Source organism: Gambusia affinis, linkage group LG09, assembly GCF_019740435.1.
Source record: "Gambusia affinis linkage group LG09, SWU_Gaff_1.0, whole genome shotgun sequence".
NCBI classification, from domain to species: domain Eukaryota; kingdom Metazoa; phylum Chordata; class Actinopteri; order Cyprinodontiformes; family Poeciliidae; genus Gambusia; species Gambusia affinis.
Window position 1 is genome coordinate 25,651,448 of NC_057876.1, and position 144,179 is coordinate 25,795,626.

The window sequence follows — 144,179 nt, forward strand, 5'->3', positions numbered from 1 at the left end:
GTCTCTAGCAGCCCACACACACTGCTTTAAGGAAAATATCTAAATAACTCAAGTCAAGTTTCCAGCTTTGCGGTGACTGCAGCTGGTGGTATTGATTTCATTTTGTTTGGCCTGGATAGTGAAAATGTTCAGGATTTGTTGTTGTAATAGTAACATACAAGGTTTGTTGAATTATAAGGAAGGATAAAAACAGAGTTCATTCATGAACAAATCTCTTAAAAACTAGATGTGGTGTAAATTGCAACTAATTTCAGCTGTATGAGTATAATAGATTAACAAATATAGATCTAGTTTCTTCTGAGGATAATTCCATTTAGCCATTGTAGATGAAATCAGACTGGATTTTTTCCCCCCCGAATTTTGCAGCCTCACTTTTACAGCTTAAAAAAAGAACTGAAAGAAAAACATAATGTAAAGCAACACAAACTGTTATGCATTCAATCTAGACTAATTCAAGCACTCAGAGAGAACCACAGCGGCATTGTGCAAAGTCTGAAACACATGGTTTTAATAAAAACTCAGCAGCGGACAGAAAACCATGTGGATCCCTGCTTCCAGCTTGCAGTGAGAGACATGTTTTATTTCTGACGGGTTTGATTTCTCTGCAAGAAGCTCAAAAATTTAGAGGGGCAATATTTTTCAATCATGAAATTACAGCAATTCCAAGTTTCATTCCCAGAAATGGATGCATGAGATTTATTGTGTGGGGATTTTTGTAAAACTTTTAGCTGTACAAACTATGGTTTCTGAATGGTACATTAACAATAAAATACTTGTCTTTTCCAGCAGCCTTTGTACACCTCATACAGTGGTATTTAATTTCCCTATGGGATTAATAAAGTAGTTTTGAATTAGAATTTTGAAAACCAGCTGGCAGATTTGGTAGAACTCATCTTGGGTTGCTAGGTAACATGCTGGAATTTTCTGGGGTTGCTAGGTAACGGTGCAGAATGTGACTGAACAGTTGGGAGGTTTTTGAAACGGCTCAGTTTCCAGTCACCAAAGAATATTATCTTATTGCCAAAAAATTGGTGGGTGTTTTATTTTTTTAAGTGCTTGGGTTGTTTTTAGAAGCAGCAGAGATCCAAATGTAAGTATAAAAACATGAAAAATGTGAATTTTGCATAATAAGTCCCCTTTAATCACAGTTAATTTAGGACTTTAAAAAAGGGGCATTACTTTTTCACATTTTTGTATTTACTTGTATTTAACTTTATCCAATACTAGCATTTGTTTGATGATGTGAAACATTTAAGTGTGACAAAAAAGCCAGAACAGAAGATGGTTGTCATCAGGTAAACACTTTCACAGTGCTATAAGAAATAAAGGCAAACAATTTGGGAACAATTTTAAGAAATAGAGAATTTTCTTAGTATTTCCACAGAAGCTTATTGGTCTTTGCATCTCTCAGGCTCCACTCTGGCTCTTGTGGAGGAATGTAATCTTTGTGAAGCTGCTTTGGTGCTGCCAGCGTCTCAACTCGAACACTTGCTGAAGCCTTTTTTGCTGCTCTTGAGACCTGTTTGAAATTTAGCATGAGACAAAACAAAAAAAAAGAACATAAAAAATACACTTCTAGCTGATGATTAGTAAAAACAATTTACCTGAAATAAGACAGTTGAATAAGTTGAGATAAAACTTCTGTTATAGTTAGCAAATAGCTTTCAGTTTGTTTGAACCAAGGAGGTTTTGGAGCAGGGCCGGTCCAAACCTTTTTGGGACCCTAAGCAGATTTTCATTTTGGGTCCCCCATACCTATATGTCTCTGCTCTTGGGGGCCCTAAGCAGCCACTTAATATTTAAAAAGCTGAATGAGATGACACTTTACAGATGGATTTTGCTTTCTTACAATCCAGATTGGTTCCTCGAAGCGCCCCAGCTGGTAGCAGATGTTGCTCTGCTTCAGTTTGGGCAGCGACAACTGGGCGAGTCGCTGAGATATCTGAGCTGTTCTGGACGCTAAGGAGACGATGGAAGCAGCGCTCTGTGGGACAAAAATGGAGAAAGTTCTGTTTTTCTTCATGTAACAGAGCCAAAACAAAGTTTAAGCAGCTTTATCTTAGCAATTGTTCTAGTAAAGTTTCTCCAAACTGAATGAGAGGTTTTTCGGTGTCGTACCTCCCTGTTGCTGCAGTAGTCAGGATGGGTCTGTTTGGGTTGTGAGAGCTGCAGCAATCGAGCGGTGATGATGACGTTTCTCACTCGGGGATCAACGTGCCAAATGGGACAGTTGTTGTCACACAGAGGTGTGTGAAGGGACCTGTGGGTCAATGAAGTGACAATTTTAACATCTTACTTTACGTATTTGTTTGTTTGATTACATAATTTGAAAACATTAAATCTGAAATGACTCAGTACTTAGATTTTTATTTTACCAAATACTTTTTACTCTTATTTGAGTAATTTCTCAGATGGATTTTTCCCCCCATTCTCATAAATTTGTGTATGACACACTCCTCTACAGTGTTGCTGACTTTTCTCCTGGCAGTTTATTTATTCCAATTTAAGCTTTATATGCTTTTTACCAGTCATATTTCCCTTTAAGGCTGTAGTATATATTTCCGTTCTCCACAGAGTTATTTTTCTGTTTTATTTATCTCTCCGCTGGGGATGACTAAATTATAACTAAGGGTTTTCATTCCCATCACATTTTAGCCTTCTTGAGTTTTTGTAACTGAAAATATGAACACAGTCTCCAAATCCAGCAACACAGAGTTCACGATTTATAAAAAGATTTCCGTGGTTGTTCCACGAACATCCCGGGGGTCTGAACTGTGTACAATAAGCTCCATTGTCTCGTCTCCCACAGCCTGACACTGAAATAACAGATGTCTGAACGCTGGTGTCAGACCTGAGCCTTTTCTCCGTCTTTTCATGTTTAAACAATATGATATGCTGCGTTTGACTGCGATTAAAATCAAAACTTTCGTTTGGATTGTGGCCGCCACCGTTTGGACGCACATGAGCTCTGTTGGGAACATGATATAAATATAAAACAGAAAATGTCGTAAATATGTTTTTCTGCGTTGCTCATTAGTCATCAGAAAATGCAAATTTGACCTTTCACCTATAGTTTACAGTTTATTTTCTACAGCTCCCTTCAAAATGACCTCAATACGACCTAATTCAAGCTTTTTTTTGTAAGCAATCATGGTCCATATTCTTTTGCAGTTTTATTGTAAATCTTAATATTTTTTAATTAAACATGCAATATTTTCACAATATTTAACATAAAATTATTAATCATTACCAATACATTTTCCCATATAATTTGTTATACATGATAGTGGATATTTATAAAAAATAAAAGTACATGTATTTTGGGATTTATTATATTATATATTGCAATGTATGGAAAGCAGCAGATTATTTTTCTCTATATTTGAATATATTACTTGATTATATAGATACATATATTTTTAATACATATTTTATATGTTAAAAATTGTATAGAGAAAATAATATATTACAATATATTCCATTATATTTCCTGTAACTCATTGGTAAATATATTCTCTTTTTGTAAGGGTGATCCATGCTTCTTTATTTCCTTACTTGGAGTCTCTCAAAACATCAACAATATTTCTACTAATACTCTAATATGTTATTAATTCTGTAAAAAAAATCTCCTATGTCAAAATTTGATGGTTTTTAAAGTCTATATGTTACATTTTAATAAAGATATAAAAACAATTATTTCATTTACTTTTTCCGTTACTTTAAAGCTCCTCAAATCACATCATGTAAACCAGATCAGTGACATTCACATGACCTTGAATTGTAAAAATATTCCTCCATGTTTGTGTTTGAGTTTTTACCCCGGCTCCTGAGGGCCGCGGCTCCTCGTTCTGGGCGCAGACAATCGCAGAGTGTTTTCGTACTGAGACGTCTTTGAGGAAGGATGCCTGGTCTTCCTGAAGACACTCGCCTCTTCCTCTTCATGTTTCCTGCAGGAAAATGGAAGCCATTATATGTTGTACATCTCAGACAAAAGAGCGAGAAGGAAGAAGGTGGAGGCAGACAGAACAATGGTGGGATGCAACTCCTGGTTTAATGTTGGATGTATGAGTGGAAAACCACCTGAAGGAAGGAAATATTTACATTTTCAGGACTATATCATGACGCATGATGTGAAAATTCTCATTAACTCAAATAAGAACTGATTTTTTATTTTTTTTTCCCCCACCAGGCTGCCTTTTTGTGGGCTCTAGTGTCCCTTATATGAGAGAAGGCTGACAGGAAGGGGGGAAGGCATGCGGCAAATGTCGGCCGGGTCCGGGAATCGAACCCACGACGGCCTCGTTGAGGACTAAAGGCCTCCAAATGTGGGTTGTGCTATCCGCTACACCACCACAGCACGCCCCAACAAGAACTGATTTTAATCATTAAATATATTAATTATAAAAGGGTGGTTTAAACAATTCTTATGTATGTTTTTATGCAATATTTACATAGAATAGCTAAAACTCTACAAAGACGTTAATTATACCAAGTAATTTATTTCTAGTTTGTACTGTAAATATCTTAGTACACTTAAAATAAGAGAAAAATAACTTACAAATAAACTTTCAGCAAGAAACACGAGCTTGTTTTTGGTAAATATTTAGTTAGTATTATTGAAAAAGTAATTATTTCATTTTTAACATGGGGAAAATGCGGCTGTATCTCCGACCTTCAGCAAACAAAGCTTTATAAGTAAGTCTCAACAGAAAAAAACCCTCTAAATGTTTTCATCTCCACGCTTGAAGCCAAACCAGCTGATGTCTCCTATTATCTTCTGCTCCAGCGTAATTATCATTATCAGGGGGCCTTCCTGTGTGGGCCTCTGATTAAATTACCCTGAATATCGCTGAGGCAGAGAAACAACAAACTCCACCTACAATCCTCACTTATCACCGTCTGGTTGAGGCTGACAGCTCTCCGGGGAGATCGCCTCCGACCTGGCGTCGGTCCTGAACATCACTTTGCAGCCTCTTACATCCACTTTGTGAAAAACTCCCCACACAAATATGTTGATTTACTGCAACACTGAAAGCCTGTCAGCAAAACACAAGCAGTCCCTCCTTTCTATCGTTTTCCAGACAGTCATCAATAATGCTGCAGGTGTTTTGCTTGCCTCCGGGGGTCCTCCCTTGCTGAGAAGTCTCTTTTGTGTTGGGCCAGGGATTGGATTCTTGCAGTCGGAGTAGCTTTGAGCGCGGCGGTGGAGATGGGCCATATCGGCTCCTGGTTGCCCCAGCTCACCTTCTCACTGATCAATAAAAGGACAAACAGTTTCCAACACAACTATAAAGTTTTAAAAATGCACTAAAGGGAGAAGAAAATTGACATTTGAAATCGAAAACTATATTTACACTGCAAAAACACAAAATCTGACAAAGTACTTTTGGTCTAGTTTCTAGTGCAAATATATTATTACACTTGGATTTAGATAAAACTAACTTACAAGTGAGATATAGGAGCTTGTAAATAAATCAATAAACCTAAATAGTTAAAGGGACCTATAATGGAAAATCACATTTTGTACATTTTTAAACTTCCATTTCTGTTCCTAAAAAAAGTCTAAGCGCTTAAAAAAATTATAAAAATCACTGTTGAGTTTTGGCAATGTGTGAATGTCTTTTGGTGTCTTGAAAACAATTTTCAAAGTCCTCCTGATTGTTGAGTCACAGAGTGCTGTTACCTAGAAATCCCAGCAAAGCCCAGCCTGTTACCTAGCCTGTTACTTAGCAACCCAAGTGGAGATCCTGCACATTTTTTTAACTGGTTTTACCACTGTAGGTGTTTTGTTGTTCACTTAACATCCAGAAACAACTTGCTGCACTTTGTTGGTTGTTCAGAAGGCTACATTTCTGCTTTTCAAAGATGTGTAGTTGTAAAATGCGTACCTGTTCACATGCCATTTTCACATGTGAATGTAAATGTTGAGTCAGAGGTTTGTGGTCATCAGCTGATTATTTGGATTTAAAGCAACAGAGGCCTTAAAACAGCTCATTAAGCAAGGAGCTCAAAATAAGCAGAATCTGGTCAAGGAAAGAGGCATAATAGCTCATCTTTAAAATGAATGAAATAGTATTAGTTCCACTAATACAGATTATTTCACTTATGGTAAAAATGTTGTAAAATAATCTGCCAGTACAATGAGTACTTGAGTTACTGACTTAAAACAAATATGCTGATGAAAAGTTCAAAAGTTAGTTTTGTCTTATTTCAAGTGTACTCTCAAAAGTAGACCAAAAATACTTAATAAAATTTTTAATTTTTGCAATGAAACACAGCTATGAAGTTAAAATAAACACACAACAGGGGGAAGAAATTTTCCATTTTAAATCTAAAAGAATAGTTTAAAGGTTTGTATCAATAACCAGACTGAATTTAGCTTTTCTTTGGATTCAGTTTCAGGTTGGATCAGTGACCGAATGTCTCAAAGCCGAACATTTTTAAGCTCTTAACCAGATCTGCAGAGGTCACTGTGGGGCTTTCTGTGGTTTCAGGAAAGAAAAGCTTGAGCTGCTCACCAAGGAGTCGTCTCCCAGACTGTTTTTGAGGTTTTATGCTGCGCCAGCTCCGAGATTCTGTTAAATCACACACAATCCACAAGACATGAATCCACGTTAAATATGAGGGGAATTTAAGGGAGTCTGGGATCAGATCCAACATGCAATCAGAACTATAACTACAGCCGATATTATAACTCATAACAAACTCATAGATACAGGAACGATAAAACAGCAGCACCTCTTTGAGGGATCGAATCTCGGCCGGACACCTGCAGGTTTAAATGCATCAGAATGAGCAAACTGAATTGATTTGAAGGTGCAACAAGAAATTTGCAAACTTACCTTGTTTTCCAGACACCATCTTCACTGTCTCCACTGGACATGTCACAATAATCTGCTGCTGTTGCTATGGAGCCATGAGTCCCTAGCAACCAGCTGATGAGTCCTTGAAACTGGAGTCTGCTTTGTTACCGTCTCAGGATGTTGAAAGTGATACAAATGGGTCAGCGAGCAAAGAAGAATGATCTTCTGTTACCGATTCAAGACTTCATTTTAACACGACTGAACATCTGGACCTAAAGTTTGCATCCATAGTAGATGCCAAATAAAAAATAAATACTTTCAACACCTGGTCTAATAATTTTGGATAAATACAAAATGTAGTTTTTAAATTATTTAATTTACTGAAAGAAAAAAAGCTAGCCAAACCAACCTGGTTGAAATGCGAAAAAAATAATAAAAAGCTCACATTAATTTACTAGAAGCCTGCACAAGTCACATCCAGATCTGATTTTACCAGAACAGCAGAATTGAGAAATCTCTTAAGCATGAAGTCAGGTAAAAGATCCAAATAAATTTTAAAAAACAGATGAGAAAGTCTTTAGCATTTATCAGTCTACAAAGTTATTGCTAAGGAACACCTTGGTGATCCTGACGACCTTTGGCAAAACATTTTCCTGATTGACAAGAAGAAAATGAAACTTTCTAAAAATTGTGTGACTTGTTAAATCTGATGTAAATCATTTCAGAAACTGAGCATTATTATCAAACATGTTATGTTCTATTGATAGCGGTTATTAGATGTTACAAAAGGGTCAGTTTTTAACCAATAAAAGTTCAAGAAGTGAAGCTATTTGGGTACAACATACTTTCTCTTGTTTCATCTTTTCTTGCTACCTGCTGAAAATGTCCATTTTATGTAATGAACAATAAAATGTGTTATCTTGGGTGAAACTTTTGACCATGCATCCAAAATGTTTGCTTCTCTTTGCAAGCTGAAAATAAAAATGTTCCCAAATCATCACAAAATGAGGTCGCCATATTCCCATGATGAGACATCAGGACGCTATAATAATATCTAAAGGCAATAAAGAATGTGCACACTTAGTTTTCCCCCTGAAAGGTTAAAGTTAGTTATTTTCTTAAAGGTTTGTTCACACTGAAGGTAGAAGTAGTCAGGAATTATTCAGTTTTATTTTCCATTATAATGTGGGGAATATTTATGTCACCTATATGTCATCCAAAAATCAACCAGAAAGTTTTGTAAAAAATTTATTTTAAGTGCAAAAAAAAGAGTATAGAACAAATATTTGTCTTTCTTTATTGAAACTTTTAGTATAGCTTAGCTTTCTGAAACATTTGGGAAAGTAAACTAAACCGATTTTCACAGATTTAATTAAAAAATGGAGAAGAAACAGAAAATGAAATGGGTAAAATAAAAACATCCACCTGCTTAACAGCTTAAAAAAAGGAATCCTGTCAACTTACGGTCAAAAAAATAATAATTAAAACAGAAAACAGTTTTTACACTGTAGAATAAAACAGTAGTGTGTAGTGTTTCTGCTGCAGGTTTTTAATTTGAAATTAACAGAAAAGTTTAAATACAAATGAATCGGCTCATTGGCGGCTCCAAGTGGTTGAAAACCGTAACTGCTCTAAACTTGACCAATAACCAAATATTATTTTGTTACTCACATGAATAAAACAAAAAGTGCAGACTTACTGTTTCACTCCAAGAGACTTTAATGGGTTTATTTTTCTGTCTGTTATTTATTCTTTTCTTAAAGCACATAAATTAGAAAAAATAAATTTTTAAAGTTTTAAAACACCTAAAGCATGTAACAAGTTGCCATGAACTTAAAACCTTTGATATCCTCCCATTTCTTTAAATAAGAATGCAAAAATAAAGGATTTGTTGCATTGGATCAGCAATACTGCATAATTTCTAAACCTCCATGATTTATCTGTCTCCAGAAACCATCTGGAAGATCAGGTCCCGAGCATCCTGGACCCCTGAACTAAGCTCTGAGTCGCCCTTCCTCACATGGGTACCAATGAGGAACAGCCTGCGGTCCCCAGCTTCAGACAGGGACAGAGCATCATGGAGGTCAGTGATGTTACAGGATGTGGGAAGATCCTGGAATTAGAAAATAAACATAACAACAAATGTGGCTCCAAATAAATAAAGCAACTCTTATGATTTCATTAGCAGTAAAACTCATAGTTAGCTTTTTAATTTTTATTAAAAGAGAACCTTTTACGCAAAGTTTCCACGTTTGTATTTCCATTTGGGTTTCTACAGCTTCTAAAAACAGCCCAAGCACTGAAAAAACTAAAACACGGCCATTTTTTTGACAATAAGTTGGAAATGACTTGTTTCAGAAACCTTTGGAATGTAACAAATCAGCAGGCACTGCCTGTTACCTAGCAACTCCAGCTAAGTCCAGCCAGTTACCTAATAACTCAAGCTGAGCACGTTTGTTCATCTGGCTGTATGCATATGAGCTGTGCAATGGCTGCTGGAAAAGCCAGCAGTTTTATTGCTGACTTACAATCCAGAAACCACTTGTAGCATTCTTATTGGTTGTACAGGAGGCTCTACTTCTACTTTTCAAAGATGTACGGCTGTATAATTATGCAACTGTCTGGAGTCATTTTCACATAAAATGTTAGGGGGCATGCCCAGAAGCAACTTATTTGGATTTTAAGCGACAAGAGGCCCTAAAACTCTAACATTGTATTAGGGCCATTGTAAATTGTTTAAATTGAGATTAATATGTGAAATCTTCTCAAAAATACTTGGAAATTTTCTGAGCTTGTTAAAGTCAAAATTGAAGAAGTTGAAAATTTTTTATTTAAGTTTTTTTCTTGCAAATGTTCAACTATTAGAAAAAATCTGATTAATCTCAAATTTTCTGTTGTTTGGCAGAAATGTATTCCCTTTATCCATCGACAACGGCCCTGATATGCAGATGTACTAAACCAGGAGTTCAAAATAGGCAGAACTGACATGAGCAAAATATGATCTAATAATTGTGTGCAGAAAATGTAATGAACAAGTTTTGTATCCCCCACAGCTAACCTGTTCAAGCAAGTGTAGTAGTTCACTTTTAAAATCTGACATCCAGAATTGCTTTTTCTTCTCACCTGTTTGTTGGCCAGCACCATTAAAGGCAGGTGGGGGTGAAGGGCCAGCAGCTCGTGTAAATGTTTCTTGGTGACTGGAAAAAGCTCTGGGTTGGCGGAGTCGACCACAAACACCAGCAGCAGAGCTTTGGGCATGTACTTCTGCCAGTACGGCCGCAGACTCTCCCCACCGCCGACTGAAACAGACACCAACCGACCTTAGTTCAAATGTTTCAACATCTAAATGTCTTGAATTATTTACATTTAAAGTAAAATAAAAGAGACTCAAAATATAAAAGTACTAGGTTACCTATCTGGCAGTAGAATAAAAATATATAATTTAATGCAATAATGAGACTACAACTAATTAAAACAAAGCAATAAATTATGACTGAGAAATTATTGTTTTATTTTGACCAAGTCCACTTTAAAACAAGGCTACAAACAAACCTACATTTTTGGCTAATGAGCTTTGGTTTACAGTGTTTCATTGATAAAGTGTACTGTTTATATTTGCCCTCATGCTGATTTTTTTATTTTAAACACAAAATGGAGGTTTTTCCATTCAGGAAAGTGCACAGAGCAAACAGACTCAAGAAAAAGCAATTTTCTGAAAGAAAAATAGCTTTTTTTTCTATTAATTACGCATTTGCTTAATTACTACCCTTAGCAGTAATTAAGCAAATGCTATACAAAATAAATAAACATTTCAATCCAAAAAATAATCAAGAGAACAGATGTTACACTGCAAAAACACATAATCTTGCCAAGGATTTTTGTTCTAGTTCAAATAAAGTCTCGGGGCATTTTAAATCTCTACCTCAAGGCAAAGCCAAGAACAAGTTCAGACTCACTTTCTAGAAACTCGATGTCCATGTCATCTTTGCTGATGGAGATGGCGTTCAGGCCCTGCGTCGGCTCCACCTCCTGCTCCAGACTGCCGCTGGAAAAACAGTGCAGCAGGCTCGTTTTCCCGGCTCCGTCCAGACCCAGGACCAGAACCTGGGTTCTCTCTGACTCCACAGGATGGGCCTGGAACACAAAACACAGCTGTAGCAACACTTTAAAGGAACGCAAAAGACGAGTTTAAGCATGACTAAGTCCTGCATTATTAATGAAGTCAAATCTGCACAAGTGGGGAAAGAAAATGAGCTGAAATATGGAAGATGTGTGGCAGAAAAATTTAAAACGGATGTTTAAGACTTTCAACAATTACAGTTATGGATCTTATAATTAGAGTCAGGAATCAGAATAATTATTTTTATTCTTATTTGTTACATTTTGATTGATATTGTCTAGTAAACACTAACAAAATGCGTCATCTTTTTTTTTCCTTTTCATCCATCCATCCATCCATTTTCTTCAGCTCTATCCGGGGTCGGGTCACGGGGGTAGCAGCTCCTCCGGGGGAAGCCCAAGACGTTCCCAGGCCAGCCGAGAAGCATAGTCCCTCCAGCGTGTCCTGGGTCTTCCCCGGGGTCTCCTCCCGGTGGGACGTGCCCGGAACACCTCACCAGGGAGGCGTCCAAGAGGCATCCTGACCAGATCCCCCTCAACTGACTCCTCTCGACGTGAAGGAGCAGCAGCTCTACTCTGAGTCCCTCCTGGATGACTGAGCTTCTCACCCTATCTCTAAGGGTATCAAAGGGCCTGGGACCCCATACTCCCAGAGAACCCCCAACAGGGCTCCCTGAGGGACACGGTCGAACGCCTTCTCCAAGTCCACAAAACACATGTAGATTAGTTGGGTGAACTCCCCGAACCCTCCAGGACCCTGCTGAGGGTATAGAGCTGGTCCAGTGTTCCACGACCAGGACGAAAACCACACTGCTCTTCCTGAATCCGAGGTTCGACTATCCGACGGATATGTGGGTCATGTACAGTGAATTTCAGCAGGGAGCAGGGCATCAGTTGTTGACAAGCTCTGCTAATCCAACTCATTTGCTTTTGCTGCTCCATTAAATTTCTCCCTGGTTGTGTTGTTAGAAGGTTGGGTGGAGAGATGATGGTGTAGGGGATATGAACAATGAGTGATAGAAGAGATTATTTGAACTTCACCCTATCTCAGCATCCATAAAGCTTTTTTTAACAACTTTTTTGGAATTTGGGGTCATAGTTCAGATATTATTTTATTGTTTGGGATGCCAAATAGCTGATCTAAGTAATAAAAACAAACAAAAAAATATTAACAAAAGCTACGAAAACTAATTACTCCAACAGGCTGCCACTATGACCCGATAAATATTACATTTTAATAGATATATATGCATTTAGTAACTGGTTAACAAACTAAATATAAAATATAATGAAATAAATAATGAAATACATTTCCCAGAATACAACTCACAGTAACTTCCAGAGAACGTGCTCCAACATGTTGTTAGAATATGGAGATTTAACAATAAAAGTGCACCATCATCTTGGAGGTTGTTTTAACAAGTAAAAATATTCCTGAAGTTATCTGGAGTGAATATTTCTAACTCCTTAACCCTTACCATTTAGAAAAACTCACTTACCGCCACTGTTGTCGCAACCTTTGCGGGAACAACAGTTTCTTCAACCGGAGCTTTCTTCTCCCTTTCCACCTCCACTTTCACGTTCTCCCTGCCGTTTCTGCCATCCTCTCCCGGCCGAGTATCGAGCTTCTTCTCCTTGCCGGATGAACCGTAGTTCCAGATAAGATAAGCGACTCCGCCTGCAAGAACGGCGGAGGCGCCGAAGACTCCCGCATTCCTCAGACCGAGCATGGTGCTAAACTGTCTGCTTAACTGCTGCGTAGTGGGCGCCGGTTAGCGTGTGAAGAAGACATTATCTAAATTATAACCAAAAAAAAAACGGAGTTTGTCTATGCTACTCCATGCGACACTTCTCTTCAACAAGTGGATTAAGTCACAGGAAGCTCCGGATGAACTTCTCCGTGCCATATATCCGGGTGAAACGCCTTCTGTTGATGCAGTTTCAAGAATTGACCGCCAGGTGGAGCAAATCTGTTTACAGGTGATAAAGTGAAATCTGACCAGCGGAGGTCGCTGCTGTTCCTGATTTGAGATACAATTATGTTGAAACAGTGCATGAGCTGCTTATAAATCCTTTAATACACTTCTGCTGTTAAAAAAAGCATTAATTTTAGCATAAATTCAATATTGATATATTCAAGAATTTGCATTATGTTGTGTGCAAATGTTTTACAATTCCAGATAAGCTTCATAATGCTGTGCCTCAGAATGTTTTAGCTTAACATCTAGCCATCAAGTTTTTAAATGTTCAAAGTTGACTTTCAATTATTTTCCCCATTGATAAATTTTTCTCGCAGCCAATTTTGCTCAATTGAAGAGTAAACAACTTATATTTTTTGCAACTTTATTAATCTTGTTTTATTTGCTCATAACAACAAAGAAAAAGCTTTAACTTGTCACTCGTTTCATCAGCAATTCTAGCCTTTAGCCAAATAAAAAAGGAAGAAAAAAAATCAAAGTGCTCCGAACTTCTTAAAGTATTTCCTTGAAAACGAACAGAACCTTTTTAGAGTTCAGGGTTATCCCGCCTCCTTCATCACTTTGTACTCTGTATATGCTGCAGCCTGGCTCATCTTCCTCAGAGGAACCCCGTGCCGCTGCTCAGGGGTGCTCAGCAGCCAGATCTTGGTGTTACTTTTCTCGTCCGTCTTGCCCAAGTTCTTCCAGGTCCGAGCCCGCAGAGAGGCATGAGTCTTCCTTCTTGGAGGTTTCTGGACCTGCTCCCCATCTGAGCTGGAGTACTCCGCCTTCTCCACCTCTCTGTGTCTCCGGGATTTGGATGTCGTGTGGACATTACTGTAGCTCTTCTGCTTGATAGAGGAGAGAAGCCTGGCTCTGCTGCTGCAATCTTCCTCTGGATCTTTATCGACTTCACCTCCAACATTTTTCTCTTTGGGCAAAGCACGCTGCTGCTGCTGCTGCCATGAGAAGAACTCATCCATACACTGTTTTAGGCGGGAAGTATAGTCCGGATGAGTCATATTGACATCAGCACGGACTTGCGTGGCCTCCTTCAGCTTCTCATAGTGGTCCTGGATGTCGGCCATTTCTTCCAAGATCTCTGCAGATTGGAGCTCCTGAAGTGACGATGCCTTGCTTAGGAACTCCTTGCATTGAACTTCCGGTTTTGTTTTCTGCTTGTGGAAGGTCAGAAAATGCGGCATGGCTGTGTAGTGGAAAGCTTTGGTCGCAGCAAGCTTGTGATAGATGTAAAGAACATCATGATGCGCTGCCTCCTCAGACTCAGTGAGAAACCTCTGAACATGGCTCCAGTCCTTCAGCGCTAGCCTGATGTGGACGGGTGTGGAGGCCGGCTGCGTGTGATAGAAGGCGAACATCAGATACAAACCTCCCACCCGGATATGGTAGCTGTGCGGAGGTAAGAAGTACTTCACAGCTGTGGCCAGAGCGACCCGGCAGAACCTCTTCATTTCAGAGTTGTTGGTGGTGCCGAGGAAGATGTCAGAAAACTTCATTTCCCTCCAGATAGCCGAGAAAACGCTATACCTGACCGAGTCCGTGCACTGGAAGCGGGACAGCAGCTCCTCCACGTCCTCGGTCAGAGGTTCGTGGAAGAAATCCGTGTAGAAAGATGGCATAGTGTCCAGAGAAACTCCACTGCAAAAGTCAAACCAGTTACCTGCTGTCCAACTAATAACACGTGTTTTTTATTAGTGATCAATTATCACAACACCGCCCTCTAATGGCTAAAATAACAATTTTGTTACCTTTTACTTCCGTTTCCCACCCACTAATTATGCGTTCCAGTTGTAGTCGGAACTGGGAAATTTCAACTTCCCAGTTGGAAAAATCAACGCCGTTCTAAGCCATATTTTCCACTGGGAAACTGGGAGCAATTCATATGACCCACACTAAGGTGGACTTCCCGTTTCAATATGGCCGCTCCTCGCATCAACGGTTTTAAGATGTAGTTTATTTTATAAGACGTCTGCTACTTTAAACTGACTGAACAAGTTAAAAGTGGTATTTGCGTTTGGAAAGTAAAACTTACAATTATGTGTTGCACAAAATGCTTATGGGCATCCCCATGTTGAAATTCGGACATCTTAAAACGTCACCTCGGCTTGACGTCAAACTCGGCTCCCAGTTGCAGTTATCTGATGTAAATTAAAGCAAAAGTTAATTTGATTTCCATCAGATCACTCTCGTTTATATTTAAATATTTGTATTAATTTTTAACATAGCCATTAATGTGCTCGAATCTTACTTTTTAAATAAATTGAATATGTGCGCCTTTTGGGAGAATCAACAATTATAAAACACAACTATAAAAACATTTTCTCTGATCGAGTTCCTTAAGGTAGAGAATATTCATTGGAGTGACATACATTCCTAACAGAAAAATTACTTTAAATAACTGATTGTCAAAAATAAATTGGGCCACAAGATATTGTACAGTTTTCAAAACAAACTCTTGGATTTAAACAAGTAATTGGAACCCAGGATCAGACATTTGGATTTGGAATAAAGCCCCTACGCAACTGTAAAAATATTTTTTTAAGTACAAATCATACTCTCATATCCTAAAAATTGAAGTGAATCTACTATTGAGATGCAAAAGTTTTTTAAAATCAGTTTTATGTAAAATGTATATTCTGAGACAGAGTTCGGGGTTTCCCTTCTCTGTAAGCCATAGTCATAAAAGTATTTCACTGTGTAAAATAAATTTAGTGAAAAAACCCCACCTTTTTTCATGTTTTTATAAAATCTGTAGTTGTATATAACCATATTTCTAGAGGAAAACGAAAATGTTTAAAACAAAAGCAAACAGACTCGGCGTTCAGAGATTTATTAAGACTTAACAAAATGGACGCCTGTTGGGCCAAAATAGTCGTATTTTAGCATGCAAGTGAATCATAAGTTATCATCCACTGCAACACTTTAAAACAAAAAAATTAAACATGCTTCCCTGCAGCAGACTGAAATTGGAGATATATGAAGAAACAAATTGTGTGTGTGTGTGTGTGAAATCCCTAAGGATAACAGTGAAATAAAAACCACAACTTATTGTGTGGAAATAAATCTTTCTTTGAGCTTCCAGACACCGCAGGTCATAAAATGGCTCTTAGTAATAGTTAAAAAAAATAAAAAAAATTAAACAGCAAACACAATTTCAAGGTTATCAAAGTGACAGTTAAGGTCCATTCTGACTTTTTCTGAAGCTGTAAAATACAGTTCATCTTCCCTACAGGGTTAGAAAAATACCATTCATTGCACAGTCAATGCAAATATACAGTTCAGCTGTGTTTGTAGTTTTCTTGTTCTGAGCTAAACAAAAGCGTAAACACTGTTTCCAAACAATAAAAAGCATTTTTATTGAGTGTCCTTTAATTACTCAGTGTAATTTCATCATCTATCATTAAAATAAGATACAGCTGCAGGAGAGCAAAGAGCAAGTTTTGGTTGCACATCTGGATAAATTACCAGAAAAGAGGGGCGAAAAAACCTAAACAACTTGAAATGAAAACCTCTAGACGTCTCTCTGTTGTTCACAAACATCACTACCAGCCTCCTTTGCCGCCCTTCTTCTTCTTCTGTGGTGCCTTTTTGCGTGTGGCTCCAGATGAAGGCTTCTGCTGTCGTGGAGGGACCACGCCGCTGCCGCTGGGGGCTGTGGACGAGCCAGTCGCCGACCCGGGTCTGGGAGACGTCGGGGGGCTGGTGGCGGTTTTACTGGCATCACTGGAAAAAAAATAAGAACCGAACTGTAATCAGACAGAGATCACACTTACTGAAAGGTCTGACCTCCAGACGGCATTCTGACAACAGGATTGGTGGCTGTGAACTATAATCAAAGGTTCAGCACCTTAGATTAGTTCTGCTTTAGGTAACCTTTTTAATAAAAAGGACCAAAAACCATTAAATGGTCCAAAACAAAGCAAATCAAAAAGACACTGAACATCTGGACAGGAGGGGTAAAAGTAAAAATATTTTCCCAATTTTTTGTTTACATAATTTTTTAAGGCATGGGGAACTTCTAGTTTAAGTTACCTGAAATGTTTTATTTAATGATAATTTCTTCTTTAGTGTGAGAAGATTCAGACCAGATCTACATTATAAAAGGACTAAACAGCAGGCAGAACCTCCAGCAGTTCTGCTTCTGTTTTGATGATGTTTTATAAAACGGTACGTGGGTTCATTCACTCACAACTCAGCTGAAGCTGCTGCCGTCGCTCCCTGTGTGCCTTTTCCTATCGCCTCCTTCTTCTTCCCCTTCTTCTTGCCTCTGTAGTAGGAGCGCTCCCTCATCGGAAGCCACCTCTCCGGGTCCGGTGTCGCTTTGGGATCGTAATTTTTAGGAAGTTTGCCTTTAAAAAAAAAAAAAAAACAATGTAAAAATGACGTGGGATTGGTTCTGTCTTCAAAAGAAGTAGGAAACATGAACATCAGCACACCTTTCTTCTTTTTCTTCTTCTTTTTGACCTCGCCTTGGCTGAAAGAAAAATAAATGATCAGTATTTACTGATTATTACAAATCAAGCATTACTCTTTGATGTAAAAATTTTACCCAATTTCCTTGGGCAGGTTTTCTCCGACCACTTTGCCGGCTTTTTTCCTGACATAAGTGGCGCCGTGAGAGTTCTCCAGTTCGTCCACGTCCACGTTGAAGGACATGGTGTCTGCAGACGGCAGGTGCTTGCTCAGACTGGAGACGAATGTTAAAGACACTCAACAAAAACCTTCAGCTTGTTAGACCTGCAACCAGTAAAATTCAAGCACTTTCCATGTACGTTTTAAAGTTTTTCCAGCACCACACTTGAGATAAAACAATACAAATGAGCTAAAAAAAGACAGTTTCAATTCACTATAATCAGAAATGGACAGAGTTCCCAAAAAATCTACGCAAGAGTAGCACTATTTCAACATATTTTTACTCAAATAAAAGTAAAAAGCATCCACTCAAGAAATTACTTATGACTAAAAACATAATTGGGTAACTGGTTAAATTATCCTTCATCTATTAGTTAAAAATTACATCATCAGATGATCTACAATGTAAAGTTAAGAGAAAATTATTGCCAAAAATGTCAATAATTCATATAAGTAAAAAATAAAATAAAATCAGGCAAAAGTAAAATTTTAAAATCAGTTTCTTTCAATAAAAAAAAAAAATACTTCACAATAAAATTACTCAAGAAAAAGTAAAAAGTACAGCGCAGTAAAAGTACATTTTCTCAAAAAAGTTACTCAACTGTGAATCAACAGTTATCTTATTTTTAATAAGAGTAAAAAAAAACAACAGACTGATATTTTACAGTTTAAAAATATTTAAACTGTTAGTGTTTTCCAAATTTGGGCTTTTAATTACAAAACTGTGCAGTTTAAATATCAAGCACCAGAAACCAAGCACTTTCCAAAACTTCGAAATGGCGAGTTTAATTTCAAGGATTTCAAACACTTGTACAAATCTTGTTCTATAATCATTATTCCAATGTTTTAATAACTTCTTTCATTATACTACTCTACAGCTAAAAAAATTATTCCTGTCAGAAAAAACAGTAAATTATTATCTTAAGCAGCAAAAACCAGAGAATGCTTGATTTTTATTGTTTCCAACATCAAGTAAACATGAGTGAAATAACTTTCAAAGGATACGATTTGGCTTTATCCGTGTCCACCAGAGAATAAGCAGAGATCAGTTGTGCCAGCGTGTGAACGTCGTTTGTGTTTTGTCTGTTGAAAAGAAGAAAATGTAAGTTTTGCTGCTGTAAAAAACTTACATCTGGAACAAAATCTGGAAGTATTTCTGCAGGACTCACTTCCACAGTTGCTCCAGGTCACTGATGGCTTCTTTTTTACGTCCTTGCTTCAGTTTGAAGTTTGCAGCTTCTCGCACCAGAGCCAGATGTGCAGCAGATCCGGGCTGTGAAGAAGAAGAAGAAAGTCTGCTGAGACTTTTATAAAACCACCTTACTGTAAACCAACTCAAACATGATCCTGACATCAAATATCTACAGCCTCCTTCAACGTTACTGGCTCAGAATCAGAATTTATTTGATTACATTGGGCACGAAGGAAAGCACCGTGAAATTTAAAAACAGCAATTCTCAAAGGCAAGTGAAATAATTGAATAAAATAATCATAAACAAATATATCTCAATAAATATAAAAATTATAGTGGTAACACTCAGAAACAACTGGGATATTACAGGAAAAAAAAAAGAAAAGAAGAAATACAGGTAAAGATGTGAAAAAGCCTTAAACAATTTCATTTTATATGGCAGAGACATAAAATTACACTGAAAACTGGACAAATCCAACCTTTAATTATTTTTACATTGAATAAATTACAATTTTATGAAATAAATATTTTATAAACACCAAAGACGCCATTATTAGTGGTACTTCTACTGTTCATACTTAACAGTGTTTGATTAAAAAAAGTATTAGTTCCACTGGGAACTTTTTCCACTTACAACATGAGGGATATGTCTTCTTATCATACTTTTAATCAATATCAAGGAATTATTAATTACTTAAAACAAGCTCCTATATGTTGCTGAAATGTAGATTTTTCCCATTTCAAATTTATTAGGGTATCTGTATTAGAAACTAGACAAAAATACTAAGTAAGGTTGTGTTTTTGCTGTTGTTTCCGAGGCAACATTAATGAAACAAAGCTAAAAAACCTACTAACCTGTTCAGCTTGATAATACTCTATAGCTTGCTTGAAAACGTCGATAGCGCTGTCGATATCTTCTTCATGGGAGTACATGGTTACCAGAGCTGAAACCTACAACAATAAACACATTTCAAGTAAAATACAAAACTACCAGATTACTCAGATTTTACAGAAACCCTTAATAATCTAGCAGTCCCAAAAAGAGTAAATATTTAATATTCTCACCATTCCTGCTTTGTGCTTGAACTCTTCAATGGATCGGAGGACGTCACAGGCTTTTGTAACGTGAGCTGAACAGTAAAAACATTAAAAACAGGTTTATTTTGGGGGTTTGTCTTCTTGATATGAGTTAAACACAGTAAAGCTGAATGACTATGTTGACCATACTTATGTTTAACACATAAACGTAAAATAAAAGGAAATTTTGTCTGGAGCGGGTCAGTACCTTGTACTAAATACAGTTGTGCCATTGTTAGTTTAATGCCAGATGCACTTTCTGGGTTTTGCTCTGAGAATTGCTGCAAAACAAAAACAAACAAAAAAGGTTTAAATCATTGATCCTCAAACAGCAGCAGATATTTCCAAGAACAGTAGAAAAAGAATTACAATCATCTTAATGTTTCCATGTGAGATTATGACATGTTCTAGTTTTAAATTATTTCCACATTTGGCAAAAATAAATAAGATTTATACTCATTATTAATGAAGGCAAAAAAGTAGTTTTAGGAATTGCCTGTTTGTAGTTGCTTAGTTTTAGTGGGATGTGAATAATGAATTATCAGACATGTATGCAATTAATTGTTATACAAAATTTTCATCAACTAATGATCTGTTAAATGATACTTTGTTGCATCAAACGGTCCAGAGACAACAGGTGGAAATTAGCATTTTTATGCCATAACTTGGTAGCATGCATGTCTCTTTTTAAAAGATTAATGAAATACTGTACATTGTCTCTGTGTAAATAAACGGTATATTTAACAGTAATTTGACTTTTTGGATAAACTGATTAAGTATTAAATAGAAGATTTTTACAGAATTTGAAGGGGGTGAAGCTAAAATTTCCATTTGATGAGTTCTGGGTTGAACATATTTACAAACAAAGATGTTCTTTTCATTATCTTAAATCTAAAAAAATACATATTTTATCTTTTTTAACTTAATTTCTGCTCTGATGGTGGTGTTTTTTCAGGAAACTCCCCTTTTTGAGTCTATATACTAAATTATTTTACAATTATTTCAATAACTGATTCATCACCATTAATTGCTTCAGGACTACTATTGATCTGAATAGTAGGCAGAATTTCATGTTGCAACATTTCATCCAGATGTGATGGATGGGAATCAGGATGCTCACCTGCAGGAGCTCCACCGCCTTGCTGTGCTGCTTCTCCCTGCACAGCTGAGCCGCCTGGATGAGGACGGGTCGAGGGTGACCCGGGTTCTGAGACTGAAGACTGGACGAGAGTTTCCTGCACTGGTCGGCCTGTTTGTATCCAGACCACAAAGCCAAACCGGATTACAACAGATCTATAAAATGCAGAAGTGGATGAAATCAGAGCATTTTTCTCACCTGATTAGTGTACATGGCAAGCAGCGCTTTGTTGAACTCGATGGCCTGCAGCTGCTTCTTTGCCAGTTTGTATTCCACACCTTCTGCGTTTGTCAGCTTCACTTTTTTCTTTGAGTCGAACACGTTTTGGTCCTAAAAGAAGAGAAAGGGTGTTATTATCAGGCGTTTTTAGTAAAGGAGGTTTCACTTTCAGAGGGCTAGCTCTATCCTTACCTTATTGATTGTGATGATGTTGTTGGCCGTCACAGCCAGAAGTCCGACATCAGAAGGCCTGGAAACAGATCAGATTATCGTGACTCAGCCATTCAAGATGTTAAAATGAGAAATACTGTGTTTAAAATGAGCTGATCTGAAGTGGTCATGTTTTTAAAAATCTGCGTTTCCATTGCATAAAGGGCTAATTGTTTATAATATGTGGAGTTAAAACAAAAAGCATTTTATTTTGACATTATTTTGTATCACCCGTGTTAAATACTGAGAAAGCAGAAAATTATGTCTATCACACAACATTAAAGATATAACAAAACAGGAACCTCTCAGGTTGCTGAATAGAAAAATAAAAGATTAAAAGAGTAAAGTATGAAATATTTCACTCCCCTTGAACTTACAGATATTCAAACAGGAGTACCTCTTGAAGGAATTTTAAAACTTCGCTCCATCAAAATCATGTCTTTTCCATCATGCTACAAATTTTCTCTGCTAAACCCTCAGCTTTTATTTTTATCACATCCTCATCTTCATATTAGTCATTTTTATTGACAAGCTGCTGATTCAGGTTGGCTGAATGAGCGCGATTGGAATAAAACTTAATTAGCTTGTTGAGCTTTTATATTTTTAAACAGAAACGCATAAAGTGAGTTTTTAAACCCACACCGGACTCCTTTTCGACCGTTTCTCTTCCCCGTTCTAGTGCGGATGCCATCTTGTTTCTGGGGCCGCTTAAGTATGACAAGCGGCGCCCTCTGCTGGATGGCGGCCAAACTACAACACTGAAATAAGGTCTAATTGACTGGAACTAATTTTAATCAAATAAACCATTAATCAACACTTGTAAGTCAATTAATTGTTTGCATCCCAAGTTAAAATATTTTTAACACTATTCTCATTTCCGTAACACGTCTTGTGCCAAGTCTAGACTCACTTGAGCTTGATGACCTGGTTGTAGAGCTGCAAAGCCTCGTCTGTTCGGCCTTGCAGCTGCATGATGTACGCCATCTGAGAATGGATGACCGCCAGCTCCGACTCGATGTCTTCCTCAGTCACATCCTGAAACAGACAGACAAATGATAGCTGTCTGGTGCCAAATTAAACGATCTAAACACCACAAAACTAATAGCTGATTTTCAGTCAAATGCCTCAAAAGTGAATGATCAAATGAATTCAAAATTTTAGAAATAATCTAACTATTGTATTAGCCTTGATTGTTACTAAACAGAACAAAGGTTTCAAAGATAGCTCAAAAAGTTTTAGTTATAACATTTTGAGGGTGTAAAATGATTAGAGATTATTAACTTCCAGTCTAAACTTGCATTTCACATTCTAAACACCTATAAAAAAAAGAAGCTTAATTTTATTTTATTTATTTCTGTCCTGTTGGACGTGGAACATTTTGGATATAATCAATTCATAGTTTGATAGAACAAATCTTTGTGTGCAATTTATTTTGTGATTGTGGAATAAATACAAAACTTCAATGTAATAAAATATATAAAAATATAAATGAATGAGCTTCCTTGGAGGAATCTGATTTAAAATTACACTTAACAATGGATTAATAAAATAAATTAAGGAATAAAGCTGGTTGAAGCAAAGGTCTCGTTTAAAAATTGTCCACATTGACAATTGAGTTCTAATAAATGGAAATATTGTTTGCAATAATTGACATTTGCTTTTATTTTGATCAATTTATATATCAAAAGCAAATGTTTCGTCACAGGATTTGTACTGAAAGGAACGAATTGGGTTAAATTGTCCAATAAGGAATTAAAATCTGGAAATCATTTATTTGAGCAAAAAGAATCTGTGTGCAGTTATTTGAAAAATATTTTATATATTTGCAAAAACAAACATTATAAATCTACAATACATGATATGCCCTCTCATGTACTTTAAGTATAATAAACACTTCAAGAATAATGAGCAACAGCTCTCATAATCTTCTCAAACTTGCTATGTTCTCAATAATTCACAACTTTACAAACTCACAGGATAACAGGCATTATTTTTTTAATAAACAAAATAAAAGCAATGACTTACAGAATCCTCTGCCAATGAGATTCTACAAAGTTCTGCCAAAAACAGAAAAATATTAACCTGTTAATATCAAACACATGATTTGAAACGTAGAAGTTCGACTAGGTGAGTAATAATAAATATGCTGACCTTCTGCTTGCCGTAGTGTGTTGAAGGCCTCCGTCAGCTGTCCTTGACCAATCAGAGCGCAGGCAGTGTTGTAACAAAGCTCATACGTCGACTCGGAAAGACCCAGATCCTCCTACAAAGGAAAACAGATTGACTCTAGATCCGTTTTTAAAAAAGAACAACAATAATAAAATCACTTTCATGCAACTTAAAGTTCTGATCTCAGCAACAATATTTTGTTTATTGTGAATTTTTGGGTGTTCTGACCATTGATGAACATTTAGTGTTCAGCTTTTCTCAAAAATGTATGAACATAAAACAAATAGTAAGTTTATTCACTCAATTTTACAAATTTCATAAATAATTGACAAATTCACTATCTTACAAGACTAACTGCACTCGAGTGAGCAGGTAGAAGAAAAATCTTGCATAACCCCTTTCTCTTTCTCAATATTTACAAAATAAAATTTCACATTAAGTTAACAATAAGTTGCAAACTGTATATCATTCCCTCCATCGTTGACTCTAAAGTGTATAAGACTTAATTATTTTTTCTTATAAAGTGTTTTGAATTAGCTCACAGTACAGCGGTTTTTCAACTTCTCATTCAAACTATTCCATAATTTCACTCCATAAATAATTGTTTTAAAGTAGTACACACAGTTTTACTTTTGAAATCATACTTCCTTCTGTCACTTGAGTTTAAGACAAAGAACTTCTGTAAATGAATTGACAACAATCTCTTTAACCAAATCTCTTAGTTTCAAGATATTTGATTGAATAAACAATAAGTATGTTCTCTATTATTCACTTGATATAGCATTCTCATAGCTTTATCTTGTGTCACAAACAAAATAAAAATATAAATAAAAATATAAATTGAGAAAAGAAAGCTGAATCAATCCAATAAGAAAAAAAGTTTTCAAAAATACTGAAACCATCAAAATTGTAGATAATTGCTAATTTTACATATTTTGGAGAGAAAAGAGGGAAAATGATGAAATGCGATCTTTGTGTGTGTTTGAGCATTACCATTGGCACCTTCTCCCACTGACTCATCGCAGCCACTACGGCAGCCAGGTTGGTCTTCCTCTCCTCCTCGTACTCATCCTGAGAGTTCCTGATCAGGTCTGTGTAGACGGTCTTGCACTCATCGTAGCGCTCCAGTCTGTACAGCTACACAAAGAGAAGAGTTCAGATCATCTGACACACTAACAGCATCTGAACAGGAAGAATGAAGCCACAGTGTACCAGGAAAAATCATTACACTGAACAATAAAAGCTTACTCTCAGTCTCCATGACGCCATTACTGAGATTCAGTAGAAAGTTAAACCAGGACATCAGTGGGTGTAATTATGTGTATTTATAATGATGCATATAAGAAATACAAACTACATGAACAACAATAATAAGTACAATTTTCTCCAAGAAAAGACAACAGCAGAAACATTAAACAGTCTCACCACTTGACCATAAAGTTCCTTCAGCTTGTCTGTCTGGTCAGGAGCATTTTCAATGGTCTTCAGTGCACTTTCCACTCTGTTCAGCCGATACTCACAGTACGCCTTCTCAAATACAACCTCACTAATATATAAAAAAAAAAAAAAGAAAAAAAGAGAGACAATTACAGTTCCCAGATTCAGACAGTTTCAAAATCTCAGTTTAAATACTCACTCTAATCAAATTGTTTCTTCTTTTCTTCCACAAACTGAAGGTTTATCTGATTATGTTTATTTTTTAAAGCATCACAAAACAATCTTATTAATCGCTACGAACCGATTTTTGAAATAATCGCCAACTAATGTAGTAATTAATTCATCGTTAAATGAAGCACCCAGACTCAAAAAAGTTAATTTGCTGAAATTACATAATCAGAGCAGTAATTAAATCAATATTCTACAAAATGTATACATTTTGCTCTTAAGATATAAAAAACCCTGTCTGTAAATATGTTATGCTCCTCAAGTGACATAGTTTTAACTTCACCTGGTTCAAATTATGTATAAGAAAGATATCAGATTAAGTACCTTTTGCTATCAAATTATTAATCAGTTAATTGAAAATATATTCCACAGATTAGTCCTACACTGTACTGATGTTAAGTCAAGCACAGTGGAATTAGTTTCTCATGTTGAAGTATTTTTTAACTGGAGCTACAAAAGACCAGGTGTGGAAAAAAACATATTTTTATTCCAATTTAAGTTAATAAAATGTTTATTTGCATCTTTTATTGTATTTCTAATATTGTGTAAAAAAGGGCTTAAGTGTTTAAATGAAAACTCTGCAGGATGTGCCAATTAATTTTTAAATTGATAGAAGACTAAAACAATCGTTAGTTGCAGCCCCATATGAAACATAAACAATTTAATATTTTGGTAGCTGTTTACCTCCCAAGTACTTTGGTGTGAGTGTTCATGACATTCAGTGCCTCCTTGAAGCTCCCATTCTGAACAAGGCAAACAATCTTACAGTGAAGGGCCGTCACATCGTCCCTGTTCTCATGCAGAACTATAGCAGAGGCAGAGAAAAGAAAAAAACCAAGTTATTAAATAAAATAATGAAAGCAAGAAAATTATCAAATTACATCTGAATTATCAACCCAGTTTTAGTTTGTAAACAACTAGGGATGCACAGTTACGAACTCTACATCACAACATAATATCCTAATATTCTGAAGACTTGATTAATAATTATAAGTGCACTATTTTCTTTAATTTTATTCACCATTAGGAGATATAAGAAATATGTATTATATTGATGCAATGCAGTATCATGTTATTTTGCTACTTGTGCAAAACAACAAAATGTCAATGTTGAATATGCGTATGTGTGTTTATTATTTTATATTTTACAGATCTGACTTTGACTTGAAATCAAAATATGAAAGTTGAAGTGATAATCAACTCCTTATAGCTCAACAGTAGGTCAGGGTAGGGACACGTCATTGGTCAGAATACACCGGTGCACAATCTAGTGAGAAAATTTTATTCAATAGTGATCTAACATGATACACAACACACCTTCCTCATCTGTTTCATAAACTAAAACACTGTGGTTATCAAACAACAAAAAATGGAAAGGTGTGTCTCTCTTTACAGAGTTGACAGTTTTAGTTTAGCAACATGCTAATAAGTAACAATGATCCCCAGCACAGTATGTTGCTAACAGCGACCGCGGCTCGGGTTTTAAAGACGGTCCTGTCAGGAATCGACTCTTACTTTTAGAAAGCGCCTTCAGAGCTCGGGTGTAGTCGCCATTCTGTCCGCAGCGGTTCACTTCGGTCCACAGCGAAGCAACGGCCACCCCTCCACTCGCCATCTTTGCTGAATGGACCGACAAGGTAGGCGGAAGTAGAATGTGTTACTTCCGGGCTAGAAACCAAGTATTTGATAAAAGAAAATCAACATTTACACATTAAAGAAAGAAAAATAATACAGCCTTGATATCTGATGCAGGTTCATTTTGGTGAAGCAAATAGCATTTTTCTTGACATTTTGCATTTGAAATTGTCGCAGTCACACGATGCCTTCATAGCCACCGATTTAAATCGGAATACACATTTCAGAATATAAAAACAAACAGCAGGCCGAGCTGTCTTTCAAATGGGGAGCTCCAAATGTGAACTTTTAATGTTCAGCTCTTGACTCAATAGGCAGAACACAAAGGCTTGTTTACAACAACAAAATTGGTAATACTTTTTTGACGGGTTATGAATAAGACAGTCATGACACCGTCATAAACATGACATAACACCTGTCATGAACATGAGTAAGTCTTCATGAATATTTATAACTGTTGTCATAAAGTGTCTGTTGTCATTCAAAATGTCTTTGTTGTGACAACTTGACAGTAACCAAGAAATCATGATTTGACATAAATTAGTTATAAAAGTATTACTGATTAATCTTTAAAAATGATGTAGATTTATGTTATTAATAATATTACTAGCTTTAATTTTAATCAGTAATTTTAATTTAATTTTATTAATGTTATTAATAATATTACTGATTAAAATTTTAGCTTTAATCAGTAATATTATTAATAATATAAAGCTACATCACTTTTAAAGACTAATCAGTAATACTTTTATAACAAATTTATGTCAGATCATGATTTCTCGGTTAATGTCAAGTTGTCATAACGAAGACATTTTTGTCTAGGTTAATGGCAAGTTGTCATAACAAAAATATTTTGAATAATGTCAACTTTGTGTTAAAAGTGTTATGATTTACCAAATGACACTTTAGACAACAGTCATAAATATTCTACTCATGATCATGATAGGTGTTATGTCATGATTTCGACGGTGACGTGACAGTCTTATTCACAACCCGTAAAATAAAGTGTTTTCACAAAAGCTAAACTCTACTTAGAGCTGGCATATCATATTACATTAAAGTTTGTAGTCACAATGTAGAAAAAAATATGAATAAGAACAAAAGGTAAATACTTTTTCAACACATTGTATAATTAGTGAATTCCAGACAGATGCAGGTGTTTGTACTTTTAAAGTACTTAAAAAAATTACAGTGAAGCTACTCAAGTAAAATTAAAAAGTACAGTGCAGTTAAACTACTGCTAAAAGTATTTTCTTCTTAAAGTTACGCACGTAAATGTAACTAGCAGCCCACTAGCTATGCGTAATAATATATTTGTATTTATTGTATATTAAATTTAAGATGCTTGGGATACATAAGATAAATGTATAACCGTAGACATAAGTGTGCTAATGAACCTTGCTTGCTTGAATATTTCTGAAAAAAAAAATGTAGTTAAGTTTGAGAATAAACTTAGTTTTTATGTGAAAATGTAAAATTCCGATTGTAGCAGTAACACGCGAAAGCCCCATATTCGGAATTCCTCATCTATAGAGGAGGGGAGAAGGGGGGGAGAAGAAGAGGGGGTACTGTTGTCATCCGTCAGGGCAGTGTGTCGAGCTTTTGTCCAGGAGAAATGGCCGGGATCAAAGGTATAAAAAATGCCCCAGCTTTCCTTGACGATTCCTTTTTATTTAAATGGAAGCGGCTTTAAAATGCGCAGGAGAAGAGTGATGCGTTTAAAACACCCATCCAGCTAACGGAGGGTGTATATTAGCAACGGTTCCGCAGTTCTCTGAATCTAGCTGAATCACCCGCAGTGTTTTCAAGTGTCTGTTTTCCAGCTTCCACGGTTATTAATATGTAGTAAATAACGTGTAACATCGCAGTTAATGTCGGTCTTGTTTGCCAGTGTTTTCCCTGAGCAGCTCTTATTGCTAATTTCGTTGCTCGGATTAACGGCTGTTGTTAGCCAGCAGCTACTAATAGCACGACAAGCGGTTCCACGTGAAATCAGCCGGACCATCACATGTTAAAAGCCTCGGTCCTCAGCCGGTTCTGTGGTGTCACTGTGATGCTAACTGAGTCTGAAATTCTCTGCCTCTTTTACAGCTCTCATCAGCCTCTCCTTCGGAGGGGCCATCGGCCTCATGTTCCTCATGCTTGGATGTGCCCTACCAGTATATGAGTGAGTACAATCAGCGCACACTGTGTTAGGGTGTGTGGGAATCAATGTGTGATTCCAGTGCAGCCTTTAATGAGGGTAAGGGTTCATACGCAGCCTGGAGAAGTATTGATTTTGTTAGGGTGACCAGATTTTGATTTACAAATAAAGTAGGAACAGTCCTGAAAACACTTCAATCATACTTTGTTTACTTAATTAGACTTGTGTTTGTTGCATATTTAAAGAGTTCCTTCTGTATAAGGGTTAGAAAAAATAGTTCAATACATTTCATAAATCACCAAGTGCAAAAATCACTTTAAGATATCTTGATATAATAATAGAAATAATGCATTAGAAAGTAATACGTAACAATAGGTAACTTTTTCAGTCACTCGACAAAAATTACTCACAAAAAGATTATTTATCTGTAATAATATGATATCACAAAGTCAATCAATCAATTCAATAGATGAACTCTCACTCAGTCGTTTTATACTTTGTGTGTAAATGCCCTCTGGATGCCCCAGACAGAATGCGAAAAGAGGACATTTAGTCTCTCGAAATTTTGATTTCACATTTTTCACGTCTGAATGGACAAATATATTTATATCCAGACTATTCAGTATTTCCTTGTCTAAACGTTTTGTCCTTCCTTTATACATTCCTCCCTCCATTAAATCCTTCCTTGTTTTCTTCCTGTCGTCCTACATTTCTTCCTTCTTTGTGTCCTCTTAATTCTTCCTTTTTCATGTCTCCGTTCTTCAGTCCCTCATAACATTTCCTCTTTCCTTTCTTTCTTCCTCATGGCCTTGCTTCTGTCCCTCCTTTTGTTTCTCCTTTAGTTTTCACTCTTTCTTCTTTCTTTCCTTTGTGCATTCTTTCAATCTTTCTTCTGTCACATCTGTCGTTGTTTCTTTTTTGTCTTTTCCATATCTTACTTATGTTCTTCATTCTTTCCTTCATTGTGTCCTTCTTTTATTCATCACTTGTCCTCCTTCATTTCTTTCTCATTTTTGATTCTCTTTCTTCCTTTATTTGTTTCTTCCATTTATTAATTTCCCTACCTTTTGTCCTTTTTTGTTAATCATCTCTTCTTTCATTCTGGTTTTTGCTGTTCTATATGTAGAGTCTGCACACTCTGGAAACATGTGCCACGAACTAATTATGAATGTTGATATTTTATATTTTAAAATGATCATAAAGATGAAAAAGTCTCAAAAATTGAGTTTACAGGAAAAATGGGCAGAAACCCTGGAGGTTGCAGTTCCAAGGCCAGATCACAGAACACATCTTTAAAATTGTTCCTGCAGTAAAACTTTTACTGCAGATCTGTGCAATATTATCAATAGATGCACATCCCAGTAATTCAATCTGTCTGCTGTTTGCTAGAGAATAATAATAAAAAGCCTTTCTCTCTTCATCTAGCAGTAGTAGAAGGTTGGACCTGAGGATTTTCAACAAGCTGTCCCGACATGAACTGGATAGCAACCATGTACACAAATCATGTACTGATGAAACTCTTAACAACACTCCAGTTCTTAACAGAGGAAGTTAAAATATTCTAAGGGCAAAATATTGGTAATTCAATCCCTGACCTCCGTCACCACAGCATGTGTGTATTTATGTCTCCTTCATTTGTCCCGCTTCCTTTTTTTATGCAGCAAATACTGGCCTTTATTCCTCCTCTTCTTCTACATCCTCTCGCCCATCCCTTACTGCATCTCGCGGCGGGTGGTTGATGACACAGACTCTGCCAGCAACGCCTGCAAAGAGCTGGCCATTTTCCTCACGACGGGCATCGTCATCTCAGCCTTTGGCCTGCCCATCGTCTTCGCTAGAGCTGAAGTGGTAAGTCATGGAGACTTGGTTGTTACTAAATGTTTTTATGTTGGTTTTCTTTCAGAGATAAACTTTAAAGGTGACCTATTGTGCTTCTTTGATAATGGGCTACACAAAACATGTTCATTACATTTTTTGTACAAGGTTACTCTTTGATAATAAGATTTCAGTCTGTTCAGTTCTGTCTATTTCTTAAGGATTTTATTTGATACACCAATACAAAGTACTGCAAAACAGTAAAGTAGAAAGAAAATGGTTCTCAGAATAATATTAACAGTGACCTATTCTGTTTCTTAAACAGGTTAGGATTAGTCTATGGGCTATAAAAACATGTTCATTACATTTTTTGCACAAAATCATTCTTAGATAATATAATTTTAGTCTGCTCAGTTCTACATATTAATAGTTCCGTTCAGAATGAGCTATAAATGGCATCTTGTCACTTTAAAATCAAATAAACTGCTGCTGGACATGCCCCCAACTCAACATTTACAATTGCACATAAAAATGGATTCAAATAGATATGCAATTATACAACCGTGCATCTTTGAAAAGCAAAAGTAGAGCCTCTTGCACAACCAATAAGAATGCAACAAGTTGTTTCTGCATGGTAGGTCAACAACAAATCACTTGTTTGTACAGAGCATACAGCGGTAAAACCAGCTGACCAAATGTGCTGGAGTTCAGCTTGGGTTTCTAGGTAACCGGATGGGCATTGCTGGGGTTGCTAGGTAACTGTGCAGTACCTGCTGATTTGTGACGTTACATTTTGAAGGTTTTTGAAACGGCTCATTTTCCAGACACCAAAAAGCATAAACTTATTGACAAAAACAAAAACCCTCTGGATGTCATTTGAGTGCTTGAAATGTTTATAGAAGCAGTAGAAACCCAAATGGAAGCATAAAACCCTCCAAAATGTCAATTTTGCATTTAGTTCAGGTAGGCACTCCTCTCATTAAAGTATTGGAAAAAAAAATACCTGGGTGTTTTTGTAAACCCAAATGAAAGTACAAAAATGTGCAAAAGGTACATTTTGCATAATAGTATGCAAATGTTTCTGTTTAGACGCTCTGCTGGTCTGACCTGAGTTGTGAATGCGCTGGTTTTTTGCAGATTGCCTGGGGGGCGTGCGCGCTCGTGTTAACAGGTAATGTAGTCATCTTCGGGACCATCCTGGGCTTCTTCCTGGTCTTCGGCTCCAACGACGACTTCAGTTGGCAGCAGTGGTAAAACGGCCAAATGACGGAGAGCAGCAGGGGAAGGGGGGACCTTAGTCTGAACTGTTTTTATTAGCATTACAATTATTATTGTTATTATTATTATAGTATTACTGTTTGGTTGTTGTTGTTATTCATATGAGGACCACCCATCCATAGACTTACACCAGACCAGTGCAATACTTTGTGTTTTTTTTAAATCGCCTGCTTTATGTTGAACTGACACAAGAAAGATGGAAAATGCTGATTTGTACTATGAGTTTATTTTTTAAATTTTGTTTTAGGATTTGTTCTCAAATAACGACAAGATTTCTCCTTGTCGTTACTTGACCTCCTGCTTAAATCATAAGTCATTGGTATTAAAGGGTGACATTTTGCTAAATTAGCGCAGATTTTGACATCTTCTGTAAATGTAAAGTGACCTACATTACGCTTTGACTCTTGGTGAGAACCTGACTGTTAGGGCAGGAATCAATAATGAGCGTCTTTTGAAGAAGTCACATGTGGCTTTTCCTTTTCATTTGGGTTCAGGCTTGTATCTCTGCAAACAAATGTTCTCTCCTTCATTTAGCTCAGACACCAAGGAAAAAGAACAATACTCTTTTATCTAATTGTCATGGAAAAACCTTTCAGAGGATTGTCTTAATGCAACATGCAGGCATCAGCAGCTATTCAGTACAGGCATTAAAAGATAAAATAACTACTAACAATGCATTTTCCTACATGATAAACGTTATGCTCGCAAACACGGCCATTACTTTTAAATTTGCCACATGCTTTGAAAGTCTACAGAAACTTCACGTTTTATACTGTCAAGATATTAATTTATTCTGCCTGTAAAATATGATGATATATGACATTTAAACCTTTTTTTAATTAGCAAATAACACCAGGAGAAAGAACAGCAGGCTGGCATGCACCCAGACATCAGATTTTATTACCATCTTACTTAGCATCTATTTGCTCTGATTATATGTGAGACATCTGCACTGTAACGCCCAGAAAGCAAGAAAAGCCTTGCTTTTTTCCAGCAGCTAGCTTAGCTTCAAGACAGTCACGCTGTTAGAAAAACCACATAAATGGCGCATAATTATCACTAACAGCCTTTAAACTTTGCAATCTGACTCCTTGATCGTATCAGTGAACCCGCAAATGTGTTAATTAAGCACATTTCCTCCGTTTCCTGGATAAAAACTCCAGCACATTCACTGCTTTAACTCTGGAGGTTGTCTCGGAGTCTACGACATTTTGCTCTAGCATGCAGCTTGAGGCCGTTAAACTGCTTTAGGATCTAAACATGGAGTTAAGCTGCAGCCTGAATGCAGCTCTTCTCTGAGGGGAAGGTTTAGATCTTCAGGTTGCATCGTTTATTTACGTTTTCTCCATGATTTGTCGAGCCCTGATGGTGGCTCTTCCTCTGGCAGATTTCCAGAAATATAATCTCACAATCAAAGATTGTTCTTCAGTCTTAATACTATTTATTCTAAAAACGTACAAAATGTTCTTCGTAGCAACTCAAAATCACCAAATTACCACAAAAGACAGACAATGTATGGAGGAGTTTCTGTTAAATAATAACATTTTTAATTCCTCTGACCCCAACTTGACACTGCATATAGCGAAGATTAAACAAGAAATAAAAAGTGCTGAATGATTTTAATGGTTACCAAAATAATAGATTTGTCAGTGGATTTTAATTATTCTTTCTAAAAATTCTAAGCTGATCAGAAATTCTGAATTAGTTATCAGCGATTTTTATAGAACTAGTTAAAATAGCACAAAATCTAAAAACTATAAAGATAAATATCAGTGTCCCTTTTCAATGTTCATCCTGAGGGAATAAAATTCTAGCTTTTGTTTCTTATTCTGCGCAGAATGTTTTTTATGCATGCTGTCTGAAAAATGTGAGATGGATGTGCTGCAGAAGCATAAAATATCATTATTCCTGTTCTTTCACCCTCCAGTATAAAAACTAATTCCTCTGTTCTTGCAGAGAATGCATTAGTTTTTAGATCGCTTCATTTTGTCAGTAGATATAAAAACTGTAGCTGCATCGTTCCACTGTCTCTCTTTTCGAGGGTTCATATGCTTTCTAAAATGACAGGGTTCAATTTTTCCTTGAGGTTAAATCTTTAATCATTGAGCTAAAGTAAATTTTAGCAACTAATCCACAGTTTGTTTTATGTTTTTTTTTTTTTTACTGGAGATGCACTGATCAGGATTTTATTGACTGATACCAGTGTTTTGTTTTCTTTTCTTCCAAACTGCCTATTCAGATTTTTCTTGTAAGGACTGTAAAAACTTAAATGTGTAAATTTGAATTTAATAATGAAAAACTTTCATTGATAAACTCTTTACTAAATTAAAAAACAAAGCGCATCAACAACCCAGATGTTCACTGATGCATTTACCGATCCGTAAAATTGGGATTTTTGATTCATTCAGTGAAAAAGGCCAGGACTAATCAACCAGTTTCAATCAAAACTAGATGCCACATGGTATTTGGTTTTTACAGAAATAAAAATATGATTGACCAAAAACATTTAGTCTCCATTTTCAGAACTGCTAATTAAAATGTATTGCTTTTTTCTCTTTTTTTTCACACAACCCGATCAAAGGCATTGATCATATTAAAAGCTTAACTTCACACAATCTTAATAGTTTCTGTTAAAAACATTGAATAAAAAAAGCTGCTACTGACTTTTATGTGACTATAACAATGTTTGGTTGTATGCAAGTCCATCTGCAAGGTGACCTCCAGAGGTGTGAACATCTGTATGTTTCCAGTTTTAAGCTCAATAAGTTAAATGTTCTCAAGTTTATTTTGTTTCATAGTCTGCTGTGAAAGCCCTTTGATGTGACAGAGGCTGGTGTGAAGCTCTGGGATGGGTTTCTGTGTTTTTCTGTTTGTTTCTGTTGCTCATGATGATGAGAGGATATTGTATTTATTTATTTTTTCGATTGGTTCCTTTTTTTTTATCTACAATGCTTGTGTTGAAAGAACGACAGTCTGCATGGTGATTTTCTTTTTTTTCTCCTTTTTTTATTTTTAATAAAGGCCATTTTTGAACATCCGCTCTGTTGAATGACTAATAATGCGTCCAACTTTGCAGCATTTATTACTAAGAAATCTGAAAATCCGACTAAATATACCCTCTATGACACAAGTTTTCAGATGCGCTACATTCATTTTGTGACATTACAGGCTATAAGCATTTCAGGAAAAGTTCTGATTTGATCAGCCTTTAAAAGAATCTTAAAGGAAAAAGTGATTAGTTTACTGATAGAGACACAGAAACTGGATAGTTGCCTAGTTTTCATGCGCTGCTAACCACAGACTGCTTGTCATATTTTACCAGAGTTCATTACTTCGTTCAGAGGGACAGATTTGAGATTTCTTGTTGTTTGATCTTCATATATTCAAATCATGCATTATTTCAGTATTTGTTTTATTCATATTTTCTGTGGATCAAGGTTTTCCCCCTCAAAATTATGTGTTTTATAAAAATATAATACACCTTTAAATAATTATGCATGGAGTTATTACTTTACTACAGGATTTATTTATTGTTTTTATATTATATAAATATTTTCAGGAAATTTAAATGTTATGTTTTTCTTGTCTTTAAGCCATAAATCATCAAAATGAACATAAATAACCACTTTAAGAATTTAACTATGATGATGCAATTATTCTTTGTGATTTATGAGTTTCTCTTAATTACTGAGAAAAATACTTTTCAATGCGATTCAGTATTCAGTCTGCCTGCAATCCACAATAGCCTCAAATTACTACCATTAATCTTGAATAAAAATTTATTTTTTGTCCACAGACTACAAAAAAGTATAGAAACATGAAACATTTCTCACATTTAGAACTTATGTTTTAATGGACTGATCAGGATTTTCTCTGTGTTTTCTCAGAAAAATCCAAAATCTCCACATTTTCTCCTTGTAATGACCAGGCGTTGAAGGGAATAAGTGCCAGAAGGTTAAGCCATTCCTAAAAATGTTCTTCCTGACTGTAGATAACATGGATTCACGTAACAAAGACATATTTTAGTGGCAGTAAGGTATGAGATATTTACATCAGGGCTTGAATTATCGCAAAACATCTACTAAAATGGTGAAAAAATAACAAAGTCTCAAGTTTTTCTACAATGTTACACAATAATAATATATTTTTAGTCTTTTTTTCAGTGCAGGTTTAGTTTTTTTTTTTTTTTTTTCCATTCCCATATCATGAAACTCTAACCTGAGGCTGCAGCTTTCAAACCTGCTAGACACAACTTGCCCGACTCTTTCAGCCCTTTCTCTGCCCGGGGCAACACTTTCTCCATAGATTTGCATGTAGCATCAAATCACGTCTATAATTGTAGGATTAAAACAAGTGACGGTGTGGCTTTCTTATGATTCAAGCATTAACGAAGACAAAACACAGCGTTTGCACCAACCTGTCCACTGCAGGTATGAGTTTCCTTTAAGACCTGTGAAGGAGATAAACATTGATGGAAATGTGCACACCGTGTCCTTCCTGACCACGCGGCACACCCACATCTCGCAACCCAAAAGGATCAGGATGGGAGAGTTTTAGGTCTGGAACAGTCAGGAACGGACAGACAAGCAATGAAAAAGTTTTTCAGAGCCCAGAGGGACGAGGACTACAGTCAGATCCAGTACCTGACCGCCAAATGCACCCGCCTGGCTCATGACAAGGGTAAGTCATGCAGGTCGAGACCTTCAGATGAAAACTGCCTACTTAGTTTACTGGATGTAAAGTATAGACTGCAAAAACACAAAATCTTATTTTGTAGTATTTTTGGTCATCTCAACGCACTTCACAAGAGAAAGAAATAAGATTTAAATTCAGAAATATATAATTAATTCAATCCTGTCATACAGAAAGATTCAAATTAAGTCACATGTATTCCAATATGATGAAATTGACATTGTTTTGCCTTTGAAACTGTTTCTCACCGTCATGGTGTCACATTAATGGACCATAACTGTTAGCTAAAATGAATCCATTTAACATTTAAGTGGATCTGATCCAAAGAGGGTAAAAAATTATGGTGTCAAATTCAATTCAATGCAAATTGTTAAAAAAAGTTATCATTCTAAAGAAGGCGAGACAAGTTGCTAACTTTTCAGGGAATTCCTCTTCCTCAATAAGCATGTGGTGACAGTGGATTACACTGAATCAAGAATCCTATTTTTTCACATTTATATCTACATTTCACGTTTCATCACAATAAAATGTCAGTCTTTTTGTAGAATGCCTTGAAAAGCAACAAACTTTCCTTGTCTTGTCTTGAGCTACTTTTTAAGAACAATAAAGCTGCTTACTTGCACCATCTTTCTGTGTGTTAAACTGACTGTGGTGTTGTCTTTCTTTGGCTGCAGCAGTGCTGGAAAGAGAATTTCTGGTGTCCAGAGAGAAGGAGAGAAAGCTGCAGAATAAACTGGAAGCTGTGACCTCTCGTCTCCTACAGCAGGAGCACCTGAACCTGGAGCTCAGGATAAACCAGGACCGGCTCATCTGCAGGATCCGTCAGCAGCAGGTGGACTCATGAAGTTCTCCCTGATAGAGATTCATTATCTGATGATGCAGCATTCATTTTAGACCTTCATGCCAAATATTGTCCTGTTTTTTAGGTTTGTTTGGGAACCAGATTACTGTTTTTTCTTGAATATGTGAACAGATCATCTGAAAACTTCATTTTGAGTTTAATTAGGTTATCTGTGTCTAATATTAAAGTTAATCTTATGATCTAAAACATATAACTATGACAAAAGAAGATGAAACTGAAGAAACAAAGAACAAAGTTAATTAAAAGTTTTGTTTAAAGAAATTTGCTCACTGTTTAAGCATAAATCTTTCTTTGAATTTTATTACATTTCTATTTTATTTTATCACAGCAGATTAGGATGTTAATGTAGTAAATTTTAAAAATTTTGGTCTCATTAATATCCGGAACATTCTACCAAGCATCTAAGTTACATACATAGAAAATTATTGTAAAGTCATGCAGAAAAAACAAAGCTTTTCAAATCTTGTACCTTGAAAAGTGTGACTACAACGTTCTAAACAAGTTATCATGTTGAAGCTTGTTCCATTCAGTTAGACTTTAAGGCTCTTCTATGCCACTTATTTAATTAGTTGTGATGATATTTTAGTGAAATCTCAGTCTCCACTGAATCACAATTAAATCTGCTGAATATGCTGCAGGAATGAGTGTTACTCATGTCCTTCAGTGTCTCCTGCAGATCTTGGTGGACGTCCTGCAGCAAAGGATGGTCCTGCTGGCAGAGGAGAGTCGTCGGGATGTGGAGCTGCTGCAGCAGGTCAACTCAGAGTTGATGTGTCTGCAAAGCTCTGAGGTGCAGCTGGAGGGCCTGGTGGAGGAGCTGCATGCTGAGGCCCAGAGTCGAGCAGCGCTGACAGACAGACTCCATGCAGAGCTGCACAGGTAGACGCATTTCAGCTCCATTTGCTTCTGACATTTGATTGTAAGCACAGATGAACTTAGGGTGCATTCACACCAGCCTTGTTTAGTCTGTTTTAGTCTGGTATTTCGTTTGTCTAGAAATACCAGTTTGTTTGGGGAAGTGTCATTGCACAACCAAACTCTGATGCGGACCAAAAAAGCGAACTTTGGTCCGCCTAAAAACCGACGTCTATGTTCAGTTGAAGTGAAATCTGATGCGGTTCAAATGCATTTGTGAACACCAAGCAGGGCGGAAACTTCTCCAAAAGCAGGAAGTGGACACAGCGCAGGGCATTCTGGGTAAATACAACCAAATCAAAAGTAATGACTCGTGGTCTTCTGCCAAAGACAAAAGAGAAATCCTGCAATCTCTAAAATCTGACACTACTCCATTTTTGTTTACATGTTGCAAAGAAAGAAGTTGTGCTCGAGTCTTCTTCTGACGTGTTTGTGTTGTTTCCTTTAGAGGTTGTTTGTGTAGCGCCCCCACAGGCGAGGAGATGAACAGGTTTATCAAAGGGTTTGGTTGGTTTGACAGTGTAGTATCAAAGTGAACCACAGCAGCTGGTTCAAACGTCCCCAGTTGAACTGAGTCGTCTGGACCAGCAGGAATGATGAAAACACCCTTAATCACCTTAAATGTGATCTATAATCACATTTACATCAGAGTTTATTACAGGAGAGCTAAGCTAAGATAAAGCTGCTATTTTGTTTTTTAAAAAAAGTAAATTTGGCTGTCTTTTATATCTTCTCCAGCACAGTGGTTTTGTTCTTTTATTTAATTTTATCATCCTTATTCAAATCAAAAACCAGACTGCAGGTTTAAAAAAACCTACAGAAAAACTAGGATTGGAAATTAAATCAATAACTACATAAATCACATTAGATATGTGATCGATATCAAACGGTAATACATTTCATACAATATTCAATTGTTTTAATGAACACTGATCAAGAACTGCACAGCATTCTGGGAGATGTAGGCTTTAGCTGCTCAACATTTCACTGCTAGTTTACCAAGGTTGGTGAAATCAACTAACTTGCTCACTCTGGTTTCCTAGCAACAACCTATTGAGTAAGATGTAGCAATTAAAGAATTCACCACTGTGCCTCATACCTGCTTAAAAACTAAAAAACCCAATGGCATGGAGTGAAAACTCTGCATAAATCAGAAGATGTTATGCCACCAGTTTCACAGTATTTCAGATATTTAAAACAAAAAACAAATAAATAATTATCAATGTTGACTCATATGAAGCAATTTTATTGTAATATGTTTTGCAGCCATATTGTCCAGCCCTAAGAAAAACATTTTGGTCTTCTAATACTTTCCGTTGTTACCTTCCTTATTGATTTACGTGACTTTAAATAAAATAGTAATAAAAACCTACAACTGTTAATAAACTTCAATTCACTTAATACTGCTTTTATGTTTCATCAAATTCTGCTAGCTCCTAGCAATTGAACATTAGCATTGTGTATGTTAAATTTAATTTATTTTTTCATTGTATTCAATTGAAAACAAAAAGCTTGAAAAACAAATGTATCTGTGTTTTGTGGTTGCTATGTGCAGTAAGCTGGTGCAGCTGAAGGAGCTGCAGGAAACCAACGACTGTCTGACAGAAGAGCTGAAGGACCTCCGCAAAACTCATCTGGAGGAGGTGAGATCCTTTCAGTATATCTTTCTAAACAACAGTGAATTGTCTTCAAGTGCACTGATATTATCACTAGAAACTAAACTAAGACTTTGTATTTTTGCAGTGCATTGAGTTTCAGTAGTTTATTGTATAAACAAAGCCATTTTGTGTGGAAAAAAAAAAATCTTAAAGTATCAGTGTGGGAGTTGCAATGCCATTCTTGTCCACCAGATGTCAGAATAGGGACACGTTATTCAACTTGAAACAATCAGCAATTAGCAGAACGTTAACAATTTTACAGGTAATTTAGACTGTTTTATGGAGGAGGTAATTATAATGAAACTTGTATGCTCAGGACTCAAATTTATACCACAGACACATTTTTAAAAAATGTCAACTTACCATGCTTTACTGGTGTTGGGTTTGCTTAGTGCATCTGTATATTTGTGGACCATGTAGATTTATGGTTTTTATTATTTACTATGAGCTTCAAAGACCGGCCCCCGTGTTGGCTTTGGCTTCAACCAGTCCATCAAGCAGCAAACAATCTGGTTATGTAATTAACTTTCCTTTGAGTCATCTGCAGATGGCCAGGAGAACAGTGGAGCAGACCGCAGAGTCAGTGAAAACTTAATGAGATCATTTATTAGCAGGGGATCAAGCCAGGGAAATATTGCAAAAGCCCTGGGAGTTGAAGATTATGTCAGACTCCGCCGCTCTCACTCATCTTTCTGCATGACAAGTTGTTATTCTAATCTATATTTGCAGTTTGCAATAATCACTCCTTCCTGAGTTTATTGTTTTGATCACATCCTGGTATCAGGGGGAAATAAAAATTATCACATTTATTTATTTAAAATGTGTTTTAAAGGTGAAGGAACTGCAGCAGGAGAATAAAGGGAGCCTGAGTAAGTTGCAGGAGACGGCAGAGCAGTTTGAGTGGCTCTGCCAGCAACAGAAGTACTGGATGCGTTGTGTCAAAAGGTGGGTTGTTTACATGAATAAAACAAACATGGCAACACAATTAAATCCTATGATTCTCATATTGTTTTATGTAAGATTGCTGCCAAAAGCATGATTATTTCCAATATCAGTTCACAGATGTTATATTATTTGTATCTAAAGTAAAAAAAAAAAAACTGTTGGGCAAACACATGCTTTAGTTTGTTTGAAGACTAAAGGTCTTGACAACACATTATGCTGCAAAAACACATGCTAACAATGTGCAGATTTAGAGAAATATTACTGACTAAATCCTTTTATTTCCTTCAGATTGTTATTAATTTCACTGTGTTCCTTCTTAACTTTACCAAACCTCTGAAAATAAATCCATTCCTCTGAGTTCGGGAGTGCTCTCCTGGCTAATAAAAGCAGAAACCTGCTGCCTGTAAACAAAATTAATGACAGTGGAGAGAATAAACCACAACAATGAAGGAGCTGGAGGGAAACAAAGTTGAGTTTGTGGGCTTTATAGGCACAGTTAAAAAAAAAAAAAATATGTGAAATAAAGATAAAGTTTTACATGTAATTTGTCAAACTTTTTTTTTTCTAAATGTTTAATAAATGTTACATAAATTTCTGTGACATGGTACAATCTTTGATTTATTGCAAGTTACAGAAAAACAAGAATGCTAGAACTTTCATGGGACTGAACACAACCTTAAAGCGCTCTTTCAAATTTTGCTTCTCCAAACTTTCCTGGTACATAGAACTTTGCAGGACTTACAGAACATTTTATCTAGAATTTTGTAGAAAATTCCATATAAAATCTGAAGGATTGGGCTTTATTACGAATTGACTTATAATCTCCTACTTTACTGGTACTCCTTTAAGTGACTTGTTTCCAGTGACGTACAGGGTGCATGACTGGTGAGACACAGACTCCACCAAAGTCGGATGTACAAATCCAAAATTCAATATAGAAGCTATATTTTAATCATAACTAATCAGCAAGAAAAAAATAAAAGAATATTTAACAAGGTCACATTTTTAAAATTTATTTCAATGTTTCTTTTGGCAGATTTCTCACTTTTCTGATTAAAATGTAAAATTGTGTGATCTTGCCTTTATGTCACATGATGTTTATGCACCCATCCTTCTCTACAAATATCTCTGTCATTCTGTTGTTTCTCATTTTCCTTTAATTTTCAAAAATCTGGCAGCCAAAGTGAGAGACCCAGAATGGTCACTCACAATATAAAACAGACTGTGTCACGTCAACATATGTAGAAAATGTGTAATTAAACAAGTACCTTGGCGGTATAAAGACAGACAGCAATGGACATGCACTAAATGCCTCAACCTGACCTTCTTGTATTTCAACAGCCAATGCGTAAATTCAGTGATTTTGGACATGAAAATGTTGAAATTACCAATAATAAAAACAATGTATAGACAATTCAAGTGGACTCTCATCATTGCTAGCATCTGTTTTACTTTGCCTGGTCTTATTTTTACTTATTGGGATTACAGGTGCCTCATCTGCCTCCCCTGACTTCATATCACTGTTTGTTTCACCAAAAGCAAATCTACATGGAAAGAAATAATAATAAAAAAAAGTTATCTATGCATTCGAGAAAAGTGACCTTTAACTTTCTGGAAAGTTGTGTAAAAATAGTCTGGTCAGTGATTTTTGGTGGATTTTTTTTTTGTCTTTCACAGATTCAAAGACTGTCTGATAGAGGAGAGACAAAGTCTGCTGCATCAGGTCAGCACTTTGGAGAAGAAGGTTGGGGAACAGAAGAAGAGCTCACATGACGGCAGTCCAACACAGAGTCTCCTGCGCCCTCTAGAGGAAGCAGAGAGGCATGGCAGGTGGGTGGATATGAATCCACTAAGCTGTTAATAAAAAGTGCCGTTATTTGTTTCCCTTTAGCCACATTTAAAACCAGTTTTTGTATGCAGTGTAACATCATTGGATACAGACACGGTGACAGATCTGGGTTCCCAGGTGGAAAACTCAACCATGTTGTATGAGGAGCTCATTGCACAGGTAATCTGAAGATCAGACAGTGTATCTTTATATCATTTCAGAGACTGATCTTGTCTGATTAAAGTGCTGCTATTTTTCTGGGAGAGATTTTGATTCTTTTCATAAGCTAAACATTTTTTCTTAAATGACACGAAACAACTCAGCTGCAGTTTCATGCCTTTTTTAAGAGTTAGAGTAAAATCATCTTCAAAAAGGCAGAATTTAAGGAAGAAATAAATAGTTGACACAGCAGTTTTTATAGACAATGTTATGCCTTTCTTCTCTCTGTTACAGCCAGTGAAGTTCACTGATAAAACTGAATAAGTAATATTTACCACTGAAACAAATGCAATAAAGTTGAAGTATTCATTAAGTAATATTTATTTTACTAGTTTAATTTTATCACAAATGGTCAGAAACGATAACATGTTTTCTTCATAGCTTAAAGGTTATTTTAACAGAGACACAAGTTGAAGCTAACTTACTTATTTGAGTCATTTTTTTGAGCTTATAAAACAGTTAAAGCATATTGTATCGGTAAACAAATTGAGTAATAATCAAGTAGTAAATTGAGTATTAGCCTTTTTTTCTGTAGTTGCTTCAACTTGGTTCTTTAATTTCTGGTTAACAGCTGTAGTCATGTTTGAATTCAATTTAAATAAAAAAATCAGCCTATGACCTCATTTAACTTTGGACTGACGGTAGTTTGTCATATCTGGACCTAATTAGAATAATGATGATTTAAATCAAATCAATAAACTCAACTCACACAGCTAATAGTGAGTTCATTCTGATAGATGTTTTAATTATTCTAAATGTGAGCAAACAGAACTCGGATGACCTGTATGTAAAGACATAAAACACACCATATTTCCACATAATTTCCAACTATCAATATGTATTTTATGGAGAACGTGTAGCAGATACTCGTACTTACAAACCAGGCCAGTTTAATCATAACAGATCTCTCAGATTGGTTAAAATTTCGGGGTTGAATCAGAAATTCAGAGCATCATTTTTCACTCAGGGTGACTTGCAGTCCCCTGTGGACTTGTATTTCTGTCAAAATGCTCTTAAAATGAAAACTTAATAGGCAACAGAGTCACATAATTGTTTGGGTTTGATGTTCAAAGGAGTTTTCTGACCAATCTGGGAAAAGCCTTCATATCTTCATTATGAAGGTGTATTACAGAATAAAGTCATAAAATTACACAAATAAAATCATTCGAGAATAAAGTCACACACAAAAAAAATCCAATTCAAAAGTACTTTAGTGATCCAAAAAGAAATTAGAAAAAGACAAAATAATGAGGAATAAAGTCATAATAATACGAGAATAAAATCTATATTTTGAACATATTATGAAAAAAGTAAAAAATAATCTGAAAATTAAGTTACAATAAAATGAGAATAAAATCATGATAATATCAAAATAAAGTCAATAGGCTATATCAAGAATGAAGTCATAATAAGAGAATAAACATATTACCAGAATACAGTAATATTAAACGTGACGACTTTACACGTAACATGTATTCTCAAACAAGTTTATTCTAGTACTACTATAATTATGTTCTTATAATATTACAACTTTATCCTCAATATACAACTGTTCTCATGCAAGTGTATTCTTGTAAAACTTTACCTTATTCTCTAACTATTTTGACTTTATTCTGGTAATATTATCACTTTATTGTCGTAAGAGTTTTTTCTCATGATGTTGTGACTTCATTTTGAATTTACTTTATTCTTATACAGTTTAATCCCATAATACTGTGACTTTATTCTTTGTTGTAGGATTTGTTCAGTGGTTTACCAAATCCTGGATAAGAGAAACCCTGCGATTCTGAACATAATGCTAATGCTCATGGCTTCCAGAGACGTCAGAGACGGCTGATCTTCTCTTAGCATTGGAGTCTCATTGTGCTTTTTCTCTGTCTGTCTGCTGGATGCGCCGGGCCTCCTCCCAGTCCGTTTCCAAAGCAGCAAAGAAATGACTAATAATGACTGGAGGAGGCGCTCGCCAAGAGCCTCTGTGCTTCATTCCCCTCACCTCGCTCAGGCTCTGCATTGCATTTCTTAGGATAATTATTCTGATTGAGAGCAGATGATGCAGACTGTTTTTCCCCCCTTTCGATTCCTGCAGAGCTGGGCGAGGGCGGAAATTTCTCCGGAGGAGCAGCGACTGTCAAACACGGAGGAAACAGCCTCGATAAAACACATTACCAGCTCCGACATGATTTATGGAAACCACAGATTCACATTGTCTGGACATGACAGAAGCCCCTTTCAGACATTTGCTGCTTTATATTAAACCGAACTTGTTGGGGTCATGTTTGAATTACCCCCTGGTGCTTTTCCATAAGATGTCCTCCACATGCAATCACACTTCTTTGGCTCCTGAAAGTGAATATTTTTAAAAACTCCAACCAGGCTGAAGAATTTTGCTGACTCCGACTGTGACAGTTATGTGAGCCCTGATGGTTTTGGTTACCAGTGCCAGATTGTGCAATGCCATCTTTGAGGTCTGCTGTCACAATAAGTCCTGGTCTGGCATGCATGGAGCTCAACTGTGTCTGAGAATTGTCAGGCAGACAGATTTGTTTTAAGTATTAACCGTGCTGTTTGGATGCGTTTTTAGGATTAGGACGAGACCCCAGTCATTAGACTGAATCACTTTTCCAAGAACAGCCTCAGACTTAGCCTAAAATATATATTTTGTGGTTAAGAGGTGCAGTAGGAACATTTTCTTTGATGTCAGATTTGCAGACCCGCTTCCTCCTTTAGAAGAGCCTGAAATGGGACCTATTATGCAAAATTCAAACTTTGGACATTTTCACACTTTCACTTCCATTTATCTTCATCTATGTAGTCTTTCTGAGATATCACTTTAAACACCAGATTAAAACAAATTAAATTAGTCTTTATTCCCAGTTTAAACACTGACACTACATACATCATTTTATTGGATTTATCTAGCCCAAACATTTTTCCTGGAGGACTTTTATCTATCTTTTCTGCTCTCATCCTAACTCAGTTTATTTTTCTGCCTGTAGGTGGAGAGTCCTGTCAGCAGATACCAGGAACCTCCTTGAGGACTAAAGACATCCCATCTTCTCCCACCTTCCTCAACTCAGAGGTTTTAACTACTGGATGTTTGTGGATTGCCTTCCAGTCTTTGTTTTAAAGAAAACAAACCTGCATTGTTTCACTAAAACCCATTCATTAAGCTCCGGTCCTCTCCCCCTTTTTTTCTTACTGCTGTCCCATATGTGCATCACATGTGCTTAAATTTGCCTGGTCACATTTTTCCAGTAATTGTCCATTTTTTCAAAACCTTCTAATCAACACTGCTAATAGGAGCACCTGAGAATGTTCTCTTTTGTTGTTTGGCTCATAAATCCTCAGCTGGCGCACAGAGGACACAAACAAACACGCTTTTTTTACCGCACCAAAGCGCCATTGCTGGGTTTTCTGTTTCCTTGTCACTCGGCTTTCTCTTGTGAGCAATTATCAGAAAATCTGTAAAGTAATTTGGTTCAGATCAGCAGTGGCTCATGTGTGAACCATCTGATGCACACATGTTGTTAAAAAGGAACAATAAAACTGCGCAAGAGAAAAACAATATTTCTGATTCATCATAGAGAAAGTCATCAAGGCCTTCACATGTGTAGGGTTCCTTGAATGTTGGTTGATTTTTGACATTTTTACTTGTACTTATTCACAAGCGACTTTAATTAAATTCCTTATTTAATGAAAACACTGCATATGCAAAATAGTTTTTTCAATGTTATTGGAAGTTTCCATTACAAATTTGTGCAACAGTTTATATTCTAATGTTGTCAAACTTGTCAAATAAGAAATTAAATGAAAATCACACCATGAGAAAAATTTGTCTATCAGCCATCAGAAGAGACGTCGGTGTCTTATTCAGACATTGAAACGACAAGCCCCTAATACGTGGGAGTGGTTATGTATGCAACCTTTTGGGGAAATTGTAGTTGTGAATTTACAGAAGAGCTGCGGATTCAACGCTTTCCAATGACACAAATTTTAGCACTTCCTGTTGTATTCTGTCGTTTTCGCCAGTAGCAACATTCGGTTGTTGATCGCCTGACTTGTGTGACGCAAAAAAAAAAAAATGCTCCCATTGCAGTTTTGCCAAATACATGCATTTGGATGTGGCCAAAAAACTATTTCAAGCCACAGCAACAACATTTTATCAAAAAACTTGAGTTTTTAAAAAAAATTGGTGCGTTTCCATTAAGCAAATTTATTTTCATAATTTCAATTTGCGCTATTTTATGGCTAATGGAATTGCAGCTACTGTAACTGTCAACATCTGGAAGCATATTGTGCATCATCAGGAGCATAAATATTCCTAAAAATCAACATCAGCCTGCTTTAGGGGGCTTGATAGCACTGATGAAAAGAAAATGGGAGTCTGAACATTGGTGCTCATGGTTGGCAGACTTTACAGCTCGTCTGGTCAGAAAGGTGTGTCCCCGGATAAGCGGTGGCGCCCCGGACCACAGGGGACACCAGTGGCACCGGCAGCAACGTGCCCTCTGACTGCGAAGCGCTAAAACAGTCTGACCCAAACGGGCTGTGAAGGTCTGAGGTGTAGTGGGAGATTAACAACGTGTGGTGGCTGGAAACGGTTTGTATTTGCACACAGTAAATACTCTTTCACCCTTCTGCCGCAGAACGAGACTCAGACATTATAGGTGTTATTAATAGAACGATTATAGGTACAGCCAGAATAGCATGTTTATGTCCCGGCTTCGTCACAGCCAGGGAAAACACGTTACCGACATTTAACACCAGGATATGCCCATTAAAAAGTGAGACTTGTTAAAGTGGAGACTAGCAGACACATCTGTGCACTTGCTTGTATAAACATGGATTATGTGGTGCCAGTTTAGGCACTCCAGATAATACTGTATACTGACTGTAAGAGCACCAAATGAGTTTGTCAAGGTTTCACTTACTGCGAATAAAAACTGTTTATGAAACATTTGTGTGAACATTTAGAAAAAAATCTCCCTCTCTCTTTACAAAAGTTGTTTGCTTGGAGGTTGAATCAACAGACAAAATGTTCACAGAGATGAAACACCAATTCAGTTAAAACGTGCTTATTTCATGTAATTTCTGTGTGCATCTGCTAGATTCAGATTTATCATTTTCTTTGATCTCTGCTACTCACAAGAGTAAACTACTTGGTGAAACGCTTTTGCAAAACAGCAAGACAGGATTCAGTTTTCCCTTTGAGACTGTTTAGATCGGTGTACAAATGTTTAACAGTGTCGTGAGTAAACACAAGAGTTAGGTGTTGAAGTTTAGAAGGAAGTGGTTCTGAAAAAAAAAACCTCACAAGATAAAACTGGATGTAATCTCATGGAGATTAGTTTACATTTTACCTACATGCACATTTTAGCACAGAATATTCTGAAAAAAAGAGCTAATTTTAGCTAGCTATTGTTGTTTGGCAAGAACTCATCTATCACGCTAGATTAATTGTTTTTTGAGAAATTAAGTTTTGGGTTTTCATTAGTTAGAAACAAGCAATGCTTATTCTTCACCATGTATTGCAGATCTTACCAGATTTACATACCAGATAAACAAATATCAACATTTTCTCCCAGCTGCATCCCTGTCCTCATCTTGACTCAATAAACTCACTGGAAAGAGAAAAAATATCATATATATCTCATTGTGACCTTCCTAGTTAAATATGTAGGAGAATAAAATTCTAGGAAATAAAGCCATTAGGTGTGGCCGTCAATTAATGTTGAATGAAATCATGTGTATGACTGAAAATACTGTGACTGGGATGGGGAGCAGAAATTCCCTCACTGAACCCATAAAGGGATTAAAGGAGTGAGTTTTTATACTGAGTGTTGCTAATGTAAACCAGCTACACACACACACCATGAATGAGTTTCTGAAATATACATTTATTTAACACAAACTAAGGGTAAAAGTCAAAGTTTCTAATATGAAGTGTGAAAGTCAGTTTTGTAATGTTCATTAAAAGTAATCAACAAATCAAGAGGCAGCTGCAGAGAAAAGTTGTTGAATAAATTATTAGAAATGTTTTGAAGCAATGTGTTTCTATTTCTGCATGTTATTCCTAACAGTGCTGTTTTAAAATCTGTTTTATTTAGCTAGAAAGGAAACAAATATTCCTGTCATTTTTGGGAAAAAATAATTTTTTTTTACTTACTAAGACTTTGTTCATTAAACAAAGTCAGATTTTAAATAATTAATCTGAAGCTTAACAGCATTATTAACAAATAACCTGACAAAAACGTGTTAAAATCCAGCTACACCTTTGAGTTTCTTTATCAACCAATAGTTTGTAAATATATTTGCTTCTTATTTGTAGCAGCTCTCAACAGACTCATAGCAACTGCAGCTCCAGCCTCCGTTTGACTCCTCAAGAGCCTTTTATGGTTTTGGACTTGGGTTTAGCTTCATGTGGTTTAGGGCCTTGTAAAGACATTCCCTAAATTTCTCCATCCTATCTCAAGTCTTCTAAAGCATCTAGCATTCCCTCCAGGATGTTGCAATGTTTTTTTGTTATTGTTATGGCCTAAAAGTACTGATTTTGGGGCACCTTTTTCAAATAGTTTAAATTTTTTTGCTGCTGGTTTAATATCTCCTCTATTGTTTAATGTGTGAAGAGCTGAGCTCCAAGACATTTGGCCAGTTAATTTTACCACTTTATATGCTGTACAATGGCAGATGGAAAAGACAAGTGGTTACCATTCTGAAACCATTTGCTGCATTCTTGTTGGTTGTTTAGGAGAATCCACTTTTGCTATTCAAAGATTTTATACAGTTGTATAATTGCACATTTGTATACAGCCAGTTAAAATGTTGTTAATGAGCTAAGGGCAACAACTTAGCAGCAACTTATTTGGATTTAAAGTAACAAGAGGCCCTGAAGCAGCTAATTCTGAAAGAAACTCAATATACCCAAATGTCAAAGACTGATTTTCTGCAAAAAGTGTAACGAACATGTTTTGTTTAGAACATAAACCTGTCCTAACCTGTTCAAGGAAGAATTATTGATTACCTTTAAAATGGTTTGAGAACCATTTTCTTTTCACTTTACTGTTTTGTACTGCCGTATCAATCAAAATCCTAAAACAATAATAAAATAAAATACATTAAACTTGGTTGCAATGTGAAAAAATGTAGAGAAGTTGAAGGAGTGTGAATTATTTTGACAGGCCCTGCAAAAGATGTGGTTCAGCACATAGAGCTGGAAGGAAACTGGTCTGACAGTGGTTCAGAAATGCAAACAAGTGTGTATTTGAGTCCTGAAGGAGGCAGGACGCTGACACATGGCTGACCCCTGCCTGGCATGTGGTGGCAGCTTATTTTACAACCCGCGGGGGTCACTGAGGGGTGATTCATGGTGTGTGGTAGGAGGGATGAGTCCCAGACGGCTGCTGAAGCCGCTCGGACCATCGAGCGTACAGGTGAAGTGCAGAGACCAGGTCGTTTGTGCATCTGAAAACAGCCTGTTTTTACTGCTGCGTGAAGCCTGATACCAACAGCCTGAAAGACAGATGTGTTTTACACCCAGCAATATTCTTCCCACATTTAGTGTTTACACTGGACGGCGATGTTGAGTGACATCAAGGCGGACATTCCCCTTTTTTTTTACATACTCAGCTTTGCCAGTTTTCATGCTAAATTTTGAGAAATAGCTGACCTGACGGATGAGGGTGAAAGCTGTAATTTGGTTCCAGCTTTTAAAAGGAGTCTTTGAGATTAGTTTTTTTCTTCTTTCAACCATATCATAAATTATAAAAACAAGGATAAAAGTTCAGCTTTTCAGACCAGGTGATGATTGAAGGATTCCCATTAGGTTCAAACCCGGAGGAACCGCAACAGTTTCAGATTTCTGTGAAAACCTGTTATTCATGCAATGTTGAAGACAACAATTTAACATCCAGTTTAATGTGTTTCAATTCAAAATATCTGATTTTCAATATAAATCTATAACTTCTCTGACAGCAGATTCAGCGAGTCCAGGTCCTTTCAGCTTTTCCTATTTATATTCATTTTCTTCAAGATATTTGGTGAATTAAAGCAGACAAATATAAAATTAGAAAAACATAACTCAATGTTTCCCTCTCACCACAATGTGACATTTCTCATCAGAAAAGTAATTTCAGTGTTTCAAAAGATGTTGGTAAAAAATATATATAACTATATCAGATGTCTGTAATTTTGAGGCTCCAGCACATTTTAAAAGTTTCTCCAGAACCAAGTTTCTCAGGTCTCAGTCCTTTTTTAGCTGATTGGTAAAAAAAATCCCCACCGCCCCCAAAACTTCTCTGTTAATTTGCTTCTACAGCGGCCAGATTATAAATAGAAAACCTGAAAACAGACAGTAAAAAAGATGGATGGGTGACCGGACGGACGGATGGACAGATGGATGGATGGATGAATGGATGATTCATGTACTTTTTCTTCTTGTTTCATTAAAAACTAATTGAGTGACATAAAGTTCTGTTTTCCAGCCAAGATGTTTCCTTTTCATCTTGCGGTTTCTGAACGTTGCTCACTTGGAGAAACTGAGAGTCTCTGAATCAGATTGTTGCATTTCCAGTTATTACCTGTCAGTCTGTATCTTCCATTAAAAACAACTTTTATTTTTACATAAAAGTATATTTTCTGACTATTCCTCTCACACTGACGGAGGAGATTCAGATCCAATATTATGACAGCCGCCTTTGTTTCTGATTGCATTTGTTATGGTCAAAATTATATTTTCCCTAAATATAAAACCAATAAGATTTCAGGTTGTGGTGCTGGCACCAGCTGAGCTATGCAGGGTGCACAGGGTTGTAAACATTTCCTCTTCAGGTTTTGTCTGCAGCAGCTGCAATCTATTTTCTCCCAGACCTGAAATGCCTTTTCTGTGCCAAGGCTTTTTTTCCCCTCCATTTTCCATCTCTGCTCCTTTTTTTAACGTTAACTTCCTCTGTGTCAGGCATCCAGCTTTTTATTTGGCAACTTGAAAGGCAAGAGTAGACAGGCCACAGAGGATCCCAGGAAGAATCTCTGAGGTTTTCGTTAGACATCATTGGTACCTTTCTTCAGTTTTCCTCCTGTTTAATCATTAAAGCAGCAGCTAAACTGCGACTGCCTGTATGATCATGTTGTTTGAACGTCACCATATGAATCCACCTTTAACAGTCTCAGAGTTAAACCTCACTGAACCAATGAAGCTGATTTGTGCTTTAATTTTTTCCTAATATTTACTAAAAAACTTTATATACACATGCAATAACTCTGCAATCCTCCAAAAATATTGTAAAACTTTAAGATTTGTGGGCATAATAAATCTGAAACTTTCAGGTTTAGGTTGAAAAATGTCCAAATCTAACATTTCCGCTAAGTTGTGTGTCTTTTATTTCTCTTTCCTGCCTGTAGTCCTGAAGGCCATCCTGCCACTGGAGGTCTCTCTTGCACCAGGATTGGCGGTCGGTGAAAGCCCATTTGGCACGCAGTGGTACATCTTTCAAATGTGTCTTCAATTAGTGGGCTGCAGTCAACACCATAGTCTGACTTGGAATGTCAGCTGAATGGAAGATAACCTCCTTGGTTTTTCTTTAATCTCACCATAAAAACCCCAGTGAGCGACAGTGGAGGGTTGTATACGTCCCGCTCACATTTGCTGAGCAGATTCAGAGTTAGAGATAGCAAAAAAAGCCACTTCTGAGAGATACTTTTCAATTTTCCCTTCAGTTCGGATGTGAATCATTGGGATTTGATTAAGCAGTTTTGCAGGGGAAGAAACTGCTTCCCCTCAGTGCTGCAATAGATACACAGGCAGCCTTCTTGGAGAAAAGTGGACAGGTGAAGATTTTACAGCTGCAGGGAGCAAATAATGTGTCACTGGTTGACCAGTTTGGGATTGAAGAGTTACATAATGCATCCTGAAGGTAAGCACCATGTAAAGTGTAACATTTGCAGGAATTTGAAGATTTCAGGTTGAATGCAATTCATACATCCGGCATATTTAGGTTTAGTGTGTAATCTTTTTTCGGTTTCCTCTTACTGGAAGTGGCATTAAAGGGGAATTTTTATATGTATATATCAAAAGATATAAATATGGCTCAAAAGAAATTTTACTTTGTAATTTAAACACCTTGACATTGGGTCTCTGTCTCTTTAAAAAGTCCTGCTCTTTCTGAAACTCTGCCTTCAGGACATCATCATCAGGTTGCTCCTCTTTTAACCCTTTAACAATGTTTTTTTTTTTTTTTTTTTTTTTTTTTTGTTTACCAGTGATGTACTGAGAAGAAGCAGTTCCACCAGGTGTTTGCTAATTGCTGCTGGCTAGTCTGAAGGAGCTGAGAAGAGGAGACGCAGGGAGGCGGAAGCTTGGAAACTTTAAACTGCAGCTCAGAGGAGGAGCTTCGCCTCGAAGGCGGGGCAAGGTCCACCCAGGCTGAACGGTTGCCATGGAGATTAAAGGATTTCTCAAACATGCATGAAAGAATCAAAGTCCAGGTATGTTTTTGATGCGTGAATAACGTTCTAAAAAATACCAACTGAAATCAGAATAACAACCAGGAGAGTTAAAAAGTAAAAAAAATTTAAAAGAAAAAACATACAGTAATTATTAGCATGTATTTTTAATAGCAGCTAGCTGCCTGCACAACTATTAGCAGATCCTACTGTTTTCCAGTCACAACTCAGCTGTGACGTAACTTTGATCTCCGTCTTTCCTAAACAAACTGAAAGCAGTATTAGCATTTCCAGAGCCGGCCGAGCAGAAAGTATTTAAAAATACTTTACTTTAACAAACAAATCTGTGCTGGAAAAGCAGGGTTCCAGAAACCAAACAACACTAAACAAAATGCAATTAAAGGTCAAAGATTTATAAAAATTTTAATCTAGGCAGCAAAACGTATTAAAACTGAATGAAGAACAAAAACTGGAAAACAAAATGAGAAGCTAAGCAACAAAAATTTGACCACAGCCTACAATGGAAACAAAACAAGCGCTTATTAGCCAAGAATAAAGAACAGGGAGTACACACAAAAAAAAACTACAAACACAACTATATTTGTTTTATGAAAACCTAACTATCTATGCTGACATGGTATGCCAGCTGTGACACACTGAACCTATAAATGCACAAGCAACAGGAACACACTCTTCCCATCTTACACACCTCCTTCCTGAACTCCAATGTAATGTTATTGTAAAGTTTCCCACCTGTCTGCAGCTGTCAGCAGGGTGTTCCTACTATGGCTACCTCCCACTACCATGTGTCCTCTGTTAGCATGCACACACACACGCACGTACACGCATGTACACGCACACGCCCACCCCAACAGTAGCAGGGGCCTCCATGATCAGGAGCATAATGACCGAGTCATGCAGCGCAGGAAAGCAGCCAAACCTTACGACTTTCAGCAAATAACAATGCAAGCTGGCTGAGAAAATGTGTGTTAAATACACTTTCCAGCCACAAAACATCTTTGTGGTTTGAAAAATTACATTGAAATTGGATTTACCACAATGGCTGAAGTTTGAAACAGTCAAATGATTAAAATAGATATTACTACAATTACTAAAATGAGGCAATGAAAAAGTTGATGGAAGCCGAAAATTGAGTGGAGTAAATTTTTAATTAAGTGTAATTACAGCAGAATAGTAACATTCCTCTGTTATTTTAATGGACTAAATCAGTCTTTCTATACCTTTTCTGGGCCAGATTCTTTACCGTCCTCCGTTGAATAAGACGCAGGCTAATAGCACTGAATATAATATTTATGTTATTATCGTCATTATTGTTGCTGTAATTATTCTTGTTTCTCTATTTATCATCAACAAATCTTTTAAAAGATCGCAGATTTATTAGTTTTACAGCGAACAAAAAACTGTGAAAAGAAACTTTTTATACAGATGTTTAAAAGAATGCAAAAGATGTTCAATTTAAATTAGGTAGGCCTAATTTCAATTCAAATTATCACAAAAAACAGCCAATCAGTTCATTTCTTGTTCTGTGCCAATTTCTCATGTTGCGAGTCTTGCAACAATACCAGCTTAAAGTTTGAACTACTGTGGTCTGCCTGATTAAAATATGCATGATTCTACAACTGCATCCATCCATCCATTTTCTGTTCACCTTTGTCCCTAATCGGGTCGGGAGGGTTGCTGGTTCTTCTCCAGCTAACATTGAGAGACGGGGTTCACTCTGGACAGGTCGCCAGTCTGTCGCAGGGCAACACAGAAACATACAGGACACACAACCATTCACACACACACTCACATCTAGGGATAATTTAGAGAGACCAATTAACCTGACAGTCATGTTTTTGGACTGTGGGAGGAAACCGGAGAACCCGGAGAGAACCCACCATGCACAGGGAGAACATGCAAACTCCATGCAGAAAGACCCCCAGCCGGGAATCGAACCCAGGACCTTCTTGCTGCAAGGCAACAGCTCTACCAACTGCACCACTGTGCAGCCCCAACTGCATCCATTGTAAGTTTATTTCCTTTCCAAAATAGTTTCCCTTCAGTTTATTACTGAATAATACATTTCATTTCAGCGTACCAAGCTAAATTTTCTTTTGATTATTTTAGATATGCACTATGAAAAATCTGAAAATATGGACATTTTCTGTGAATAATTTGGAGTTCCCCATGAAAATCCACATATACTACTCCAAAAGCAGGAAGCTGTTTAAAGCACCAAGCATTCTGGGTAATGCGAGGTCTATTCAGTCTAATTATATGCTTTGTCCTGTAAAATGGTGTCATGCTTTGTTATTTTGAATTCCTAATTGCACTTTCTGAACCACTTGAGAGAAGTTTTGTTGCAGTTTATTTTTGATGTTTGACCAAGGTAGTCAGCCCATTGTTCTTTATTATTTATTTTACGTTGGCTGATTGCAGTGACTGAATAAATTAAAGTTGTTTTTACATGTTTGACCAAGCTTGTGAAGCCCTTGTATTTATGTGTGCTTTAACTCAATAATTCCTTAACATTAACAAAAAAATAACACTGACAAGTTATTTCACTTGTAACATCAGAAATTTCTTGTTAAAAGTGAAAAAAACTTTTTCACCAATAGTAAGAAATTATTGACTTGAAATAAGTGCATATATCTTACTTAAAATTTACTTGTAAGTTAGTTTTGTCTTATTTCAAGTGTACTAAGACTTTTACACTGGAAACTAGACCAAAATTACTTGGTAAGACTTTGTATTTTTGCAGTGTGTGCTTAAGAGCAGAAACGTTTCATGTCATTTCAGCACTGTTTTTCTGTATCGTCCAACATTAAAGATGTCGGTATAGGTATTGGAAGTGAAAAACGATGTTCCTTTACAGGGACCCACTGGCTGATGTTTTCTTCATTCCTTATTTTGGGTTGTTGCGCTGAAGCTTGTTTTCCTGCTGTACTCAGATTAAGTGTTTCTGGACAGGAGCGTCAACTGAGGGCCTGCGATGTAAATGGAAAAAATCTGTGTTAAAGCTCCCTGCATTTATATGCGTGACTGTGTGTGCACTGGATCCCAGTTGTGAGTGCATCTGCATGTGCATGTATATACAATATATTTTCATTGTGTGTGAGTAAATCCTTTTCCACTTGCTCCCTGACATCTCTGCCAAGCAGACAGGGTGACATGGGAATTGAACCATCTGCTTCTTTTCTCCCGCCGGACCGATCGCCAAGCAGCCAGTAACTCACTCCAGCTGCTTGGGAATGGAAAAGAAGATCCCGAGGCGTTCCAAAACGAATGGCAACCGCAGTACAAAAGAACGAAGGACCCGAAAAAAAAACAAGAGTGACATGAGATGAGGCAGATGCGAGACTTTCTCCTAGCTGCCCATTTAGCCCCCTTTCAGTGAATCACAAACTGGCAAGAGCTGACCAGAGAAAACATAACTCCACTGAAGGCTGAATGGTAGGTCTGACCTGTGTTCTCCGTGTCACGACTGTCAGAAACACAGCAGGCTCACAATAAGTGGAAGAAATGGTGAGTCAGGCGAGATAAAGGCCATAAAATTGAGAAAAATCATGTCATTGTTTCAGCAGCAGTGAATTGCATGAGCTGAGAGGGACAAAAAGGATTTGGAAAATTAAAAATATTCTTTTCTTTGTCAGCGGAGCAGAAACTCTTCATCATAAACGTGAAACAAATTGATTCCAGGTAATAATCCAACTTCTGGTCCTTTAGTGTGATATTTACTGACACATTCCTCCATTAGATGTCATTGGAAAAACCTTTTCCACCTTGCACTATAGATTTAAACTATAGATTTTAATTGAAAATTTAATATGATACTCCAACAAAAACTAGCATGCAGCAGTAATGTATGATTTTCTGAATCATTTACAAATAAAAATCTGAAAAGTGTGGTGTGCATTTGGATTAAACTCCTGTTACTTTAATACCCCCTTAACAAAATCCAGCACAATTAGTTCTTTAAGTCATGCATTTAATAAAATAAAGTATAGATAAATTTATTCTGTGAATACCTCAGAGGTTTTTAGAGAATATTAGTGAACAAAAAGCTTCATAAAGATTCAGAGACACAGCAGGCTGGTCAGGGAGATGTTTTAAATTAATTGAAATAAGTTTTTGTGCATTCATCTCTGCAGAATAAAAAAAACTTTAAGTTGATAGATGTGCAAAGCTAATTGAGACTAAGCCTGAAAGCTGTAAACCCAGCAGAGAGTGGCTCTAGACGTTATTGACTCAGCAGGATTTAATAAAAATTCATCCTAAATCCGGTATCCTCTTCTTTCCTCTTCCAAAGTGTGCACTACTTAACACGTTATGTTTAAAATCCCATTAAAACACAACGAAGTGATGAAATGAGCAAAAGTGCTGCTGGCAGTTCAGAATGCAACTGTCTTCAGATTTTTTTTCCAACTTTGAACACTGAAGCCTCTGAATATGCTGAACTTATCTTTTATTATTGGCACAAAACGATGAGAAACGACCCACAAGCTGCTGCAGCTGGATGAACAGAGCACAGCAAAAGAAAAGCAGGACAGCAGAGGAGTTCAGGGAAGCGGAAATGCTGTGAAAACAGTTGATGCAAGGCTGTCAAAACAAGCAGCTGTGAGTAAACCCCTGATTACAGTGACCGAGAAACGGATATATGAAGAATTGTTATGGTAAGAAAGTCCTGCATGGTGCTGGACAGCATTTATTGCAATTTATATCTAAACATAATAATACTATTACAAGAAAAAGTCATAATATGATAATAAAAATGTATAAGTCAAAAGAATACAAGAAAAATGTCAAAATAATATGAGAATAAAGTCATAATATTTCAAGATAAAATTCATAGTATTATGACAATAGTCATTATATCGCAAGAAGTCATACAAAGATAAAAGTGGAAATATTCTGAGAATAAAATAATTATGTTACGAGAAGTCATACAATAGAGTTGACATAATAAGACAATAAAAGTCGTATTATGACAATAAAGTAATTATATTAGGAGAAGTCATACAAGAAGTAGGAAAAATATGAGAATAAAGGTATGAGAAGTCGTACAAGAATAAAGTCGAAATAATACTTGAAAAAAGTCATAATAATAAGAGAATTAAAGTCAAAGCATTATGAGAATAAAGTCAAAATAATATAAGAATAATGTCATATTATTACAATTTTGTCTATTTATAACTTTATTTTTTAGATTTTCCTAGCTAATACTCCGTCATAATTCTGTGACTAAAAAAGAGAAAATGCTAAATGCTACATATCATAAGCTCCAGGATGAAGATTAGATTTTATTTATCCGTAAGTGGCCTGGATGAGGATCTGAGCCTCCAACTATCTTGTAAACAACATTCTCCGTGTGTGTATTTGCTTTGTAATCGGGCTGTAAATTTATTCCATAAGATGGATCTTCAGTGTGGTAACACTTCACACAAAATGTTAAAGCAGGAATGAAGAACATTTTCAGAACCAGGCATCAAGCATGGCTACACGATAGTAAATCTGCTGAGATGTTTCCTGGCTACAAGATGTTCCTATGCGATTGCAAGTGCTTGGACGCTGTCGCGCCTTCGCCGTGGCCAAAAAACGTCAATCCACGAGTCCCTGCCGCAGGCAAGTCATCGGCCGCTGATGGCTGAAGCATGAATTTCCAAACATAAGGAACATATTTTAATATTTTTAGCATGGCTGCTGTGTATCCATTAAATTGCCTTCGAGCTCTGGTCCAAAGCACTTCAGGACCGCAAGCGCCTCGAAGAAAAACAGCCCTGAGAGAAGGAATATCTATTCATCTGCAGGCCAAGACATTTTTGGTGTCACGCTCGCTGCTTTTTTCCTCCCTTTTCATTAATCCGACATGGTCTCAACTTTTAAAAGTAGATATTTTTCCTCCAGGTGTTTCCATTGTCGATTAACCCTCATGGATTGGTGTCAAGGAGTGGCAATTGACTCCTGTTCCCCAGACAAGTTGGAAAACGTCTGGCTGGAAAACAGAAGAAGAGGCTTCTGGGTGTGAAGGTGGCAGCTGGAAATCTGGAGGTTGAGCTTTACCATGCATGAAGGTGGTTTTTACAGAATAAATCAAAGGATTTTGTCCTCTTTTCTGTATTTTTGAAAACCAGTTTACCCATAATTGTCGCAAATGGTTCCACTTTGATGCTTGTTGGGTGACACAAAACATCAAGATGCAAACATGAAAACCTTTTCTTTATCTTAAATTCCTGAGAGAATGTACAAGAAAAGAAAAAAAGCTACTTTGAGACATGAAGTCTAACTGTACCACAGTTGGACTCTGTCCAAAACTCTTCAAGGAAATTTTTGTTGAGAAAACATGAACTGAAATCAGATTACAAAGCCGTGTGCAGAGAAGGTAATTTCACAAATCTCTTCAGCCATCTCTAATCTTCAGTTTTTCATCTAATGGGGGGAGAGGCTGCAGGTTGCATTTAAACACAACGGACATAAACATATGCAAAGTTTAAAACGAACATTATGAAGTAGGAGACTCATAAACAGGTCGGGGAAAAGTTGTGAAACATTGAAGAAGAAAAATATCAACCAGAGAAGAAATCAAATGTTCCCATTGTTCAAAACATGTGGCACATATTTTGGATTCCTTTTTAGCATTAATAACTTAATAAATTAATAAATGTAATCATTATTTGATAAACTGAGTGCTAGGCCCAAGATGAGAAAAAAATTACAAAAAAACTCCTAATATTGTGGGAAAAAGTTTGTGTAGTGTGTGAATAAACTTATCAAAGAGTACAATCACAAGAGAATAAAATCATAATCGTATGAGAATAGGGTCAAATAAAATGAGAATAATGTAATATTATAATATTATAGTATTAATAACGTCATAATAATGCAAGAATAAAGTTATAAGAATGTAAGAATGAAGTCACAAAAATTTACCAGAATAAATTTGTAAGTTTATGAAAATCCAACACAATAGTCTTACAACTGCGGTAAATGAGGATTGTTGGTACGACTCCATTATAAGATTTTCATATTTAATCAGGTTATATTGTTTTAATGTTAATATTTCTTTGATAATCTGGAACATTTAAACGTGTCAAATAGAAGAAATTCATCCTTTATCTAAATGATAAAACATGGCGGTAGCAGTATCATGCTGTGGCAATGTTTTTCTTCAGTAGAGATGAAGCTAAATGGAGGGGAATCCAGTTTCAGCCCTAAAGTCTAAATACCCCATATTTGAACTCTTTCTAAAACTCTTCAAAAACATATTTTGCTGAGAAAACATGGACGGAAATCAGATTACAAAACCATGTGGACAGAATGTAATTTCCCCAATCTCTTTAGCCATCTCTAATCTCCAGTTGTTCCTCTGTCTGGGGGGCATGTGTTTCTTTTTTAGGCACACCAAACATAGTCATGTGCATAGTTACCCGAGAACCAAATGACCGTCACAATTGAGCCTGTGGGGCAAAAGGAGAGGCTTGAACGGATGCCAGTTCATGCTGCACATTGGTGAGGGGTAGAGGACGCAGCTTTGATGAAACATGGCTGCCTGCCTAACTTATGATGTGACCTCTACAATGACCTCGTCCAAAACCGGTTTTTAATCTGCTCTGTGAGGTTCACAAGTGCACTAATCACATGCTGATTATTTCACCAGGAAAAGGGAAACTTAGATCTGTATTTCAACCAGAAGCTGCTTGAAGAGCTTTTGGATGTCAAGGTCAAGGTAAATAAGTAACTGGAAAGTCATGAGATTATTTTTATTTTACTTTTACAGGACAAATGTTTCACTTACATAAATCGTCTAGAAAAGTTGAAATCAACATGTTACAGGTACAAAGCAGTGATATGTGTTAAAGTTCACAACTCATTCATGTACAAATATATAAAACACAAAATTAAAGCTTGTGGGGCCCTTTGCAATGCATTTTATATTCTCCAAATTTGGTTTTATTTTGTTTCCCTCCAACTTCCACTTCCATCCATCCATCCATCTTCTTCCGCTCTATCCAAGGTCGGGTCGCGGGGGTAGCAGCTTCAGAAGGGAGGCCCAGACTTCCCTCTCCCCGGCCACTTCTTTCAGCTCCTCCGGAGGAATGCCAAGGCGTTCCCAGGCCACCCGAGAGACATAGTCCCTCCAGCGTGTCCTGGGTCTTCCCCGGGGCCTCCTCCCGGTGGGACATGCCCGGAACACCTCACCAGGGAGGCGACCAGGAGGCATCCTGACCAGATGCCCGAGCCACCTCAATTGGCCCCTCTCGACGTGAAGGAGCAGCAGCTCTACTCTGAGTCCCTCCCGGATGACTGAGCTTCTCACCATATCTCTAAGGGAGAGCCCAGCCACCCTACGGAGAAAACCCATTTCAGTCACTTGTATCTGTGATCTCATTCTTTCAGTCATGAGCATAGATGAGGGTGGGAACATAGATCAACCGGTAAATCGAGAGCTTTGCTTTAAGTCTCAACTCTCTCTTCACCATGACGGACCGGTACAGCGGCCGTTTCATGCCAGACGCTGCGCAAATCTGCCTGTCGATCTCCCACTCCCTTCTTCCCTCAAGATCCCGAGATACTTGAACTCCTCCACTTGGGCCAGGACACCCCCCTGACCCGGAGAAGCCACTCTACCCTTTTCCGGCTCAAGACCATGGCCTCGGATTTGGAGGCACTGATCCTCATCCCGGCCGCCAACACTTGGCTGCGTTCACACTCGGCTGCGAACCGCTCCAGTGAGAGCTGCAGATCACGGGCCTGATGAAGCCAATAGGACATCATCCGCAAAAAGCAGAGATTTGATCATAAGGCCACCAAAACGGATCCCCTCAACACCTTGGCTGTGCCTAGAAATTCTATCCATAAAAGTACTGAACAGAATCGGTGACAAAGGGCAGCCTTGGCAGAGTCTAACTCTCTTTGGAAACAAGCCCGACTTACTGCTGGCAATGCGGACCAGATTCTGACACCGGTCATACAGGGACCTGACAGCCCGTATCAAAGGGCCTGGGACCCCATACTCCCAGAGAACCCCCCACAGGGCTCCCTGAGGGACACGGTCGAACGCCTTCTCCAAGTCCACAAAACGCATGTAGATTGGTTGGGTGAACTCCCAGAACCCTCCAGGACCCTGCTGAGGGTGTAGAGCTGGTCCAGTGTTCCACGACCAGGACGAAAACCACACTGCTCTTCCTGAATCTGAGGTTCGACTATCTGACGGACCCTCCTCTCCAGAACCCTGGATTAGGCCTTGCCAGACCTTCCACTTTTCAGCTTTTATTTTTCTGAATTTCACTTCATCCATTCTAACCACATTCACTAAACCAAAAAATGGATAATTATGGGGTGAATAAAAACAGTTCAAGAGACTAATAGCATAGCCAAAGAGGTCCAAATGTACTGCTTAGCACAGTACTTTCTGCCTTAGCCTGTGTATTTTCACCAGGCATTTTTGGAGGGTCAGAAAGGCTAAATATGTCAAACACATTCATTATATATATTAAGCCGGATGTCTACATAATTAGCGCATGAGTAATCAAACATGTATATTGGCACCTGCATCAATCACTGTGTGTGTGACAGTGCTCATCATTGCCTCACCTGGTTTTTCTCCCATGTATTTTAACAAAAATGCATAAAATATGCTAATTTTGAATAAGTAATTAACTCAAATCTCAACAAAAAATAAATAAAGAAAAAAGTTTAACCTTTGTTTTCTAAGTAAAAACATGTGAGATGATAATGGACAATAAAGAAAAACTACGTTACTATCATTTAACACTCAAACATGCAAGACAGGCCTTCTTTGCAGATGTCATAAACAAAAACATTAACAATGCTCGAGCTTTATTTGCAACAGTTGACAGACTCACAAATCCTCCTATCACGTTACCACCTGAATTTCAGTCTATTGCTGCCTGCAACCAGTTTTCCAGTTTCTTTTCAGAGAAAATTCAAAAAATCAGAGGATTAATCTGCACATCCACTATAAAGTCAGAACCAACACTGAACCCAAACAAAACAAATACAGGAAAAATTACCCAATTTCAACTACTTAATTATAAAACCCTAGAGGAAATTATAAGTCAACTCAGCTCCAGTTCTTGCTGTCTGGATGTTCTACCCACACATTTCTTTAAGAAAGTTCTGCCTGTTGTTGCTACTGATCTGATCCAAATAGTAAACTCATCACTCTCATCAGGCGTTTTCCCCCAGGCTTTGAAAACGGCAGTAATCAAACCACTGATAAAAAAGAACAATCTAGACAAATCACTACTGCAGAATTACAGGCCGATCTCCAACCTCCCATTCATCAGCAAAGTTATTGAAAAAGTTTTGTGTAAACAGTTAAATAGCTTCCTAACAATAACCAACCGCTTTGACTCCTTCCAATCTGGTTTCCGGTCTCACCACAGCACAGAAACTGCCCTCGTAAAAGTGTTCAATGACATCCATATAAATACGGACTGTGGGAGAACCACAGTGCTGGTTCTGTTGGACCTCAGTGCAGCTTTTGACACTGTTGACCATGACATATTACTGAATCGACTGGAGAGTTGGGTCGGACTCTCCGGTCCAGTGCTTAACTGGTTTGAATCGTACATAAAGAACAGGGATTTCTTTGTTTCAATTGGAAACTTCTCATCAAAGAGGTCAAAGGTCACATGTGGGGTACCCCAAGGTTCAATCCTAGGACCCCTCTTATTCAATATCTATATGCTTCCACTAGCTCAGGTTATAACAGGAAATAATATTAGCTACCATAACTATGCAGATGACACACAGCTCTACATTACGATGTCACCAGGAGACTCAGAACCCATCCAATCACTGAACAGATGCTTAGAACAGATAAATGTGTGGATGTACCAAAACTTCCTCCAGCTGAACAAAAACAAAACTGAAGTTATTATTTTTGGACCTAAAGAGGAACGATCTAGAGTCAGTGCACAGCTTCAGTTATTACAACTAAAAAGTGATCAGGCCAGAAACCTGGGAGTAGTGATGGACTCTGACCTGAACCTTCAGAGCCACGTAAAGACAGTCACAAAGACGGCCTTCTATCACCTGAAGAACATTTCCAGGATTAAAGGACTAATGTCTCAGCCAGATCTAGAGAAACTCATCCATGCGTTTATCTTCAGTCGTATTGATTATTGTAACGGCGTCTTCACAGGTCTGTCCAACAAATCAATCAAACAGCTGCAGCTGATCCAAAATGCTCTGCTGTGTTCTCACTAAAACCAGGAAGATAGAGCACATAACACCAGTTTTAAAGTCTCTCCACTGGCTCCCTGTAGCTCAAAGAATAGACTTTAAAATACTGTTGTTAGTTTATAAATCACTGAATGGTTTAGCACCACAATACATTAAAGATCTGCTGCTGTTGTATCAACCTTCCAGAACTCTCAGGTCTTCTGGTTCTGGTCTGCTCTGCATCCCCAGAACCAGAACCAAACGAGGAGAAGCGGCATTTAGCATCTATGCACCACAAATCTGGAACAAACTTCCAGAAAACTGTAAAACAGCTGAAACACTGACTTCCTTTAAATCTCAACTAAAAACCCACTTGTTTAGAGTTGTATTCGAAACGTAATCAATTGCAAATTTATTGATGTTGTGTTTTTATTGTTGATTCTATGTTGCATTGTATTTTGTGTTTGATTTGATGTAAAGCACTTTGAAATGCCTTGCTGCTGAAATGTGCTATACAAATAAAGTTTGAAAAGTTTGAAATAAGCATTACTCCTAAGTGATTTATTATAAAACAGTCACGTTTTTGGACTTTTCTCCAAAACAACTTACAATGATATATAGAGCTCATTGTTCCAAAGTTGTAAAGTAACACAGAACCAGAAGAAATATTTAAAAAGATCGCCTTCCAAATTTCAGAAGACAGTTTTTTGCAACAGAGGAACTGAATGCAAACTTTTAAAGAGTGGGCCAGAAAGTGTGTGGGATGTGTACGTTTAAGTATGGGAACACATGCAAAAGCAGATATAAGGTTACGGGAGGAATCAGGGAATGTCAGCTGGATGTTATATATAATGTGACATTTTGAAATAAACAGATATGCATTTTACTTCCCTCAATCTTTTGATTGCTTTAACACAAATTAGCGACTTATTTTTCATGGGAAACTGGCTGACACACAGCAAGTTTAAATTTTTTAAGCCTGTTTGCACTGCAGGATGCATGAAATGCAAAGAAAGCGCAAGTTATAAATCAACACAAAAGTTGGGGTGCTGTGATGGTACACGGTTTAAGCACAACCCCTATACCAGTCCCTGTATAAGAAGACGTTAGTCCTTGCCATGGCTGTCACAGGTTTGATTCCCGGCCTCGTGACCTTTGCTGCATGTCTTCCCTTTCTCTCATTACCTACTTTACTGTACTAACACTTTCAAATAAAAGCCACTAAAGCCAAAAATACCTTTAAAAAAAGTCAACACAAGAGTGTGTTTATCATCCAACTTCTGATCACCAAGAAAGGTTAAAATACCAATATACACAGTTTTTAAAGGCAGGTTGTTAGTATATCAATAAATCTTCTGACAAACTATCAGTGTACTCACATTGCAAAGTCATACAGAAAAAGGCAGTAAATATTTTTGGCAAATAAAAAAGCAAAACTATAAGAAGTGTAGTTGCAGGAAGACCCGATAAAAGTATTTGTATGTAATAATTTTCAGAGTAGTTTTCAGTCACAACCTCAAGTTTATTATATTGGTACTTTATGTGGTAGGAAAACACATTTTTATGTGCCGTTAAGAACTGGAAATGATCATGAGTTTTCAAAATCTTTCTTATCTTAGCTTATTTTCTGTTGGTTGTTCAACTCCATGGCTCCAGATCTATCGAGTGAAGAAAGAAGTTTTTAGAGACTTAGCACGATGAAACCAGTCTTTTTTGGCAAAGTCTCCATTTTTGGTGATTGAAATAGACAAAAACTGGTGCTGAGAGGTTTTTAAAAATGTTCGCTGAAGTTCAAGTTGCATCCAGATCTTTCATTTTTAAAACGAAAGTCAGGTAGCTACAGTCGCGTGAATTCCTGATTCCAGCAAACTACTGTGGGAAACTTGCAAATGGATGCCCAAAAAATGTAAACAAAGTATTAAGTTTAAAAGTAAATTCTACCAAATACTAAGAAAACATACAATACATATATAAAAATATTGCAACACCAATTACTATTTCTTCAAAATAATGTTTTAGATCCTTCAAGTTACACTATGAAACCCTTATGAAAGCGTTCTTATCTCCTAAGTGCATTCATCTACGTTAGCTCAAAACTGAATAAAAAGAAGGACAAGGCTTTAGCAAAAACCTTAACCTATTTAACATATTTAAAGTTTCTGCAAAGGTGTGCAATTAAAAACCATAGGTGACACAAATGCAAAACTACTTGCAGAACATTCTCTGGGCAAAAAGCCGAAGTCACGAAACAATGAAATGAACAGAGCCAGAACGTCCTAATGAGAAAAGCAGCTCAGTATCTAACCCAGGGACTTACTCAGCTGTGCTGTAAACCTGCTGGTGAGTGTAATTGCTGTGGTGAACATAACCTCTACTGTTTTTCTGGCAGAAAGTGTCAAAGCTATATGCAGGATAAAGCAAGCTATGGTATGTGTTCAGGAGAAAGAGAGGAAGAATTCATCCAGGGTGGCCGTTTTCTTCCCTCTTTAACAGTTTCCATCAGAGACAATGTGTGAAACCAGCAGAAAACGTTCCAAACATTTTATAACCTCTGGAACTGAACAAGAAAGCAGATGAATTCCACAACTATTATTGACTAAATTGCAGCTAAAACCTTCCAAACCATAAAGAAGTCATGCAGTAAAGACCATAACGAAGAGAACATTAAAGAAAGCCCCAGCTTTCAACAAGTTTGATTTATAAAATAAAAACCGTAGGCACCGATTACTCACCAATGTGTTTTCTGTTTTGTAAATAACTTTTCTAATAGATGCTCAAATAAGATTTTGGTTATAGAGAATTTTCACACTCTGATGCTTGGTGTTCTTGTTCAGGCTACGAATGAATAAACTGAATGAAAAAACAGAAAATACTTGTAAGTGGATGTACTTTCAACTCTTGTTCTGAACACTATTAGCACATTCATAACCAGAGTTAAATGTTTCCGTTACCATGAGACGTAGGTGTTTAAAGAAATTAATCTTTCACCGTGCCTCTGAAGGATTGCTACATTATGTAGTGTAACTTCAATGAATGTATGTTCTCTAGTTAAAAGATAACATGCATAAAATCTTTTTAAGATTTCATGTCATTCCATAATATGTTAGGTAGCAATGCATTTAATAGCAGGAAAAACATCTGCATCTTTGTAACCAAGTCAACATTCAAACAAGTTTATTATTGAATGAAATTCCAATGAATTTCCAGATATTCTAGATACATTCGCCTTTATTGGACATTTGGTTTTCATTTCAAGTCAGGCGTGTTCATCCATTAGAACACATTTTCTTCCATGTTACAAAGTTAGTGGTACAACAAAATTTATTTCTCATTTATTGCAGTTTTATGCATTCTGCTTTCTTTTGTAGTAAACGGAAGCATAAACATTTGCTCAAAGGCAGAATTAGGTGTTACTGCCCACTGATTAATACAACAGGCACACCAGAAGAAAGAATAACTTCTTTTTCTTGTTGCTAAAATATTTGTCCAGACCAAAAAAAACAACCAACCCAGATAAATGTGTATGCTTCTCTTACAAAGTTTGCAAATACAATCATTTACGGATCAAAGAATATTAAATTCATTTAATAAAAGTCTTGTAGCTTTAGTTTGGTATTGAACCAATAAAATAAAAATAGTTACAAAAAGTTAAGTTTCCTTAGTACCATAAAGAAATTGATGGAATCAAATGATTATGTTGTCAAATGTATTTTTAGCTTTGGGAAATTAACCCTAAAAATAGAAATAAAGAGTAAAAAAATGCAATAAGTTTACAGAAATGTGCAAGTAAATAATTCAATGTGGCAGTGTGGAAACAATTCAACAACCAAAACAATAATTATTGGCTATTGACACCAAAGTTCTTCCTGCACCAAAGAACAAAGCCGTTTTATTTTAAATAGCTTTAGAAATCTTCTTTTACAAGCAGAGATCCCACTGAGACCAGATCTGGTCATGGTTTCCATCAACTTTTACACTTGTGTTTCTCTCCAAACAGCCGCCGCTGGTTACATATCCATAACAAGACAGTGAATGCATCACAGAAAGAAAAGAAAATTTAATGAAGGAAAATATGAGCTATTATTCTAATTCCACACAAATCAGCTTTGAAGCACTGAAGTACAGACCCGTGTCCAAAAAGTCACTTCTAATGAGGCAGAACATTCATAAAAGTGCAAAAAAAAAAAAAAAATACTATTAGCTTTAAAAAGGCAGAAATCCCCTGTGCTGAGGTTTTTCACTAATGTCTGCCAATAAATAGCAATTTATCCCAAATCTACAAAGCTATTTTTACTCTGCAGACCAAAATAAATGGATTCCTTTTTTCTATTAAAGCAGCAGTCATTTCTTTCCTCTCTTATGACGCACCTCCTTCATTTGCATCTGTTTGGTTAAACTGGACCTTGTGGTTGGAAAAATTTGAGTTTTGCAATACTTCTGAAGCACGAAGGGTTTTCCTGTATTCCTCAATCCATTTGGAGAGGAAAACGTTAAACAGAAAGAAGCTGGAATGACCACAACGATGGGATTGGCAGCTGTGAGCCGCCTCACGCTGACCAACGACGTTTGTATGTTCAAGGCCGCAGCGCAGTCCTGAGTCTAGCCGTTGTCAGAGCTTGGCCAGACAAAGCAGACAAAACCAAATCCTGCTCTAAAGGGGAATCAGCCTCAAAATCAATAAACAGATCTAAATATCCAGAAGGAAGGGAAAATAATCAAGACACGCACAGCATTCGCAGCCCGTCACAGGAGGTTTGGATCAGCCTCGGAGGTAATCCCAAACTGCCGCCTCGGAAATTGATTGGCAAAGAAAAACAGGTCTGCAGTGAGCGAAGTATTTAGGTGATAGTTTATCTAGGAATCAGCTGTAAGCCGACATCATGATAATTAGATCAGCATGGTTTTGATTATTTCTGGGAAACAAGAAACCGTGTATATTGGCCCCACAGGTGAAAAACAACAGCAGCAGATTATCATCTTCCTTAAACAAGACAAAAGGGTCAAGCTTTCTAAACCACTGCTTTCAAATCTCTGGTGGCCTTTCGACCTCCAGAGTCAAATTTCTGTCTCTAAGAAGTCGCCACTGACAGAAAATCATTTTCTTCTTTTCAAAACACATAACTTTGGGTTGTAATTTTTGCAAACAAAATGAGAATTTCAAGTAAAAAGATATTTTCAGGTAACAACATATCTGCAGTGGCCTGTCCTGTTCTTTAACCGCAGACAGAAAAACGATCAAAAACAAAAATAACTTTTTATTAGTTATATCTTAGTGCATGTGTGTGAAACTTATTGGTGACAAAGAAAGAAGATATATTTCTGTTTGGTTCATTTACAACAATTTTAATCGCAACAAACTTTACACAACAAAACAATTTCTATACAGAAGTATAGAATATGTTTAATAAGATTGTGTAGCCAAATTTAAAGTTATTTCCATAAATTCAATCATTGTTATAAAATAAGCTGAAACAATTCATCGTGATTAATCAATTCTTGATATAATCAATTGATTTAGTCATTATTTACAGGTTAACTGTAGTATACAGACTCTAAAAAGGCTACTGGCTGAAAGACCAATCTCAGTGCAGTAATTAAGAACATACTGGACAGAAATATATACATTTTGCATTTAAGACAAAAAAATTTTTTTGTGTGTGTAAATATGTTCTGCAGTTGAGTCCTTTGCTACAAAAGATCAAGTGGAAACTAAAGGAATTATATTTTATTGCTTTTTAGGCAACAACATTTTTATTTTGTCAGTTTGTCAGTTGTACGATGGCTTATTAGAGCCCAGTTACGATAAATTTTATTTATTTATGAGAACATAGTCATAATATAAAAAGAATAAAAACTTAATTTTACCAGAAAAACATCTTTAAAAATGTTTCAATAGAGATATTAGGATCTGATGTGTTGTTCTTTCTTTGAAATGTTGTTTTAATGTCCTGTTGTTATAATTTGAGGCTGATGTGCTAAAAGATGAACTATGAACTGTAAAAGTTATACCACCAGATGCTCAACATTACTCATCTTAATTTTTTATAAAGATCCTCATAAAGTTCTCATAGAGTTCTCATAAAATTACTACTTTATTTTTAAAATATTAGGACTTTGTTCTCATAATTAAAAAAGTCTGGTCCTAATAAAGTTGACTTGAAGTCTAACTAAACAGAAATTGTAAAACATGTTTGTCAGAAAAGATTTGCATGCCGGCATTTCTCTGAACTTTGGAAACCCAGATTTTCCAAAAATTAAAACTTCGAAAGCCAAAGGTTTTACTAATCAATAAACTTATGGCTCAACCCTAAACCTCATAGGTCACCTCAGCACATTTTAAACTAAATATTTTAAGAGCTTGTTTGTTCTTGTTCCCTCGTTTCCATCGTTAACAGTGTTACTAGTTTGGAAACTGACCTTTTGGTTTGTTGATTTTTACAAGTTCTCTGTGTCTCTTCAGTCAACCACAATGTGCATTCAACAGAAATAGCAATAATACCTCAATAAAGACTTAATGGTTACATTTTCTCTGTAGAAGAATAACTAATATTATAGCCATTATTAATGCTATATAAATATGAAAACATCACATTGGCTGGTGAAACTTCACCATCAATCACTCTCAATTAGAGGTTTTGTTTCACTGTAAGTGGTGATGATTTTGCGATGATGTTCTGGTTGCCAATCTAAAGACGCCTGCCTCTAATGCTGAAATATAATTTGGCAGGAAATATTCTCCAAAGAGTCATAGAGGTGCAGATGACTGGTGAAGACCTTGTACTGTACCTGAACAGTCTGCTCTGTTCCCTCCCTTTCCCAAGCTCATTTCCAAATTTTTATTGGCTTCCACTTTACAAAAGAAAGGTGTCATTACAGAGTATGATTCATACACTTTGGAAAATATTTCTGAAAGTGTGTTATTAAATATCTTGTGAATGAAAACAGAGTCATAAACCAGATTAATAGGTTTTAGCTTTTTGCCAGCAGTGACTTAAGCGGAGACCCTGACCGTTATTTGAAACACATCTTTGGAGCACCTCAGGGAAAGTGATGTTTTACTGAGTATCTTCAAACACATGCAGAGTATTTTGCTTTCTCCTCTGTGATGCATCCAGTTTGTGTGAGTTTATATTGCCTTTTTATTAAATCACTATTACTATGATTCTGTCTTCCTCCTGCTTTAACCCCACAGAACTTGGCAATTGCATTAAATTTCTTCTTAACTATAAATAGTTGTTGATGTTTTTCCTCACTCACATGACTCACTGTTTCTGGTGGGAAAAAATATTTTCTTTGTGAAGCATCGATTTCAATAAACTTTGCTCTATTTTCATCATATTAGTGCTCTTTTGCTCCTATAAATGATGATAACTGGATAAAGATTCCCACCCTAATTGCAAATGATGGTTCTGACACTCATTTATCATTTTACCTGTATCCTCCTTGTTCAACGCAATGACTGAACCTGCATTTTCTGGACATAATCATAGCCCTTTTTAATTTACTGACTTATTTAGAAAAAAATAAGGATCAGAAACAGATTTTGTGCTCTTCGCCACATCAGGACCGTGAGCTGTCGTTTGTAAAGTTACACGGTCTAAAGTTAACAGCAATTATTTGGGTTATTTTGCATTTGATAAGAGTAAAAAAACACTGGGTGTTCATTTTCCAAAGTCATATTTTTATTTATAAATGTCTCAGTTTCAAACTAACTGCATATTTAGCTCAAAACTAGATATTTAGCACCAAGCTAAGTATTTAGTGTACAATATTTAGCAAGTAAGCTAAATAAGACAACATTTAGTTACCAATCTAAATATTTAGCTTTAAATTAAATATTTTATTAGCAAGCTAAATAAGTAAATATTTAATTAGTTAGTGAAATAAATATTTAGTTTATTTTGCTTGCCAATTAAATATTTAGTTTGAACTGTGACTTTTAGAAATGAATTAATAATAATTTGAACATGACTTTTGATAAGTGAACCATGTGTTTTTTCTCTTGTGACAGACCATCCATCCATCCATCCATCCATCCATCCATCCATTTTCTGTTCACCCTTGTCCCTAATGGGGTCGGGAGGGTTGCTGGTTCCTCTCCAGCTACGTTCCGGGCGAGAGGCAGGGTCACCCTGGACAGGTCGCCAGTCTGCCGCATGTGACAGACTAAATAATCCAAATTATTTCTGTACATTTCTGACTCTGATTTGACAAACATCACCCCACATAAGACTGATCATCTCTGTCAAAATATTTCCATCTTCCCTGTTAATAATACCATAACATAATGATTTCATATTTTATCTACACAAATTCACCTGTGATTTCTTACGATAAACATCAATGATCAATGATCAATGATCCTTGCTTGTTCACTGATAAATAAAAACTGGTGGCGTCCTGACTTTGCAGCTTTTTATCAGCTGTGATTTGCAACACTGGGACTGAATTATACTGAGGATATTTTCTGGATCTTCTGTTACAAAGCAAAAAAAAAAAGGAAAAGAAGAAAAGTGGTGTGATTTTGGTGGGAATTGAAGTCCAGGATCTATTAAACCGACAATAAGAGCATCAATAACAGCTGCTGTAATAGAGCATGGAGGCTGTGCTTTTGGGCCCGACGATGCTGTTCTTGCCAACAGCGGTTATGAGGATGAATCACAGCTGCTTTCTCTGGTTTAGGACTAACAGGATGGATGTGAACTAGATTGCATGAAGTCCTCTGAGGGTGAAAAACAGAGTCAAACTACAGCTGCAGGGCATCCAGCCATGCTACAGCCACGTCTCTCTCCCTCACTTGCATCTACGCCCCGTTTCCTGTCGGAGCGGAGATATTAAGCAGCTGATAATGACGCGGAAAATAATAGCCACACAGATGATGAAAACACTTGACCTCCAACCTTGGGGAGATTTACATCCGACCCAAGCGCTGCGGAGAGGGAATCCGCTGCTGAGTCAGCGCCTGCCCTGCTTGCTGTGTGGCCTCAGGAGAGCGTGAAAGGAGACCCATTCCTGCAGCCTTGATTCAGGACTGGAGCGTAGCGTTGTGGTCACAACTCAATCTGTCCCATATGAGGAAGACGTGATGAGCCGAGAGAGGGTGAATCTCGGATACACATGCCTCTATCTGAAAGTCAAAATCTGTTTTTTTAATCAAACCTTTTGGAAATGTTTCCAGCGTTGTATATCCTCTAATACAACCGAAGATTTGCTTCGATTAATCTTCTCTGATCTCCCTCACTCTTTAGTGCTTTAGGCTGTCTTAAAAAATACTCCCAGCCAAGGCTAAAAGAAAATACACCATCTACTATTATAAGGTTCTACATATAAGGACACAATAAAAATTATTTGGCCTTCAACAGGGTCTATAACGATTGAATTTAACCTTGAATGTTCAAAAAACCACAATGTCATTACTTATTAAACAGGTATGAATCCAAAATAGAACGGCTACCATAACGAGAACAAACGTAGCTGCAGAGCAAATGTATTACATTAATTTATCATTTTCAATGTAACCACAAACCAAAAAAATCTTTTTTTTGGCAGATTGGTAGCAAAAAACCCAAGCTGGACAGACATCAGCAATGACTCAGAGAAAGTAATTAAAGTCCATTATACTAAAGATTATTCACAAGCAGAAAACATTCAAGTTACCAATCTTTTTACAAGCTGTTTGCATTTATACAGACATCACAAAAACTCTCAATAGCTGCATGTTAGGCTTTATTGGACGTAAGTAGAAAAATCCTAATGCATAGTAAAGCACAGGAGTGATAAAATCATGATTAATAATTATATAAACTTACAAAGTTATTCATAATAAATGAAACATGGCACTCATCAAAATGCAATATTTACTTGTTTTGTTGATTGTATGGTGCTTTTATGATGTATGATGACTTTGAACCGGCTTGTTGCTGAAATGTGGTGGACAAATAAGTTTGATTGATTGATGATTCAGCTTGTTTTGGAGTTTTAGGTCCTCCAACTTTCAGTCACTGAGTCGACCATAAAATCCTCTGTACACAAAGTGATAAAAAGAACAGAAGTTGGTCGTTGGTCTTGATATTTATGCAGTTAAACTGTAAACAAGTAAAAACTAACTTGCAATACTTAGATATATATCAAATCAACACAAACCTAAATCACTAATTATTCATGAGTTAACCGACAAATTATAAAGCACACAGTTTACTCCTTTAACACTTTACAGTACATAAAACATCAGTATCAAAACCTGTAATAAACAAAATTAAAGCACTCACATTAACTCGATAATGTGGTTAAAAATAGTACAGAAATGCGTGCTTGCTCCACTAGGTAAGGACAGTTTTCTTGCATAGTTTAAAATAACCATTTGTTTAAATTACAATATTAAGTTATAACAACTGCCAATTCAAAATTAATGAGCTATCAGAAAAACAGAAGATTTTTACTTAAGTTAACTTTACAAACTTTAATTTCTGAGCTAAAACCAAAACATTTTTTTCTGTTGACTTGACTTGCATTTTTAAAGGCAGCAGGTGAATCTTCATTTTCAAGTTAAATCATTTTGAAATATTTTACAGTGAATTATATGGGTTGCTACCATTTATTGTTTTATTTCTCCATCACATTTACATATTTTATACATTAAAATTAGCTATATTCACTCATTTTACATGAATAGATGTTCAAACTGCAGTTTCAACACATTTAGCATCAAATATATCTTTTAGATTAGACAGTGTTCAGTCACATTTCTGAATTTCTCCTTTAAGTACTCCCAAATAATAAATACATTTGGTAAATAACTGAAATAATAAATTAATTTAAAAACATACAGTACAGACCAAAAGTTTGGACACACAGCTGTGTCCAAACTTTTGGTCTGTACTGTATGTCATATTATAAGCTCAAACTGTGGTCTTTCGTTTCATTTTCAGAAACAGCCAATTAATCTGCTAACAAGTTGAGGAGGCTTTTAGTGAGGCATCGATGTTCTCCCCGCTTACGTTATGGAAGAACTGCAGCCAAACGCTGAACACGCATCCATGAAATGTAAACTGAGATGAAATGTAGTACAGTAAACTGGAAAGATTCAGGGCTTTCAAGCCGCAGGATGCTTTCCTGCTTGTGTTTGCTCCGTGACTGAGGTGCCGCTAAACCCCAACAGACACAATACTCGTCTCTCTCTGTAAAATAAAGACAAAAACCGCAACAAGGAGGGGTTCTGATGAGATGCAGCTGGAGATATGATATCATTGTTTTACAGACAAGTTCTGTCTCTTGTAAAAGTATACGCATGGCATATGTAAGCTTAAATTATAGTAAAATATAGCTTAAATCTGATGAGTTTGAAGTATATGATTCTGTTTAAGTTTGCTTATTAATCAGAATTTAATTTTGAGTAACTCTGCCAATCTTTTAGGTTTCTGAAGTTCCAGACAGGAAGTGATGCTAAATGTGGGATGGGAAGTAAAAATGTAAACAAATTAGCTTTAGCAGAGTGTCAGTTTTTTTCAACTACTGGCATTGTAACGCATTAAAACAGTCTCATCGATGTTAATGTTTTAACATCACTGTGTTTTATTGGGATTTAAGAATCAACAGAGAAGTGGAACTGAAATAGAAGCAAAGAAAGTTGATATTTTTTAATTGTACTGTGAAATATATGCAGCACTAAAATCCAAAGAAACCAATTGATTACAAAAGATATCTGATTGGTAAGAAGCAACTTTGCACACCTTGTGCGATTTCAGATTAATTCTGGCTACACTTTCTAGTTATACTTAGGTCTGGACTTTGACTAGGTCATTCCAACTAATAAACATGATTCAGCCTAAGCCATTCAATTTTGTCTCCAGCTCTACTGTTTGGGTAATTTTCATTTACAAAGGTAAATCTCTGCTTCAGTCTGAACTCTTCTGCAGCTTTTAACAGGTTTTCTCTAAGTACTTTTAGCTCCCCACAGCATGACGCTCCCACCACTGTGCAGTGTTATTTAACCAGGTGAGATGTTAAGAACAAATTCTTAAATACAATGATAACATAGCAGGTTATATAGGACATTTTCAAAGTAATCAATAAACATTTGCAACACTATTGAACTCATGAAACAATAAAATCAAAACTGAGGCAAAGAAATAGAACAAAATTGACATTGAATAATTTAACTTGTGCAGGTTTAAGATTAGTTTAGACATTTTTTTCCACATATGACCTTTGAACCTTCTTCTATGCGTTTGCTGATGCAGTGATTGGGGTTAAATCTTAGGATATTGTTTTATAGCCTAAATCGTAGTTAGCTTCTTCAAAGCTTTATCCTGTCAAGGAAAAATTGCAATAAGGTCACATCTGCTAGTTATGTTATATGAAATACTTATGAACTCTTACCAAAAAAACTATTTGGGTTTCATGTAGAAGGTTGGAAGTTGTTTTCTACAGCTGCATCAGAACCAGACTGTCTCTCCCCTTGTTGTTAATTCTTTATCCTTGGTATAAAACTCATATGTTGACTGTGCCTGGGAGAGCTTGGCGAGGTTTTAATCCAGATTTGCTTCATTACTGATTGTCTATGAGCTCTCTGTATTGTGCACAATATATGAATAAACCTGATTGAGTGATTTCACCTGAACAGTGCTTGGAAATAGTATTTTTTCCACGACAATCCCCAGGCTTCTGTCCTCATCATGAACAGCTGTGTTCATCTTAAGTACACAATGTGCTCTTTTTCTGATTAGGTGCAATTTGTTGCACTGGATTTTAAGGAGCATCAGAGTGAAAAGGGCATAAGTGTAACAAAAAACATGAAGTAAGCTGTAAAGTATTACCTCATGACCTCATTCACACATGGACACAATAACATTGAGAACACCATCAGTGAGCGTTTATAACAGTGTCCATGTATATGATGTGCTGCCTTTGAATCCCAACGTTTGCTAATTATTTCTCACAGTTTGAACTGATGTATTGCCAAACATTTGCACCACATTTGAAGTAGCCAGAGATACGTAATCAGAAAGGCTCATTACAGCATATATGAAAGGATTACTATCACGCTGGACAAATATTTGGATAATTTGGGGAGCATTTAGGGGGCAAATTCACAGTCTTATTCAGAAATAATGAATATTGTGTAACATATTTACATGCAGGGAACCTGAAAAAGTACATTTGGTCAAAATGAAAGCTGGTTTCTGTTGAAAAAGGGCACCTTGAAGGTTTTAAGAGGCTGCCGTTTATTTAAAGCCATAGGAAACCTGCTATTGTCTATCAGCTGGGTGGTGTCAGTGTCCTCCAAAGTGTGACAGGCACTCATAAACATAACAATAGCAACACATAGTTTTAGTTAATGTTTCTCGTGCAAGAAGCGGAACTGAAAGTAAACAACTATTTTTGCTTTGAACGACTGGCAAGATGCATACAGGCACAAATTAATAACAAATATAGCTCATCAGAGACCACTGCACTGAGACTCACAGAATAAAAAGACAATGTCCATTTTACTCAAACATATATCTATAAAAAGTAAAATCAGAGATACTGGTAATTTAAAGTGGTCTCAGTTTTTTCCAGAGCTGCATATGCTGGGTAACATATTTGTAATCCATTTTTGCTTTTTTACTTTTCCTTAAATTATTTTATTGTACAGTGTACTAAGATTTGCATTAGGAACTAGACTATAAATACTTTGTGTTTTTGCAGTGTAGACAGTAATAACCCACAATTCAGCTTTGGTTTATAATAAACATCTTTTAGAAACTACATTTTGTATTTACTTGTGTTGTCTCTGAGTAACATTCAAATTGGTTTAATATTTTGAAACACTTGACAAACATGCAAAAATAAGACTTTTTTTCACACCTTTGTATCTGAATTGGCCAAACATTTGGAGACTTTTGTTTCTGTTGAAATAACTAACTATTCAACTTTATATTTGATTAACACTTAACCTTTGTTTTACTAAACAGCATTCTGACTTGTTTTGTGTGAGGCATCAAATCTAAAACATTCTGTCCATAAATATCAAAGAAAGCTGAAGAATAAAACCATTAACATCCCACTGAAATATTCTCTGAAGTCCAAGTAAAATCTTTTAGAGATATCTATAATTAGATTATAAATGTTTTCGCTAAACCCATTATCATTTGGAGATATGAGTAGACGTTCTGTCACATGAAGCCCCCTATGGACCATTTTGTTTTTGCAGCTCGTTTTATCTGCCAACTAAGAAGTGGGGAGAGGAATTATAACTGTTTTATGATATTCTAAACTCAGTAGTTCAGATCAGGTCATGAGTGTCGCATATCTCAGATCCACATGTGTGGCATGCAGACATGCTCTCCTCAGAAAAATGTGCTTTCAGACTCCTCTGAGAGCCCAAATGCCATTTTTTAAACACCAGAGTTAGTCACACATAGAGCCAGGTCCAGCAGGGTGTGATCTGGCATTTATTTGCAGCTGGGTCCACAGCCAGGACATCTCAGCCATGATTGAGTAATTCAAAGAGCCTCGTCTCCACTGCAGTCCCTCAACTGTCACGTTGATCGCAGCAATTATCCCGTTTCTGGGGATCAAGCTAAAATATGAGCTCATCATACATCCCGGCACCTACAGCATATTGTGATAGTTTGTATTGGCTGAGCCTCTGAATGTGAAATTAATTTGTAAAAGACTCATGCAGGCCCAAGTTCAGCTCTCAGATATTTTCCCACCTGATTTTCACTTCTTGCTGACATAAAGGAAACTCTTTTAACTTGAACGTTGTTTTTTTGTGCTCAAAAACTTTAAATAATCCGTAGTCTTCTGTATGGTTTTCTAAAATATATAAAGTTCAGGTAGTAACTCTGCTACAGCATACAACAGCATGCTTGATGCTGCTTATTTTGCAAAACAAAGCGTTAAAATTTAAGATGACTTCTTATTTTTGAGGATCTTTTAGCTCTATAATATGTGTTGCACTGTTAAATCTATTTATTTTATTTCTAGTTCCACAATGGTAGATTTAGATTTAATAAAAAACTATTCATACTCGCTGAACTAACAAATTTTATTGTATTTTATTAGGATTTTATGTGGTAGAACAACACAAAGTAGCATAAAATAATGAAGAAAATGATGAGGATTAGATAAAATCCAATAAAAAACATTTGATGATTATTTATTGCTTGTTATTTCTATTTACTAAATGGCAAAACAATGAGATTTCAGAATTTTTAAAATATTCCTATAAGTAAAATATGCACAAAAATGTCCGTACTAGGATTGCTTTTTAAACTCAATACTAGGTTTAAATGTTTTGGGAATCTTACAAGTTTCTCGCGGTAGTTTCCTTGACATATTTGCACATTTGTTTTATGTCAGTCAGCTGATTCCCCTTCAGTCAGTTTCTTTAAGCAAATTGTCAAACAGGTCAAAGATGCCAGTGGAAGAAAACATTTTCCCATATTATGAGTTAAAATAAGTCTTCTTGTGAAATAACCCATCAGAAGCTTATAAAGACATATTATAACTTAAGCTTCTCTAAATTTTTTAAAGGTGTAACAATGTTACTGCATGTAAACTTCAAATTTCAAAAATAAATAAACGCTTGCTTTTAGCAAGGGTTTAGTCTGACTTATTGATGTGTCTTTTTTGTAAATTGCATATAACTTTCTGGTTTCAGATCACGTTCAGATAGCTTAAAGACTATCAGAGAACTTTGGTATATATCAAGTATTAGAACATAATACAATAAAAGTAAAATAAATAATGTTAGTTGGATGATTTTAGTACGAGGTTCTCAGGTTTTTCCTTCTGGTGAGTAACGCTTTCTTATAAAACCATGTAAAATTTCAAATTATATTGAATTATGCTTTATTCTGATGTAGCAAGTCAAAGAAGGCAAAAAATGTGGAGGTATATATTCACAAAAGTGGAAAAACAAATTGTATGATTTGTTTCGACATGGCTGCCCTGCTGCAGGTACAATTCAACTCACCGGGATCAAACATAAACATGAAACCTGGAGCGGCACCAACAGTCGCGGCCAGAACTCCACTTTCTGCAGAATTGGCAAGTTTCGAGTCCAGAAAGGATGCCTTGCCATTACACGGCAAGTAGGCAATGAAAATTAAATTACGCGCCGACACCTCCAGTGCCACGCAGCAGCGGAGTGAGACAGTCCAGCCTGCTATTGGAGCCCCTCGTCTGTCAGGAATACGGCTCGGGTTACCATTTGGATGAAAAACACAGTATTCCATGTCCAATTATCTGAGCACATCAACACATAGCTGAAATAATAGATCTCATCTTGTGGAATGTGGCTCCACTTGGTCTCCATTCCAACATATATCATGTTTTTTGGTTTGTTCCACTGCTGGATGAATAAATGACCAAACCGCTGCCGCTTCGTTAAGCTGATAAATGTGATATTTCTGAATTATGCCTCTTTCAAAAAAATGTCACACAAACATCAAGTTTTGGGGAATATTACTCTTTATAAAAACAACTGACTTTCAGACACTGAATGTGGAATAATCAGTGACTTGGAGCAGACCGTGAAATTCTCTCTCTGGCAGAAATGCTCTCTAATTGTTCAATGTAAGCACGGATCTAAATTTTCACAAACTGCTGTCCAGGAATGGGAGAGCTTTGTGTTTTTACTGGACATTTTCACTGTTATTCAGAGTTCATTTTCTAATCAACGCCCGGCTGCGGTTAAAACTGAAGATTTCTCTGTGTTTGTTTGTTGAGGCCTGCAGCAGAAGAAGCAGAAGTCAAACAGAGTTTGCTGAATTTGATGTCCAAAAACATAGGAAAACCACAGAAATCACATTTTTGGGCTGGTGATGTTGGTTTGCTGCTGTTTTTGTGGTAGCTTATGTGTGATTGATGTGGTTGAGATTTGGTTTTCTGAAAAATCATTTCTGCTTTTAAAAATCATTTTCTGTAAACATTTTGCTGTGTTGTTCAAATGTTTATTTTGTGTGACTTTAGTTTGAGCATTGTGGACTTTGCTTGAATTGTTTTCACTATTGCACTTAAGGCACTCTAGTCATAAATAGTTTTGATTCTTTCGATAATATTTTTCATTATTTTTACTCCAAATAGACAACTTTACAAGAGTATTTTAGGGATTTTGGTGTATTTATTTATTTTACATACAGTAGAAATAAAAGTTTCCTATCATTGCAGGAGTTTGGACCCTCACAACAACATTTGGCAGCTTATTTCTGTTAATTTTGATGATAATGCAGTAACGACGCAGTTTAAGAAAATTTGAAGATTGCATAAGATAAAAAACAAAAGATGTTGTATTTAGACAAAAAGTACCCAAGTCAAAAAAAGGCCCATGCTAAAGAAGAAGGGTATTCACTGAGTCCTTTTCCATCCCTGTAAGAGAAAGTTAAGTGGAAGGAAAAATGTGATAGAAAATATTGCACAAGCAGAAACAGTAGCCGTTTTTCCATTAACCATATAATTACTGTATTTTCCGCACCATAAGGTGCACCACATTATAAGGCGCACCTTCAATGAATGGCCTATTTTAAAACTTTTTTTCATATATTAGGTGCACTGCATTATAAGGCGCATAAAATAGACGCTACAGTAGAGGCTGGGGTTCCGTTATACATCCATTAGATGGAGCTGCACTAAAGGGAATGTCAACAAAACAGTCAGATAGGTCAGTCAAACTTTATTACCGCAATAGATTATAAACCAGCGTTCTGACAACTTGCTGCTGCTTTATTCCTGTGTTCTCCTGCGTGACTGATCGCCTTGAGTTTAAACTCTGCGTCATAATAGTGTCTTTTAAAAGGAGCCATTTTGGGGTCTTTACACAAACACACAAATGGATATGAAACAGCACGCTTCGCACAGTTATATATCCCAGCATGCACCATACGCTTCTTCTTCTACGGGGGAAAATGAAGTCGGCGGCTGCTTACCGGAGTTGCGAGACCTGTTGTGGCTCAATATTGGATAATAAGGCGCACTGTTGGCTTTTGAGAAGATTTAAGGTTTTTAGGTGTACCTTATAGTGAAACATCCAGAATGTAACATCACAAATCAGCAGGAACTTTCCGTCACCTGGCAACCCCAGGGAGGCTCAGCCGGTTACCTAGCAACATCAGCAAAGCCCAGTCCATTACCTAGCAATCCAAGTGGAGCTGGTTCTCCTGCTAACCAAACTGCTGGAAACCCAAATGGCTGCTCAAAAAGACAAGAGTTCTGTTGTTGACACCATGCAGAAAAGATGTTTGTGTAATGTTCAAAGACGGTTGTATAATTTAAAGTCCTTTTCATCTGTGAGTGTAAACGTTGAGTTGGGTGGCAAGGCCAACAGAAGCTTATTTGGATCTAAAGTGACAAGAGGCAAAATAAAGTGTTTCCTTTGCAGTTTTGCACAGTACACCAATCCTGATATGGCCAAAGAAAACCAAAACCTTTTTATTAAAAAACTTGATATTTTTATTTTTTTAATTGACGTGTTTCTATTAAGCTAATTTAATAGAGCTCCTTTCTTATTCTGACACAAGTTGAAAATATGCAGAACTGATCAGACTAAAATCTCATTATCTATGAGTCATTTTGTGAAAAAATTGTAATATGTTTTTTAACATCCATAACCCTATCCTGGTTAACGAAGAATAAGAAGTAATCTTTAAAATCTGCCTGCGTTTTGATTGAGATGTACATTCGTCTTGCTCTCAGTCCTTATGATAACCCTGAACCATTACTGCTCTCTGTAAGTAATTAGGAATAATTTATTCTCTGGCTTGATGGAAGCCATATTGCCGCTTCCTCTCCTTTTCCACTGGATTGATTCAGTGAGGAAAAACATGGCCTTAAAAGTTGTAAACATGAAGAGATTCTGGCTAGGAGTTAATTACACCAATTTCCATGATTCATTCATAGCCTGGCATACCGATAGCGTCCATGAACTCTGTTTAAAAGAAGACGACAGTGAGAGTGGTGGAGGAATGCAGAGGTTTAATGAATTACACACAGAACATTAACTCCAAAGAGAAATAAAGATAGCTGAGCCAAAAAAAGGAAGGCCACAATCCTAAAGCAGATCTCAGCAAAGGCCATGACCTCGATTATTCTGACCCCCAACACTTTGAAGATCTAATCTTCAGAGTCCCAACCCGACACAAGTCACCACAGAAGTTCTGGTGAAACCAACAGTTTCTTTGGCACTGGAAACATTTTATAAAGCGGATGTGTTCAGGCTAAATGCTCAATTATAGCTGCAGTTCATCAAAATCTTACTTTTGAAAATCCCTACACATGATAACTGGGAATACTGTTTCTGGAACTGAGGTTCCCCTATTTAAGTCTGTCATGAAACAGAACAGTTAAGCAACATGTTAATCTCACTGAAGGAATGGTCAGACTGGGACACAATTTGATACACATCAGGAAACCTCTGACATAATTCTGGACGGACACTTTATTACTCTATTTATTTTGTCACAGCCTGGAGTTGACGTTATAGTTAATGTATTTTCAACAAGGTTGAATTTAAAGGTATTTTCACACCTGTTCGATTGGGATCAAAAGTGCAACATTTGTTACATTTTCAGCTGCTGCAGTTCTCTTTTCACTGTCAAAGGATTCAAATCCTTTGAAAAACCTGTTCCCCCTCCTTGCCTGTGGTGGAGGGGAACACCAAGAACCACTGAAGAAAACAACACAAAAACCTCTGAAGAAGACTTCTTTTCTCACAAAATGTAAACACAAATAGTGTAGTGTCAGATTTTTGTGGTTGCAGTGTGACTTATGTACAATCAAGGTTTCCCTCTAGTGTCATATAAGGGGCTCATATTTGTTTACCGTTGAACCCAAAATTCACACAAAGGATGTAAAACAAAGTGCCAAAACCCAATAACTACAGTTTGAACCCCCAAACAGCCAAGTCTAAACTGCATTTACACACACACAGACAAAAATATTTTATAGAATAATATATATTTTTTTACTTATTTATTTAGTTCCAAATAAAAATATTTCTTTGCCACTCCAATCCAGCAAAAATAATAATCCATTCCGCGTTTTCCAGACAATCCACGACTAAGTTTCAAACACTGAAAAGTAGCGCAACCAACACTGTGCTCGGCAGCACACAAAATTCAGCAATCTGTAGCAGCAACAGCAGAAATAAGCTTTTCTTCCACTTACGGCACCAGGGTTTTGGAAGACTCTTGATCCATAAAGAAGGTTCCAGACGAGTCTGACGAGCTCAGATGATTCCGGACAAGCTGCCAGATGTCTCTGTCTCTTTCCACTGCTGCAAACTTTCAAAGGGGCTTCACAACCGTGAATGTAATGTGTGCATAATATTAGTGAGTAATCAGGCTGTCACAGTCGGATGTCTCTTGACTTTTGCGAAAGACTGCTAGCGCTAGACTTGTCTGTTTGTTTTGGTTGTATTTACCCAGAATTCCATGCTCTGTAGTCCGCTTCCTGCTTTTAGAGCCTACTGTCGCTTGGCATTCATATGTAACAGCACCGGAGTTCGCTGTAACCAAACCGAAATGGGTTTGAACCAGTTAGCGTTTTTGGTCTTCATCAGATTACTTCCCCAAACGAACTGGACTTTGTTGGCAAACAAACTTGAATTCAGTTAAAGCAGATTAAACAGAACTGAATGCATGCTGACTACTCTTGAAACTTAATGCCTGCTTTTCTTAATCCAAAATCACTTTTGAAAAGCTTGAGATCAATTGGAAGTTGAACATCCCAACTATGACAAAGTTGAAGGTGTTGTAACTCCAGTAATATTGTTAACAGTAAAGGCTCGATGGTCAGCAGAGGTGCTGGTCAGGAGGGCGAAAAAAGTTCAGGGACACGATCAGGAACAGTAACTGCGTTTCCACAAATGTGCTCACAACTTTGTCAATATTCAAACGTCAAAAAAACACAATTTCGCAATTGTGGTGTTTTCATTAAATAAGAAACGCAAATAAAATCACACGTGAATAACTTTGTTCATGTGATAGGTCATTAAAGAAACATGGCGTGTCATTATCCGAGTTACTTCCTCTTGCCTTCCTCTTTGTGATTTGCACTAGTGGCAACATCTTGTTGTTGATCATGTGAGGCTTCTGATGCAAAAAGTATTAAGTTTCAGTTTTATGAAACAAACACATTTTTGTATGGTCAAAAAAGAAAATAACCTTGAACCAAAACATCTGTTAAAACGTAAAGGCAAAGTACACCTAACAACTTTTCTACAACTAAATAATTAATGAAATTATTTGATTAATTCTTAAAAAGTGCATTTTTCATTTGTACTGGACATGATGTACGGGGATATCTTTATGTGTGTGGATAAAGTAACAATTAAACAGGCAAAACATTGCATGGCAAGTTTTAATATTCTAAGATTAAACACATACTAGTGTCAACTCTCCAAACTCTGCTGAGACAGGACTGTGTGCTCAAAAACTAAAAAGGAAAATCAGAAAATTGTTAATTTCTCCTTTAAATCACTATGTTTCTACCCCAGGGGTATATCAGCAGTCTCCTCATTTGAAGACTCCTGCAAAAATGTATCCAATAAGGTTGGAGCATTTTGTTGAAGTCATATTTTCCTCTGATGATTCAAGCAAAACTGCATCTTAAAACTGCATTCAGTCCAACTGTTAACTGCCTGTGCCCCTCTGGGAGAGCACGCATGCTGGTGAAATGCTGCTGCAGCTCAAACACGCTTGCTGGTGAAACGCTGCTGCAGCTCAAACTGCTGGTGCTTGCTGAGTGAATGCTCCTGCAAATCGATAGTAATTACTTTTCCAGCCGAGCTTTCTGTTCCCACGATGCATGCTGGAAAGATCTAGTAGGATGAACCTAGTCTTACTAACCCAACCACAGACGTATTCAAATTGTGCACTCAACAATCCTGCCTATAAGATGACACTGAAACACTTTGTTGGTATTAATCTGTGTGCTTTCGGTTCTGTCAATACCCCTGAACTCTACGTCTTGAGAGCCAGGTCTGCTTCCAGCTATGACGCTTTGTTCTTCCAAGGACTCTATAGTGCCTGGTATTGCAATCAGTGCAAAAAAAAGCTCAGACATAAAATATAATAGGGGGGAAGGAACAGGAAGAGTTATAGAGCTGGGATGAATAGTTTCCCCTTTGAGTTGGTTCCGTTTGTGTTCAATTTATTGCTCTCTGCAAGCTCCTGACCGGAGAGCTCTGTCTGTGTAAGCTCGGAGCTGGAGGAGGTTCTGCACACTCTGGACCTCATATGTTCGAGCCAGCACATGTTTTGTCCTGTTCTCTTATCCATTCAATCCCCCATCACTGCTGCAGGACTTTGTATAATACCTTTCAACACTCAAACTGCTGTATGTTGTCAAGATTCGGCCTAGCTGCAGATATGTGTGATTTAAACCAGTGAGAGCAGAACCTCTCATAAAATCTTTGTAAAAGAACATCAGGCACAAAGAAAGTATTTGTTTTCAGTGGTTAAGTGAATCAAACTTTGTAGTGGAGTCAGTTTTTGATTTGTTTGACTTTCAAATTCCCAGTTGAACTCGTAAAAATTACTCTCATTGCTAGTCAGTAAACCAGTAGATAATCCCACTTTTTATGTCAGAAATCGATCATCAAATGAGATGATAAAACGATATTTGTTCAGTCTCCCACGTAAAATATTTTAACCTTGCACATCCTGGAGCGGTGACACTGCCTACCAATCAAAATACGATGGTTTACTGTCCAACCAAAATCACAGTTTCGCTTAGATTTATGGTTGAGGGACTTGAACCAGGAAACAGAATATCCTGAGCAGAGGATATTTTGCCTGGAGACAGCATACAAAAATATCCCTAAAGCACCTCGTTCCCTGACACCACTACGGTTGTAAAACAATATTCCAATCTTTAAACATCTAACAGAGCTCTGCTCAAGCCATCAACTGAATTTGAAAGATCCTTGAAAGTGACTTTTTATGCTGCCTTCAACAGGACAGGTCTATGTGCTGTACAAAACATGTTTTTCACAGACTTTGCACAAAATCATTCTTAGATAATGAGATTTTAGTTTGGTAAGTTTTGTTTATTTTAAGCTCCTTTCAGAATGAGCCGTTTAGGGGTCGCTGTCACTTTAAATCCAAATAAGTTGTTGCTGGCTATGCCCCCTGACTCTCACATGTAAAAAAAACTGTGAAAAAAAATAAAGTAGCATGGAGCTTCCCTTGGGTTGCTAGGTAATAGGACTGGGCTCGGTTAGGGTTGCTAGGTGATGGGCTGGGCTTGGACTTCTTTACTGGGGTTGCTAGGTGATGGGTAGTGCCTGCTGATTTGGGATGTTACATGCCGAATGTTTTTGAAAGAGCTCATTTTCCAGACACCAAAAACATTTACTTATTACCAAAAAATGGTTAGGTGTTTTTCAGAAGCAGTAGAAACCTAAGTGGATGCACCAAATGTGAACATTACATAAGAGGTTCCCTTTAAAGACATGGCTGTCCACCTGAGCTGACAGACTGCAGCCAAGTAGAATATTGATCAGAGAATCAACCATGGTAACTATTGAGGAGCAGCAGAGATTTGTAGCTCAGGTGGGAACCATCTTCAGTTTGGTACAACCAATGAGCAAAACAGCAAACGTGAATCAAGTTCTGCTTGGATAAGATTAAATATGAACAGTCTCGTCTCCAACCTTACCACTTAATCCCCACTTAAAAAAACACTGTAAAATGTGTTTTTTTTTAGCAACCCCAAGCTGTTTTGATGATCTTGTTCAGAAGGAACAAGTTGAATACAAGGCAAAAACACAAAATCTTACTGAGTGTTTTTTGTTTAGTTTCTGGTGCAAATCTCTTAGTACTCTTGAAATAAAACACAATTAACTTACAAATAACTTTTAAAAGATATAGGAGCTTGTTTTAGCTAAATTATTCCTTAACGTTGATAACAAAAAAACTAGCTCTACTGGCTTTTTATGTCACTTGTTATAAGTGAATGAATCTGCCAATTAAACTAGTACTTTTCCCATTGACATTAAGGCTGTGAAAAAATCTAGGATTTTTTTTTTATTAGTGTGTTAATGGTTCTGTGTCTCCATCTTGCCATGTAATGGACTGGAGACCAGTCCAGGCTCTCATTTAATGGCTGCTGGAGACCGGCACCAACCCCAGACGACCCTGCTGGGATAAACGAACATAGATGAATCATGTTTCCTCTGAATCACAATTATGCACTACTTTGTGTTGGTCTTTACTTAAAATCCAATAAAATACATAGAACTCTACATATTTTTGGAAAGAATTGTACAGGAAGTATTGTGGAACGATTAAGTATAGATTAGTAGAAAGCTGTGGTCGACTGAAATGAGTTGAATGTCAGAGACTGAACCTTTAATGATGAATTGCCTGTCTATAGGACTAATTGGTTTAAAAATGTATTTTTTTAGTAGATGCTTAATATAATAAGTACGTAATCAATAAATTACATTTTCATCCTCGAGATGATATGGTCAAGATTTTACCTCATAATGAGAAAAAAATTAACACCCTTTCTATCGCAAACATTTATGTGAAATAAAAATATTTTAGGCTTCCTGAAGTGATTTAATCCACTTCCAGCTTTACTGAATAGTATACCTCACTGCTTGTCTAAAGGGGAGAACTGATTTTTATTTATTTATGTGTATGAAATAAATAAATTATACAAGTGAGCTGCAACTAAAATACATTTTTCGAAAATCTAAAATAACAGCAAAAATTTAGTTTTTAAAGGTTAAAAAACCCAAGATTTGTGAGACCAATAGGACCACTATATTCTCCAGTGATGAACTGGATGAAATTGGCATCCTTGTTGGATGACATCAGCTTTGCCTTTTAGAAATAAAATTCTGGTTCCAGTCTGCGAGAGGACATTTATGTTTTGGCTCTATAATCATACAGACTGTTGGGAGATCTAAAACTGAACCACATGCATGGATAACTTTACAGGGGATTTACCTTCACTGCTAACAGTTTGATTTAAATGGTTCTAACTTCATTGAATCGTCTCCAGCAGATGACACACTGCAGTGTTGATGTTTTTATGACTATGATTGACAAAACTTAGTTGATACAAATGGTAATTTTATTTGCTCTAGTTTAATCCTAGGATTCCTGTCTGAACATGCGGAACTCACAAGATGGAGGAAGGTTTTAGAGCACAGAATGGCGGTGTTTACTCTTGTAATATGATGTAGCTGCGGCTACTGGCAAGACTTTGATGTAATCTTAACCAGGTAAAAAACCAGCCCATTGTTCTGTGCTTTGCTTCATCCGGACATTCTGGACTTTCAGCTATTGAGAAAAGATCACTTGCTGGAGTTGGGGACTCTGATGAAGTCTAACATTTTACCCAATCGCTAATGTATGTAATGAATCAGTTCGATGCTATGAAACATACCAGAAATTGCCTGCACTGTAAACAACCACCAGTAGGCTCTACTTCTCATGTAGCAACTCCAGTGAAGCTCAGCCCATTACCTAGCAACCCCAGCAAACCCTGGCCTGTTACTCAGCAACAACCGCAGTGGTCCAGCACATTTGGTGAGCTGGTTTTACTACTGTAAGTGGTGTACATCGGTAGCTGGAAAAAGATAAGTGTTTGGTGGTGACTGCAAGAAATGCAGCAAGTGATTTCTTGCTGCATTCTTGTTAGTTGTGCAGGAGCCTCTACTTCTGCTTTTCAAAGATGGGCGGTTGTATAATTGAGCATGTGTTTCCAGCCATTTTTACATGCGAGTGTAAACATTGAATTGAAGGGCTTGGCCAGCAGGAGCTTATTTGGATGTAAAATGACAAGAAATCCCCACAAAGCTCTGAAGTCTTTAAAATGTAATGAACATGTTTTGCATGCCTCTGCTGTGCAGTCATATCTAGTTTCAGACAAGTGCAAATACATACAACACTATATAGTGTACTTGTATTTGTACTTTATTATTGATATATACACTTTCTGTTGATACTATTCATATAGATATTGATTTATGAAATATTCTACCACTGGATCTGGTTGGAATGTTCTGTGATATTTTAGCGGTAAGTCTGTTGGACAAAAAGCTGAAGTAGAGTTCTAACTGTAACAGTCTCCTTCACCTCAATGTAATCATGTAATATATTTAGTTGCTGGTCTGCTTCCCCTCACAGAACCATTCACTCTCTGGCTTTCATCACTGAGCATATTGTCACACATCCTCCTCGGGGTAGTTTGATTCATCGCTGTTCTGAGTCACACGTACCTGCACTTGGACAGCGATGGCATACCTGCAGACGTGCTGAGGATTTTGCCCAGAGGCCCTTAATGTTCTGACAATTCCCCGAACACTCCAAGCCGCCAACAGGACGCTGCAACGTGCTAATTCTGACACACAACCATTTACACTGTGGATTTATGCAGTGCTGCCAAAGTTCAGGGAGCTGAAACTGGAGCGTATGCTTCAAGTTGAAAGATTTTTGATGTTATAATAAAAGAACCTGTTTGCCAACTTCAACTGATTGCAATAACACAACGGTGGAACCTTTAGCTTTAGCTTTATGAATGCTTTAAAACTTTGTCCTTTGAAGGTTTTGGATCTGGTGACTCACAGGAAGCAGTGCATTTTATCATTCCAGATTTTTGGTAATAAAAAGAGAAAGAACTGGTGAACAGAGGTGTAGATGAAAGGGCAAACCCCCAGCCTAAACTGAACCTTTCCAATGCAATAAAGATATTGTCTGGTGGGTGCATAATTTCACTTTTCAAACTATTGAACTTTTTGTTGTAGATTGTGAAATGTGTGCTTGTCTTGCAGGTTACTTTAGGTCATTTTTAAAATCAAATCTAACCTGTGGCTTGACATGAAAAGTGTTTTTTCTTTTTTCTTTACAGTATTTGATTCCCAGTAAGATCCAATTCAAACAAGTCAGAATTTATGCTCCCTCAGATTGGTCATGTGCCCATCTCATAAACTGATAAATCCGTCAATCAGGGAGAGATTCTCTTGACCTCAACATACTGACACACAGACCAATTTTTATTCATTCCACCCTTTACTTCACTCAAGACAAAAAAGCAGAAAACTTTCAACCAATTCTGCTTATTTTTTAGATTGTCTTGTGCTTTTTTCCATGCTTTTGTAGAATTTGTATTATTTTGGTAATGGAAATAAATATGAAAACAACAGTCTGACATAAGAAACACGACATGTGAAATTATTTAAACTACCAAAAGTATTTTGTGGATCAGAAACAGCATTAAAGGTGACCTATTATGCTTCCTTGAACAGGTTAGTATACGTCTATGGAGTATTAGAAATATGCTCATTAAATTTTTTTCTTAAATAATGAGAATTAGGTCTGCTCAGTTCTATCTATATTGATTATTTTTTTTTCAGAATGAGCTGTTTTAGGGCCTCTTGTTACTTTAAATGCAAATAAGCTGCTGCTGGCCACGCCCTCCACTCGCAAAAGAAAATGGCTGCAAACAGCGCATACAGTGGTAAAACCAGCTGAAAAGATGGAGCTGCTCAGTTGCTAGGTAACAGGGTTGGACTCATCTAGGGTTGCAAAGTAATGGTGCAGTTCTCTCGATTGTGAGTCAACAATTGGGAATTCTGGAAATGGCTGATTTTCTAGACATGAAAAAAACATTAAGTTATTTCCAAAAAACAACTATGTGTTTTTTAAAGTGCTTGGGTTGTTTTTAGAAGCAGTTGAGACCTAAATGGAAGTATAAAAATGTGCAAATAGGTCACCTTTATATTGAAACACTTACAGTTTTTTAGTAAATAAAAAAAACACTTTTTTTTTTTTTTCCCCCACTAATGAAGTGCACAACAAACATGGTTAGAAGTAGAGGAAATGATTATTTCCCTGATTGCTTCCCGACCCAGTTTGGAGACCCTGTGTGAGACCTGAACACCTCTGAATCCTGTCTTCATATGCATTTCATTAAAATCTTGGCATCGACGTCTGTAATGATGATGCAACATTGCTGCTTTTTTACTGGTTTGACACTCAGTGAGGGGGAAACCATCTGTTTTCACCTGAACACAAGTACAAGCGACCCCTCATTGACTTCTCTCCTGAAAACACAAAGGATTTTTACTTTTTGTTTCTTTTTATTGTAATTTATTTTTTATGTTTTGGAGTGGACTGTGCATACAGTAAAAAAACCAAACCACAGCCAAACTTTACAAACTCATCAGACCATTGAGATGTGAGGTTTAAGACTGGTGAGGATTGAAGAGGTGGTGTCCAGTTTGTTTTTTATCCCTTCACTCAACAAAACTACAATTCTTCAGACGATTGATTCTTTTTTTTTTTTTTTTAAATCTACACGTTCAATATTAAATACCTGATCGTGAAATCCTAATGCATAAGTGGCCTAACAGGAAGGAGATGTTCAGTTTAAAAAGTTTTGTTTTTCTCATTTATTTTGAATTTAGTCTGGCAACAAAACATGTGGTTAGATTGTTCTGGGAATGTGGCCAGTGTGGCTGAAGATGTAATGTTTTTGTCTGTGCGCAGCGTTGGCATCAGCAGCTCGTAGGGATCAATCCATTTTACACTTGATAAGTTTCTGGCTGCTGAGCTTCAAGAAGAAACTTGTAACACAGGTTTTTAATTAGCTTGAGCTTAAATTATTTTTTCTTTTTTTAAGATGAAATGGTCTCATCTGACCAATGTTTTAGTGACTGAACTTAAACTGACATAAAGGTTTAATTGTCTTTGTTGTGAAATTCTGTTTTGCTGTTGTTGGCAGACTTGCTTAGACACACTACTCCAGACAAAAACACGTCTGGGAAATTTATAAATGATCAGGACAAAGCCTCCAGAAGGGAGAAAGCAAGAGCGCTTATTCTGCCATTTTGAAAGGATAAAATAAACAAAGATCAGAAGGATAACAATAGTGTGAGTTATTTTCGCCTGTCGGCCACTTTTAAGAACAACCTTGTAGCAGTTTGTTGATTTGTTGAACTGGCCCTGGCTATGAAAATACATATTGCATCCCATCCCACATATAAAACAGAAATAGAGTACTTGAAAAAAGAAAATGAATAAAAAATTATTTGCTCCAACTTTTCTTTTCTTCTTCGACTCGAGGTTGGACCAATATTTTCTTCAGTGTTTTATTCAAGGTTTACTGAATAAACTTTTGCTTTTCATAAGGAAAAGTACACCACTTAGTGCAACGTAATCAATGATTTATTTAGATTTTTAACCATATTTAACACAGCAAAAATTTGTGATGCTCATATTTTAATGTAACAAACTTCATACAACAGATTTACACTAATACATTTTACACTTGTTAAGCACTGTTTTGCATGGAAAAAACCTTTTGAATATGAGAGTTTCTTGCTTGTGGGTTGACCTTTTATAATGAATTGACGTTTGACTATTTGAAAAGTGTCTTTGTGGACCTTCGAGATTTATATTTAAATTGTATAAGGTATAACAGAAAACTTTCTTTGATAACAATTTGAAGAAAAAAAGAGATAAGCTTAAACTTCCTCTTCCTGATAAGAAATATCTTAAATTAGGTTTTTATTAAATCATACAAGAATTTATGCACTTGAAGTTTAACATTAAAATGAGGTAAACTCAACTTAATTTGTATTAAAACTGAGCATGAACAAGACCTACATGGAAAATGTTTCAGCTTTTAGCTGCAGAGTAAACAAAGCCTACAATAAGTGGGATCCCATCTCCTGGAGTGCAGAAGCCTGAAATGATGGGAGGGATGAGATAGAAATAAAGAAATGTGATTGAAAAGAAAGAGACAGAGCGGTGGAGGTTGTGATGGTGGAGGATTTCCAGAAAAGCCACAACCTCCGGAGCAGATTTGAGCTGAGATGAAGCCGAGCAGAAGGAGTCATTTCAGCAAATGAAGGTTGATCTGCCGCCAAAATGCTGAGAGATGACGGAGGCAGGCACCCGAGCCCTCATTCAAAAAAACAAGTCTATATTACTCATAATAATCCCCCTTTTGTTGAGCACACCATGTGAAATATGAATTATGGATGCTGCGACTCTGGTTTTACTACAAGTGATTTTTGTTGTTTGTGTTTGGCAGCTGGCCGCTTTAAAAAAGCTCAATCTGGTAACGATGATGTCAAAACACCCCGGCGCCACATATTCATAAAAATTACGATATGTTTGCCCATATTACTGAAAGACTCGCATTGCAGTCACTCTTCCAGACAATGATTGCAGTCTTCAGAGAAAGCAAGTGATTATTCCGGTGGTCGTGGTCCTGGAAGTCTGAAATGTCAGAAGCCAGAGGCAACCTCAGCGGTTGGTAAATTATATGAGGTACGAGCTCAACCCAAAAGCTGCGGACGCACAGCTGCGGCAGGATCTGACACCGTCTCACCCGGCCAGAGCACAGAGAAACAAGCCTGAGGGGAAGTGAAAACCCCTTAAAGTTCTTGGAGCAGACTGAGGATGACAGTCCAGTGGGAGTCTGAATAACTCGGGTTTTCAGTTCCTACCGGTCTATATAACTGTTTACGATTCCAGTGCATCCATTTCTGTGCAGCCTGCTAGAAAAGTCTGAGTGAGAACATCTTGCGAATACCTCACAAGCCTCAGCAATGCCTAAAATGATGGCCACACTTCTCAGAGCTTCAGCTTTTTGTTGACTAACTGATGGAAAGCAGATTGCAACTCATGGATTGTTTAATGATTCTTGGCAGTTATTTATATCGATCTCCTGCACGCTGCTCTGTGATTATGCTCAACCAGCTCCACCCTGATTGTCTTCATGACTAATTGAGAGATTCAGCAGTTGTCAAGCTGACATGTTTGTGGTCAGCAAACGCCCTTGGCTTATGAGAAGAATCCTTCAGCATTTATTTTGTCCCCCTTGCACTCTTCCTCTGCTGCAAGACAGGGATTTTCTGTTCCAGAGGAGAAAAACAGACTCAAATGTTTGTTTTCTTATCCATTCTGATTTCTTCATTTCCACACAAGATACAAATCACTTGACCACTTTTTGAGCAGCAAGCCTCCCATTTTATCCTAAGTTTAATTCTTAGTTTTATTTTATCAGGCCCGTATCACTGACCCTCAGGAAATAAACAGTTTGAACCACAAATAAACATATAAACTGTAAAAAAAAAAAAAGGAATAGCCATGCCAATTTACATGCAATTTTACATAATTTGTTTGAAAAGGAGCAGGTAAAAGAGAAAAGGTATCATGATTTCCTGCCCCTCTCCTATAATTATTTAAATGAAATTATTGAAATATACCTTCATTAAGTGACGCTAATTAGAAAGTCTCGACAAATTTTCATTTCAATATTTTTACTGTTTGATTTCTTGTCAGCTGTAAATGTTTTAGAGTCAATGGACAAATATACCTTGAGAAAATGCAAAGAAACTGTTTTGAAATTATTATTTCATCCTTAAGGAACAAAAGGTAACCAATTTTCCCCATCTCTTTGTGAAAATGTAATTGTTCCTCTTTGTTAAATTATGAACTAACAGTGATTATTTACATTTTTTGTAAAGATGAGTTCAGTATAGTATAACAAACTGAACAGAAACTGTCTGACAATATAAAGTAGGCTGAACTGTTTTAAAATGGTAACTGATCATGCGCCAATCTAAGAAAATTCAAGAACAATTAAGAAATAAAGTAATCTATTTCTCAAGTGCTTAAGGTTTTGGTACTCCACTAAATCACAGAGAGAGCAAAAATTACTCAAAGATCACTCTGTACCACATCAGTTACGTCTCCATAACAAATGTGAGCAAAACGTTGTCTATGTTCGGCTAATGTTGCAAAAACACAATTGTGCCTTTATGGTGTTCCCATTAAATAAGAAACTCAATTAAAATCACACATGCGATAAGTTATAAAAGAAACATGCCATAGTCCTCCAAATACTTCCTGTTGTCTTCTTCTTTGTGGTTTGTGGCAACATTTGATCACATGACTTGTGTGATTTGAAAAAATGTTTCCTTTGCACGACCAAAAACCACCATGGATTCAGGGTTATGGGTTGCCAAGTATCAGGCTGGGCTTGGCTGGGGTTGCTTTGTAAAGGTACACTGCATCTCAACAATAGGGAGGTTTTTGAAACAGCTTGTTTTCCAGACACCAAAAAATATTAACTTATTGCCAAGAAATAGCTGGGTGTTTTATTGTTTTTTTTAAGTGCTTGGGCTTTTTCTAGAAGCAGATGAGACCTAAATGGAAATACCAAAACATGCTAAATGTGAATTTTACATTGTAGGTCCCCCTTTAAAATCAAATTGTGAGCTTTGACATGTCTTTAAACAGAGCGTTCCTAATCTAAAACCCACCAATATGGCTGAACTTGAGCAACTCTCCAAACAGTAGGCGTAATTTCACCACTCATCGGGATGGCAGCTATTGCTGCTAAGGGTTGTAAAACCAGTTTTTACAGGGCAATTACTATTTAACACAGGATCAAGTTGTTTTGGACCCATCTTCAAATTGCATTTTGAGTTCATTCCTGTCATCTTTGTGAAGGTGAACATACTTTTTAACAACAAATCCATATGTTAATCTGTTGCACCTGTAGAAGGCATTTTGTTGCACTGCAGCAGACTTGTTGCACACAGCATGCAGCAGACACTTAAAGACTTCTGTTTAAAACCAAACAATTTTATGGTGGTGGTAATAAGAAACCGAAATGAAACAGTTTTACAGAATCTTGTAAAAAAAAAAAAAAAAAAGAACAAAACAACTTTATTCAGGCATAAAAAAGCAATGTATTTATTGTAGATTACATTCACTTTCTGCCATTAGAGTACAAATATTTATGTGAGACAACAGAGGAATCAAAATATTTATTTTAACCTACCCAAAGACAACAACAGCGCTGTGAAGAAACTGTCAGCAACATCTTGAGTATGAACCCACAACATTCCTGCTGAAATGTTAACCTTTTCCATCACAGGGTCGCGGTTTGTTCGGAGCAGATGACAAGGAATGTCACGTTGGAAAGCAGAAATGCTGAATTCTTGTACAGTCAGTTTTTAAAAAGATACAAGCAGAGCGTGCGATGGTAATGTCATCACGTCAGTGAGCTATTTTTTTCTGAAACCAAGAAAAGACACAACTTGGTAACCTGAGATTTAAATATTTTAGTTTCGGTGTTGTTGAGAAAAATTGTCCTAACTGGACTCAATCAATACAGCAGGGACTTTACAAATCGCAGCATATGCAAAGAGCTAAAAAAAAACCAACAACAAAAGAAATCCTAAAAATGTTTTACAGTTTTTCTGAATCTATTAGGTTCAGTTTGTGGCAGATTTAACTTTTGTATTATGTCTGCCAAGATATATATCGGGGCAGTAGAGAAAAGACTAGAACATTTCTGAAGAAATTTAAACGGGGCCTGCCAAAGCGCGCCCGTCGGTCTGGACCCGGCGTTCCGACGCTGAAAATTAGCATCGACGCCACAGAAAGCTGCAGCGCAATCAACGGTATGAGGAGAATCACGCTTTTTACCCTGTGCGGTTCTGGCGGGTCGTCGGTTTATGAGCTTCTTTGATGTTTCCTGAACTGGAGAGCTGATGGGTCACCTGTCGGCTGACATCTGCTGCTCTTCCTCGCACTAAAACTGTGTATTAAACAATTTAATCTAGTTTAATTTAATCTATCCAAAATAGAGTAGAACTTAATCAAACATTGTTGCTTCACCTTCTCGTCCTCTGGACGTCTGACACCACCTGAACCTGCGATCAACACTCTTCTCTTTCCGTGAACCACAAGGGTATATAGGCTCTGCTTTCATGTCTCTATTATTTAGCATTGGCGGAAAAAATAAAACAATGTCCGCTGCTCTTATGGTTTAGGTTGGTCCTGATTTCTGCGCAGTGGGGAGGTGGTTGTGCTCTTGCAGGTCAGGTGCAGTGACAGTTTTGTGCTACCCTCTGATCTGTTGGACCTTTTTTTTATTTTTCGACATCTGCTGGTGTCAGCCAGCGGTGACCCGTCAGCTGTTCAGTTTGTGAAACCACAGAAAGGCTAATAAACCGGCGACCCGCCAGAACTGCGCACTGTAAAAAGCTCAGGTGGGATCTTAGGACTACAGGAGGTTCAAACTCCACTCATTCATGTTTATCTTACAGAAAAACGCCAAAATGTGAAATAAACAAAAGCAAACTGACCAATCAGATTTAGGCTTTGTGCCCCACCTCACCCCTCACAGACTGAGAAACATGGAGAGCGTTGCAATTCACTGGTCCTCCGTTGAACGCAGCTCAACACGTGGTGCTGAAGCGGCTTGCTCACTTAGCTTAGGTCAAAACTCGTCAGGACTACTTGCGTCTAGCTCCTCTGGTCCCGTCGCGGCGACCAAGCTCCTCCAAGTCTCCCGAATCTCCTCCTCCTTCGTACTTTTGTCCAGTGTTTTCTTCACTTCTTGTCGTCTCACCCTCCGTTCTCTACCATAGGGTGACCAAACGTCCGTATTTCCTGGGACATGTCCGTATTTCTCGTCCTGGGATATTTTTAGAAAGTGAGGAAATGTCCTGTTTTTTCGTGGTGTCTCCCCGACCCACCCCCCGGTCCAACGTGTCGTGGTGTCTTCCCCCCCTCCCCGGTCCAACGTGTCAGGGTGTCGCCGTCTCACCCCCCTCCCCCCCGTTTTGATACCACTTTTGTAGGGGTGCATTCAGCGGTTTGAGCCGCATTAATGGTAATAGGTGCATAACAACAGGTTCCTGCCATTGCTTTGCATGGCAGGCCCCAAAAATATATTTCTGCATGAAAAGTCAGTTTTTTTATCCTAATTGTGTAATATTCTCTGAAAATCTGCTTTTTGGTATCTACAAGCCAGAATAATAAAATCAATCAGAAATTAAAGCTTCGGTTTTCAATTGAACCCTGATTTCTTCAGATTATTGCTTTGTGAGAAACTTTTTTCTTTTTTTTTTTTTTGCTTTTTCCTTTAGCAGCTCACTTGTTTAAAAAGAAAGCCAGATTGCTCCAAGCTTTTGGTTAAGAATAATTTGTTTTTATCTCTAACCATAACTTTAAAAAATTGTCGTCTCTGGTCAGCAGCAGATGTGGCTTATTGGTTCTGGTGGAACGCTGATAGGCTTCATTATAAAAAAGATGATGGCTATGAAGTCACATTGGAAAGTCCAGAAATCTCCCTATAAAGTGGCATAATTAAAGGGGTGTAGAAAAGCCATCATACCCCATCTGTTGGTGGTAGTTTGTAAACAGCGTTGAGGTCTGAAATAAATGTTTGTGCTGAGCGCTCGTACCGTGGGTTCTGGCTAACAACCACGATGTGGAGAAAATCAAAAGATCTACTGTACTTCAGTGTCAGCAGTCAGACAGGTTGGGTTATTTGTAAACCATTCTGGTTGGAAAATTAAGTTTCTGTTTTCTGTCCCAACAATCAGGATTCTGAAAAGATAATTCACGATTCAGCATTTTTATTCCTGCCAACAAAGCTGAAAAAGTAGTTTGAAATTGTCTCTTCAAATCCCTTGGGAATCTAATCTTCTGAACAACAGACTAAATAAAGACAACCAAAGAGCTTTTGCAGCATCTTAAAGTTGGGATGGTTCAGTCTGAAGAAGCCATTAAAGAGAACTCTCATCACATCGTCTCACGTGGCTTCTCTTTGGACTTTACTGGTTGCTGGCCACTCACAAATCCAGACATGTTAATTTAGAGTTTGGTGTGAAAACTACAAGTTGGCACATTGTCTGCTTTATTGAATGCTACTTCAGTGCTAGACTCTGTAATTAAGCCTTGGTGAAGACTTTGTGACAGACGGATGGAAGCGCAAGTTGTGTGTTTGTGCTTGAATGTCGTCAAAGCTTTCAGTGACTTGTCAGCATCTTCATTTTCTTTAAGCAGCTCTGGCTCTGTTCACTTGTTTATTCATTTCATGGAAGGGAAATTTTCTTTTCACTTCTAATTTTCCCTTTTAACTCAAGTCAGTAGAAGTGTACAGTTGTGGGCTATCAAATATTGATGACTGGATACTTTGGATTTGGAGGAGAAGAGCATACGATTAGCTTTTCTTGTTGCCTGGACTTTATTGTTATGCTTAAAAACAATAATATTTCTGTATAAGCTTGTGGTCATAACATTAGTACCAGTTGATGGTTATTACTATTAAAACAAGAATCTGCAGCATCAGTTCTCACCGTGGCCATCCTTGTTGTTTGTATATATTTTCCAAGCAGTTTTTCCTTCCTCTCAACATTTTGTTTGTAGTGTATGGATGGGATTTAGAAGTTTAAACCGTCAGCTACTTTGGCAATCACCTTTAAAGACATAAACCTGATATATTAAAAGAGGCATCTGCATGATCCACTATATACTGGTAATTACTCCCATTATTTCCATCCTGCACTTGATTTACAAAGAAAACAGTATTTCTAAGTCAAAAAGGAATGTGTATCGTTTAAGTTAAATAAAAAGTAAAGCTTATTATGACAATGATACATTCTCAGGCTAGAAGAAGTCTGTGCATTCCTGATCACATCACCATGTTATTTTCAGTCAGTAAATTAACTAAATAATTTATTTTATCTAGAAATTAATAATTACACCCACCAAATTACTATAAGATTTATGCCATAATAATTGTATGCAGACATTGTAATGAAATTTTACCAAACCTCTGTTGGTTTAACTTCTCTTCTGTTGGCTAAAATAGATGGGCACAACATGACCCCAAGAGGATTAAACAAGGATTGGAAGTTGGATGTTTATACAGCACAGAACAGCCAGACAATAACCGTTGAATTGTTTTGAAACAATGGCATGTTTTTAAGAGCTCCCAAGCACATGCATTCCTTGGGAGCTCTTAAAAGCTCCTTTTCTGAAAATTAACAACCATAAACTGATCTGACAAATTCAACAAATGTTTTTATAAGAAATAGAAGCAACCTTATTGAATATTAGACATCTGCAGCTATATAATCTACATGTCTTCATGTGGCTAATTGAATGTTTTTCAGTAGGTTCAGCCTGATCTTCTCCACCCCTTATTGATTTTGTTGATCTTTGGTTTCCTCTAGCTGCTTTTGAAACCCAATCAGAGCTTCCTGTTGAACTTGGAATTCAAAGATGGAGCTTATCACACCACTGATTAGCAGAAAAAAGAAAAGCAAAACCCTTTGTGGTCAACGGCTGATCTGATTCATGACATTCTGAGGTGACTGCTGGCCTCTCGCTTCCTTTGTGCTTTGGCACGTTGGAGTGCTGCTTCAAACACATTAAGACTTTGTCCTTCAATACCACGCTGATGACAGGAAGCCTTAAAAACATGGCATGTAGTGAGTTGAAATTACAGTAAATGATTAAACAATAACATCTATAAACACATGCATGCAGAGATGTTGTTGGTCTTGGATGTTTCCTCTGTAAGTTGACTTTTGAGGAATTTAGATTAAATGTCTTGCTGACTTGGCAGCATTGTTCTTTGTTTATAAAACATCTCAATGGGTCTTGGATCGGTTTGTAGTTTCATGACTTTCACACAAAGACTCTTTACACTTGCTTGACTAATTTAAGTTAATATTTTATGTTTATGTCCCCTCCTCTGCATATGCAAAACACAGACCATAAACTTCAGCTTAAACAAAGTAGTTTCAGTTTTTTTCCTTATGTTGGGCCGGATTATTGTGACTCCATCAAAACGTTCTTCAAGCCTCACAAGATTAATGTTTTTGGGAGGAAGTAAAACCGAGCTTAAGAATGATAATAAATCAGCCTGCTGAAAATTAAGTGAAAACTACTGCCTAAAATAAAGTTTATATTTGTACAATCAGGCGTAATACTACCCTTTACAGTGAATATTTATGAAAATTTCTTCATTTTTAGATATCAATAGTTGATATATATGAAGCAAATTAACATCTTATCGTCAAAGTTTGTTAAAAGAAAGAAAAACAGGAAGAAACTTCATTCAGAAGAATAACAAACGCTGTTAGAAAGCAAAACTAGCTGCGTAACAGGTAGATCCCCAAGCAGCTATAGAACAAGATATAAACATAAATACAATATTTAAGGGAATGATAGAACATGTAAATTATAAAACTGAAAATAAATTGGTGCTTGAAGGTTGTGTCTGACATAATTTGAATTGAAGTTAGGACTTTCGCATTAGCTTTCTTTGAATATCATGTGGTAGTGCTTTAGCGTTAGCAGGGCTATTCTTTATGGATAGTGTTTTAGGGTTAGTGCAACTAACTTTCTAGTAAGCGGTGCCCACCACCGATTCCAATTGATTCTAATTATCAGTGTTTTAAATGTAGCTCATTATTCAAATTAGTTGAAAAAGTTGTATTGAGTCAATTACTCGCAACATTCACCCCTCCTGGATGAGCATGCAGAGAGACAATCACTTGTAATTCATCAGTTTGATGAATTGCTATTATATGATAGCAATTTGTCAAACCGAGCATCCATGTAGCAAGGAAAAAACTCCCACCTTCCCTCATTTCTTTTAAACCAAGAAGTTGCTCAGCATTCCTTACATAAAGAAATCATACTGGACCATGTGACGTTGAATCTAATCTGCTTTTTAGTGTGAATTTGATTTCTTCTGACTTTTGCTTAATTGGAATTGAAATTGCCTGAAGAGGGCATTTATGGTAAAATATGCCTTAAAACTAAAACAAATGTAATAAAATTAATGAACAGAACATGTCCCTTTTGAGGTTTTCTGTGTTCTTCCAACTAGGAGGAGAGCCTAAATAAGACCCAAAACCTCCTGCAAGGTCTATGAACACCTTTTAGCCAAGATGGAGTTGGAAAGTTTAGCTAGGAAGAGCGATGTCTAAGTTTTCATCCTGGAGCTCTTACTCCTGTGACTCAGTGGACGAATGGAAAACTTTATTCTACCTTTCCAACCACAATATTTTCAGTCAACCCGATAAATCCTGACAAAGTAGATTATTCAAAGCAGGTTTTTAGCATCAGCCTGTGATCTGAAGTAGTGAATTAAGACAGGTGGCTTGCAGCTGATGGAAACTTTATCTGAATGTCTGCTGGAGAACGGCTTTGCACCACCATCTTGTCCATGTCAAGGTGAATTCCCCATGGTGGCAATGGGATACAGTAGCACGGCAGTGAATGCTTGTCTCTGGTGAACTACCAAGTCCTCTAAGGCATAAAGTTTCATATCATTGCGACAGCTGATTCGGATTATTACCATATGAGTCATTTTTGTCTCTAAACATTGTGGGAGCCATTCTCTGTTCAGCTTCTTGCCCTTGATTCTCCATAGCAAGTGTGTTTTACTTTCATGGTGTTCCTCCACTCTGGCTGTAAATGGAAAAAAATATGCAATTTTTTTTTTAATAAGGCTCATTTTTCCTGTTTCGACAAGTGTTTGGCTTTATAAAAACAGTCTTGTGCTGAGTTTGAGACAATAAAAAAATAGTTTATATCCTTTTTTAGCCTCCCTTCATTTTCTCTCGCATAACAGTAACAACCTAGATGAGAATTTGATCAGATTGGACTTTCTAACACAAGACTTCCTGTTGGGTTTTCTTCAAATGCACACAAACCAACACAACCTTCAAACTGAGTCAATGTGCTTCACATGGCGCACAAATTGAGAGTTGTTTGGACAGAAGGTCCATGTTAGAGAGAAGATTTAAGGGTACCTTGTGCATCTGGCAGGTATGTAGCCGTTGATCTACTTGGGCCACACACATACTCAAAGACTCTCATCATTTTTATCCTCTCTAAGAGGCAGAGAGAAGTGAAAAAATAATGCTCAGCCACATGAGAGAGGCACAAACCAGAGAAATTAAGACAGAACATTTAATGCACACATAATTTCAACAGTGTAAACAACAATAGATCAAACAAGTTCTTTATTTTTCTCAAGCCTGACAGAGATAGACACATGCAGCAGAAGCAGATTAGCAGATTTGGAGCTCATGTTGAAGGTTTGCCATGATTGAATCCTGGATAAGAACATGAAATAACAATCCATACATCAATAGAAACAATAGAAACTGCAGTGTGGTCTCACTCACAAAGCTACAGCTACACTCTAAATTTAGCCTGTTTTTCAGCTCTTCCTGCATACCTTTGAGCAAATCACATTTTAAAACCAAAGTGCTTTTACTTGAACTCTTTCATTTTTCAAAATCAGATTTTCACCATGTTATTAATTAACTCATAAATGTCAGTTTCACACTAAATAATTAGGAAACTAAATATTTACTTTACAAACTTAAATATGAAGTTAGCAAGCAAATAAGGTGAACATCTAGTTTTGAAACTATTTAGTTTATAAAATATTTGTCTCCAAACTGAATAATTAGCCGATGAGCTAAATATTTAGCTGCAAACTAAATATTTGTTAATTAAATAATTAATTTGAAGCTGGCTGTTTGCAAATTGTATACTTACCTTGTTAACTAAAGATTTAATTTTGAGCTAAATATTCAGCTTGTAAAACTAAACAGTTAACTTGCTAATTAAATATTTAATTTAAACTGTGATATTTGTAAGTATGGCAATAAAAGTATGTCTTTAAAAAAAATAACTGCCTTGTTCTTTCTCTTATGACAGGTTAAATAAGACAAATTATTATTTTTGACTGCAGTTTTACAGTCAAAATTACCATCAGTATTTTTTATTTCAATTACTGACATCCTGGTGCAGAATGCTTTGGAGTTTTAAGTGGCTAAAAGGGGACATTAAAGTCCCTAAATGCAGCAATTTGTTTTTGATGATGTTCAAGTTTTAAGATTTAAAGATGTTTCAAGCGATTTCACGCTTTAAGCAAGAAACACTCTAGTGTTCAAATAAAAGCAGTAAATATTGAGTGGGGTTTATTTCCCTTGATAGACAGGACAGACAAAGAAGGTTTCAAGCAACCAATGTTGAAGAAATTTATTAAAAATTCCTGCTGGATTCTGCTGTCTGGGTGGCTTGTGCCATAATCTCCAACATGAGGTGATGTGGAGCACGTCCAACACAAATGAACTCTCAGACAATAGCTCGCCTTGGTAGGTAATGTCCTGACTCCGTTCACCAACACACTGCTTTTCTCCCTCCACAATAATCATTGCATGAAGTATGTGAGAAAATACCACCAGTAATCTGGCAGTGAGCTGCATTACAAAGAGAAATGGAGGCTATTTTTTTTTTTTTTTTGAGGTCACAACCTTGTATGATGGGCTACACAGACTTTACTTTGCCTAGCAAAATTGGGCTGCCACTAAATGGTAGAAGTGTTAGAATAAACTTTTATTTGCACATACAAACAGTACAAAAACCAGAAGACGGATAAAAAAGCAGCTGGCTCCATAGTTTTATCAGGCTGTCTCTACCCGGACATTACAAAGTTGATAGCTAGTCAGAATAAAAAAGGTCAAATACAATACAAATTTATGAGAAGCAATCAAAATCACATACTATTTGAAATAAATTTTTAAATGTCTTCTCAAAGAATGAATGCCACTAGTGGATTGAAGAGCTGGTGGTACCAAAGTAAGTTATAACCTACCCTCTGCTTTGTTTAACTGCTCCTCTGCCGAATGGACAACAGCTGCATTTCCATTACAAATATGTACAAATCTTTGTCTATATTCTGCTAATGTCAAAACATGCAGTGTTTCTATTACAGAAATGGAAGTAAAATCACACCTGAATTAGCTTGTTCACATGAGAAGTCTTTAACAATATTGGCAGTTACATAAGATTTATTCATAATTCAGCCATGGTGGCGCTAGAGCTCATCTATCGTTCATCAGAGGAGACGTCGGTGTCTCATGGCGCGACAAGCCCCGCCGTTTTGGGGAATTGTTGTCTATAATTTTACAAAAGAGCTATGGATTCAACAGTTTCAAATGACACACAATGTTTTATAAACTATGCAATGCTATGAACAAACATCATCCTCCTACAACTTCCTTTTGTTGTCTTTGTAAATTTTGCCAGTAGCAACGTCCAGGTGTTGTTGATTTGTGTGATGTGATAAGTGTTTCCATTTCAGTTTTGCAAAATTATGTCTGAAGTCACTTCATCATAGCACAAAAACGTAATTTAAAAACATAAGGTTTTTTTTAAATGGGCACATTTCCACCAAATGCACTTATTTTTGTAATTTTAATTTCTGCAATTTTACGGTTAGTGGAAATGCTGCTGGTGTCTCTTTGAGTAAGTGCAAATATCACACTTAGAAATGTGTGATATTTACCGATAGGTTTTAGAAAACCTATCGGTAAATCATTAGCTAAATGTGCAGATATGCAATGAAAAGTTCACATTAAACAGTCAAATTAAAAGGATATTTCCCGTCCGTCTTAAATTACAAAGAGTCATTTTAAAAGGAGTGCAGTCTAAGCTGAAGGTGGACACTCTCTACGATGTACTTGGGCAGTTTGACATTTCAAAACTACCGGTAAATAAATTTAATTAATGGAAACACGCTCATTCCAAAAAAAAGAAAAATCTTGTTAAGTTTTGCTTTTAGATGAGGTGGATTTTTGGGCGTATTAGAATTGCTTTATCTCACAAAATTGCAATGGAAATACTTTTTGTCTTCCATCCAATGACTTACATGATCAACAGCCAGATGTTTCCACTGGCCCAATCCACAAAGAAGAATACAACAGGAAGTGGTAGGAGAATGACGGAGCATTTTTCTTTTGGTAACTAATCATGAGAGCAAACTTCTTTACATGTGATTTTGATTGTGAGTCTTATTTATTTGAAACACCGCAATTTGCAAAGTTGTGTTTTTTCCAACATTAGCGGGATATGGACAAAGTTTTGTGCATGTTTGTAATGGAAACACAGCTAGTGCTCCCTTGGTTTATGGGTTGGTTCCATCCTGCTCTCCCAGGCTGGCTAAAAGTCATGTTTTGAGGTAAATGTGTGCGCCTGATCAGGGATGTGTTGGTGGCCTGGGCGGCCTCCCAGAGAACCTGCATGTGAGCCCTATACAGCGTGCTTAGTCCTAATTCAGCTTGACAGTTCATGGCTGCGGCTCGGCTGCTGGCATTTAAGAAGGGGGGTCTCGGCTTACCTCTGGTGTTGGCAGGGTGGCAGAGGTGGAGTGTTGGGGTTCAAAGAAACCTCCAACAGTAGCAGAGATAAAGAGGGGCCACGCTATGAACTCAACCAATCCTTTCACAACGCCTTGGGACAAAGAGGAAAGCTGAGGTGTAGTATTTCACCACCCAATTAGACTTCTAATGTAGTGCGAAATGAACTAAAAAGTCAACGTTTCCATTGAAATCCAGGCATTCTTTACTATATTTTTTCAACGTGCCACTGAGAAGCATCATTTTCCTTCACACAAGGTATGACAGTGATGTTGGGTGGTGCCTCTAAGGTCCCCTTCTTCTGCCAGTAAAAACAAGTGCTATATAATTACTCACTTTCAACTCCCAAATCATCTCCATAGTGCTTAATACACTGACTCCAAGGCTGCTTCAGAATAAAACAACTGCACACACTCTGGATGTCATCCCCTTGTGAACTCTCATGCACTTACAATAGCTTCCAGCTGTCCCTTTGGGACTCCATAGTTTTCAAACCCAAAACCTCTCTGGCAAAAGCCTTTCTGTTGATTAGTAAGGCCTGATACCAGAGGGAATCTAAACCAAAGTATTCAGACAGGAAATAAGCATTAATAGGATGATAGCGGTTATACAACAGCTATAATCGTAGCTAAACTTTTGTTTGTTGCAATTTTTTTTTGTTTTACCCTCTCCCATGGTTCCTAAAGGAAAGAATTAAGTACGTTGACTTTGTAGATTCAGTTTATATATTCCATTTTTACATATTTTTAGTTGGACCTTAAGGTAAGCTGAATTATTTAGAGTTATAATCAAAGTCTATGAATTCATTCTATTATTCATGTAAACTGTGAACCTTTTTTCCAAGAACGTTGAAACAAGTGCGAAGAGAGTGTTAAAAAGTTTCAGATAACCAAAACTAAAGTGTAGGAGTTTGTTTTGATTTTCTGTGACCTTCAGAATGACTAAATCATAACTGTTCCTCTCACTATCAAGCAGAGGTGAGAAGAGAACACAAAAATTATACTCAAGTATGAGCAGCACTACTTCAACATATTTTTCAAAGTAAAAATAAAAAGTAGCTGTCCTAGAAATTAATCAAGAGCAAAAAAAGTATTTGGTAAAAAGACTACTCAAGTTTTGAGTAACTGATTAAATTATAATTTAATATTTAAAAATTACATTATCAAATGGATCACAATATAAGGGCAAGTCGAAGTTTTGGTATTTTAAGGATGACAATGACAATGATTCATAAGTAACAAAAATGAACAAAATCAGACAAAAGAAAAAATTTTCAACTCAGTATCTTTCAATAAAAACCTACGAAACTTTAACAGAAACTCCAAGTGTGTCTTTTTATTGTGAATTTTTGGTTAAAATGTGTTTGTTCTTCATTCAGAGGGTAGATAATCCAGAAATTTTAAAAGTAGGCATGCTTCATAATAAAATTACTCAACTAAAAGTAAATAGTACAGCATTGTAAAAATACCCGTATTAGTATACTCGTATAGTATTTATTTATTTTTTTAAAGTTACACAAGTAAACATAGTTGAGTAAATGTAATTAGTTGCTAAGTATGAATAAAGGTAATAAAGGTAGAATCACGGCGTTCCACAGGTCCCCATTCCTTGGCTATTTTTGTCAACATTTGCACAATTCTGTAGCTCATATTTTGGATTACTGCAACTTCTCCAGTGTGTATGCTGACAATAGAGTTTTATATTGCTGTATAACCACTGGACAGTAGTTCACAGTTGCTGAGATATTATACATCCAAATGTGCCATCAGTGGATGAGTCTGAAATTCCTCCGACCCGATCCAGAAAAGACAGAAGTTATTGATTTTGGTCCCAAAACAATGCAATGTTAGACGGCAAATTAAACTAGACTCCATGGGGATAAAGTGGTAGTGGTTTTCATGGACTCAAAGCTGAACTTTAACAACCAAATAAAGACTTTTAGTAAATCTGCCAGAATAAAGAGTTTCTTCAAAGGCATGAACTGGCACAGGGAACTTAATGTGGAACAAGGAAATGAAAACAAAGAATCTGGCAGAGAATTGCAGAAAATGAGAGGCTTAAATACGGCTGATTTCTGTCAAGATGCAGGTGGTTGATTACAAACAGGGAGAAAAGACAAACAAGAATACTGTGGAAAGATGAACAATAAACAGGAACCTAATCCTTTCAAGAGCTAAACTAACATACACATTTTATTGCAATGCACTCAGCATATTGCAGAACTACGCGACTGCCAATTTCAGGAAAGAAAAATAAACACTGACGTTATTTTTAATCAAAGCAGGTACAAAATGTCTCCCTGGCAGGTACAGATTGACAGACAGCTCCATTTTTTACTTGGACAGAATGGTACAGAATAACCGCGCTAAAAAAACACATGATAAAAACAAAAGACCGAAATGTGAGGAGGAAAATAAGAGGAGGCTACATAGATCTGAAGGATGTTCTGCGGTATATTGGATATGGTGGCAGGTCTGTGTAAAGAAGTTGCTGCATTCACCACTTAACCATGGCAGATTTCACCTTAGTTTAATTTTAACCACTGAGAAAACATTGGCCAAGCAGAAATTTGAGCTAAACCAAATACAACCATTACTTTAATACTGGAAATTACATGTGGACAGGAAATACTGAGTGACATTTTGAAAAATTCCCAAGTTAACGTAAAACTCTCCTCTGGTTTGAAAGTGTTAATTGGTCCATTTAAAAATATTAGCGCATGTTAGGAGCATACAGCTGGGCTTCATAAAAAAAAACTAAATACTGATATTAATAGCAAGTGAACCACAAGAAAATGTCACTGGAAGGAAAGGGTATGGTCAGGCAGATCTGTGGACGTGAGGCCTGGGTTTCTGATTGTGGCTGAAGAAATCATAGAGCCAGGCCTTTGGTTGTGTCAGGTATAATAATAATATCAGAATAAGCCCATAGTTCTTCTCAACCTGAAGAGGCAAATTCAGCCATTTTTGAATGAGAAGTTGATGCTGCTCCATCATGCAGCTGTTAATGTGAAACTTAAGGAGCTTGTTGATTGTTTATATACATTTTGAATCCCACACTGAACTATATTTTGACCATTTCTCTAACCAGGTCTGGTATGATGCCAACATCTTTATTTCTGTAGCAGCTGACTTTGCTTAAGGATGACCAGTGGCGCCCTCCTCTGGATAGCAGCCAAACTGCAACACTAAAAGAATGTCTAGGCCAGTGTTTCTCAAACTGAAAGTGGGCGCCCCCTCGTTGCCCACAAGGTATTGAATGTAAACAACTGTTTATTTACTGTGATGACGCTACAGTTAGATTACAAAGAATTGTGCTTAAAGATAATAATGGCTAAATGGCTTAAGACTGTGTCACTGAAAACAGTGGAAAGTTTGTCAGGGTGAGTTGCAGAACTTTTGTTTTGAACTCTATTATGATACAAAATGTTTGTTTTTCCCAAGGCAACTCAAGTCTATATTTTTTTTACTTAGAAACAGCTCTGAAACATTATTAGAGGACAACAACAGTTGTATTAGAGATTCTTTTTATTTCATGTTGTAGATTAAAATGTTGTGTTATTGTGTGGGCAGTTTCAAATTAGGTGGTCAATCAGTGTCTTTTAAATGAAGTAAGTAGTCGTCAGCCTGAAAGCAGACATTATTAATTAATTGATTGGTAAGTTGCATTGTAATAGTAATAGAAAATCTCCCAAATGTTATTATTCTTGCAGGTGTTTTCAGAGTGGCCATCTAAATGATCTGGTCTGTCACACCAAACCCTGTAAACATTCACATGTTTCATGTTTTTCTTTAGCAAACTGCAATTTTTATTAGCATCCTGTTAGTTAGCTATATGGTGTACATTGCTCACTGTGGCCCCATATTGTGCTGATCTGCATGTTTGTTTTACCAAGGGTTTCAAATCCTAGTGCTACCCTCATTATATGTCCTAGTCTTGAAGCTGCTTAAGTAGGGTAGTGGTTTATTTTATTGCAGAACAAAATGTGCAAAAGAATGTCTGAGTCGCACAAACAAACTCTGAGATGCAAACTCTTCAGTGTGTTGCAAAATAACGACCAATAAATGATGAATTCTAATGAGGCGTGTTTAAAACAGAAATCCTAAAATCTTAATCAAAGAGGGATAATGAGTTCTCCACATTTGCAGCCTGAAGCTGTTGTGTAATTTTGAAAATGAGCAATGAGTTCAACCAGGACCGAAAATCATTTTAAGGTTTCTCTAGAAACACTTCAAACCACTTGGTATTCATCTGTGAGTCCATCACATCGCCTTCAAACTAATTGGGCCTAATTGCTTTTGGATCCAGAATCAGGGGACTGTTTTACAATTTCCCTCTGCATTATTTTAGGAGAAAGGTTGCAGCAGGATATCTGATTCCCAGCCTGGACTTCCAGAGAGGGACGCTATCCAGTGAGTTCACTTCTCTTAACCTTTCATTCAATACAGCTGAGAATTTTGGTAATTAATCAAACTGTCATTTCTATTCCAACACACAAAAACCACAGAGCCAAAACAATAGAGCTGAGCAGTTCAAACATTTGCTGAACTCTGAGTAATAATGCAGGTCCAGATTTTTGCCTCAGGGCTGTTTACAGTCAAAATAATGATACTTTTTGTAGTTTAATTTTAATTTACCAATGGGGGATAACATGAAATTTGCCAAAGCCTGTTTCTCTCCACCCAATAAATGTATAGCAGCATTTTAGTTACAGAGATGCTAAAAATTTAGAGAGACAATTTAGTTGCCTTTAAGTCAACTAATAATAATGTCAGATTAATATTCAAATTGATGTATGAAGGATGTCTGCTTGCATTTGATGGTAACCTCACATACCTGGCATTTGATTGTGTTAAAGTGGCTTAGGTCGTCATATAGCATCTCTTTTTAGATGTTTATCTTTACTTTGCATTAATGCAGTAATTTTGTCCCTCGTGTTTTCATAGAAATTACTTGTCTCCCAGAATACCAGTGTTCTGTGTTCTCTATTTAGTTTTGTTTTCTTCAGAAAATACTTATGACTCAGTTCTTCTGTGTTTAGATCTGTCTCTTCCCATTTATGACTTCTCAATTTATGCCTTATTTGTAATAACTGGTTCCATTAATTTTGCTTTCTGTCTTTATTTTATGACCGGTTCAGTGGTTTAACTGTTCAATTTTCCTGAATAAAGTAATTAACTTTGCTATTAACTCTGCGCAGTGGGATTCAAGATAATTCTCCATCTATGCATCATTTGCCATTAATGGAGCATTAGCATGTATTTCTTTTGTTTTTTTGTATCTTTATTGATTGGTTCTATAGTTGCTATGAACTTTGTACATTACACTTTGTTTTATTTCCAATTAAAAGCACTTTTGGGTTAGTGCTTGAGTAATTCTTCTACAACTCCTAGAACACATATAGCTTTGTGGTTTATTTCTTACAGGGAAATTATTATGCAAAATCCATACTTTACATATTTTTGTAGTTAAGCTTGAATCTCTTCTACTTCTAAAACCAATCGGAGAGCTTTAAAAAAAGCATTCATCTGTTATTTTTTTGTCAATAAGTTAATGTTTTTTGGTGTTTGAAAAATTAGCCGTTTAAAAAAAAACTTCCTGATTGTTAAGTAAGTTTTGACAGGCCCTGTGCCGTTACCTAGCAACCCCAGCCAAGCCCAGACCGTCACACAAAGCTCCAGAACGTTTGGTCAACTGGTTTTTACAGCTGTATGTGCTGTACAATGGCTGCTGGAAAAGACAAGTGTTTTGTTGTTCACTTACCATCCAGAAACCATTTGCTGCATTCTTGTTGGTTGTGCAGGTGACTCTACTTCTACTTTTCAAAGATGAACGGTTGTATAATTGTGCATGTGTTTAAATCTTTTTTCACATTTAAATGTAAATGTTGGGGGTTGTGGCCAGTAGCAACTTATTTAGGCCCTAAAACAACTTATCCTGAAAGGAGCTCAAAATATGCTGAACTGAGCAGATTGAAATGTCATATAAAAGAATGATTAAGTGCAAAAAAATGTAATAAACATATTTTGTATAGTCCGTACACCTTTTCTAACCTCTTCAAGGATGCATAATTGATCACTTTTAAGGACTTTCCAACTTTAGACATGCAAGTAGTAGAAGTTTTCAGTAAATCCAGCCCTAGCTCTACTAGATAAGAGATGAGTTTGCAGAAATGACAGCTAACATTTGCGCTCATTCTGTCTGTGTTTATTAGACTTGTTGATAATTTGTCTCTGCAAAATTTACAGAAACAGTTGTTCTGCTTCATTAACTAAAATCTTTTGAATGTTCTTATTATTAATGACTGGGGTATGAGATCCAAGCTTCGAATCTGGGACACTGTTATTTTGGTGACAACCCATATTTCAAGTACATAGTTGAGAATCGGATCATAATGAACTGGTAAATCAAGACATTGGCTTTTGGCTGAGTTTTTTCTTCACAATGACAGACTGGAGCTACATTGTATACTCCAAACATTTCCATCCATGTAACCTTCTCACATTCCATCTTCTGAAAACTCATGAACAGAAACTTTAAAAGTCCTCCAGGTGCTCCAATTTGTTGTGTACCATCGCCTCTGCCCAAGGGGTTATGAAGTTCATTACAAATTGCTGTTGGTTTAAATTTTGGAGCTGTTGCAAAATTAACCTCAGTAGTCATTTCTCACATAGAAGGTTTATAAAAGAGCGCACAGTGCAAGAGGATAATCTGTCATCCAAATCTAACTGTATATGTGCTTACTGTCTGACTTTCACTCACAGCGCTACAGCCCTGATTAATATCCGTGCGTCTGCAGCATGAATCTAAAACTGCCCCGATGAACAAACACATTCATCTGGATTTACAGAGTGAGGGAAGCTCATTTGCAGGCTCACAATCTGGGAAGCATTAAGTCCTGAATGTTTGACTTGCAGTCAGAATTTAAGATGCTTTCGGCTGCTTGCTGACAGTGAGACTGACCATGGCATCTCTCTAAATTACCACTTAAAGTCTGCCCCTTCCACAGAGAATATTGGCCACAATACAAGAATTAAGAACTCCTTAGACGTGAGAATTTTGACATTGTTGTCATTACCAATATTTACCAATGGAGCTAAGAAGAGCGGGATGAACCAGACACTGCATGAAGACATGAGCCAACCGCATAATGCAGGCAAGGTGATGTTTCTTTTTCCAAACATTTTCTTCACTGACAGCAATTTAGGGAGTTTTTTCATAATTTCAGTTGAAAACTTCTGGAACCTATAAGCAAACAACTAAAAAGGCCTACAGAGATTGGCACCATTATAAAACCTTTTGGTATTCTGAGTCACAGTGACAGTCCAAGTGTCAGGACATCATTGTCTGTGTCAACTCTGTAGCTATGCAGGAAAAAGAGCATGCTTCAACATGCCACTGGGAACGCAAATGCGAACGATCTGTAAAAGCAATGTGCGTGATCGGCATTAAACTGTAAACTATGTTCTTGGTTTCTTGACAGTAAAACAATAATGGTGCCGTGACAGTGCCTCAAAGCTCTTGGATTGGCTTTCGACCGCGGCCCTCGCGATCATGTGGCTGCGCTTGGCTTGCTGGGAGACCCAAGCAAACCGGCTGAACTGAGGCACTGGACAAAAACTTGGTTTTTTTCTTTCTCACATTGTGTCATATGACAGATGTAGCTTAATACACATAGATGCCGTCTCTGGAAAAAACAAATAGGACAATTTAAAATCACTACGCAGCAAACATGGACACATTTATGCAACACAAACTTTTTGGAACACACAAGCCACAATGTAATGTATCCTAAAAGCAAAGAAAGTGGTGAAATGCTATGGTAATGTTTTTTTTTTTTTTAAACACCATTCACGTGCTTGCGTTTGTGCAACAAATGCATAAAGCTTCAGTTTCTGGACGCCACCATCTACTGACAGCTCCAAATAAATGAGGTGCTGAGTTGCGGTGGCCATTTGTTTTTTAACCACGACTCTTCCAACATACCTCAGCACTATATAGCTAAAAATAAATTAGTGTCGTTTGATTTATTTTGTTCAGTTAGATTCTTGCTTTACTGCTAATACTAAAATGTTTCCAGAAAAACTAAACATGGATTCTATTCTTTCTGTAATTTTGCTCATTCTGCACCAGATTCACAAAGCACAATGTATGCATTCATGCAGAAGAAAGCTTTTTTTTGTCATTGTAGCAGCAAGAAATGCAAAAATATCAGGCACACATCACTGAAAGTGAGGTCTGATTCTACACTATTATGTCTGTTTAATTTTTGCAGTTTGCTTCCTTTTCTTCTTTGTCGAAATTACTACCAGCTTTCTGCAACATCTGCAAGCAGCTCTGGCTTTTAGGAATGCTTAGTTATTTTCTCAGCTGTAATTTACATAAATACAAATAACTATGATCAAACTTTCACTTATATGTATACATGATACATCATTTAAATGTGATCAAACTGGTCAAACTGCTTGCATTTTTGATGCACAAACAACTCTGTGAAAACAATTGGTTTCTTAAGCCTATGAAGTGTTATGTGACATAAATTAATTTTACTCTTAAAATACAACTATATAAAAGCTACTTGAAAGTCCAGAAACAGGTCACAAAAATAAATGAATGGTTATTAAGGATTTTAAATTTTTACTAAAGAATCATGTAAGTCAGTTCCTGCATCATTTTTAGATGTCAGAAAAAATTACATAGCAGACATGAATTATAATAAGGGATTCATTAAGGACAAATAAGTCCCTTAATATATTTAAACTTCCAATTTTACAGCAGAATGTTATTGGGTGTTTTTAGTGAAAAAAAATAGTCAGCAAACTACAGTAATCTATGTTCAAATACAATAGAGAGTGTCAATCTGAGAGGCTTCAAACCAGTGGAAATTGACCTACAGAGATTGGGAGAAATTGGCAGTAATGTTAGATAACATAAATACAGGTGATTAGACTAAATATGCAAATCAACTGGTGTAATTTTGTGACGGAAACAGTGAGGCTGACCTCTGACTTGTGCTGAAAGAGCACTATGTTTTCAAGCTGTCTGGTGTTTTTTATTATCCCTGCCTGCAGCAGCCACATTTACAGTAACAACCGGTGAATGTGTTCCTGAAAAGTCAACATGCCTATGAGTAAAAATCGCAAGTAATTACGCCACATTTAGCATTTAAACTCCAATTGCTGGTTAAAATACACACAGGAACCTTCAATCTCCAGTGAGTTAGAACTTTAAAGTTGATTGGATTAAGTCCTGAAAATAGTTGTTTTTCAAGCAGTTTGACTTGTAATAATCCACTGCAGCAGGTCGAGCCGCGTTAGCTTGTCCCCCAGGATCCTCCTCGTCAGCGTCAGCCTGCACTCGTGAACCAAGCTCCTGAATGTTCCCATTCACCGTGAAACACAATCCTTGGATATACGCACAGTAAGGTGGTTTCCGACTCTTATTAACGTCCTTGTAAATCAAGCCAATTGGGTGTCCCGTCGTGCAGGAGGCCTCCTTGTCTGCAGAGTTGTTGCTGGTGAAGAAGTCTGGTAGATAATGGGGTACAAGCCAACACCGATGCACTGAGGGGGTGATGTTTTCTGGGAAATCTCATGGTTGAAACATACAGGAAATTCCAGTTTGGGACAAACTTTTCAGCAGGTCTTAACTCCATAACTACGGTACATGTTTTTGTAGCTCTAGAAGTAATGGTAAAAATAGATCTCCAGAAAATAAAAAAAAAATACTTCAAAATAATTGACACGGCTAAAGGCAATATTAATGCAAACAATAAAATCTGCCTGTGTACTTTGTAACTATTTAAAATTATTGTACATTCAGTACTTTTTTAATTTTCAGTACAAAGGAAATTTGATGTGATTGATTTGTATGAGTGTGTGTACTCCAGTGATTAAGTCTGTAGGTGTGTGGCTGTCTGGGTAGTGTGACTAAAAAATAACTTGTAGCATATTTTCTGTTTTATCTTGTTAAACCCATTTTTGTAACTCGTTAAAAGACTTCAGATACAAATTAGCCAATGCTGTAATCTGGTGCAGCTCATCAAACATGACATTCATGTTTGAGCTTATCTGTTTTTAAAAAGTTTTACAAATTGATGTTATATCCTCCCAGTTTTTGAAATGGGTTATTTTCCAGACACCAAAAAAAAATTTTTATTGGCAAAAACCAGCCAGATGTTTTTTTTTTTCTTTTAAAGCCATGGAAACCCAAATGGAAGTATAAAAATTAGCAAAATGTGAATTCTGCATAATAAAAATTCAAGCTCTCTGAAACCTTCAACCCATGATTGATCAAACAGCACCAGTGATGTTAATGAATCATCTCCTGCCAGTCAAGAATCTGAACTCCAGCACAGACACTTAGCATCCTGCTGCGTCCATGTGTTGTTCTCAGATTATCTCAGCCTCAAACCGACCGTAAACTAAAACCGATCCACTGATCCTCATCAGTCAAGAGCCTCGTTGTGACTGAGACACCCTATCCTCTCACAGAGGGAGATAATCTAACGCTGCAAAGTGTTCTGACGTTAGCAGAGTCTGACACCTTCACGGCAGATCGGGATGAATCTTCTTCAGCAACAAGACTACTAATGATGATGTGAGCACAGAGGGCAGCGGCGGTGCATCCATCACCACAACGTGTGGAGAATTTTATTGATTATGTGCATTTGTTATAATCCGTCACACATGTTGGGCTTGTTGTAAGAGGCCAGAGGATCACAGATTCAGAAGCGGCTACTGTGACTTAATGTCTTTAGCTCTTAGAGGAACTCTGTTTCTTTCGTAGGCCAGCTCATACATCACCTTGAGGAGAAATGCAGAAAGTGAGGAAACAGCTGCCCTTTCAGACAGTGGCTGCTTTATCCTCTGATGTTTAAACAAAGCGGAGCGAAGCTGGTGAAAGCTGCAGCAGTACGTTTATCCTCCCTTCACTATGACAACATGGAGATTTAGCCTCTTATGGTGTTACTTCAGGCTTGACGCACAACGATAAGTGGAACAGAAACCAGCATTTTCAGTGGAGGGCAAAACAGTTTGAGTAGCAAGGACGATGACGTCAAGACAGAAAAACACGCTTTTGCTTCCCTGGAGCCCAGCGACGTCTGTAACACTGTTTTGGAAAATTTCACAGATAATTGTTCATCACCTTGATTAGCTCTCGTAATAAAGATGGATAAATCAGTTTTACAGGTTTTTAGACATAAAGAAAGCCCACAGCATAGAATATAGGACCATTTCCTTATGCTTTTGTTATTTCAAACTTTATGATTCTTTATAAAGTTTTTTCTATCCACTGTCGCTACATGCATGCTCAGGGTGACGGACTGCTGTAAAGCCGATTGTCTACTGTCGCTACGTCCATAAAGAGTGAATACTGCATGGTTTCCTTTGATAGAAACATTTTAAACTGCTTGGAAAAAATAACTGAGCTTACCGTATACTTTGATGACTAGGATCAGTCAAAATGTATATGATTGAATTGAAATGACTTCTTATATACAGGGCTTTGATATTTACTTGACATTTGTTGTGAAGTTGCGCTGTATAAATAAATTTAGTTGAGTATTTACATAAATCAATTTTGTTTTATGGTTAAAGTCAAATTATTGAGAATAAAGTGGAAATAATTTTCTGAACAAAAGGAAGAATGACAAAGCTTCTGTTTTCTTCTTGTCCAGGTTTGACATGTGTTGCATATCAAGCATAGAATATGTTAATTTATTTCATTCTTATTAAATGTCATTCTAAAAAATAAAAATTTTAGCTCCAAATTTTTGTGGGGCATACTTACATCTGATTCATATATCATATATTTGATAGTCCCAACAAAAGTCACATTATTACCATCTTTAGGATTCTTCTATTTTAAATCCTTAATGATAGATGGTTAATTAAATCAATGCAAAGATTACAGCATCCATGCTGTGATGCTGCAACACATGAACCAGCATCCAAGAGAAGTGAAGCTGAAAAACAACTGAAGCAACATTGAGCACTCATTTTCATTAAACTTATTTCTATGTCAAATTTTCCTGCTCTTGATTTTGTGTGTACTTTTATCTTGTTTGTAAAATACTAATTAGGAATAAACTCTGCATGTGCAGAAGCAGACTAAGTAAAATTTTCTTGGACTGTGAACTTTTCCAGTTTTCCAAGATCTGGAATTGGTTTGGCACTTCATCAGGAACTTGATCTCATCAGCAACATTTGTGTTGTTTTCTTTTGATTCTCTGCATCATTCATAGTACCAGTTTGTCAGAATATGTGCACGTATCTTCAAACCTTCAAAAAAAGTTGATCACAGCGTGGGAAAGAAGTTGTATTCCTAGAATATTGCATGGAAAAATCAGCCATAGATCCAGTCTGAAATTCCTACGTATTCAAGCTACACAAGACACGCCGACCTGAGTTTCCATGGAGAAATGCTTCCAAACAAACAAACAGCTAGCTGCGGTAGCGCCGTTAGACAGGGTAACCATTCATGCACACTTACTCTCTTTCAGAGAACATCTAAAACACATCGCTGCGGTGATGTGAGTGGGCACCGGCGACCCCGCTTCATGGTGGTTTGTCGTCACTGACATCTTGCACCTCCCGGCACGCTGCCTCGGAGAAGACTTACAGCTTTACAGCAGACTGTAAAAGTCACATCATGGACAGAGCTGCTCCCCCTGACAGCGGCTATTAGATTATAGCTTTATGAGCAGGAACACTGAAGGCTTTTAAGGACTTGATGTACAGACCCTGTTGTGAAATAATTTGATGGGAAACGGAAACCTCAGGACCTTTTGGCTCCAACTCTCCCAGCAGGCTGGCAGCTCTCATGATTCAAGAGGACACCGCTTCAAATTTCCAGCACTTCCATCTCATTTTGGACATAAATTTTAATGAGCTGGGGTCACTCGATCTATCGTAGTTATTTTAATGATTTCGCATCCAGGGAAGTAAACAAAAGGCAAACTTAACCTTTAAAATCCCGAATGGGAGGTGAGATTTATTAGTGCATAGCTGCAGCTGGTGTGACTGATCGATAGGAATGCTCACTGTCGGCCTGCTTCATAAACGCATTTTGATGAAGTTAGCATTGGTTTGAGTCCAGCTTCTGGTTTGTAAACTGAAGAGGGATGAATTAGGTCAAGATGTATTTAAAATGACTGTTTTATGATTCAGGACTGAGTGGATTTTCTTCCATTTACACTGTCTGTAAACAAAAATGATTCAAATGAAACATTGACAAAGGACCACACTTTAATTGCACCTTTAAAACGGCTAAAATATTTCAATAACTAAACTTTTATTTTACTATTTAATAAACTTTACAATTTCATTTGACAACTTTTAAAATTTGACATATATAATTAACATTAAATTATGCACATATTATTTTTATATCCACTGCTCTCCAACAGCCTGTGGGAAAATAGGCTCTGAACACTTCAAAATTCCTCGAAGATTCAGGGAACTCGTTGGCACTATAGTCTTTTCTTACCATAGGTTATCTGCTGAATCTAATCTGAGCCTCTGCACGTTTTCCTTCAGTTGTGGAGTCTTGTGCAGTGAGTGTGCACACAGAAACCATGGTAAATTTTGAAATTACCAATTGTCTTTATGAATAGACTAACTACTAATTTCATATCTTCCTTATGCCCTCTGTGGGTGGTCCTTGGTTTGTGGACAATGCCACCTAATACAGTTTTACTTCTGATAGAAATCTTACTGGGATCATGGCTGATTTGAGGTGAAACAATATTCTTTCTACTTCTTTAAGAAGTTTTTAAATGAATCTGTAACCAAATATGTCAGTATGTTTGGCACCAATAAGATTGCATAGGTGTTGATGACATTCTTCTTGCGTGATACCTTGGAAATGAAAAAAATGTTCCAGAAGCTATGATTAAACCAGCTGACATTAATATAATTAATTTTTTTTATAACTCGAAATTCCAAAGATACAGTGACGGTTTTGGTAATCTGTGAAAAAGTTCAAGTTATAGGAACAATACTTTAATAAAGCACTGAAAGTAGCCTAGTTTCCATTATAAATGTGCTGAAAACTTTGTCCCTATTCCACTAAATATTTAATGTTTCTAATAGATGAGAAACACAATTAAAATCAAAGGTGAATAAGTTTATTGTCATGAAAAAACATGCCTCATCATCATCCTCCAACCACTTCATGTCTTTTTCTCCTTGGTTTGCGTCATGGCAACATCTGGTTGTTGATCTTATGACTTGTGTGATGTGAAAAATGTTTCCATCGCAGTTTTGCAAATAAACCTATTGGATGCGGCCAGAAAAACCTCTTATCCTACCACCAAAGCTTTTTATTGAAAAATTAGTTCTTTCAAAATTGGCGTGTTTCCATTAATCAAATTTATTTTTGAAATGTCAAATTACCCAATTATATGATCAATAGAAATGCAGCTAGTGATAGTTAGAAGCTAAAGCTAGTCACCAGTTCCTATGATTAATACCAATAATACTGTTTATGTTCCTTTTTCTTTCAGTAAAATACTCAAAAGCTAAAATAATGCAAAGTAAAAAACTTGTTTTCTTGTTTATGTGGTTTCAACATGCAGTCAGACAGATCAGGAAACCAGCACTGGACAGTTTGCCCTGCTAACATCTCTGCATCCTGTGTCTGCAAATGACTCCCAGGTGGTTTTCTCTCCAATGCTGCCCGGAGTTGGATTTACAACGAGATTATGAAGCTCCCCTTTGACCCTGGAGGCTGTTTTCAGCAAGAGTAAGACCATTTCTCCCTCCTTTCTATTTATCCACCAAGTGCACCAAGAACAATGCCTTATTCTCCTGCACAAGCGCTCCATTACAGGGCCTGTGGCTTGGCAGCAGAGCAGGCCTCAGATTTCAACCACATGTAGTGCACTCAAATCAAAAGAGTCAGCTCTGGCAATGTGGCTGCATAGCTGAGGGAGACACAGAGAAAAACTGTGAGCGAGCACACATAGAGGGGAGAAAACAGGGAGGACGAGTGCAAAAATAAGAGGAGGTGATGCAAAGATTAAATAGTTGAGGGGACAAGGAGAATGGAGGAACAGGAGAGAGAAAATATGGAGACAGTAGGAGTTAGAGGGAAACTTGACAGAGATTATAGCTTTCAAGCCAAAAGGTCAGGACACAGAGAGGTCGTCTCTCTGGGGAGTCCTTTTGGAAGGTAGAGAGGGGATGACCTCTTCTTCACCCCCATGCTGGATGTTCACATTGTAATTTCCAACTCCCATGGACAGTATCTTTTCAGCAGAGTCTAAGCATGTCCACACAGCTCACACAGCCAGATTTGTGCTTGTTCGGAGAGGTTATTCGTCACACTCTGAATGTGCTCGCAGTCATCTGGGACTCTGAGAGACTCGCTGAAAGTTTGGGAAGAGGTTAAAAAGTGAGCTGAAAATGAAAACAACGGGTGCTGCCAGTGTTTTCCAAAAGATTGCTCACTCGTCTGGCACTGAAGCCGGCGTCTGCTTGGGCCCGAGCCGACGCATCTGTGCCTCGGAAGTTAACTGTCAAATGCAATATGAGCTTCAGAGGTAATTGTGTCAGTAATGTGACTACCAAAGTTGGATAGTTTTACCTTTCTTCCGTCAGTGGAAACAAAGAGTAGACAAACAGCTAGTTATATGCTTAAACATCCACATCCATCTGTGGGGTTTCAACACATTTATTATCAAAACTATATTTTTTCAGAGTCAAATTTCCAAACCTCTCTGTCCTTTATGGAATGAATGAATGGATGGATGGATGGATGGATGGATGGATGGATGGATGGATAGATGGATGGACATATCTGGAAGAATTAATTTATTCAAACCTGGAAAATATTGCAACATCTAATTTCAAAGTTTACCTAATTGGAGGAATCCTGCATCCAAAGCAAACGTAGCTTTTCATGGCCCCCGGACCTTCAGGTGTCCCCCCCCAATCAGTGCTTGAATTTTAACACAGACCTCAGATCTAGAATTTTAACATTTATTTATTGAGATTTATTACTCTATTAAATTTGATTTAACAGTTTCAGCAAAGATATTTTTTCAACAATTAAATGTCTGTGCTTCTATGCACCACAACTCTGAAACAAACTTCCACAAAAACTGCAAAACAGCTGAAACACTGAGTTCCTTTAAATCTTGACTAAAAATAATCTTCATAGTTTGATTGTTGTGTTTCCATGGCTACAGTTTGATGCTTTGACTTCATAATTCTATCCCAGTTAATAATACGCAATCATCATCTTTTAAATTATAAGCAAGTTTAATTGTCCATCTTTCCCAGATTCCGTTTTTAGAGATAGCGATGTTCTTAACGGGACGTTGAAGGCTCCGTTCAACCTTGAGTTCGCCATGTCTGCATCATATGATGTTAAAAATGAATTACTGCCTCCAGTGCATTCTAGTGTGAGGTAGCTTTCATTGTTCATATTTCATGGAGGAAACACAAAGAGGTTATCACCCCGTGAACTGCAGAGCAGCAGCAGCTTTCCTGTGGGAAAGCAGCCTGGATTATCACAGCACTTAATCTCACCAATTTGAGCTCACAAATGGCAGCGACAGAAGTCCCACTGCCATCAGTCATCCACTGTGAGACCCCTTCTGTGGGAAAAAAAAGAGAAAAGTACATTCAGGGACAGTGAATGCTGCCTGTAAGGTACATGTGAAGACATTGACCTCAGCTTTGAGGATTTTTCTTAAATTGTGTCTGTGCCTAGAAGGAGCACAAGTGCATTTAGAAACTGTCTTGTGAAGAGAACTGTAGCCCTACCTCACTACAGATAAAGTGTGAAACATCGTTAATGATAGTGTGAAACAGATGTTTCACTCTATCTGAAGACCCTGTTTTCAATTTCGCCTCATTTACTCACACCCCTCTGAAATATTGTTTAATCTTAATTTCTTGTTCCAGCAAATAGGGACCAGCACTGTTGCTTTTCTGTTGCAGGGTCAGAACCAACCTGTTTCAAATAGATTTGAAATGCAACCATGAAAATGAAGGTGGGAAACGGACATACGGATCTGTGTGGAGTCAGTATCTTTTCCTCGAACAGTTTCCTGTAATGGTTCACATCTGCAGTATTGTAACTCCCTGAAAGTCATGATTGTTTGATGTGAAGCTGTTTGATGTCAGATTGGATTTATTTGGATAAAATGTGTCAGAAAAACAGATTGTGCTCTACATCCGTCCTCTCCAAGTTGAGGTTTTTTTGTCCTATAAATCTAGTTGAAGCTGTCCGCAGATGAGGCAGAGTCCCATCTGCTGCGGCTGAATCCAGAACAAATGTTGACTCGCAGGCAAGATGATTTAGAGAAAAGAACTTCTTTCAGTTGTTCCACCAAACCATTCATTTTTATTCCTCCAAGATAATATCATGGGAATGGCAAGAAACTTAAAAACTTTGAGTTTTCTTATTGGCTGGTTAGTGTAGAAGCCATTTTTGTAGATTTCTGATGGTCTGATCTTTTTTTTCTGATAAATATTTCTAATAATATAAATAATAGTATAAATAAATCAAAAAGTTATAACCCATCTCCAGAAGAGGGCTGGGCTGTTTGCTACTCTGGCGTTACAGATTTGAATTCTGTTATTGTCTCTTTTGTCCAAAGGGAGGTTGGCCTTTTATTGCATATCAGGTCTTGAGATTTTGTGAACCCATTAGTTGAGTTTGGTTTAGTTTGCAATCTTCCATTGGTGATAGTAGCCACTTTGACCTTGAAGACCCTGGTGCTGCATGCATAACCATAGCAGTCTTATCAAGAAGTTGCAGTAAATAGTCCATGTTCTAGAGGTCATTAACCTCACATATAAAAAATGTACCTGAAGAAACCTGAAGAGACCTGAAGAAAATGGATCAAGAGTGTGGAAATGCGCTGGTACTGGTTATGAGGGTCCATAACATTTTATAATAACCACAGCATGACTCATAAAGACCATAATAACAACTCAGACGACGGAAATTATACGAATGCCTTCTGCATTTGCATACTCTTCTTATCAGAAATGGATGAGTTCATTGGTTGGTTTCCAACACAGTACACACACTTTCAGGTCAGGATCATTCCAGAAGCTTTATGTTGGCCTGCTTTATCCATTCCAGTTTTGATGTGTGTTTTTGATTATTGTCCTGCTAGAATAAACAGATATATGTCCATGATTCAAGCATCCAGTAGATCTCAGCCGACCATTAAACTCTTTTCCAGAGGGGATTCGGCTTGTTGTTGTGGACAGCTGTAAATTTGTGCCAGATAAATTTTCCAAAAAGTTTTCACTTCTGTCTCATCAGTCCATGGAATATCTTTGAGCTCATCAACATCTTCAGTTGTTGTTTAATGTTGATTAATGACCTTTTGGCCAGTTTGCCAAAGCACTTTAGGAGTAATTTAGGTAGTTTGTTTTCATCAATTACGGCTTCTTACTGACTTTTTTACTTTTTGATGATGTGTTGCTTTTTGAGAATTTTCAGGTGTCTTTGATGTTTAAATTATTTCATATATCTACAAGTCAAATAACAATCAGACTAAAGAAATGCTGGGCCTGATTGTTTCTTTGTGAAGTTTAGAGCTTTTCCCAATGCATATACTGTTCTCACAGGATACTAAGGTACTTTCCCACTGTCCAGAGACAGATATATTAGGTTATTTGGTTTAAAATGTGCCTCAATGTGAGTGTGTTCTTGTTTGTGTAGTTGTGTGTATCTGTGTTTTGTCCCTGGGTTTCAGTCCAGCTTGGACCTCTTGTTTTTTGGCCTCCAGACAGACATAGGTGGAAAAGTATTTTTTACTGTCAAATGTCTGAAAAAAGATAAGATTTTCCAAATTCTTTCAGAAAGAAACTCTTAGAAGTTGAGACATAGGAGTGGAGGGGAAACTTTTTATCCAAATTTGGTTTTATTCTGCCACAATTTACTAGCCAAAAGCAATTACTATCTTAGATACAAGCTACTAATACAAAAAATCTCCAGGCAACAGCTTGTTAAACACTTTTTATTTCACATTTCAAAGCGTTCTAGAAGCAATATTCCAACATAAAGGTGTTTTAAACAGAGACCACCCCAGCATGTCCATGTTAATGAGCAGCGTCTACTCATTTTAACATGATACAATGAAACATTTTGACTTGAGGCTGTGAACTGCAAGATCCAACATTTTCAGTAGGGACATTATGAACATGAATTAATTCATTATATCCTGGCTGAACTGAATGTAGAGCAACTTTTTAATGGTGGACTGGCATGACGTTGTGCTCATTACTGCTGCTTGTTAAATCCACTACACCAAGGCCAACTGTTAATGGTGGAAATGTCTTCCATGTACGATAAAGATTAACATGGCATAAATAACTATCACTATGTTGTGATAGTTATTTAATAATAGGTACACATAAACTTGTGGTTGTGCATATGTAGCCCTTCTTTGTTTGTGTGACTGTGTTGACTTCCCAGCAAACACAGACAAATTAATTTATTTTAACAAGAGAAATAATCAAGTTGGTGGGTAAGCTCAATGTAGCTGTTTATGCCACTATTCAGTAAAACACATTAACTAATCACAGAGCAAAAGTTCCCAGTGGATATCAGTCAATAAATGTCAAACACAGCGGACATTAATTATAAGAATTTAAAGTGTAAAAACATGGCAAATGTACACATGGAACCCATGAATATAATTAAATTAGTCCAAAATATATGTTAGAATATTGCACCTGTAAATAAAACAAAGAGCTGATCCTAACATAGTTACAGATGACAAAAGAAAAGTGGGAGGAGCTGACAGTTATGGTTGCTATGGTAACCACCAACCGTCAAAAGCAGCATAACAGAACTTGTACCAATAAGTGAGGAGAAGAAAACGTTTTTGACTAGACAAAATGAATTTAAAGAATTAATGAAATAATTTAGACATATTCACAGCTATAACATTGTTAAAATAAAAACTTGTTACACATGTAAGTATATTATATTTAAAACATGTTTAATTTGCTCTGGTTCACAGTTTTTGAATGAGAGAAACCCATATATTTTTACTCCTTGCAGTCACAGCTTTTTGTGATTTTGTTATTTCATGATCTTGTTTGCGTAGTTTTGTTTACTAATAGTAAATTTGGTTCTGTGCTTTTTAGCATTGTTAATTTTTCATATCTAAGGCTTAACAACAACCAACAACTTGTGTAAGTCATGATAACTAAAGATTAATTTCTAAACATTTTAAAGAAAAATACAACATAGTAAAGCTAAAAAGCAGCTATGTGCACAAGCAACATTTTAAATATTTTCTTTAAAGTCCTATATGTAAATAATCCAACTGATTTCTGCTTATTCCAGTCAGTGAAACACAATCCACCCAGCATTTCATCAGCTGAAGCAGACAGCAGTTGGTCCGCCGGGCGTGTCGGCATGCAGGCGACAGAAAACTCTTGCTGAGCTGCTTTTCTTCAGCGGTAATATGTTATGTCTTCAGCAAGTGGCTGGGGATAGTCCACCCCGAAATTCTGTGAAAGGACTCGACTGGCAAATCTCCCTCTTAGCCCTTGACTTTGCCCCTTATTTTTTCAAGCTGGTCGCATAATTTAGGACTGTAAAAGTGGCTACAGTTTAACATTCCTGGTAAATCTCCATGTCGGACTGCCGAGTCCTGATGCTGACTATACCTGAGCTGTTAATGCTGCAGTAATTTACTGTTCTGCAGACGTTTTCAGTCGGTGTAAGAGATTCATAAAATATTCATAAAACACCTTGTGTTTCTGCAGTGTTCATGACCTCCGATAGTGTGCTAAAAAGCAAATATTTATGTCATCAGCCTACATTTTACTCTGCGCAAGCAGTTACCTGTGGGCTCCTACCAGAGGAGGGCACTCTCACTGATTCAATCATAAAGCTATTTTAAGCTTGTGCAATATTCAGTGTTTCTCACAATCCTTCAACCCTCTCCTGACTGACTTAATAATTTGAGTTATGTCTTTTTGCTCGCCAGAACCAAATGGTGTGCTAGCACAGCTTGAATTCCTGTTAGACGTCTGGCCTGACCAAAAACTAACAAGAGTGGTGTTTACATTTTAATCTCCAGAGGAGCACTTCTCCGTGTGGCACACAGGCCTGGTGGTGGGAGAAGTGACCTTGTGGTCTGAAAGTGGCCAGTTTGAATAAATGAAGCAGCTGCAGGAAAAAATGGAGCAAAAAAAACAAGGAACTGACATCTAGCATGAAGTTCTCTTGAGCAAGGCACTCAGATTACAACTGCAATCACTGGTGCAAGAAATAAGGGAGCAGCTGCTTCTTTCATTTAATATAAAATGAAAGAAGCCCTTTCATTTCAAATGTCCACTGTGTTTGACATTTATTGACTTACTTTGAGAGTTTACTAACTCTCAAAGTAAACTTGATTCTCTGACATTGAAAAATCATTCACAGAAATATTTTTCAGCATTTTATTTTTCTTTGATTATTCTGGCTTACATGGGAGGAAAAGCAAAATAAATTATTGTCTTGGAAAAATGCAGTTTTTCAGAAAATCATGAAATGTTTGTGACCTAAACAATCAGAGGGACCTTACCATTGTCCGGCCGTTATTGACATCCTTCAGACGCACAGTGAGCCACAAAGGGAAGCTGCTATAGAATGAGTGCTGTGCAGAGAGCTGTACCCATGCATATTGATGGAAAGTTGAGTGGAAGGAAAAATGTCTGTTAGAAAAAGTTGCAACTGGGAGAACCACGGCTCTGAGAGAACTGTTAATTCAAAGTGAGTTTAAGCATTTGGGGGAGATCCACAAGATGTTGACTGTGGCTTGAGTCAAAGCTTCACAAAAAATAACAACAGATGTTATTAGACACCAGGCTGTCTAATAAACCACTGAGGACTTCAGAGAATAGTTGTGTTTATTCCGACTTCAGAAAGCAATAGACTGCAGTTAATTTTATTTAGGGGTATCAGTGACTAAATACAAATGAAAACCATGGCTTCAGTTCACAATCATGCAATTCATGAATTGCACAATAATGCCATTGTGCATGATACACAAATGTGTACGGGGGTCTGAATATTTTTCCAGAAAAATTACATCACGGAGAAGGAACGTCAACATTTGAAATATTGACTCTTCCCATAAATTATTTTCATTTATTTGCAAATAAAACCCTTTGAAAGTTACACAGTCCAGTTAAACACAACAAATTAAATGACGTTAACTGAATGACTGAGTGATAAAAACTGTGAACAGAACAGAGATCAGCGATGAAGCAACAGACTGAAGTATTCTGGATTTCTGTTTTGTAGTGTTTAGCTACTCTCAGCTCACTCCTGTTGCTTTTTGTTGATTCTTCATACAAAGCTGTTTGCTTTGAGACATGTGTGCAGAAAACATCTAATTTGAAACAGTATGGGTGACTTTACTCTAAAAACTGTTTCATTAGGGGAGCTTAGACAAACTCACCACACATGGCAGTGTGCCGAATGAGAAGGAACAATGTTGGAGGCTCAAGTTTCAGATCCAGACCACTTGTTCTGAATCCCACAGCTAAAGTCCCTCATGAACAAAAAGTGCGATGACAAAATGTCCATAAATACACCAGCAGGCTAATGAGAGCATTTAGGTTAAATGGTCTGGAGAACACACAGGCATAAACAAACACTGCGTTATGTTAACTACTCCCCTGATAACATGTAAGAAAATAGTAATAATTGACTTTATTTGTTCAGCAGGTTTAAAAAATAATTCAACACACAACAAGAACATGTACAAATTGCACATATTTGGTATAGAAAATAAATACAAACATTATTAACTTGAAATTTGGCAGGATAAAAAGCTTTTTATGTTTTGTGTGTGTGGTCATGTCTTAAATTTGTTTATCTTCAGTACAATCTGGATTTTACATCATTATTTTACTCGTGTGTCTTTTTGCCTGATGACTAATTGCTTGGTGACATTTGATCAAAAACAGCAGAACCAACATCTTGCTGATGATCGAAGCTCAGGAGGAGTTACAGCGTCTGAATGCAGGTCCTAAATCAGTGGGCCACCAACGTTGCTTTTTAATGGTGCTATTTTCAAATTAAGCAAGCTTAGAATAAGTGCAGATTATTAAAATGCTGGAGAGCCATTTGCAGCTTTGGCAGACGTTGGGCGGTGCAGAAACAATGCACAGGGCAATTTAGTTAGGCCTCATCATTAAAAAAAGCTACAGATGTGTTTTATACTAATCACTGTGGTTGTGTTACCCTCCATTTTCTCCTCTAGTCCTTTCTGTTAATGAGCAACATGAAATTACCAGAGCAGAAACTGCAACCTGGTAGCTCTCCAGGATCATTTACAGCAGTTGATTCCAGCATTTTGGGTAATCTACTAGATATTTTCATCTACAGATTTATGCTTCTTTTTGTTTTGTATTTGAGCACAGACCCTCCTTTGGGACAAATGAAGCTCTGCCTTGAACTATTAGACGCTATAAACGACCCAGCAGGGTTCTGTACAGTGAATAATGGTCAGAAAATAAAGGTAAATCAGGTTTTTACTGATTTGTAGTGCCTCTGAACCCTCTGATTAAGACTCCTGGTGTGATTGAGTGCAAAGCTCAAATTAATTACCAGTACTACAAAAGCCTGATCCAAAGTTGAATTTGTGTATTTATTCAGTGAGTGGAACATTTTTGCATAACAAAAAAAAATGTTTTTACAAAGCTTCCAGCTTCTCACAATTCCAACAAAAAATAAATGCAAAAACTGTAAAATCAGTATTTTGAATAGATCAGATAGTTTAGAAACTTTTCTTTGGTAATGTAGTACTTTCTCAGTGTTGTGTATTGCTAACTAAAAAGTTAATTGCACCAATATTATCCAACCTCATGTTGTGAGACAGGTTTTACTGATCTCTTAATTGATCTAGCAGTTTTCAAGTCTGACTATAGCAATACACTTGAAAAAATTAGCTAAATCCTAATTTTGATATAACAGGACAATTTTTGTATGCGGGGGGAATTTGTAAGGAGGCTTAAATACTTTTCAAAGCACTATTATTATAAGTAAAGCCGCCCAGTGTATTATAAGCCTGGCGGGCCACCAGGCTTTACTTTCCTCCCCACCAGGATGAGTGTTGCTTGTTCACTTTGAAGAGTTTTTTTATACACCAGAGACAGTAAATACGAAGTCAGCTAGGTCTATAGTTGAACTGAACTGAGAGTGACGGGGTGCTCAACAATTGCACCATCCCTGCACCTGCCTGTTGACCTCACAGGCTATTATTTGTAAATTATGATGCCTGCTAATGCACATCCAAATTTTTGTAACTTTTAACATTGTTTTAAATAAAAACACACAATGGGTCACTGGTGAACTACCCCTACCAATGAGCTTTGCAGGTTTTCGGGGACAACTCTGAAAAAAAGGACATTTTATTATTAATAACCGTTACTATTTTTATTAAAATGGGAATTATATTATCCATCAGTCTATCCATTGACATCTACGACATTTTCCACCTCGGTCTCCACTGTTTCCAAGTCAGACATAATCAGGATTACTTTTCTTATTTCTTGGGACATAGCTGTCTGAGAGAGATCCATCCAGTGTGTTTGACTTGGACAGCCGTTATGAATTTGATTGATGAACTTCTAGGGATATTGAATGTCTATAATTAGAGGGTTGAGTTGAGACACAGGAAACTGGTCTGTGTTATCTTTGGTCTCTGTCCTCTGTTCATATGATAAATCTTTTGATCATTTACACATCATTCTCTTCCCATTTGTGACTCATTTAAAAGTTTTCCATCAATCAAATAAACTAAATCAATGTTCACTCTAAATCATAGATAAGTAGTTTAGTGGGATTTAATTTCAAGCCTGCCATTATTGTCAGAGACCATCTACAAAGCACATCTTTACACTTAACTTGATAGATTTAAGCTTGCAGTTTCTCTTTACTACCATTAAAAGAACTTGTTGAACAGCACTCAGATTGATCATTACTCAGAGCAATCGAGAAATCCAATGAACTCATCCATTTTCTGTTCACCCTTGTCCCTCAGAGGGGTCGGGAGGGTTGCTGGTGCCGATCTCCAGCTACGTCTGTAGTAGAGCTTTTTTCTAAAATGGACCTTAAACTCTCCAATTGCCTCAAAGTATGAACTCTGGCCCCCTAAAATGTATTAAATGTCGAATGAATTGTTTCAAAAGAGCTTTTCTGTGAAGAGAGTCCTGAAGTGCATAAAACTGCAACATGGTGCAACTGGAGCTCCAGAGATATTTTACTGATCCCTTTGCCTTCATTGGTAGAAGTAGTCCAAATATCTCAGGCATGTGTGAGTAATCAAATGGAAATAGCTATTTGATTAACTCTTGAAGAGGTGATTAGAAATCCATTGGGGAAAAAAAACAAAACAAAACAAAAAAAAACTGTGGCTCATTTATTTCCTTTCCATATTAAAATTAACAGATTTGTCATGTTTTCTGTTTTTTTTTTTTATTACTCAGCTTTAATGCATCAAAAACTCTGAAGCTGAGTAAAAACATGTTTTGCATGTAGATTTCCGTCAATTAATACATCCCAGACTGAGTTTCAGCCAGTAAAGACAGACTATGAGTGGGAAGCTGGAGAGATCACAGCCTAGAGCTATAACGGGAATAAAGTCAGGACCCCTTGAAGCTGAGTGTCACTCACGCTATGTGTTTGTAATCATGGGCTCCCCGAAGTGACGAGCACACAATTAACAGTGTGGTGACTATCAAGCTCATAATGTGACCACCACTCACGCCCTCTCATCAGTTTCTCATTTCCAACTTTCTACCCACTGGTGCGCCATAAAGCCAAAAAAACAGAGAGAAACAATTTGTCTGGTTGACAACAGGAAGTGGTTGGACTGAGGGGGGCCTCCCTGGTCTGAGAGCTGCCAGACTGGAGTGGTTGTAAAATCCACCAGGAAACCTTCTCCAGGATGGGGAAGGAATGAATTATGTCTAACTGGGTCATACTGGGAATCAGTCAATGGGAGGATTTCTTTTGCATAAGCTTTCAAAGCTCTAAACTTCGAATTCTCACCAGTGAATGAAATTCATCCCCGTTGTGCTTTTGGATATAGACAAATCTCTAAAATCATGAACACATTGTTTCCAGTCATGAATTTAACTTCTCCAAACTTTACCAAAAGTGATGCCTAATACAATAAAAACGTTGGAGATGTTTTTGGATTTTATATTGTCACCTTCCTAAATTAGGGTATTACTCTAAGTCATTTTGAGCCAAAAAATCACCACCTCTGTTTTGTCAAAATCATATGTTATGATCAAATTACACAAAAAACAAGTCAGACAACTGTAAAATACTACTAATTTAACAAATATCAAAATAGATATTAAATTGAAATGGTAGAAGTAATGCAAGATGCAAACATTGAAGTCTGGCACCAATCTGGAAAACATTTTTATATCCTTGAAGTTTGGGTGTTTACATTTTTTATCTGATGAGAAAGTTCTCACAGGCACAGACTGATTTATTGACACTATATAGGTCCAAATTAGATACTTAATAATCCATTAACACATCTGTTGATCCATATTGTAAAGCCAGTGATTGTTTCCACTATTTCCTTGTCATTTATTGCTCATCTGCCTCTGTCATACTTTAATCACTCTGGCATTCCCTGGAATGTTTGAGCTTCCCGCCCATTACAGTTATAATGCTTAGCAACCTATTGGGGGATGTGAAGTGGAAATACTGAATGTTGTTCTCTCATACATGTAAGTATTAGGAAAGATGTATCTACTCTGCAAAGGTTTGACGACGCTAGAAAGTCAATAACCCTAAAAAATAATCTCTTTGACCTCTAACCTCAGAAAACCTCCAATTATTTTCTTTGGAGTTTGACTGAGAGCCAAAATATGCAAGATTCACAATTCAGTGAAAAGAAGACAAGAGGATTAAATCTGTGTGTTATTGTTTGCTGTAGAAAGCTTGTGGAGTAATAAAAAATAAAATCAGCAGTTCAGAGAAAAAAAACAGGAGGCTTGTTGTTGGAGTCAGCTAATGTTTTTATTATTGATAATGTGGAAGTGGAAAATAATTACTATTGACCGCAGAATTCACTGTTACACAGCCAAGCTTTGGCACAATGGATGGAGAAATGAATGGATCAACATCTTTAGAAGCTGACAACATAAAGAGCCTTGAGAAAGTGTTGATATTTATATTTTTCTCATTTAGTTACACAAACTACCTGAAATTTATGTTGCCATTTTTAAAATGTGTCTACTTTATAAAGCCCCTTTTCTTGCAGTAACATCTGCAAGTGGTTTGTACCCTGCCAGCTTTGCAAATTTAATGGCTGAAATTTTACCTCCATTCTTTAATTTTGTTTGCAAGGCATTTAAAGTAAAACAGGAATCAGAGGAAACTGACATCCCAATCAGATGTCATCCTATCTTTAATAGGAGCTGAATCATGAATTAAAAACTGTCCTGATTAGTCCACATGTCTGAGTTGGCTCATTATTGGCTAAGTATAGTAACTTTCCCTGTTTTTAGCTTTAATTTAACACCTTCCAGCTAAACGTTGTTGTTAGTTGTATCTGCAGGGTGGGTCAAGTCCAAATATTCTGGGATGTGTTTCTGATAGGAGTGGAGCAGAGTGGAGTTAGATGCTCATGCAGTGAGCAGCGGTTGTCTTCTTTCTTTCCTCAAGAGGATAAACTAATCCCTTTGTTTAGACTAGAACAAGCTGATTAACTCATCTTCATATTCTGCGCTGGATGTATGAACACATTAATAAAAACGAGCCAGAGAAACCCACGCCAACCCAACCACCACCCACATCATTTTGGCTAAATCAAGTACAAATTCTGGGTCGGTGTGTAGACCATAGATCTGTACACAAACACCTACACACAGTCAGCTGCAAACCCTTCCAGTTTGTGATGAAGGTCACAGATCAAAGACATCCTCTTCAAAATGTTAACCTCTGAAGAGGAGATTCCCAAACGAGACACTGTTTTACTAAACGTTGAGATTATGACCATGAAAATCAAAAGCAACATTATTGAAGCAAGTATTCATACAACAGCCTGTATAAATTTTCTATAATTTGCTTATTTTCTCAGACTTTTGTAAAAGATAAATCCAGTTAAAGGAATCTGACTCTCACCCAACAACCTTGTTTCAAATTTTTTAACCTGTGATGTCTAAATCTAGATTATCATACGCTGATTGGTCTGATTCAATCTCTGCTATTAATGGCATCACAAATGAGGTGTGACAGATCATAGACAAGATCGTAGCTTGATACCTTGTGTAATTTTGCCAAACATGCAGCTTTTGTGTGAGACTCAGATGCATTGAACAAAGTGGCACAGAAAGATACGGACAAAATGGTTGGCTTTTAAAAAGAAAAAGGGAGAAAATGTAATAATTTCCCATAATTGCAACATTTCAGCAAAAACTAATTCAAAACTCAACACAGGTTTGAATTTAGGCTGCAGTACTCCTACATCACCAGCAGGAAATGACTGACATCAAGTCTAGACTTTGCACAGTGATAACATCATTTCCATTGGGATAAACTTTTACAAACAATCACTTACTGTGATTGTAATGATAAAATGTGATTCTGGGTTTTCCCCTTACTTGCTATTATTACTTAGCTTTTTACATATGGAAAACTGTAAAATTATGTAGAAAAAGGGAGCTAGTGTCTCACCATGAAGGCCTTTTCTGGGAAAATGTTTCCATTGTATTCTATTAGGAAAACACTGATGTAATGTGTTCATACAGCTTATTGGGTGGATTTCCAACTTTTTGTTTAAACACGTGTTTATCAAGACACAAATAAGAGTTATCTGGGAGCAGATGAGCTAAGAAATCATCTTAAAGCCTGGGAAAGGTTTTACACCATTACAGGCTTAGATATTCTTGGTGGTCTATAATTAATAAACATTTGACTTTAACTGCTTTTTAAACTTTCTCAGTCTAATCCTATATCTGACAAAGGCAGAAAACTGGAAAGTGTTTGCTAAAAAATGATTAGCGGACATTTACAGGTCAGAACAAAACGGCTCAGCACTAAAAATAACTATTTCTAGCAGATGAGCAACATCTGAAACTCATTTTTTTTTTTTTTTAAATAAATAGGAAAGTTAGCCAACAAAGACCTCACACTGGATGCATCATCCTTCAGTTTTCAGCCAGTTGTTGTTTGGGAATCACCTTGGTGATGCTAAATGTTATTTAATCTGCAGATGTATGAATGTAATGACTAGTCAACTAAACTGTTTTGGTTCAGGAAACAAAAGATAAATATATTTCTTATTAGGAAACAGAATATAAATCTTATTTTTTAGTGGGAAACGGAAGATAAATATTATTTTTTATTAGGAAACAGCATATAAATCTTAGTTTTTTTAGTGGGAAACTGAAGATAAATATTATCTTTTAATAGTAAGAAGCTAACTAATTGATTCCACTGTCGCTATTTATTAATGGAGAAGCCAAGATGGAAAAGCAGACAGTGAAAAAATATTTACACAAAGAAGTACAAAAGACAGTAGGACAAACTTTTAGCAGCAATAAAACTGTGTAGTTGTTTTCCATCTGACTATTAATGATTCACATTAACTATGGATGAATTTTGATCTTCTTTTCTCTACATTCTCCATTTCATCAGAGTGTTAGTCAAGCTTCAGCTCTTAAACAGATGGCTACGCATTTGACTCTATCGTCAAGAGTTACTGAGAGGAATTCATGGTTGATTCAGGACAAGGTGTCGAGGTCCAAATCATCACCCCTCCACTGCTTTAGAGAAGATTTTACATGTTTGTCCTGATTTCTTGTGTTTAGTTTGGTCCAAACTTGGTGATGTGCATCTTGGTGAAACGTTTCTGCTATGCTGGTGTTCTCTATTTAAGGGCATTGGTTCATTCAGATCCTGACAGAAGTATTGCAATGTGACTTTTTGACAAGTCATCCTTTTTTCTGTGCAATTTAAATTTTCTAAACATTTAACATACTATCTTAGGTCTGTAGAGTGACATAAAAAGATTAATCCCTGGAGCGCAACATTCCTCTGAGTATCCCACAGTCTGAATTTCTTAAATCTGGTGAAGATGAGCAACTGTTTTAATTGCATCCAAAGTTTTTTTTTTTTTTTTTTTTGTATGATCTGCAAAGAATTTGAAAACTGCATTATGACACCTTTTGGATAGATAGACAGCAGTAGTTTCTTCTTTAAAGTTACCACTGATGTCTTTCCGTTTCTGAATTGTATGAAAACACATCTCAGTGCTGCAGTCCATCACAATCGATCATTTAGTTGAGTTTTCACTTCTGCTGTTATAAACTAAAGCGGTTCAGACTATGAAAAATATTTATTAATTTTCTGAAAAATAATTAAAATCCCAGAACTGGAAGAAAAGAACTATTTTCCAAAGTGGCTGATCTCAACTATTCCCTTGGCACTGATGTGAAGGTAGTCCTCTTCCAGTGTTTTTCTGAGGAAGATTAAATTCCACATTCTCTTTCTTTCATAAAGATAATTTTTAAACAGCAATATGTTTTTAAATATATATCTACAGCAATCTTCTTTGGTAACTATAAAAAGACACATGGAATCGTCATTATAAATGGGAGTGTAAGAAGAAAAAGATTGAATCTTTGAAACAAAAGAAAAAGAAAATACTTTTAAAAATTCACCAACAACTGATTTGTTCAACAGATGCTCCTGTCATCATGTCTGTAAAACAGAACATGTACCACAGGAAGCCACAAACAGTAACACTAACCCTGAAGAAACAACAATCTGTCCATCTGAATTCTGGAGCTCAGCCTAAGCTTCAACAGGAAGAGTTTACACTCAGAGTTTAGTTGCGAAGGATGGTTCAGCTCTGTGTATGTTGTAGCAACACCCTGGCACAGTGTGAACGTTCAACTTTAAGGATATATATCACCTCAGTATAAATCAGAACTCGACTCTGTGTGTTTTGGCTGCAATCATACTTGTGTGCACATTGCTGCTATGTAATGTGGTAACACCTATACAAAATGCCGTGTGAAATGTTCTGGAAGCCATGTGTAAAATCTGCACAACATCACAGAGTGATTTAATAAACGGGTTGACTGCTGCAAAATTAATTTTCATCAAATGTGATGAACGGCTTCTTTGCCAAATATCATTTCTGATAATAAAACACTACATCTGCACATTTGATCAGAAAGTTTTTGAATGTGATCCATAAATGTGCACGCAAGTTTCTCTCCAACAGGTGCAGCAGTAATGCATGCACAAAGGCTGCTTTGTGCATAATGGTTTTGTTATTGCATTACCACAATATAAAGTCAGATGAGAACATTTCTGTGATTAGAAGCTGAGACCACAAAGGGAGAGTCTAATATGACTTTTTAAGATATTATCTGTGCAGTTCAGATATGTTAAAATTATCACAGTAAAGTTTATATTCTGTAATCAAAAATTCTCTGCTTTATGTGACTTGGGAGAATTGAAATTATGGTCTTAATTCAAATGTACAATCCCTTTTCACAGCTTCATGTTTGATTCTTGTTGACCAATGTATGAAAACTTAACCCTAACCCTAAACAAAACAAGGAATATCAGGATGAAGAGTTATGAAGGATGAACCATACGCCTTCCCACATTTCATCATTTTAACAATACAGCTAAAAACTGGAAAATAAGGATAAGAATAATGGTAAGAGGCAAATTTAAAACACAGGAAAACAATACTGTACAGTTATTAAAAACAGAATACTCTAAACAAAGTGGATGTGCAACTGAGCAGGAAAAAAATAAATAAATAAATAAACAATGTGCATGTGTATTTGTGCAAAACATCAAAAGATTTACAGAAAGTGAAAATAGAATAAAAAGGGCAAATTCATGTGTAACAACAGCACCAGGTGTCAAAGTTCACATAAATAAGTTTTTAAAGTGTTGAAAACTAAATATAAAGAGCCAGATTAAAGATTGTAATTGTTATAAGAAATAGAAATTTCATACTGTACAAGAATATAACAGAAAACTCTTTGTAGTTTTTAGAAATCAGAATATTGGACTCGTGATCAAAAAGATGTACAACCGTGTCAAATCTTTTTCTAAAAATCTACATGTGCATTTATACTGAAGATTAAAAAGAGACTATTTACAATACAGACTGAAAAAGTTATTCAATTAGGTGAGAGCAGTGATTGCTATAAAGTCCATCAGAGCTGGGAGGAAGGATCTGCGGTAACGCTCCTTTGTGCATTTTAGATGCAACAGTCTGTCACCAAAGAAGCTCTCCAGTTCAGATCCATCTTCATACATGGACATTATGATATTTTAGCCAGATTTTTTCTGTCTCCTGCACTTGGTCAAAGGTCATCCTCGGACAGAGCTGGCCTTCCTGATGAGCTTTTCTAACCGTTTCCTGTCAGCTGTTCCAACATAGTTCATCATAGACGATGGCTGATGCTGCCTAAAGTAAAATTAATCTTGATTCCAGTTATTTGTTGTTCAGGTGAACACATGTTTATTATTTTCATGTGGGTTTAAAGTAAAATGAATACATGCTTCTTATATTGTAAAAAATATTGTAAGAATTCAAGAGTTGATATTTGAATTTAGGATTATTAAAAAGTGTCCAACCTCTGTTTGTCCAATGGCACTAAAGCAGAGCCATCTGTCACATACTCCTCACCCCCCCCATGCTGTGCTTGGCTGCATCTACACCGTATCCCAGCTGGGCCCAGCTGCTTCTGGTTAGTGATAAGTGTTCAGCTACCATCACTGGAACACCAGGGGGTAACGAGGTAGTAATTATCCATGTTTAACAACAATACAGGGCCATCAGTTCAAACTGTAAAGTGCAATATTTACATGTTTTTTTCTATCATTCCTTTTGGAAAATGTTACCCTGGTCTATCTTTCTAAAACTCTTGACCTCCTTCGGGAGGCTTTGTTATTCCTGTAGTCTCTGCCCCTTTGATTTTAGCACTGTGCGACCCTGACCTTTGACCCTGTGCAGTAAAACCTCTGCTCGCTCATGTGCCTCGGCGCCACACTCCTGTGGGACCTGAGAGCAGCAGCTTTAAATGCTTATCCTTGTGTCTTCGTGGGCGCTCGTGGCGTTGAGATGGAGACGTCAAATAAATTTCTGCTCAGCGGAGGTCCAAGACCAATAAATATCAGAGCCTCTCCGTTAAAACAGCAGTATTTAACTTTTACTAAAAAACAATATGCTTTTTTTTACATATTTCTCAAAACTATCACTATGTTGTGACAGTATGGTATGAGCTAAATAATCTGTGAAGAACATCAAGCTCCTCTGCCTGCTCCCTGTGGACCTGCTGTCATCTGAACAAATCTTTAGTTGTTTCCAATGCGGCCCATCAAAACAACCAGTCAGAGCCAATCGTATGCGCTGCTCACATCCTTCCCCTTTTTCTCTGCTATGCTACAGCTGGTTCGCCACAACAAGCCTACCACAAATGCTAAGTCTGGTTAGCATGGCCACCAATAACGGTGGATAAAAGGTTTTCCTGGAACCATATGTTGTTTCTCTGCCATTAGCACATTTAGCAGCACATACACAAGGATGATTGTGTATGTGCTGCCAATCACTCCTCCTGGCTGTGATTTGTTGTTTTTGAGTAGGAGCAGTGCTTTTCTTCAGATGGCAGTAGTAGCTCAAAGAGGAGATGGAGGAGTTTGATCTTTCATCAGATTATCTGTCTCACGTTATACCATCACAACAGTTTCAACAAATATGTAAAAAATAAATAAATTCATAGTTAAATATTGTAGCAATCACAATATGAAGACAGTAAACATTTTTTTTACTTTTGCTTTTGTAAAATTTAAGAGAAAATGATCTCATGTTGATTTTAGGACATCACTTACGAGGTGAAACTAGCCAGGTTTTTTACAATTTACCATAAAAAAACAGTGACGTCTATCCATGAATAGAAATGCCAACTCTTGATCAGAAGCTTGTTTCAGTTGCGTGTCTTCAGAGGTCCAGCTCCAAACCCCAGACTGCCTGCTCCGATCCTGGAAGTCCTTTAAACCGAATGTTGTTCGGTCCCTCCAGCAGCTCTGGAGCCAGGGAGCCATCAGGGCCCTTTTCCCTCTTCTGTTCTGCCTCAAACCTCTGGAGCCGTCAACCAGTCCGGCCATTGTGTTAATAGAAAAACTACAAGCTGAAAGCAACTATATTTTTCTGGGGTAGATCAAAACAAAGCAGGACAAGAATCAGAATTGGAAGATGACTTATGAATTCAAACAAATATTTAAAAAGCATACTCACATTTGCGTTCAATCAATAGTAGAACCATTTTTAAGTGTGGCTCCAGGTCTCTGTCAGGTTTGCATATCCCACTTTTAGTTTGGTTTGCTCAGATGTAGTTTGAGGTGCAAGAAAGGATCAGAACATGACTGGAAAATTAAACTCTAAAGAAAACCTTAAAAGAATGTCATTTTAAAAGATCACAAAAAAAAAAAAACCTGGCTCAAGAAGAAAGTAGTAAAAGTTCTACTTTTTCATTTGTTTTCTTTTTACTTTGACAGAAGAAAATATTTCTTAATAGAGTTTATTCAAATGCTAATATTTTTATTTGTTATTTCATGAGTTAATCAAAAACCCTCTAACTGTTTACACCAAATGACACCAGCTTTCATGTTTTTTTGGTCTTTCCTGCTGCACCATGAAGTTGTTTCTTTCCACAGTCGGAGACAGATTTGTTTCTCTTTTGGAAGGAGCCATGTTGGTCTGTTGGTCTCAGGCGTATTATCGTAATCTCTGCCAACATGCCACAGGCTGAGAGGGCAGCATGATGATTTACGCCAAGCTCAACAGATTTAAAAGTTCTTTAAAAGGTTTTACTGAGTCAGCTTCTGTCAGGTTAGAAATCTACGCATGGAAGAAGTAGGGTGTGGATATGCATCATTTATTTATGTTTTAAAGAATACTACTTGTAGTGGGCGAGGTGCTATACCCAACTGAAGGATTTAAGATGATGTATTTTTAAAAAGTGTAGATATAGAAGTCGTACTTTTTAAGGTAGAAATGTAATCATTTTCTTGGCTCTAGACTGAGAAAAACTGTGAGCAGAAGCTGAATCTGGTTTTGCTGAGCTGACATTGATGAAGTCTCTAAAGAAGTTGTAACCTTGTACAGAAAATCCTGCTGGCTAAACACACACAAAAACACATACTGTGTTGGTTTAAGTTTATTTTAGGGGGTGGCTGCAAATCTCTTTTCCACACCACTGCTCCTGATGTCCTTTAAGATGCTGAAATGAAAAATGAGTCCCAAAGTCAGCCGGATTTATAGCCATCACTGGTGACTGAACATACTACAGTGCTGTGTTGATCAACCTTATTGTTACAAGTACAAAACATCCAGAGTCAGGTATTGTAGACTTGATAAATCAATTTTACTTTTCTCTATGGTGGACCTCAGTGTGAAATATCAAGTTTCTGTTGAAATTAATCAACATGTTCCAGAGATTTTACACTGCAGTTTGGCCAGAGACTTCAGACTTTTAGAGTGTTTTCACACATGATAGTCCGGTAGATCAAAATCATTAAATTTTCAGCTGATCTTGCTTTCATACTGCACTGTGTCAAGCAAACCCATCGCTTTGAAAACTCTGTGTCCTCCCCCTCATTGTGGTGGCGCTGTACCAAGAACAACTGAAGTAAGAGACTCAAAAACCACCGAAGAAGACACCGAGCCCAATGTTCTTCACAAAATGTAAAAAATGGAGTGGTATCAAATTTTAGCAGTGGTAAGATTTATTTTCTGTCTTTGGGAACAGACCACAAGCCATTTCTCCCACTAGTGCAAGACACACACATTTGTTTTGGTTGTATTTACCCAGAATTCCCTTCATTCACGTATATATTTGAACTGCTCCAGAGTTCACGTCAATTGAACAGGAACCGAGTTTTTAAATGGACGAGAGTTTGTTTTTTTGGTGTTCTGGCTGAATTCACCAGATTTTCTATTTGTACATTTTTACAAAAGTTGCCTGAGAAGTTCCTCATACGAGATGTTGGTATGCTTTTGAATGGTGACAAAAAGATGCCACTATCTACAGCAGTTATGTAATACTAAACTTTAGAGATTTCTTTGCCATCGTCCCCATTGTTTGTGTTGATATGGTTCCTCATTCAGTCCAGTGGCTAAGAGATGTAGGGATTTTTCCAAATCATTTTTATACCACAGGGACACAGAGACACAATGACCACTGAATGGATTCCTAGAAATTCAGATCATTTGTAGATCTGTGTCATCAGTGATTTTGTTGAAAAACTTGGGCGTTTTTCCACTGAATAAAGGTTCTCACACTAAAGCTTGGATGTTTCTACGTTTTACAGTGTTGGATTATAGT

The 144,179-nt window shown here is 36.9% G+C and overlaps 6 protein-coding genes across 9 annotated transcripts; 2 read left to right on the forward strand and 4 right to left on the reverse strand.

The window, feature by feature from the left end:
* Positions 1 to 1,333: 1,333 nt before the first annotated feature.
* LOC122837059 (testicular haploid expressed gene protein-like) lies at positions 1,334 to 6,988 on the reverse strand. Its single transcript, XM_044127126.1, has 8 exons — positions 6,843 to 6,988; positions 6,739 to 6,769; positions 6,519 to 6,575; positions 5,117 to 5,251; positions 3,819 to 3,947; positions 2,119 to 2,260; positions 1,850 to 1,984; positions 1,334 to 1,519 (listed from the first exon to the last, which is right to left on the reverse strand). The coding sequence occupies exons 1-8, from the start codon at positions 6,859 to 6,861 to the stop codon at positions 1,370 to 1,372; spliced, it is 798 nt and encodes a 265-aa protein (XP_043983061.1). The 5' UTR covers positions 6,862 to 6,988; the 3' UTR covers positions 1,334 to 1,369.
* Positions 6,989 to 8,042: 1,054 nt separating this feature from the next.
* On the reverse strand, positions 8,043 to 12,877 carry arl9 (ADP-ribosylation factor-like 9). Its single transcript, XM_044127129.1, has 4 exons — positions 12,422 to 12,877; positions 10,760 to 10,937; positions 9,927 to 10,102; positions 8,043 to 8,916 (listed from the first exon to the last, which is right to left on the reverse strand). The coding sequence occupies exons 1-4, from the start codon at positions 12,650 to 12,652 to the stop codon at positions 8,740 to 8,742; spliced, it is 762 nt and encodes a 253-aa protein (XP_043983064.1). The 5' UTR covers positions 12,653 to 12,877; the 3' UTR covers positions 8,043 to 8,739.
* Positions 12,878 to 13,248: 371 nt separating this feature from the next.
* On the reverse strand, positions 13,249 to 15,003 carry LOC122837060 (snRNA-activating protein complex subunit 1-like). Of its 2 annotated transcripts, none has more exons than XM_044127128.1 (2): positions 14,934 to 15,003; positions 13,249 to 14,539 (listed from the first exon to the last, which is right to left on the reverse strand). In XM_044127128.1, the coding sequence occupies exon 2, from the start codon at positions 14,518 to 14,520 to the stop codon at positions 13,441 to 13,443; it is 1,080 nt and encodes a 359-aa protein (XP_043983063.1). In that variant the 5' UTR covers positions 14,521 to 14,539; positions 14,934 to 15,003; the 3' UTR covers positions 13,249 to 13,440. The 2 variants fall into 2 exon arrangements, with proteins under 2 accessions (XP_043983063.1, XP_043983062.1); XM_044127127.1 differs by lacking the exon at positions 14,934 to 15,003 and adding an exon at positions 14,650 to 14,769.
* A 712-nt stretch (positions 15,004 to 15,715) lies between these two features.
* Positions 15,716 to 26,931, reverse strand: srp72 (signal recognition particle 72). The gene is made up of 19 exons (XM_044127130.1): positions 26,719 to 26,931; positions 25,888 to 26,008; positions 24,964 to 25,084; positions 24,532 to 24,675; positions 23,521 to 23,632; positions 23,395 to 23,426; positions 22,280 to 22,404; positions 21,352 to 21,409; positions 21,139 to 21,270; positions 20,923 to 21,051; positions 20,011 to 20,083; positions 19,791 to 19,855; positions 19,581 to 19,676; positions 18,703 to 18,806; positions 18,539 to 18,616; positions 17,451 to 17,588; positions 17,338 to 17,375; positions 17,091 to 17,250; positions 15,716 to 16,624 (listed from the first exon to the last, which is right to left on the reverse strand). The coding sequence occupies exons 1-19, from the start codon at positions 26,816 to 26,818 to the stop codon at positions 16,444 to 16,446; spliced, it is 2,007 nt and encodes a 668-aa protein (XP_043983065.1). The 5' UTR covers positions 26,819 to 26,931; the 3' UTR covers positions 15,716 to 16,443.
* Positions 26,932 to 28,366: 1,435 nt separating this feature from the next.
* Positions 28,367 to 32,591, forward strand: leprotl1 (leptin receptor overlapping transcript like 1). Its single transcript, XM_044127131.1, has 4 exons — positions 28,367 to 28,469; positions 28,930 to 29,005; positions 30,643 to 30,829; positions 31,934 to 32,591. Exons 1-4 carry the CDS (start codon positions 28,454 to 28,456, stop codon positions 32,048 to 32,050), a joined length of 396 nt encoding a protein of 131 aa, XP_043983066.1. The 5' UTR covers positions 28,367 to 28,453; the 3' UTR covers positions 32,051 to 32,591.
* A 3,924-nt stretch (positions 32,592 to 36,515) lies between these two features.
* Positions 36,516 to 48,148, forward strand: LOC122837064 (shootin-1). 3 transcript variants are annotated; one of them, XM_044127134.1, is made up of 8 exons: positions 36,516 to 36,754; positions 37,441 to 37,598; positions 38,305 to 38,507; positions 40,099 to 40,186; positions 41,034 to 41,146; positions 42,824 to 42,976; positions 43,067 to 43,154; positions 46,190 to 48,148. In XM_044127134.1, exons 1-8 carry the CDS (start codon positions 36,664 to 36,666, stop codon positions 46,226 to 46,228), a joined length of 933 nt encoding a protein of 310 aa, XP_043983069.1. In that variant the 5' UTR covers positions 36,516 to 36,663; the 3' UTR covers positions 46,229 to 48,148. The 3 variants fall into 3 exon arrangements, with proteins under 3 accessions (XP_043983069.1, XP_043983067.1, XP_043983068.1); XM_044127132.1 differs by having other exon boundaries at positions 38,293 to 38,507; positions 46,190 to 46,722; XM_044127133.1 differs by having other exon boundaries at positions 37,444 to 37,598; positions 38,293 to 38,507; positions 46,190 to 46,722.
* The last annotated feature ends 96,031 nt before the right edge of the window (positions 48,149 to 144,179 follow it).

Bases quoted from the DNA above. Each gene is read 5' to 3' on its own strand.
- LOC122837059 (XM_044127126.1), bottom strand. The intron at 5,252-6,518 runs GTGAGCAGCTCA...TTTATTGATCAG, and splicing joins GTCTGGGAGACGACTCCTTG to TGAGAAGGTGAGCTGGGGCA. The intron at 2,261-3,818 runs GTAAAAACTCAA...ATTGACCCACAG, and splicing joins CGCGGCCCTCAGGAGCCGGG to GTCCCTTCACACACCTCTGT.
- arl9 (XM_044127129.1), bottom strand. From the start codon at position 12,652: ATGCTCGGTCTGAGGAATGCGGGAGTCTTCGGCGCCTCCGCCGTTCTT. The intron at 10,103-10,759 runs GTGAGTCTGAAC...TGTCTGTTTCAG, and splicing joins GGACATCGAGTTTCTAGAAA to TCGGCGGTGGGGAGAGTCTG. The intron at 8,917-9,926 runs GTGAGAAGAAAA...TTCTAATTCCAG, and splicing joins TGGTGCTGGCCAACAAACAG to GATCTTCCCACATCCTGTAA.
- LOC122837060 (XM_044127128.1), bottom strand. From the start codon at position 14,520: ATGCCATCTTTCTACACGGATTTCTTCCACGAACCTCTGACCGAGGAC.
- srp72 (XM_044127130.1), bottom strand. From the start codon at position 26,818: ATGGCGAGTGGAGGGGTGGCCGTTGCTTCGCTGTGGACCGAAGTGAAC. The intron at 21,271-21,351 runs GTAAGGATAGAG...CTCTTCTTTTAG, and splicing joins ACATCATCACAATCAATAAG to GACCAAAACGTGTTCGACTC. The intron at 17,376-17,450 runs GTAAAATTTTTA...TTTTTCTTTCAG, and splicing joins AACCTGCCCAAGGAAATTGG to CCAAGGCGAGGTCAAAAAGA.
- leprotl1 (XM_044127131.1), top strand. The intron at 29,006-30,642 runs GTGAGTACAATC...TTTTTTATGCAG, and splicing joins TGTGCCCTACCAGTATATGA to CAAATACTGGCCTTTATTCC. The intron at 30,830-31,933 runs GTAAGTCATGGA...GGTTTTTTGCAG, and splicing joins TCTTCGCTAGAGCTGAAGTG to ATTGCCTGGGGGGCGTGCGC.
- LOC122837064 (XM_044127132.1), top strand. From the start codon at position 36,664: ATGAAAAAGTTTTTCAGAGCCCAGAGGGACGAGGACTACAGTCAGATC. The intron at 36,755-37,440 runs GTAAGTCATGCA...CTTTGGCTGCAG, and splicing joins CCGCCTGGCTCATGACAAGG to CAGTGCTGGAAAGAGAATTT. The intron at 43,155-46,189 runs GTAATCTGAAGA...TTCTGCCTGTAG, and splicing joins ATGAGGAGCTCATTGCACAG to GTGGAGAGTCCTGTCAGCAG.